Source organism: Pongo abelii, chromosome 1, assembly GCF_028885655.2.
Source record: "Pongo abelii isolate AG06213 chromosome 1, NHGRI_mPonAbe1-v2.0_pri, whole genome shotgun sequence".
In the NCBI taxonomy this organism is placed as follows: Eukaryota; Metazoa; Chordata; class Mammalia; order Primates; family Hominidae; genus Pongo; species Pongo abelii.
In genome coordinates, this window is record NC_071985.2 from 232,099,953 (window position 1) to 232,219,222 (window position 119,270).

Below are 119,270 nucleotides of genomic sequence, written 5' to 3' on the forward strand. Positions count from 1 at the left end.
AGGCGACTTTGGGAGCAAGTCCTGATCCCTGGGGACCCTCGACGGGGGCGGGGAGAGGAAAAGCAGGTGGGGGCTGCGCCGCAGGCCGCAGTTGTCACTCTGCACACCTCTCATGGCCCCAGGCCCGCCCTCCACAACCCTAGGATCTGGGAAAGGGAAGGCCTCACACTCTCCTGCCTTGGATCTTTTGAACATAAAGTTGCGCTGCCATTTCCTGAAGCTGCTCACAAACTTTAATCGTTGTGTCAGTTATTCACTTCTGGGCTCGCGATGTCGCTGACAGCGCAGTGTCAACCCCTCGTGAAAACACTTAAAAATGGCGAAGCTGTCCCCGAGGCTTCTTGCTTCTCGATGAAGGGCCCTGGCCGCACAAGGACAGGTGGAGGAAAGTACAGAGAGGGATTTGCTGCGGAATTTCCAGCCCAATCCCTACTGTGGGAAGTGGAAGAATGAGGCTGGTTCCAGCTTGCTTTTTTATTTTATTTTATTTTATTTTTTGAGATGGAATCTGGCTCTGTTATCCAGGCTGGAGCACGATCTCGGCTCACTGCAACCTCTGCCTCCTGGGTTCAGGCAAATCTCCTGCCTCAGCTTCCTGAGTAGCTGGGATTACAGGCACCTACCACCACCCCCGGTTACTTTTTTGTATTTTTAGTAAAGACGGGATTTCACCATGTTGGCCAGGCTGGTCTCGAACTCCTGACCCCGTGATCCGCCTGCCTCAGCCTCCCAAAGTGCTGGGATTACAGGCGTGAGCCACTGCACCCAGCCCTAGCCTGCTTTCTTAAATCCAGGAACAGGGCTCTAACAAGCCCAACAGGTCTCAGCTCCAAGGCCCCCTTCCCGGCTGCTCACTGGCCCCTGCCGAGAGGGGTCCTTTGGGTACAGAAGCACTGACCTCCCTGTGTTCCCGGAGTTCCTGTCCGAGCCTGTGCTCTGCACACGTGCCCCTTCCCACGTGTCCCTTCCATGGATTAATTTAGGAGTTAATTCATGAAGAGGTGCCCAGAGCTTGGCCCGGCCCCCGGTGAGAGGCATTATTTTTATTCTTCCCCCTCCAGAACAGGGGTCTTGTCCGTCTTCTCCTTGGTGGTATATTGGATGAAGTAGGTGCTCAGCAAATGTAGGAGGAGGTGCAGGCTCCACATCTGCAAAGTCCATGCACCCACTGTGGCCAGCACTCCATCACTGCCTCGGGACAGTGCCCGGCCCTCCCTGTCTTTCCTTCCTGAGCTTTGGAACTAAGCAGTGAGAGTGGTTCATGGTCGCAGTCCCTTGAATATCTGCGAAAATCTTATCTGAGGATATCTTGGTGCTGATCACCTCTGAGAAGCAGCGTTGATCTTGACTCACTGGATCCGATTCATTCAGGATAAGCCACACCCTATTGCCATTTTCTTCACGCTCCTCTATTATCTGGGGCATAAAATTAACATTTAATTTTCTTCTTTTTCTTTTAAGAGACAGGTCTTGCTCTGTGACCCAGGCTGGAGTGCAGTGGCACGATCTCAGCTCACTGTAGCCTCCACCTCCCAGGTTCAAGGGATCCTTCCACCTCAGCTTCTGGAGGAGCTGGGAAAACAGAGGCACATCACTGCACCCAGATAATTTTCTATTTTTTGTAGAGATGAGGTCTCACTATGTTTCCCAGGCTGGTCTCTAACTCCTGGCCTCAAGGGATCCTCCCCCTTGGCCTCCCAAAGTGCTGAGATTGCAGGTGTGGGCCTCCGCGCCCAGCCAATGTTGAACTTTTGCTGGAAAGTCGTGCTGTTGTGTGTATGTCAGTTGAAGCTGGGCACGCATCTTAGCCAAATATCTGGTGGTTTGGTGGCATCAAATTGTCTCCTCTTCCTTCAGTCCTAGAGGCAAATGCATGTCCCATCCATCATTCACAGATTTCTGCAAGGTTTGAAGTCTGCACACTTCATTTCCATTCTTTATTGTTCCTAACTGGTCTTTCTTTCTTTGTCTTTCTTTCTTTCTTTTTTGTTTTTGAGATGGAGTTTCACTCTTGTTGCCTAGGCTGGAGGGCAGTGGCACTATATCAGCTCATTGCAACCTCCACCTCCTGGGTTCAAGCAATTCTCCTGCCTCAGCCTCCCAAGTGGCTGGGATTACAGGCACCTGCCACCATGCCCAGCTAATTTTTGTATTTTTAGTAGAGACAGGGTTTCACCATGTTGGCCAGGCTGGTCTCGAACTCCTGACCTCAAGTGATCAGCCCACATCGGCCTCCCAAAGTGCTGGGATTACAGGCGTGAGCCACTGCACCTGGCCTCCTAACCGATGTTTCAGTTTGGATCTGAAGAACGGGAATTTTCATAATTACTTTTTCAAGGTTTTCGAGAATTAGTTTGTTGCCATTTCCGAACTTCCATCCCATTGTGATGTGCATAACCAGTCGGCTTCCTTAGCCTCATCCTCCACCCAGAGAAGCTCCGACCATGCCAGAACCAGGAAGGCCAGCCGGGGAGCAGCCTGGCCCAGGGGTCAGGAGCCGATGCCTGTGTGACTGGGGCCTGTGTGGCCGGCACCTGATGGATGTGAGCCCCAGGACAGGGAGTTTCTGTGCCCATGAGATGGAAGCAGCTCACTTCTCGGCCCCTTTCAAGAATTTGGGAAGAGCTCCAGGAGTCAGAGGTCTGGGTGCCAGTCCCAGCTCTGCTCCAAACTGGCCACGTGACCTCAGCGAAGTTATTTCCCAGTTTTGTTTTCTTCTTTTACAAAATGACAGGGTGAGAGTCGTGATTGGTTTCCTCAGTGTCAGAAGTGCAGGACGCTGAACTCTGTTAGAAAGAGTCTCAAGTTGTTTTCTTTGACAGTGACTACCCACTTTGCAGAGACATGGGCTGCCCGCTCTCTGGGGAATACTGGAGGTTATGCCCCATCTCCTGTCCTGTGGGAGAACCCACCCTCCGAACGAGGCTCTGGTGAGGTTTTCACAATCAGTAACAAGGACGATCTCCATCGATGGAAGTCTCCCCTTTTGAGATGGGGTGCGTGCTCCTCACCCGGGCTCCTGAACAAAACCCACCTCCTTGTCTTGGCACCACTGAGAGTGCACACCGAGGGGGCTCCGGCACCAGACTGTGGGAACAGTCATGAGAAAGCAGCTCAGATTTCACACCCAGAGCCCTTGATCCCTACACACCCAGTATTCCTTCACAGCGCTCTTCCTGCTTCCTGGACACATGGAACTGCTTCTCCATCAGGGAGGATCCATCCAGAGCCCTTTGGGTGGGTGCTCAGGGCAATAGCTGCTGCCTCTTCCTTCTGCTCAGCGCTGGGAGGTGTTACACTCTCCCCATATGGCACGGAGCAGAACGTGCACCTTTGGCGCTGGAAGGAATGAACATCCTGCCCATTAGTTAGCCCTGGGAGTCACTGACTCGGTTCTTCCCTGGACACCAATGTCCTACAGAGCACACAGAAAGCCACGGAAGTGTGGTCTGCGGGTTGAGGTGGGTATTCAGATGCCAGCCTGCAGCCCACTTACATTGTTTCTTTTGGACTGACACCTTGCCGGATGCTCGGATGCCCACAGCGTAGGGGAAGGGACGGCCTAGAGTCCGAGGCGTGGGCGGGGAGCTGGCCCCCGTCCATTGCTGCAGCTCCGCAGCAGCAGGACAGCCCTGGGAGGTGGAGGTGAGTCACCGGGACCTGGGAGAGGAAATGGTGCTCGCTAAATTTAAACCCCTTTCCTGATGTATTTGTGAGGTTGTCCTGTTACTTTCCTGGGAAAATGCACCAAACAGAGAAAATGGCAGGGACACAGAAAAGAATGTTATCGAGTTTAGATGGTAATTGTTAATCCTGTGATTTTCAGATGGACTGTGTTCATTTGGATAAGCAGAGGAAATTTGGCAGAAACGACCAAATGCAAAATACGCGTAGCAGCCTGAGATCGGCCGTCTACTGAAACAAAGGATGCAGTTCAGTCGGAAACCACGCTTAGCTGTGTAGCTGTCTTTAGCCATCAAGGCCCTGAGAACCAATGAACAATCCAGCTTGGCCGCTTAGAACATTTTTTCTATACTTGAGTTAAATAGATATCCAAGAACCATTACTCATTTTTAATGTGGAGAAGTCGGTATTCTATTCTCGTATTCTATGTTTTTTAAAGTGGCAATTTGAATTATTTCGTGCGATAGAAAACCTTAAACACAAAGTAACGTTTCTAACAAAAGGGCTGTCGATCAAGTGACAAACATGTCCTACTTTAGATACGAGCACGACTGAGGCAACAGCATGAAAACGCCTAAAATGGGCTGCTGGGAAGACAAGATCTGGCCTCGAATGGAACTCGCAGCAGCTCATTAACGGGACCGTCCGGCAGGAAGGTGGGTTCGGCAGACTTCTCCCAGGGTTCCCCCACGATCCCTACACCTGGTGTGGTGTGGCCTTCCTCCTCACATGTCGTCTGGACCAAGCAGTGTGTTGTTCTCATCCATAAAGAGTGATGGGCCGGGCACGATGGCCACACCTGTGATGCCAGCACCGTGGGAGGCTGAGGCAGGAGGCTCTCCTGAGCCCAGGAGTTTGAGACCAGCCTGGGTAGCATAGGGAGACCCTGTCTCTACAGAAAAAAAGTTAGCCAGGTGTGGTGGCCCACGCCTGTGATCTCAGGTATTCCGGAGGCTGAGGTGGGAGGATCGCTCGAACCCAGGAGACTGCAGTGAGCCATGATCACACCACTGCACTCCAACCTGGGCAACAGACTGAGACCCAGTTTCTAAAACAAATAATAAAAAGGCAGGGTGCCGTGGCTCACACCTGTAATCCCAGCACGTTGGGAGGCCAAGGTGGGCGGATCACTTGAGGTCAGGAGTTCGAGACCAGCCTGGCCCACATGGTAAAACCCGATCTCTACTAAAATACAAAAATCAACCAGGCACGGTGGCACACACCTGCCTGGTGGCACACACAATCCCAGCTCTTCAGGAGGCCGAGGCAGGAGAACTGGGAGGCAGAGATTGCAGTGAGCTGAGATCATGCCACTGCACTCCAGCCTGGGTGACAGAGCTAGACACCATCTCAAAAAAAAAAAAATAAAATAAAATAAGTGATGAGACATCCTGAGATTCATTTATAAAATGCCGTGATTCAGGTCTCAGGGCACTCTCGCCCCTACTCACTTTGATGAAGCCAGTGCTGGGTCCCCTGCCGAGGTGGGGAGGTTCATGGGCCAGGAACTGAAGGCAGCCATGACAGCCAGACCCCTCCACCACCCCCGAGACAACAGGGAACTCACTCCAACAGCCACCCTGGGATTCTGCCACAGCTGAGCCTGGAGGTGACCGTGACCCTGGCTGACATCGGACTGCAGCTTTGTAAGGGAGACCGAGCCGGGACCCAGACCTACAAAAGCTGAGATGATAAACACTGTTTTAAGCTGCTGTGTGTCGCAGTGACTTGTGTGGCAGTGGATTTCTAGCAGAGCCGTTGTTCGTGTCTGGCTTCTCTCAGCTCAACACTCTGTAGAGCCACCCACGCTGTTGTGCATGTCAGCGGTGGATTTTTTATTGCTGAGTAATATTTCATTCCATTGCATGCTCACACCTCGGTTTGTTTAACTGTCTACCTGTTGATGAGCTCTGGGACATATGCAGTTCTAGGCTATTATGAGTAAAGCTGCTTTTAACATTTAAATACAAGTCTGTGTATGGACACATGTTTTCGTTTCTTTTGAATAAATATGTGTGGGATTACTGGGTTTCAAGGGGACTGTGTGTTTAAGTTGGTAAGAAGCTGCCAATCTGCTTTCTTTTCTTTCTTTTTTTTTTTGAGATGGAGTCTCACCCTGTCACCCAGGCTGGAGTGCAGTGGTGCGATCTCGGCTCACTGCAACCTCCGCCTCCCGGGTTCAAGAGATTCTCCTGCCTCAACCTCCCCAGTAGCTGGGATTACAGGCGCACACCACCACACCCACCTAATTTCTGTATTTTTAGTAGAGATGGGGTTTCACCATGTTGGACCAGGCTGGTCTCGAACTCCTGACCTCAGGTGATCCGCCTGCCTCGGCCTCCCAAAGTGCTGGGAATACAGGCGTGAGCCACTGCACCTGACCTCCAATCTGCTTTCCAAAGTGGCTGTACTTTGTACTCCCTGCAGTAGTATGTGAGGGTTTAAGTTACTCCAATGCTGATCAACACTTGACATTGGAAGTCTTTAAGTTTGACCATTTTATGACTGTGTGGAGGTATGTCATTGTGGGTTTAACATGCACTTTCTTTTTAATTTTTTTTTTTTTTTTTTTTGAGACAGAGTCTCACTGTGTCATCCAGGATAGAGCACAGTGGCGAGACCTCGGCTCACTGCAAACTCTGCCTCCCAGGTTCAAATGATTCTCCTGCCTCAGCCTCCTGAGTAGCTGGGATTACAGGCTTGCACCACCACGCCCGGCTAATTTTATATTTTTAGTAGAGACGGGGTTTTGCCATGTTGGCCAGGCTGGTCTTGAACTCCTGACCTCAAGTGATCCACCCACCTCAGCCTCCCAAAGTGCCGGGATTACAGGAGTGAGCCACCATGCCCAGCTTTTTAAAAATTTTTATTTTATTTTATTTTGTTAAATAGAGATAGCGTCTCAGTACGTTGCCCAGGCTGGCCTCAAACTCCTGGTTTCAAGCAACCCTCCTGCCTCAGCCTCCCAAAGTGCTGGGATTAGCAGAGTGAGCCACCTCATCTGGCCAGCACGCATTTTCTGAATGACTAATAGGCATCTTTTTATGTGCTTATTTATTTGAGTAGCTTTTGGTGACGTACGTGTCTGTTCAAATCTTTTAAAAGCCTAATGTTTTTAAAAATGAAGTTGTCAATCTCTCTTACTATTAAGAGTTTTTTCTGTATTTTAGGTGCACGTCTGTTGGATATATGTTTTGCAAATACCTTCTCCCAGTCTAGGGCCTGCTGATGCATTTTCACAACAGTATCTTTTGAAGAAACAAAGTTTGCAATCCTGGCGATATGGCCCTGTTTCTGTATGGGCCGTGCCCATCCTGGCTCCCCTTTCCTGTGTGGTGGCCGGGACGCCTTCCTAGGCAAGTAGCTGGTGTCCTCGGAGGGCTCACCTCACCCATTTCCCCGCTGTCAGGATCTTGCCCGTGGCTCCCTGATGTCCCATCACTTGGGGGTTGTTGTCTCAAATATTTTGCTGAGTCTTTCAGTTGTTTCAGGCGTGAGGCAAACCTATCCCTGTTACTCCATCTCGGCCGGAAGTAGAAACTTACCTTCATTTAAAAAATTAAATTAAATTAAGCCAGGCGAAGTGGCTCACGCCTGTAATCCCAGCACTTTGGGAGGCAGAGGTGGGCAGATCACTTGAGGCCAGGCATTCGAGATCAGCCTGGCCAACACGGTGAAACCCCGTCTCTACTAAAAATACAAGAAGAAATTAGCCGGGCTTGGGGGAGCACGCCTGTAATCCCAGCTACTCAGGAGGCTGAGGCAGGAGAATCACTTGAACCTGGGAGGCGGAGGTTGCAGTGAGCCGAGATCGCGTCACTGCACTCCAGCCTGGACGACAAGAGCGAGACTCGGTCTCAAAAAAAAAAAAAAAAAAAAAACAAAAAAACACACACAAAACAAACCAGCTGTACTGAGATAGGATTCACACAGCTTCAACTTGCCTTCACTTTGGAAAGTCATTTTCTCCCTGGGCGCGGTCCTTGGGGTCCTGGCGCTGCGTTGGGGGTCTGGCCGTTTCTTCTCTCAGCACTTCTAAGTCGCTTCTTGTCTTCTGGCTTCATGGTTTCTCGCAGGAAGTTTGCTGCCGTTTCTTTGCTGCACTTTATGAAATATGTGTCTTTACACTCGTGGTTGTAAAGAGTTTTTCCTTCTCGTTTTCATCAGTTTGGCTGCTGGACATCTTGGTGTGATTTTCTTTTTCTTTTTCTTTTTTTTTTTTTTTTTGAATAAATTGTATTCAACCTAGGTTATGTTGCAGCTCACCCCTCATTTCCAGCCTGGCAGCCAAGGAGGGTGGGAACAGGCCCTGAAGGGAGCCCTGTTGTCTTCCTGGGAAGACCCTGCCGTCTTCCTATACTTAGGGGGTGGGGGGCACAGGGTGCCAGCTCTTCCTCGGGAGGCGTGAGCCTCCTCTGCAGGCTCTGAGGTTTCAGAAGAATCTGGGCAGCCAAAGCATTCAGGAGCATCCAGCCAGATATCCCCGCCCCACGTGTCAAGGCACCAGCTCATGTCAACCCAGACCTGGGCCTTGATGCAGCCACCTGGCTTTGACTGAGAGTTGGTCGTCTTTGAAATTCAACTACTGGAACTCTCCAGGCCTCGTCGTGCTTTCCAGCATTTCCTTTTCTGCCACGGAGGGGACAAGGACCTCTCTGGCTTTCGTGCTTAGTTTCGATGGCTGTTTGACTGTCTGAAACTTTTCATGATGCCTCTCTAGAGTGGGTTTTTGTTTGTTTGTTGTTGTTGTTGTTGTTTTGAGATGGAGTCTCACTCTGTCACCCAGGCTGGAGTGCAGTGGCACAATCTTTGCTCACTGCAAGCTCCGCCTCCCGGGTTCACGCCATTCTCCTGCCTCAGCCTCCCGAGAAGCTGGGACTGCAGGCACCCGCCACCACGCCCGGCTAATTTCTTTCTGTATTTTTAGTAGAGACGGGGTTTCACCGTGGTAGCCAGGATGGTCTCGATCTCCTGACCTCATGATCCGCCCACCTCGGCCTCCCAAAGTGCTGGGATTACAGACGTGAGACACCACGCCCGGCCTAGAGTGTTAATGCAACTTAATGTCAGCCGGACCCCTGTACTGTTCTTAATATTGGCCAGAACGCCGTACCGTTCTTGTACGCACCCCGGGCACCCTCCCAAGCACACATCTTTCTCAAATGCCTGAACCACTGCACCAGCCACCATCCTCCCAGGGCACTACAGGGAGAGCTTTACCTCGTGCAGGGCATCCATGTGCCACCCAGGATGGGATCCCATTGCCAGCTGGGCAGTGAGTGATCCAGCTCCAAACCCCATGGTGCCATCTGCCTTCTCAGATCTTCCTGGCGCCACCTGTGCCTCTTGGTGCCTTCCAGTAAGCAGACCATGCAATGAAATCAGGACTGCAAAAGACTTGTTGAGAGCTCACACCTATGAAAGATCAAGGCAGAGTTGGGGAACGGGGCTGAGAAAGGCTTCAGGCCACAATACTCGTCCAACGTCTGTGAAAGAAAATTGGGAGGAAACAGAATCGGGCTGGGAGAGCCTGACTGCGATGCAAATCTCTCAACATTTTGGCCAACCCAGTGGAGGGGCATGGCAGGGCTCTGCAGCAGAGAATGCCCAGTGTCCACCAGGAGTCCCGTGTCAGGGGCCAGGGGCCGCCCAGAGAGTGTGCTGTGCTCAAACGCTGTCGAAGGTCCCTGCAGCACGGCTGAAGGCTAGAGGCTCCCTGCACGCCTCACAGCTAAACGCAAATCCATGCTCCAGTGAAGATGGAAGTGGCACCCCTACATGGCTGCCACAACATTTCGGAATGGTAACTTAGTATCCTAGCACCCTCCAAAGGTGGCCAATGAGGGTTTTATTTTATTTTTAGAAGCAGGGTCTTGCTCTCTTGCTCAGGCTGCAATGCAGTGGCATGATCACAGCTCACTGCAGCCTCGACCTCCTGTGCTCAAGCGACCCTCCTGCCTCAGCCTCTGGAGTAGCTGGGACTACAGGCACATGCCACCACACCCAGTTGTTTTTTTTTTTTTTTTTTGAGACGGAGTCTTGCTCTGTCACCAGGCTGGAGTGCAGCAGTGCGATCTCAGCTCACTGCAACCTCCCTCCCGAGTTCAAGCGATTCTCCTGCCTCAACTTCCTATGTAGCTGGGAATATAGGTGCGCACCACCACACCCAGCTAATTTTTGTGTTTTTAGTAGAGACAGGGTTTCACCATGTTGTCCAGGATGGTCTCGATTTCTTGACCTCATGATCTGCCTGCCTCGGCCTCCCAAAGTGCTGGGATTATAGGCGTGAGCCACAGTGCCCAGCATTTTTTTTTTTTTTTTTTTTTTTTTTTTTTTTGAGACAGAGTCTCACTCTGTCACCCAGGCTGGAGTGTAATGGCACAATCTCAGCTCACTGCAACCTCCATCTCCCGGGTTCAAGTGATTCTCCTGCCTTAGCCTCCTGGGTTCCTGGGACTACAGGCACCTGCCACCATGCCCGGCTAATTTTTGTATTTTTAGTAGAGATGGGGTTTCACCATGTCAGCCAGGCTGGTCTGGAACTCCTGACCTTGTCATCTGCCCGCCTCAACCTCCCAAAGTGCTGGGATTACAGGCGTGAGCCATTTCGCCCAGTTCCAGATAATTTTTTTAAATTATTTTTTATAGAGCCAGGGTCTCACTATGTTGCCCAAACTGGTTTATTTTAAATGAACTCGTGGACATAAACATATTTGAAGTGCTTCAATCCACTGCAATTTACTTTTCCTTTTGATACTCAGTTTATGCTTACTTTCGCCAGTGAGAGCCCCTTCAAATTGGCGAATGGATCCTCCGAGACAAACTAGAATCTGTGTTAATTTTCCTGCTTGCTGTTATGATGAGATGTTCTGGGGTCGTCTTGTATGTTTTCTGCCTCATGTCTGAAATCCGTCATTTTTCCAAGAAGCCATGGTTTCTTTTCAAGGGAAATGGCAGGAAGAAACAATGGTCTGGGTGCTCCTCACACCGGGACTGGTGACCGTTTCTAGTCCAGCACAATCCCAGGAATGAGGGCCCTTGTTTCACGTCTGTGCTGTCCACTGGGGTAGCCACCGGCCACGGAGGACTACTCAGCACCTGCAATGTGGCTACTGCCACTGAGGAATGCAATTTTACATTTGATTTGATTTATTTTTTTTTTTTGAGACATTGTTTTTGCACTGTTGCCCAGGCTAGAGTACAATGGTGCCATCTCGGCTCACTGCAACCTCCGCCTCCCGGGTTCGAGTGATTCTCCTGCCTCAGCCTCCCGAGTAGCTGGGATTACAGGTGCTCACCACCACACCCAGCTAATATTTGTATTTTTAGTAGAGATGGGGTTTTACCATGTTGGTCAGGCTGGTCTTGATCTCCCGACCTCAAGTGATCCACCCACCTTGGCCCTGCAAAGTGCTGGGATTACAGGTGTGAGCCACTGCGCACGGCCTGATTAAAACTTTTTAATGTGGTAAAATATACACAAAACTTAACCACCTTCCCTGTGTTACTTATTTCTTTTTTCTTTTTTTTTTTTTTTTTGAGATGGAGTCTTGTTCTGTCGCCCAGGCTGAAGTGCAGTTGCACAATCTCAGCTCACTGCAACTCAAGGATTGCTTGAGGCCAGGAGTTCTACACCAGCCTGGAAAAGATAGTGAGACCTCATCTCTGCAAAAATAAAAATAAAAATGACCAGCTACAAGGGAGGCTGAGGCAGGAGAATGGCATGAACCTGGGAGGCGGAGCTTGCAGTGAGCTGAGATTGCACCACTGCACTCCAGCCTGGGCGACAGAGCAAAACTCTGTCTCAAAAAATAATAATAATAAAATAAAATAAAATAAAAATGAATTAGCTGGGCATGGTGGTACACACGTGTAGTCCCAGCTGCTTGGGAGGCTGAGGTGGGAGGCTTGCTTGAGCCCAGGAGGTTGAGGCTGCGGTGAGCCATGATGGAGCTGCTGCACTGCAGCCTGGGGAACAGAGCAAGACATTGTCTCTTTGAAAAAGTCACTTTGTGAGGCCGAGGCGGGCAGATCACTTGAGCTCAGGAGTTCGAGACCAGCCTGGCCAACATGGTGAAACCCTGTCTCTACTAAAAATACAAAAAACTAGCCAGGCATTGAGGCTCATGCCTGTAATCTCAGCTACTTGGGAGGCTGAGGCAGGAGAATTGCTTGGATCCAGGAGGGGAAGTTGCAGTGAGCCAAGATCACTCCATTGCACTCCAGCCTGGGTGACACAGCGAGACTCTGTCTAAAAATAAAAATAAAAAGTCACTCAAAATTATCCTTTTTTGTATGGCTAACCCCCCACCCCCCCACATGCCATACAATTAGGTTCATTTGTTTCATTCTGTCTCCAAGTTTTAGATGCTTTTCTATTTTGATTTATTTTTGGTTTTCTAATTACACAGCTCTATAGCTGAATGTAAGCACATTTAAAGAGATCTACTTTCTATTCCTGTGCCCTTCTGCCCCAGATAGTAACCTTTTTAATGTAAATATATATATATATATATTCTTATTGCCGCTGCTCCTTCTTACATAAATACTATACACACTTTCCTGCATCTTGATTATTATTATTTTTTTTTTTTTGAGACAGGATCTCACTTGTCACCCAAGCTGGAGTGCAGTGGCACGATCACAGCTCAGGGCAGCATCAATCTCCTGGGCTCAAGAGGTCCTCCCACCTCAGCCTCTCGAGTAGCTGGGACTACAGGTGTGCGCCACCATGGCCGGCTGATTTTTTTTGTATTTTTTTAGAGTCAGGGTTTCACCATGTTGCCCAGGGCTGGTCTCAAACTCCTGGACTCAAGCGATCCTCCCACCTTGTCCCCCAAAGTGCTGGGATTAGAAGCGTGAGCAGCTGCGCCTGGCCTGATTTTTTTTTTTTTTTTTTGAGATGGGGTTTCACTATGTTGCCGGGGCTGCAGTGTAGTGGTACAATCATAGCTCACTGCAGCCTCAAACTCCTGGGCTCAAGCAATCCATCCTGCCTCAGCTTCCCAAGTAGCTGAAACTACAGGCTCAAGCCACCATGCCTGGCTCAATTTTTTTTACTTAACAATATGTTCTGGAGTCACTCCACAGCAGAACGTAGAAATAAATGGTCTTTATACCTTCTTTACAGCTGACCTCCATCATGTAGCTGTTCCACAGCTTCCTTAACCAACCAGTTCCAGGGACACGGGGCTGTTCTCAGGCTGTCACTGTCCTTTCCTTCTTTCCTAGACAGTATATATATATAGTATATATATACTATATATATATAGTATATATATATAGTATATATATACTATATATATATATATAGTATATATATACTATATATATATAGTATATACATATACTATATATATACTATATATAGTATATATATACATATACTATATATACACTATATATATACTATATATATACATATACTATATATATACACTATATATATACTATATATATACATATACTATATATATACACTATATATATACTATATATATATACATATACTATATATATACTATATATATACTATATATATACATATACTATATATACTATATATATACTATATATATACATATACTATATATATATACTATATATATACTATATATATACATATACTATATATATACTATATATATACATACACTATATATATATACTATATATACACTATATATATACATATACTATATATATATACTATATATATACTATATATATACATATACTATATATATATACTATATATATAGAGAGAGAGAGAGAGAGAGAGAGAGAGAGTTGGAGTCTTGCTCTGTTGCCCAGGCTGGAGTGCAGTAGTGTGATCTTGGCTCACTGAAACCTCTGCTTCCTAGGTTCAAGCGATTCTCCTGTGTCAGCCTCCTGAGTAGCTGGGATTACAGGCATGCGCCACTACACCCAGCTAATTTTTGTATTTTAGTAGACAGGGGTTTCACCATGTTGGCCAGGCTGGTCTTGAACTCCTGACCTCAGGTGATCCACCTGCCTTGGCCTCCCAAAGTGCTGGGATTATAGGCGTGAGCCACTGCACCCAGCCCTTTCCTAGAAAGTATATTAACAGTTCATCGGGAAAGGTCCAGGGAGGCAAAGCTGATAAGGAAGAAGCCCTATCATTTCCGTAGAGTCGGGAAGAAGTATAATCTCTCTTATCAAAGCGAACCTGGGCTGGTAATGGTGGCTTGGTTCTATTCCTCAGATTCTGAGGAGGAAAGCGATCCGGCCCTGCGGAAGGCAGGTGAGTGCAGAGGTGCTGTGGCGTCACCCAGCTACTTTCCACAGCCATTCTCACAGGTGCTGGGCATTCTGCAAGGTGTCTTGCCTCTGATGGATCAGGTTATGGGCCAGGATAAAACCAAAGGACCTCCCAGGCCTCACTGTGGCAGCAGGAGCCGGCCACCCTGCAAGCCGTACACGGGGTGGGCTGGAAGACTGCCGGGGTAGGGGGCGCGTCCAATTCACTCCTGAGCCCAGTTCTTGGCACAGAGTGGCCCAGTGAGAGACCACTCCCTTTCCTCACACTCCCACGTCTCCGTTGCAAATGGCCCCCACAGGCCAGCGGTGCGAGAAGAGGCTCCGGCGTAACAGGATGCACGGCGAGATGGGCTGGGAAGCAGGGGGTGGGGACTGTGGGGAAGGCAATGGGGAACATCGGAACCGGCTTGGCATGTTGGGCCGATCTTCCGTTTTGGTTTTTTTTGTTTGTCTTGAGACGGAGTCTCGCTCTGTCGCTCAGGCTGGAGTGCAGTGGCGCAGTCTTGGCTCACTGCAACCTCCGCCTCCCGGGTTCAAACGATTCTCCTGCCTCTGGGGTAGCTGGGACTGCAGGTGTGCACCACCACAGCCGGCTAATTTTTGTATTTTTAGTAGAGACAGGGTTTCACCATGTTGGCCAGGATGGTCTCGAACTCCTGACCTCAAGTGATCTGCCCAACTCAGCCTCCCAAAGTGTTGGGATTACAGGCATGAGCCACTGTGCCCAGCCGGGTTTTTGCTGTTTTTAATTTTGAAACGGGGTCTTGATTTTGCTCAGGCCAGAGTGTGATGGCACCGTCATAGCTCACTGACTTTGCTATTTACTTTTACAATTTTTCAATCAGACAGTCGGAGTCTTTGCTGGAACATAACATTCAGAAGTCTTTTTTTTTGAGCCGGAGTCTCACTCTGTCATCCAGCCTGGAGTGCAGTGGTGCGATCTTGGCTCACTGCAACCTCCTCCTCCTGGATTCAAGCGATTCTCCTGCCTCAGCCTCCTGAGTAGCTGGGATTACAGGCACCTGCCACCATGCCCCGCTAATTTTTGTATATTTAGAAGAGACGGGGTTTCACCATGTTGGCCAGGCTGGTCTCGAACTCCTGACCTCAAGTGATCCGTCCACCTCGGCCTCCTAAAGTGCTGGGATTACAGGCGTGAGCCACGCGCCCAGCCCGATCTTCCATTTTCAAGAGAAGAGGAAAATCCCCATTTTCAGGGGAAACCTAGTTTTTTAGGTTGACAATGAGTTCAAACCATCATGCACCTGCCCCGGTTCTCTGGGCCACTGCGCCGGTGCTGAGCTCCTCCAGGCCCCCCAAGTCTGTCTGTCACCTCCAAGGCTTGGCCCTGGGCCAGGCCTAGCCGTCTGGGACCCCGGAGACGTCCCCGCCCCGCGGCCTGTGGCCTGGCCCTTCAGCCGCGCCTCCGGGCCCGCGACCTCCTTGCTCCGGCCCCGCGCCGCCCCGCCCCGCGCGGCGTGTGGTGGGTCGGACCAAACCACCCGCTCCAGCCAGGGAGCAGCACGGGAGAGGCTCCCCCTCCGGCCACGATGGAGTCTTCCGTTGCCATGGAGCTGCCGGCTCCAAACCACGCCGCCGGCGCCGCCGAGGGCAATCGCCAAGGACCGCCGCCTCCCGGAGCGGCCCGGGGTTTCTGTGCCTCCGGAGCCCGAGAACCTGGGACCCAGGCCAGCCAGAGGTGGGTATGGGGGCGGATGCGTTTGACCCTGGGGCTGAGCTGGAAGGGTTTGACCCCCGCCCCCCAGGCAGAACTCCGTCCCATATTAAACGCCTTTCCCAGAAAGCTGTGCCAGAGAAATGACTTTGTTAGTAGTTCTAGTCCCTGGTTCGTTTCAGGGAACCCCGGCGCTGGCACAGCCTCTGTTGAGGGACCCGCCCCTGACTTTGCAGCAGATGTTATAATAAAGTATTATTATAACACATTTACAAAAACATTAAACAAAAATCAAGGGCCAGCCTGTCTGGTGAAAAGTTAAGACTCATGAGTGTCTGCCTAGCTAAAAAGGAGAACATGGTCCATAGCCCCAAAGTCATTTGGTTTTAGTAAGTATAACCTGGTTTTTGAAGCTGATTTGCCTCTAGTATTTTGTTTTTCCTAAAGGAATACTCCTTTTATCTGCATAAGCCAGGTACTGAGGTAGTAAGCAGGCCTGCTCTAGGGCCCACAGTTCAAAAGAAATGGACTGATATTCTCTGCATAAAGATGGTGCATAAATGCGCATGTGCAACTTAGAGATTGGTTATAAAGCGAACGTCAGTAGCCACTACCCAAGTTAAGAAATAGAACCTCATCAGCACCCCAAAGTCTCTCCCGCAAGACCATGGCTGACATTTTCTTTAGTTTTACTACCTATGCATGCGTCCCTAAACAATATAACTTTCCCTTATTTTAAACTTTATAGAAACTTTATATAAAATTTTAAAGATGATATATAAATTTCTTTAGTTTTACTACCTATGCATGCGTCCCTAAACAATATAACTTTCCCTTATTTTAAACTTTATAGAAACTTTATATAAAATTTTAAAGATGATATATAAATTTCTTTAGTTTTACTACCTATGCATGCGTCCCTAAACAATATAACTTTCCCTTATTTTAAACTTTATAGAAACTTTATATAAAATTTTAAAGATGATATATAAATTTCTTTAGTTTTACTACCTATGCATGCGTCCCTAAACAATATAGTTAACTTTCCCTTATTTTAAACTTTATATAAACTTTATATAAAATTTTAAGGAATATATGTGGTGTTATATAAACAATATATAATATAAATATATAGACTATATATAATACCACATATAGTTTTATGTAAGTTTAATAATATATATTAAACTTTATATAATAATACATATATTCTTTAAATTTTTTTTTTTTGAGACAGAGTCTCACTGTGTTGCCTAGGTTGGAGTGCAGCGGGGCGATCTTGGCTCACTGCAACCTCCGCCTCCTGGGTTCAAGCGATTCTCCTGCCTCAGCCTCCCAAGTAGCTGGGATTATAGGCGCCCACCACCATGCCTGGCTAATTTTTGTATTTTTAGTATAGACGGGGTTTCCCCATGTTGGCCAGGATGGTCTTGAACTCCTGATCTCAAATGATCCACCCACCTCCACCTCCCAAAGTGCTGGGATTACAGGTGGCGAGCCACCACACCCAGCCAACTTTCATTTATTTTAAACTTTATATAAATTTATTTATATTAAATTTTAAAGAATATATGTGGTATTATATAAGATTTATATAAGTTTAATAATATATATAAACTTTATGTAATACCACATATGTTCTTTAAAATTTTTTGAAACAATCCCAAACTTGTATAAAAGTTGCAAGTTCAGCACAAAAAACTTCTTGTGAAGTATTTGAGAGTAAGTTGCCTTCATGACGCTCTGTCGCCGCCCACCCTTGTAGAGTGTATTTTCCACAAACGAGGACATTCTCCAACACAGCCACACATGGCCCGAGTCAGGAGAGGACACAGGCCTGTCGCTGTGTTTACCCCTCAGCCTATCAAACATGCTTTGCCAGTTGATTGCATCAGGGCCCCAACGTGGAAGGATCCAGCCTAGAGTTACTTTGCACTGAATTCTCACATACCTCTTTGTTTCCCTTCAGTCCAGAACATTCCTTGGGCTTGCTTTGGCTGTCATGACCCTGACACCTCTGAAGGTCATGGGCCAATTACTTTGGAGAAGGTCCCTCCATTTGGTTTCGTCTGCTGTGTCCTCGTGATTAGATTCCCACTGTGCGTCTCGGACAGGAAAGTCACAGAGGTGACACCGTGGCCTGTTCATTCCATCCAGTCAGTGGCTCACAGTGGTCACGTTGTCACGTTACTGATGATGTTCACTTTGAGCTCTTGATTAAGGTGGTATCTGCCAGCATCTCCACTGGGAAGTTCTTTTTTCCTTCGTAATTAACAAGCATTTTGGCTGGGTGCGGTGGCTCACGCCTGTAATCCCAGCACTTTGGGAGGCTGAGGAGGGCGGATCACGAGGTCAGTAGATCGAGACCATCCTAGCTAACACAGTGAAACCCTGTCTCTCCTAAAAATACAAAAATTAGCCGGGCGTGGTGGCGGTCGCCTGTAGTCCCAGCTACTCGGGAGGCTGAGGCAGGAGAATGGTGTGAACCCGGGAGGCGGAGCTTGCAGTGAGCCAACACTGTGCCACTGCACTCCAGCCTGGGCGACAGAGCGAGACTCCGTCTCCAAAAAAAAAAAAAAAAAACCACAACCACAAGCATTTTGTAGGAGGTATTAGGAAGCTATGCAAATATGTCATCACTCTCAGGCTTGGCCTGGGAGGCTCTCACAGTGGACACCTTCTTCTCCTGCCTGGGCTCTGATACCCTCTGCTGGACCACACCTGGGGCTGCCCTCTTTCTTCTCAGGCTCTGATATCCAGCTCTGAGCCTCAGCCACACACACCGGCACCCTCCTCACCCAGCCAGGCACCCGCATACAGCTCTGAGCCTCAGCCACATACCCTCACCCTCCTCACCCAGCCAGGCTCCGACAGCCCAGCCTGGGCCACCGTGGATCCTGCTCCACCTGCCCTACCCAGGGAACCTGTTGTGACAGTGAAGGGAAGGGGGAGAGGAAGAGCATCAGGCGTGCCTCCGTCTTTTTCTCCTCGGGGTTGTGTGAGAGATTCATCCACACAGTGGCACCACGGCCATCGGAGCTGTGTCTAAGCCTCAGGACCTGAGAATATGACTTTATTTGGACTTACGGTGATGCCTGTAAGCAGCTAAGAGGAGGACATACTAGAGAGAATGTCCTACGAAGATTGGAATTTTGCTGCCACAAGCCACAGAACTAGCAGAAGCTAGAAGAGAGGCCTGAGACAGGCCCTTCCCTCGTGCCTTCAGAGGGAGCATGGCCCTGCCATCAACTCGGTTTTAGACGATGGCTTTCAGAACCGTGAGACAACTCTGTTGTTGAAGCCACCTAGGTTGTGGTACTTTGTTTTGGCGACCCCGGGAAGCTAAGACAACTGGTGGGATTTTCTGTAGGGTGTGCTCCTGGGAGAGGAATCGCAGAGCCAGAGGCTGCCGCAGGCAGGATGATCTCCCCCTTCCCCAAAAAACCCATGTCCTGGTCCTCCAAACCCATGTGCGTGTTAGGGGACATGGCACGCCCTTGACTGTGAAGTGCCTGTTGAAGTCTTTTGCCCATTTTGCTGTGGGGCTGTCTGTCTTCTTTATCCACTCATGGATATTCCTTACATGGTCTTGACAGTAAAACTCTGGGTTATGTGTTGTGATTGTCTTCTTCTACTTTGTAGGTTTTCTTTTTCTTTTTCTTTTTTTTTTTTTTTTTTTTTGAGATGGAGTCTCGCTCTGTCACCCAGGCTGGAGTGCGGTGGCGCAATCTTGGCTGACCGCAATCTCTACCTCCCCGGTTCAAGCAACTCTCCTGCCTCAGCCTCCCAAGTAGCTGGGACTACAGGCGCCCGCCACCATGCCTGGCTAATTTTTTGTATTTTTAGTAGAGATGGGGTTTCACTGTGTTAGCCAGGATGGTCTTGATCTCCTGACCTCATGATCCGCCCGCCTCAGCCTCCCAAAGTGCTGGGATTACAGGCGCGAGCCACTGCACCCGGCCTGTAGGTTTTCTTTAACTTTCCCTAGGATGTCATCTGAACAAAAGATTTGGTTTTGTTTATTTGTTTGAGACAGAGTCTTGCTCTGTCGCCTAAGCTGTAGTGCAGTGGCACGATCTTGGCTCACTGCAACCTCCTCCTCCCAGGTTCAAGGGAGTCTCTTGCCTCAGCCTCCCGAGTAGCTGGGGTTACAGCTGCATGCCACCGCGCCTGGCTAATTTTTGTATTTTTTGTAGAGACGGGGTTTCGCCATGTTGGCCAGGCTGGTCTCGAACTCCTGACCTCAAGTGACCCACCTGCCTCAGCCTCCCAAAGTGCTGGTGTGAGCCACTGCACCTGGCCTGAATGAAAATTTTTAATTGAAATGTGGGTGACTCTACCAAATTTTCCCTTTGTGCCTAATGTTTTTGTGTCTTATTTAAGAAATTCTGAGGTAACAAGGCTCCATTCCTACCCCCCATTGACTGCCCGCTAACACACGCTGTAGCAGAATTTTGAGTTTTCCCATACGAGTCTTTAATCCACGTGAGACTGATCTTTGGGTGGGTGCCGACAAAGATGTCCATCCCGTGGCTGCTACCCAGCAACCCTGCTTCTATCCTGCATAGCGCTAGTACGCGGGGGCCTGTTTCTGGCCTCTCTGATCTGTCCCACTGGTCTGTTTGTCTTGGCCAAAGCACTCTACTGTCTTAATTTTACAGCTTTAGAATCAATCTTGATATCTGGTGGGGCACCCCTTCCCCCTTCAAAACTGTTGTTCCATTGTTCTTCCATATACATTTTAAAATTCACCAGATGAGTTTCTCATTCTCTTGCTCTTGCATGTAGACACACACACACACACACACACACACACACACACACACACACATTTCTGTTAGGATTTGGATAGGAGTTTTAGGGAATCTATAGAGCAATTTGGAAAGAACTGACTTCCTGACAACATTGAGTTTCTAGTGCTTGAACATTCAGCTATTTATTTATTTATTTTTTATTTTTTATCTTATTTTATTATTACTTTTTTTTGAGACGGAGTCTCACTCTGTCACCTAGGCTAGAGTGCAGTGGCGAGATCTCAGCTCACTGCAAGCTCCGCCTCCTGGCTTCATGCCATTCTCCTACCTCAGCCTCCCGAGTAGCTGGGACTACAGGTGCCTGCCACCACGCCCGGCTAATTTTATTTTTGTATTTTTAGTAGAGATGAAGTTTCACCGTGTTAGCCATCTCCTGACCTCGTGATCTGCCTGCCTCAGCCTCTCAAAGTGCTGGGATTACAGGCGTGAGCCACTGCGCCCAGCCTATTTATTTAGACTTTCTTTTAGAAAAAACTTTTATTATGGAAAATTGCAAAGTCAAAAAAGTAGAGAGAATGATAATACGAAGCCTTAGGTTCCCATCCCTGCCTCAGCAACTATCAGCCTCATAGCATTCCTCTCCCATTACCCCTCCCTGCTTGTAGTTCTGGACTAGCGTGTTTCAAAGAAAATCCCAGGCGAGATATCATTTCACCTGTAAAAACCTTTGTAGATGCCTCTGACATATAGAAACTCATTTTTAGCATAAACACAAAATCCTCATCAACCCCAATATAATTAATAACTTCTTGTTTTTTTTGAGATGAAGTCTCACTCTGTTACCCAGGCTGGAGTGCAATGGCGCGATCTTGGCTCACTGCAACCTCCACCTCCCGGGTTCAAACGTTTCTCCTGCCTCAGCCTCCCAAGTAGCTGGGATTACAGACATGTGCCACCACGCTCGGCTAATTTTTGTATTTTTAGTAGAGATGAGGTTTTACCATGTTGGCCAGGCAGGTCTCGAACTCCTGACCTCAGGTGATCCGCCCGCCTCAGCCTCCCAAAGTGCTGAGATTATAGGCGTGAGCCACCACGCCCGGCCCACATTAATAATTTCTTAATGGAAACTAATGCCAGTCTGTGCTCACTTTCAGGAATTGTCTCAAAAAATGTCTTTTACAGCTGGTTTACTTGAATCGAGATTTGAACAAGATCCCCAGGTTGCGTGTGGCCGACTTGTCCCTCGAGGCTCTTTTCACTTAAAGACCCCCCTTCCTTATTTCCCCCAGGCCATTTATTTGTTGAAGAAACAGGGTCATTTGTTCCATTTATTTTTATGTCCGTCTCCTTTACTGTTGCCCGAGAGGGTTCCTCATATTCTCTGTAGAGGTCTGTGTGTCTTTTGTTGTATTTATTCTTGAGTACTTCAAGGTTTTTGATGTAATTGTAAATGGTAGCTTTTCCAAATCTTATTTTCTCATTATTTCTTCTGAAAAATAGAAATATACTTGATTTTTATTATTGAAGTTGTACCTAGCAACATTACTAAGTTGTTTTAATTAAATAACTTATCTGTATATTTGTTTGGATTTTCTATGTATACAGTCATTTTATCTGAAATAATGACCATTTTTCCCTTCCATTCCTTATGCCTTTTGTTTCTTTTTTTTTTTTTTTTTTTGAGATGGAGTTTCGCTCTTGTTGCCCAGGCGGGAGTGCAGTGGCGCAATCTCGGCTCACTGCAACCTCCACCTCCCAGGTTCAAACGTTTCTCCTGCCTCAGCCTCCCAAGTAGCTGGGATTACAGGCATGCACCACCACGCCTCGCTAATTTTGTATTTTTGGTAGAGGCGGGGTTTCCCCACGTTGGTCAGGCCGGTCTCGAACTCCTGACCTCAGGTGATCTGCCCACCTTAGCCTCCCAAAGTGCTGGGATTACAGGCATGCGCCACCATGCCTGGCCGCCTTTTATTTTTTTTACATCTGATTGTTCTGGCTGGGGACATGATGAATACTGAGAAGTGGTTTTAGAGAGCATCCCTGTTTTGTTCTCAGTCTTAAGGGAATGTTTTTAATGTTTAAGTGTGACGTTTGCTGTGGTGATTTTTGGTATATATATACTATATATACTCTAGCACATTACAGATGTTCATTTATTCGTCTTCTTCTTCTTTTTTTTTTTTTTTTTTTTTTGAGACAGAGTCTTGCTCTGTCACCCAGGCTGGAGTGCAGTGGCATGATCTTGGCTCACTGCAACCTCCACCTCCTGAGTTTAAGCGATTCTCCTGCCTCAGCCTCCTGAGTAGCTGGGATTACAGGTGCCTGCCACCACACCCGGCTAATTTTTGTATTTTTAGTAGAGACAGGGTTTCACCGTGTTGGTCAGGCTGGTCTCCAACTCTGGACCTCAAGTGATCCACCTGCCTCAGCCTCCAAAAGTGCTGAGATCACAGACATGAGCCACCACACCCGGCCAATATTTCAGGAGACCTTCTTTCTGTTACTGCCAGTCCACTTAGAAGCCCACATGAGATCACACACTTAATCTGATTTTTTTCTCTATTTTTCATATGTTTAAAGTAGCACCCATAATGAATAATTTGATCAATGAATAATCTGATCAATCAACGTTAAGTGCAGATTTGAAGCTGCTGAGTCTTCCTGATGGATTGAACATGGGTTAGAATGTGTCCCCACTGCTATTCCTGCTTTTTTCCTAAGTTTTTTGTCTGTTTCTAGACAACTCCACTAACTTTCTATTTATGGTTCCTGCATTTCTTTCTGACTTTTAAAATGCACTGCTTCTTAAGCTTGTGTTTTAGATGTCTCTTTTAAATTGTAGAGAGTTTGGCCAGGCACAGTGGTTCATACCTGTAATCCCAGCACTTCGGAAGGCTGAGGCGGGCGGATTACCTGAGGTCTTGAGTTTCAAATCAGCCTGGCCAACATGATGAAACTCCGTCTCTACTAAAAATACAAAAATTAGCCAGGCGTGGTGGCCTGTGCCTGTAATCCCAGCTGCCCAGGAGGCTGGGGTATGAGAATTGCTTGACCCCGGGGGGCGGAGGTTGCAGTGAGCTGAGATCGCACCTCTGCACTCCAGCCTGGGAGACAGAGTGAGACTCTGCCTCAAAAAAACAAAAACAAAACCAAAAAAAGTTAGTTTGATTTTTTTTTATTGTTCTTGGGTTTTTGTTGTTGTTGTTTTCGTTTTGTTTGTTTGTTTGAGATGGAGTCTTGCTCTGTCGCCCAGGCTGGAGTGCAGTGGTGCGATCTCGGCTCACTGCAAGTTCCGCCTCCCGGGTTCACGCCATTCTCCTGCCTCAGCCTCCTGAGTAGCTGGGACCACAGGTGCCCGCCACCATGCCCGGCTAATTTTTTGTATTTTTAGTAGAGATGGGGTTTTACCATGTTAGCCAGGATGGTCTCGATCTCCTGACCTCGTGATCCACCCACCTTGGCCTCCCAAAGTGCTGGGATTACAGGCATGAGCCACCGAGCCCGGCCTGTTCTTAGTTTTTAATGCAATTCGATAATATACTTCCATTTAGCTTGGTTATTTAATCTATATTTTTACTTAGGTTTTAACCTGAAAGTTTCTTATTTTTTCCGTTCTTCAACTGTTTTTTTTTTTTCTTTTTTTTGAGACTGAGTCTCATTCTGTCGCCCAGGCTGGAGTGCAGTGGCATGATCTCAGCTCACTGCAACCTCCGCCTCCCGGGTTCAAACGATTCTCCTGCCTCAGCCTCCTAAGTAGCTGGGATTACAGGGATGCGCCATCACGCCCGGCTAATTTTTGTATTTTTAGTAGAGACGGGGTTTCACTATGTTGGCCAGGCTGGTCTCAAATCTTAAGTGATCCGCCCGCCTCGGCTTCCCAAAGTGCTGGGATTACAGGTGTGAGCCATCTCACCTGGTTCGTTCTTCAACATTTTTACGAGAATTAAAGTACAGTCCTATCCGGCATTTCTGATTATTTTCAGTGTGATGCCGGCACACTGGCTAGCCATGTTACCACAGTGGAACTTCCACTGCTTCTTCAGCACACTTTCCTGGGTCTCTCAGTTCCCAATCCCACTGCTCCCACTGGAGGACCACCTGAAGCTGCCCAGTCCTGAACCTTTCACAGCTGTGTGGCGATGTCAGGTTTGTTCTCAGCTTCCCCTGCAGAGGGTCAGCCAGTGCCTCTGTCTGCAGGGACAGCTACCCTCATCCCTCCACCTCCCGCTTCTCTTTGCTTCTGTTTCTCCCACTGGCCGTTGCCCTGGTAAATTCCTGTATTGAAAACAATAAATCTACCCCCTGTTGTTAGTGAGGACTCAGGAGAGATCGGAGGTGACTGCCTGTTGGAAGTGCCGTCTTTAACCGGATGCTCAGTGTATATGGTTTAGTGTGATCATCTTCAAAGGAACTGTGTGTGTGCAGTGACACCTTTTATAAGACTGTCACCCAGTGGGTTTCCAGCAAAATGAGGTCGCGGAGGCCACGTGGAATTCACAAGCACAGAGCTGAATAGGTTTGGCCATTTTCTAAATATTTTCTGAAAATCCCGCCGTTCAAAGACTAGCAGGTTAATCAGTTCTTTCAAGTGGAAAAAATATTGTTGGAATTTTACAAGATGCCTTAAAATTCTGCCTCTCAGGACTTTAAAATGCAATTGTTTCTTTGTAAGTTTAAAAAATTACTAGCATTGATACATTAATAATTTATCCAAGAAACATTGCTAGGCACTGAAAATATTTTTAGTGAATTATTCTGAAGCAATTGCTAAGTTAAGCAATGAAAAACAGTCCTCTACAATTTTACAATTTTAGCATCTCATACATAATGTCAACATTTATATACATTTCACCTGGAATTACTCATTATTTCAATGCGAAATGGTAATGCTAATTCCCAGTGTTAAATGTCTGTCTCTATAATAGGTACATTGACTTAAAGCTTTTTTTTTTTTTTTTTTTTTAACACTTTTAGAGTGAGGGTCTTGCTCTGTCACCCAGGCTGGGCTGCAGTGGCACAATCACAGCTCATGGCAGCCTCGACCTCCTGGGCTCAAGTGATCCTCCCACCGCAGCCTCCTGAATAGGTGGAACTACAGGTACGCACCACCACGCCTGGCTACATTTTTTTGCTTTTTTTTTTTTTTTGAGACGGAGTCTTGCTCTGTCACCCAGGCTGGAGTGCAGTGATGTGATCTCGGCTCACTGCAACCTCTGCCTCCCGGGTTCCCGCCATTCTCCTGCCTCAGCCTCCTGAGCAGCTGGGACTACAGGCACCTGCCACCATGCCCGGCTAATTTTTTGTATTTTTAGTAGAGACGGGGTTTCCTCGTGTTAGCCAGGATGGTCTTGATCTCCTGACCTCGTGATCCACCCACCTGGGCCTCCCAAAGTGCTGGGATTACAGGCGTGAGCCACTGCGCCTGGCCACTTTTTTTTTTTCTAGAAATGGGGGTCTCACTATGTTGCCCAGGCTGGTCTCAAACTCCTGGCCTCAAGAGAGCCTCCCACCTCAGGCTCCCATGTTGCTGGGATTACAGGCATGAGCCACTGTGTCCTGCTGATTTATAAGCATTTGACATCAGCTGTTTTGTGTATTAATCATGGTACAAGTACAATGTGATTAATAGGCGTTAAAACCAATCACATATTTAAGGTATAATAGAAAACAGCCACCGGCCGGGCACAGTGGCTCACGCCTCCAGTTCCAACACTGGGAAGGCCAAGGCAGGTGGATCACCTGATCCCAAAAGTTTGAGACCAGCCTGGGCAACATGGCAAAACCCTGTCTCTACAGAAAATACAAAAATCAGCTGGGTGTGTTGGTGCGTGCCTGTAGTCCCAGCTCCTTGGGAGGCTGAAGCAGGAGGATCAGTTGAGCCCAGGAGTTCGAGGCTGCAGTGAGCTGTGATCGCACCACTGCACTCCAGCCTGGGTGACAGAGTCAAACCCCGTCTCGAAAAAGTAAAAGAAAGTTAGACATTAAATTTAATTCTCACCAGAAAAAATAAGTAAAGAGTTTGTGATTTTAACATTGTTTCTTTTTTTTGAGATAGTCTTCCTCTGTCGCCCAGGCTAGAATGCAGTGGCATGATCTCGACTCACTGCAACCCCCGCCTCCTGGGCTCAAGCAATTCTCCTGCCTCAGCCTCCCAAGTAGCTGGGACTACAGGTGCCTGCCACCATACCCGGCTAGTTTTTGTATTTTTAGTAGAGATGGGGTTTCACCATGCTGGCCAGGCTGGTCTCAAATTCCTGACCTCAAGTGATCTGCCCACCTCAGCCTCCCAAAGTGCTGGGATTATAAGCGCGAGCCACTGCGCCCAGCCTGTTTCTTAAGTGAAATTATTTAGTTCCAACATCTGGACACAGAAGATTTGGTACCAAGAGTTTCACACTAGCAAGCTCCTAACATTCCCAAAAGGATAAGCAAAGTGTAATGATAATTTTGAAATTATTTAAGAATTGTTTTTGGACTGGGCGCGGTGGCTCACGCCTGTAATCCCAGCAGTTTGGGAGGCCGAGACAGGTGGATCACGAGGTCAGGAGATCGAGACCATCCTGGCTAACACAGTGAAACCCCATCTCTAATAAAAATACAAAAAAATTAGCTGGGCGTAGTGGCGGGCGCCTGTAGTCCCAGCTACTCAGGAGGCTGAGGCAGGAGAATGGCGTGAACCCGGGAGGCGGAGCTTGCAGTGAGCCAAGATCGCGCCACTGCACTCCAGCCTGGGAGACTGAGTGAGACTCCATCTCCAAAAAAAAAAAAAAAAATGTGTTTGGTGCCAGATGTAGTGGCTCCAGCTTGTAATCCCAGCACTTTGGGAGGTTGAGGTGGGTGAATCCTGGCTGAGACCAGGAGTTCAAGACTAGCCTGGGCAACAAAGACAGACCCACCGTGTCAACCAATAATTTGAAAATTACCTGGGCATGGCAGCATGTGCGTGTAGTCTTAGCTACTTGTGAAGCTGAGGCGGGAAGATTGCTTGAGCCCGGAAGTTTGAGGCTGCAGTGAACTGTGATTGCATCACTGCACTCCAGCCTGGGCAACAGAGTGAGACCCTGTCACAAAAGAAAAAAGAAATTGCCCAACAGTATTCCAGAGTATCCCTTTACACTCCCACCAGCAACACGTGACGATGCCAGCCCTTCCATAGCCTTGCCAGTGCTCACTGTTGGCAGCGTTTTGATCTCAGGCTTTTTTTTTTTTTGAGATGGAGTCTCGCTCTGTCACCCAGGCTGGAGGGCAGTGGCGCGATCTCGGCTCACTGCAAGCTCCGCCTCCTGGGTTCACGCCATTCTCCTGCCTCAGCCTCCTGAGTAGCTGGGACCACAGGTGCCCGCCACCACGCCCGGCTAATTTTGTCTGTTTTTTAGTAGAGACGGGGTTTCACCGTGTCAGCCGGGATGGTCTCAATCACCTGACCTTGTGATCCGCCCACCTCGGCCTCCCAAAGTGCTGGGATTACAGGCGTGAGCCATCGCGCCCGGCCGATCTCAGGCATTCTAATCAGTATATAGTAGTATCTCATTATGGCTTGATTCATATTTCCCTAAAGATACTGATGTTACACAGAGTTTCACATGCATATTGGCCATTTGTGTATCTCTTTTCTTATGGAATTCCAAATCTTTTGACATTTTTTTCTTGAGACGGAGTCTCGCTCTTGTCCCCAGGCTGGAGTGCAGTGGCACGATCTCGGCTCACTGCAACCTCTGCCTCCCGAGTTCAAGCAATTCTCCTGCCTCAGCCTCCAGAGTAGCTGGGATTATAGGCACTTGCCACCACACCCAGCTAATTTTGTATTTCATTATTTTAATTTTGTATTTGCTGGTGGGAGTGTAAAGTGATACTCGGGGATACTGTTGGGCAGTTTCTTTTTTCTTTTGTGACAGGGTCTCACTCTGTTGCCCAGGCTGGAGTGCAGTGGTGCAATCACAGCTCACTGTAGCCTCACCATGTTGGCCGGGCTGGTCTGGAACTCCTGACCTCAGGTGATCCACCTGCCTCGGCCTCCCGAAGTGCTGGGATTATAGGCGTGAGCCACCGCGCCCAGCCTCTTTTGACCTTTTAAACTGGAGTTTGGCCTTTATGTGGTTGATAGGAGCTCTTCATGTGTTCCAGATGTTAAGACCTGTGTCAGATATGTGTGCTGCAAATATTTTTTCCTAATCTGTCATTTGTTTTCTTAATGTCTTCTTTAAGAGAAATGGTTAATTCACCGTTTTTTAAATCTATGATTTTATTGATCTATATTTTGTGATCATCTTTTGCAGCTAATTTCTATCTCCCAGCATGGAGGACGACGGCAGCCTGCTCCCCAAGGATGAGCTTTTGGCCGATGCCCCCCTTTTGGAAGATGGTAATGAAGCTTCTTTAACAGTAACACAAGTTTCAGCAACAAGACAGACAAATGACAAGCTTCATAGTCGCCCTTTAATTCCCTTTATTTCTGGGAGAGGGGATCTTTTACACTCATATTTTTCTCTCACAGAGGGAGCTTATATTATTGTCTTTATTTGAAAGAAAGATAAATTGTGGCTGAGATGTTGATGGCGGCAGACCATAGTTTTCTAGTTTCCAACATCAGTATTGAGAAATCTGATGCCATTTTTATCCCAATCCTTTGAATGTGACCTATTTTTGTTTTCTTTTCCTGGAAGCTGTTTTTAAAAAATCTCTGATGATCTGAAATGTTTCTGAGACGTGCCTTGATTTGGTTCTAGTTCTGGGCACAGGCAGGCCATCGCAATCTGGGAACGCATTTCCTTCCTACCCCCACCCCACTCCCCACCCCGTTTTGGGTTCTGTTGTGTGCTGAGTCAGCTCCTGGCGCTGTGTGGCCTTCTCCCCCCCACCGCCCCCCGCCACCGTCTCCCTCTCCCGCCCCTCCTTGTGCCTCTGGCTTTCTGCCTTTTCCGTCATTTTTACTGAGATTTAACGAAGGGAAGAAAAACTGTGTTCCCTTTGCTGTGTTTTGCCGGAAGTCCACTGTAATCTTCTGAGATGGTGACCTTCAGCCTCTTTTGTCTGAGAACCCCTTTACATTCTTAAAAATTATTGAAGACCCAGAGAACATTTGTTTTTGTTGCCTGTATCTTTCCATACTTACTGTATCAAAAATTAAAGCTGGAAACATTTTAATACTTAGCCACTTAAAATAGCAATAACGAACCTATTAGCGGTAACTTTAAGAGTCGGGTTTAACGGAAGACAGCTGGAGTCTCAGAGCTGTCTGTTGTGACGTCACCTGTCATGCGGCCTCTGGAAAATGCCACTGTCCTCTCATGGGAAGAAAGTGAGGAGACAAATGGCGTGCGAATGTGATCATGAAGACAGTTTTCACCTCGCAGGCCCTGGAAGACACTAAGGGACTCTCAGGGTTCCTTGGATTTTGCTTTGAGAATCATCAAGTTAGAGCTTGCCAAGATTTATCCTAAAACTGGCCAGGTGTGGTGGCCCACGCCTGTCATCCCAGCACTTGGGGAGGCCGAGATGGGTGGCTCACTTGAGGTCAGGAGTTCAAGACCAGCCTGGTCATCATGGGGAAACCCTCTCTCTACTAAAAATATAAAAATTAGCCAGGCATGGTAGGACACACCTGTAGCCTCAGCTACTCAGGAGGCTGAGGTAGGAGGATCCCTTGAACCTGGGAGGCGAAGGTGGCAGAGAGCCGAGATCGCGCCACCGTACTCCAGCCTGGGCAACAGAGACTCCATGTCAGGTTCATGACTACACCGAACGTCATGCTGAGGTCCAAAGGGAGGGGGTGGATGAGCAGAAGGAACACTCGGGGGGCTGTAGGCAGGTGAAAAAGGATTTTATTCAGCAGCAGCTCTCCCCAGCAGCTTTCTGTCACACTGTCTGCCCTGTCCTGGCTGGTTAGTCCGGCGGCTCCCACACACACAGCTGCGTGGCTGGCTCTCCCTTGACTTCAAGGTCAGCAGCTTAACTCTTTCTCTGGGCACGAGCCAGGCGGTGCTGTGCCCTGGCTCCCCGCTGTCCGTCTGCAAAGACGGACGTCCCTGACTCTCTCTCTCGGGGCGCCAGCGCCCCAATCCCACTGAGTCACCCAGGCTGTTTACCCCTGCCTGTGCCTGAGTGGGTGCAGTGCAGCCAGGTTCCTTACACCCTGTCCCAAAAAAAGAAAAAGATTTATCCTAAAACTTCAGACGCAAATGTTTGATCTGCTTTTTTTTTTTTTTTTTTTTTTTTTTTTTTAAACTCTTGCCTTGATTTCTAGAAAGAGATGAATTAGAGGATCCGGAGTTTGACATCAAATGTCTTCTGCAGGAAGCTGAGGATGACGTGGACCCAGGACACAGCAGGTAACTAGGAGGATCAGGGGTGGGGGTGGGGGTGGGGGTGGGGTGTAGGGGGTGGGTAAAGGGAGTGGGGCGGCTGCTTCCTCCCTCCCACAGGCTGTAGCTCCCACAGCTCCCGCCCTGAAGCAGAACTGTCAGGCACCTACCCTGGCAGGCCACACCGAGGAATGAGTTCTGAGCCTGCAGCTGGGGTGGTGGCAGCTGACATCTTTTTCATCCTAAGCTCAGTGAAAGAACTAGATACTGATGCTGATAAATTGAAGAAGAAAACAGCTGAGGACAGAATGCAGGCATTTCACCTGCGACAGAACCTGAGCGCCCTGGATAAGATGCATGAGGAGCAAGAGCTTTTCATTGAGAAGATGAGGTGAGCTGGGGCTGAGGCCGCTGCACCTGCACCTCTTGCTGCCCCCCAGGCCGTGACACGGGTGCAACACGGGTGGTCCTGTGCCTGTCGTCACCCTGAGGGCCTGCAAGGGAGGGTCCCACAGGGTCTCCATGGAGGAGAAGTTCTGCAAGCCCCACCCAGGAGCTGGTGCCCAGCGCTCCCAGCCCCCTTCCCACAGAAAAGGCGGAAACAAGTGGCCCCGCTGCCCCCAGTGCCACCTGGAGTTGCCAACTGTCAAGCTTTCGCTGTAGCTTCTTTCTCTGTGTTTGTATTTTATATCTATGGGGTTTTGTGCTAAATTATTTTAAAGCAAATCACAGACATGATACTTCAGTCCTAAATATTTCAGTGTCTCCTAAAAAAATAAAAACATTCAGCTGAGAGTGGTGGCACACACCTGTGGTCCCAGCGACTTAGGAGGCTGAGGCCAGAGGATCACTTGAGCCCAGGAGGTCAAGGCTGCAGCAAGCCTGGGTGACAGAGCAAGACCCTGTCTCTAAAAATAAAAAACTGAAAGACAAATGTTCTGCATAACTTCTTGCCCATAACTTGGGCACCTAACTTGGGTACTTCACCCGGGGAAACTATGATTTCCCTCCTCAGCTCCTGCAGCGCCCGTGTGTCTTCCAAGTGACCTTCATGGCTGGGCGCGGTGGCTCACGCCTGTAATCCCAGCACTTTGGGAAGCCGAGGCGGGTGGATCATCTGAGGTCAGGAGTTTGAGACCAGCCTGGCCAATATGGTGAAACCCCGTCTCTACTAAAAATACAAAAATTAGCTGTGCGTGGTGGCAGGCGCCTGTAGTCCCAGCTACTTGGGATACTGAGACAGCAGAATCGCTTGAACCCGGGAGGCGGAGGTTGCAGTGAGCCGAGATCGCGCCGCTGCACTCCAGCCTGGGTGACAAGCGAGGCTCTGTCTCAGGAAAAAAAAAGTGACCTCCAGGGTTCGTGCTCTGGCCTTTGCTCCGTTGTTTGTTCCTGAGGCCGGAGTCGTCCCCAGGAGCTACCGTGTGAACTGGATTTTGTCCCGGCCCGCACTCTGGAAGATGGTGGAGGAGCTCCAGCTCCTCCCCTCCCGTGGGCCCCAGACCTCCCACCATGTGCACTTCACACGCAGGAGCGCGCTTGTTTACGCAGACCCAGGTTCCCTCCCGCTCCTGCACTGTCCTCGGCCCTGGGGAGCATGTCACCTTCGGGCGGGGGCCACACAACTGCCCCTGGGCAGAGTTTTCTGAAAATGGACGACAAGACCCTGCTTGTGTGGCTTGAAGGTGTTAGAGACACCCCTGGCCTGGGCGAGGGGGGCTCTGGGGGTCTGGCTCTGCCTCACCTGGCCCCATTGCCACGCCCACTGTCACTTCGGGGGCTGGAGTTTCAGGGAACCATCATCTGACCCTTGCTTCCCTGTTCCAGAGGGGAGCTGCGCGCCTGTCGGCAGAGGCGGGACCTGATCAACAAGCAGCAGGAGGCTGTGGCAGCCGAGATCGCCACAGAGGAAGAGGCGGGCAACATGTAGGTGGCCCTCGCCAGGGGGCAGGGAACCGGGCATGAGGTCAGGGCCGGAGGTTCATTGGTTCACTCAAAGTGAGGCGTGAAGCGCCTGCTGTGTTCAGGCCGATGAGGAGCCCCAGTGTGAGGCCACAACACAAACACACAGAAGCACGTGAGATCGGCAAAGCTGGGGTCTGGAGGGTGCTGGGGCTGGATCTCTGGGAGGCAGGGCCGAGTGGGTCAGCAGTCAGGGGAAGGCCCCTCTGGCCACTCTTGCCTGGAGCAGCAGGGTGAGGCAGCTGAGGGTGGGGTGAGAGGTGAGAGGCCTACATGGGTCCCACACTCCCAGGCGGGAGGGCCTGGGGGACGCTGGAAACACCAATACTCACCGACAGGCATTGCTCCCGGAGCCTGGCTCCACAGCTGCAGCTCTGGCCTCATCTCACCCTCCGGGGGCACCGGGTGCCTGCAGGGCCTGCCGAGGTCAGCCCAGCCCTGGAAGGCCCCAGCGGGGTGCCCGTCCTGGAGGTGCTAGTGCAGCCATGGGGAGCAGAGGTCCAGCAGCCAGGGACAAGGGAACCAGCAGGTCCTCCCGGCCCTGGAGGGTGAGGGGCTTCGGGCCACTGCGGCGTTTTTTGTTTGTTTGTTTGTTTGTTTTTTGAGAGGGAGTCTCGCTCTGTTGCTCAGGCTGGAGTGCAGTGGCGCAGTCTCGGCTCACTGCAACCTCTGCCCCTCCAGCTTTAAGCAATTCTCTGCCTCAGCCTCTGGGAGTAGCTGGGATTACAGGCACGTACCACCACACCTGGCTAATTTTTTTTTGTATTTTTAGTAGAGATGGGGTTTCACCATCTTGGCCAGGCTGGTCTTGAACTTCTGACCTCGTGATCCACCCGCCTCGGCCTCCCAAAGTGCTGGGATTACAGGCATAAGCCACTGCGCCCGGCCCTCTGCAGGATTTTGACCTGCCTCATTCCTGGACTGTGGCACCCAGGATGTAGGAGTGACCGCCGTACCCGGCCAGCTGCTCAAAGCCCACCCCCCCATGTCCACATGGCTGGGACCTCTGGCCAGCATCACGCTGTGCCGCTCTCGTGGGCAACCGCCCACCGCCCAGGAAGTGGTCTCTAGGAACGTGGCTGGGCTGGTGCTGGATGTGCGCTGGGGTGGATGATGCCCAGGAGGGGAGCAGGAGGGAGGGAGGGGACCCAGGGCACCCTGACGCGAGGGCCTGGGGCTTGTCACACGTGCTGAGTCCTTCCCGGGTCAGAGGCCTGGATGGCTGCTGCCCCCAGGGGCTTCGTGCAGGGGCAACTGAGGGTCCAGGGCAGGCTCCCCAAGCCCTCACTCCCCCTGGGGCTGTGCCAGCGGAAAGTGAGCATGTGGAGAGCCTCCCGCCAGCCCCACACTCCACCGGCTAGGTGGCCCAGCGCCAAGATTTCCCTCCTGAGGGAGAGGAGGCCAGGGAGCGCCAGGTGAACCTGGATGGCCCCTGGGTGACTGAGGCCTGACACACATCCAGCCTGTCCCTTCGCCACTGCAGGGCCGCCGTGGGCCGTCTCCAGGCCGTGTCCAGACGCCTGTTTGCGGAGCTGGAGAACGAGAGAGACCTGCAGTCGAGGACTGAGGCCGTGCTGAAGGAGAGCGAGTGAGTTGGTGTGGAGCCGGGACTGGCAGCAGGCGGGTGTGCAGCCAGGACTGGCATCAGGCGGGTGTGCAGCTGGGACTGGCATCAGGCGGGTGTGGAGCCGGGATTGGCATCAGGCGGGTGTGGAGCCGGGACTGGCATCAGGCGGGTGTGGAGCTGGGACTGGCAGCAGGCGGGTCCCAGAACGGTGCGGGTCCTTGCTCTCTGGGGGCAGAGAGCAAGATCTGGGGGGTTTTGCACCTGACTGGCAAACTGCTGGGAAGTGGAAAGGGGACTCGGCGAATGCAGTGGTTGGAAGGATTAATCTTCACGTCGCCTTTTTCAGTTTCTCTGGGTTTGTTTATGTTCCTAGGAACTCCAAAATCAGGTTCTTTTTCCTCTTTCCTCGTTTCTCATGCTTTGTGCTTCCACAGAACAGCGAGCTGGGTTTTCAAAACCCAGGAGAGAGACAGCTGCCTCGTCCTAAATGCTTTCCTGTGGAGCTGGGTTGGATGCGTCGAGTTGCCTTTGGCGAGTTTGGCAAGAAGGGGTTTGGGAAGGTGCACAAATTGCTCAGAGTGACTGAGGGGACCCTGAGCTGACCTCAAGTAGGACTCCCGAACCACACAGCCCCCAGCCCGGGAGCTGCAGCCGGGTCCAAGACGTCCACAGCACTGACCCTGCACATGCCCGGGATGACCTAAGCTTTCCAGCCTGGGCAGGGCAGGGGGCACAGAGAGGGCTGAGTGTGGGCCTCAGGCCACCCCACCCCCAAGAGTGCCCATGCCACCAGCCCTCGTGCGACCTAACATCTCAGCCTCACCCCACTGAAGACACCACTGGGCTTTGACCCAGTCTCTGACCTGCGCTCACTGTGATGTAGTCACGACCCAAGCTGGTGTCCAGTGCTCTGCACCGTGGCCCCACCTGTGTGGGCAGCGGGAAGGGTGCAGGGGAGGACAGGACGCTGAACCCAGCTGCGGCTGAGCGCGGAGGAGAGCACTGTCCCCTGTGGCCCTCCTTTGACAACTGTCTCTGTCGTGCCCCTCTCGCTGCTCAGCAACACCTGCACCAGCGCGGGGGGCTCAGCGCGGGGGGCTTCACAGGGCAATGAACCCCCGACGGCCTCACTTTACCAGGTTGCTGTGATTGTCCACTTCTTTAAAAAAAAAAAAAAAAAGTTTTTGGGCTGGGCCCAGTGGCTCATGCCTATAATCCCAACACTTTGGGAGGCCAAGGCGGGTGGATCACCTGAGGTCAGGAGTTCAAGACCAGCCTGGGCAACATGGCAAAACCCTGTCTCTATTAAAAATACAAAAATTAACTGGGCTTGGTGGTGCGTGCCTGTAATCCCAGCTACTTGGGAGGCTGAGGCAGGAGAATCGCTGGAGCCCAGAGGTAGAGGTTGCAGTGAGCCAAGATTGCGCCGCCACACTCCAGCCTGGGTGACAGAGAGAGCAAGACTCTGTCTTTAAAAAAAAAAAAAAAAAGCCCGGGCGCGGTGGCTCATGCCTATCATCCCAGCACTTTGGGAGGCCGAGGTGGGCAGATCACGAGGTCAGGAGATCGAGACCATCCTGGCTAACACGGTGAAACCCCGTCTCTACTAAAAATACAAAAAATTAGCTGAGCATGGTGGCGGGCGCCTGTAGTCCCAGCTACTCGGGAGGCTGAGGCAGGAGAATGGTGTGGACCTGGGAGGCAGAGCCTGCAGTGAGTCAAGATCGCTCCACTGCACTCCAGCCTGGGCGACAGAGTGAGACTCCATCTCAAAAAATAAATAAATAAAGTTTTATTTTGACACAATTCCAAACTTACAGAAGAGCTGCAAAATGGCACCAAGACCCCCTGTGCCCCTCGGCCCCGCGTCCCAGAGCCGTCCCTGGAGCCCACGTGGGTGTTGTGTCGAGGGTGGCCCCTCACCTCCCCCAGTCAGAAGGAGCCTCGGTTCTTCTGTGACAGGTGGACCTTGCGGTTCTGAGGATCGCAGGCCAGGGGCTGTTCCGCACAGCGCCCGTGCTCAATGCCTCTGGGGGTGATAGCCAGTCCCCCGGGTGTCCTCTCGTGGGACACATGATGGCTGCCAGCCCTGCTGTGGGGCCGCTGGCTTCTTCAGTGCAGCGACACCGTTCCCTTGGAAACTGATGCGTAGCTTGTGGGCAGAAGCTTTGAGGCTGGGAAATCCCGCTCCATGTCCCCTTTCACACGAGCGCTGGCATCCCTCCGTATTTCTTGCCAGAATTCATTCCTGCTGTGACGGCTTCAAGGGATCAGTTTCCAGTTGCACCATCCCTTCCCACCATCCCTTCCCAGCATCCCTTCCCACCATCCCTTCCCAGCATCCCTTCCCACCATCCCTTCCCACCATCCCTTCCCACCATCCCTTCCCACCATCCCTTCCCACCATCCCTTCCCAGCATCCCTTCCCACCATCCCTTCCCACCATCCCTTCCCAGCATCCCTTCCCAGCATCCCTTCCCACCATCCCTTCCCACCATCCCTTCCCAGCATCCCTTCCCAGCATCCCTTCCCACCATCCCTTCCCACCATCCCTTCCCACCATCCCTTCCCAGCATCCCTTCCCAGCATCCCTTCCCACCATCCCTTCCCACCATCCCTTCCCAGCATCCCTTCCCAGCATCCCTTCCCAGCATCCCTTCCCACCATCCCTTCCCACCATCCCTTCCCAGCATCCCTTCCCAGCATCCCTTCCCAGCATCCCTTCCCAGCATCCCTTCCCACCATCCCTTCCCAGCATCCCTTCCCAGCATCCCTTCCCACCACCCCTTCCCACCACCCCTTCCCACCACCCCTTCCCACCACCCCTTCCCAGCACCCCTTCCCAGCACCCCTTCCCACCATCCCTTCCCACCATCCCTTCCCACCATCCCTTCCTATTAGTTGGCTTTCCACCGTTAGGGGAGCGCTCTCCCCTCCATGTTTGCTCACCGTGTAGGCTGGGGTGCTGTGTCCCTGCGGATATGATCCGGCCCATCAGGATTTGTCTGGGTGCTCCAGCCGCCTCGAGTTTGGCGGTGGCATCCTTCCACATCCTGCGTTCATGTCTGTCGCTCTGTGGGCATTTTTGGGCACAGTGAGAGGCTCAGGTTCCCCTTCTTCTTCCCTGCCCTTGCCTGGACCCAGCCCCTTAACCGTCAGTAGACAGGTGGGAAACGCGCGCAGCTCTGCCTGCCTGTACTGAAAAACACCCGTTCACATCTGGGATTGTAATCACAACCAAAGCCGCAGGTCTATCTCACCCCCCTTCTCTGATGGTGCGAACCCTGCCTCCCACCATCCTCATTTCAGGCAGGTAGTTGCCCCATCCCTACCCGCAGGTGGCCCCGAGCCCCCGGAGCCCACCTGCCGCCCTCCTCCTGTGGGCCCAGCTGCTGCCGGACTGCCCGTGGACTCTCCTTTAAGCCAGCTTTGTCTGGGTCTAATTTGCATGCAATACAAAGCATCCGGAACGTTCCCTGCACGTCTTCAGTGGGCACCCCCACTCCATCAGGCAACCTCTGGTCTGCTCTCTACCCAGTGTTAAATTTTCTAGGACTTCGCTCCAGTGGATGTTTGCAGGGCGCTCCCCGGTGCCCGGATCCCGGGCGCAGCCTGAGGCATGCGGCTCATGCATATGCGCGCCCCCGTGTCTGTCCACGGCTGTGTGTCCTGCGTGTCCCTGCGTGTGACCACGGCTGGGTGTCCTGCGCACCCCCGTGTCTGTCCGCGGCTGGGTGTCCTGCGCGCCCCCGTGTCTGTCCACGGCTGGGTGTCCTGCGCGTCCCCACGTGTGTCCACGGCTGGGTGTCCTGCGCGCCCCCGTGTCTGTCCACGGCTGGGTGTCCTGCGCGTCCCCACGTGTGTCCACGGCTGGGTGTCCTGCGCGCCCCCGTGTCTGTCCACGGCTGGGTGTCCTGCGCGTCCCCGCGTGTGTCCACGGCTGGGTGTCCTGCGCGCCCCCGCGTGTGTCCACGGCTGGGTGTCCTGCGTGCCCCCGTGTCTGTCCACGGCTGGGTGTCCTGCGTGTCCCCGCGTGTGTCCACGGCTGGGTGTCCTGCGTGCCCCCGTGTCTGTCCACGGCTGGGTGTCCTGCGTGTCCCCGCGTGTGTCCACGGCTGGGTGTCCTGCGTGCCCCCGTGTCTGTCCACGGCTGGGTGTCCTGCGTGTCCCCGCGTGTGTCCACGGCTGGGTGTCCTGCGTGCCCCCGTGTCTGTCCACGGCTGGGTGTCCTGCGTGTCCCCGCGTGTGTCCACGGCTGGGTGTCCTGCGTGCCCCCGTGTCTGTCCACGGCTGGGTGTCCTGCGTGTCCCCGCGTGTGTCCACGGCTGGGTGTCCTGCATGCCTCCGTGTCTGTCCACGGCTGGGTGTCTTGCGTGGCCCTGTCTGTCCATAGCTGACTGTCCTGCTTGGGGGGTGCCCACTGTCCGTTCACTTCCCTGCTGAGAATGGCTGTGCCAGCCCCCGAGGGTCCCCGGGTTCCAGGCGTTTTTCCTCTGGGTCCCATTGGAGGCAGCCCCCCCCGCTTGCAGTCAAGGTCTCCGTGGCCAATGTGGTGACTCCTTTTGTCGTCTCTAGGCACAGGGGGCACAGGGGGCACAAGGGGCCCAGGGGCACAAGGGGCACCAGATGGCTCGGTGCAGCTTCAACTTCCAGTCAATGGAATTGTTGTAGGGTCTCTCTTCAAGGCCTCCTCCCTCTGGAATGGGGGATTCCAGCAGTAGAGCCCAACGGAGAGGGCACAGAAATGAAATAGCACGGGTGTGCACGAGGGGCAGCTTGGAGAGCGTGGTCCCCGCTTCCAGCGTCAACCCTAGGAGTCCTCTGTTGTGGCTCTGGGACAGGTGGCGGGCGCGAGGCTGGCCGCTGCTTCGGGACCCAAACCGCGTTCTGGGAACAGCACCTGAACCTTCCCCAGCACGTGTCACTGCTGCCACACCATGTGCGTCATCCGCAGCCACAGAACAGGCCACCCCAGCCCTTAGCTGCCTAAGGCAGCAGGCGTGATGGTCTCGGTTTCTGAGGGTCTCGGTTTCTGAGGGTCGTGGTCTGGGCAGGGGGTTGGGCTCGGGGTGTTCAGGCCAGCCCGAGACCCCGTGGAGGGGCCTCAGGCATGAACAGCCGGGGGTCCTTGGAATCATCTTGGAGACGGGATGCCGCATGTGTCTCACATGCAGCTCTACCAGGACCAGCATCTCTGCAGGGGGCCGTGGGCTGGCAGAAGCGTCTGTGGACTCACGGGCATTTCCCGGCCAGCAGGTCCCAGGAACCCCCAAAGAAGGCCCTAGAGACGACCCTGCCTGCTCACACCACCTCCCGGTCCTTAGCACCGTGTGGGCCTGCGCGGGACCCATCCCTGTGCCTGGGGGGCTGCTGCGAGGTGCCTGAATCTGTGCTGGTGGCTTAGATACAGTCTCTCATTCACCCATCTTCCCCACGTGGTAAGAGGGCGCCCACTGCGTGCCAGACCCCATCCGAAGCCTTTGGGCCTCTCCCGTGAATGAAGCAGCAGAGCCCTGCCCGGTGGAGGCTGCTTCCGTGGTGGGAGGCAGGCCATGAGCAATCACACGCGTGTTCTGCGCAGCCACGTCACGTGACACCTTCCCACGCCCAGCTCAGCACGACACGCGTGTTCTGCGCAGCCACATCACGTGACGCCTTCCCACGCCCAGCTCAGCACGACACACGTGTTCTGCGCAGCCACGTCACGTGACGCCTTCCCGCGCCCAGCTCAGCACGACACGCGTGTTCTGCGCAGCCTCGTCACGTGACGCCTTCCCGCGCCCAGCTCAGCACGACATGCGTGTGCTGCGCAGCCTCGTCACGTGACGCCTTCCCGCGCCCAGCTCAGCACGACATGCGTGTTCTGTGCAGCCTCGTCACGTGACGCCTTCCCACGCCCAGCTCAGCACGAAGAGGAGCTTTGTGTGCACCCCGCTTGGCCACGTGGGACCCACGGCAGGGCGCTGGTGCTGTGGCCTGACCTGCTCTGAGGCTTCCCTGACTGCACACATGTCCCATTGCTGCAGTGACAAATCCGCAAACCTAACAGCTCAGCAGGACGTGGATTTATGAGCTTGCAGTTCTAGAGGTCATTGGCCCAACACGGGTCCCACTGGGCTAAAGTCAAGGTGTGGGCAGGGCTGGTTCCCCACGGAAGCCTCCGAGGAGAATCCATGTCCTCGCCTTTTCCAGCTCCAAAGCTGCCTGCGTTCCTCCTCCATCTTCAAAACCAGCCAGGTCCCATCTCTCCACCCTCCAACCTTCATCATCACCTCTGCGACTGACCACACTGGCTCTTCAGATAAACTGGACTTGAGTGGGGTCCCCATCTACTTCAGCCCTAGGGACCCCAAAATCAATTAACCACTGCCCCAAACCCCTTCCACCCGTCCATGCTGAGACACACTGCCCTGCTGCCCACCGAGGAACCAGCCCGGCTCTCTCCCAGGCCTAGCAGCACCCCAGGGCTCCACCACCCCTCCCAGGTCCAGCATCGCCCCAAGGCAACAGGGATCCCCAAGGCAACAGGCAACAGAGCATCCCTGCCCGGGCCCCCGCGCAGTCCAGACTGCCCCTCAGTGCTTTCAAAGGGCACAGGACTCTCCTCGCTGGAGCCGCAACGAAGAACATGTCTTCTATATGTGGTCACACTCGCTGTCACACTCGCCAACAGCTGGATGCAGCGGCTCACGCCTGTAATCCCAACACTTTGGGAGACCAAGGTGGGCAGATCATTTGAGCCCAGGAGTTTGAGATCAGCCTGGGAACATGGTGAAACCCCATCTCTACAAAAAATACCAAACTTAGCTGGGTGTGGCGGCGTGCACCTGTAATCCCAGCTACTCAAGAGGCTGAGGTGGGAGGATTGATTAAGAAAGCCCAGGAGGTCAAGGCTGCAGTGAGCTGAGACTGCGCCATTGCACTCCAGCCTGGGCGACAGAGCGAGACGCCATCTCAACAACAGCAACAACAAACTTTCCAACATGTTATCTCTCCAAACATTTGGATTCCTTCTTCTGCATGACTTTCTGGCATCTAGCTTTCTGCGGCGCAGGTCTCTCTTGGGTCCAGGTTTCCTCAATCAGCTGAGCTTGTGATGGGAGCCGCCTGTGGTGGGTGGGTGAGCTGGCGGCACGTCCACATCAGATGCCCAGGCCAGCCTCGGACAGGCTCTTCCCTCTGTGGTCTGGCAGGGTTGGAATTCATTCCCACACACCTTCCCCCAAGTCCTGCTGTGTAGATTGGCTACATTCTTCCCCTCTAGGATCCTTCTCCTCTCAGTTCAGACTTTGTTCCTGCCCCTGGGAGCATCTGGGCCAGAGAGGATGGCAAGGGGGTCATGAGGAGCTCTGGCAGCCCCTCAGGGAGGTGTTACGGGGCCCCCAGGCAGCAGAGCCTGCCTTCGAGGGAGGGGAAGGCTGCTTCCTTGTGGACGGATATGCAGAGGGGCTTGGCGGTTTGGGGCACTCGCTCAGATGTGTGCAGATACCCTCAAATGTCCTTGCTCCCATTCTCAAAATCCCAATCTTTCCCAATCAGCCTCTGCTCTGCTCTGAAGGCCAGCGCCCCTGAAATTGGTGTGCTGGAACTCAACGCTATTGTTCATCAGTCTTTGTGAAATGCCTGACACTGGGTCATATAAAGAAAAGAGGTGGCCGGGCGCGGTGGCTCACGCCTGTAATCCCAGCACTTTGGGAGGCCGAGGCGGGTGGATCACGAGGTCAGGAGATTGAGACCATCCTGGCTAACACGGTGAAAACTCGTCTCTACTAAAAAAATACAAAAAATTAGCCGGGCATGGTGGCGGGCGCCTGTAGTCCCAGCTACTCGGGAGGCTGAGGCAGGAGAATGGTGTGAACTCGGGAGGCGGAGCTTGCAGTGAGCTGAGACCGCACCACTGTACTCCAGCCTGGGCGACAGAGCGAGACTTTGTCTCAAAAAAAAAGAAAAGAGGTTTGGGCCGGACGCAGTGACTTACACCTGTAATCCCAGCAGTTTGGGAGGCCAAGGTGGGCGGATCACCTGAGGTCAGGAGTTTGAGACCAGCCCGGCCAACATGGTGAAACCCCGTCTCTAATAAAAATACAAAAACTAGCTGGGCGTGGTGGTGCTTGCCTGTAATCCCAGCTATTCAAGAGGCTGAGGCAGGAGAATCTCTTGAACCTGGGAGGTGGAGGTTGCAGTGAGCTGAGATCATGCCACTGCACTCCAGCCTGGTGGACAGAGCGAGATGCATTTTAAAAGAAATAAAAATAAGAAGAAAAGAGGTTTGATTGGTCAGGGTTCTGCAGGCTGTACAGGGAACGTGATGGCATCTGCTTCTCAGGAAGCCTCAGGAAGCCTCCAATCACGGTGGAAGGGGAAGGAGCTGTGTCTCCCATGGCAGGAGGGGAGGCAAGAGGGTGGAGGTGCCACACATTTTCAAAGAACCAGATCTTCCGTGAACTCACTTGTCACCAAGGAGACGGCCCATCCCTTCATGAGGGAGCCGCCCCACAACCCCAACACCTCCCACCAGGCCACCTCCAATACTGGGGGCTCCTGTTCAACACGAGACCTGCGGGGGACACACGTCCAAACCAAATCCGCCCTGGAGGTGACGGCAGGAAGAGGTGGGGTCTCTGGGAGATTTGGCCATCTCTGCCCCCGTGGAGGCAATTGGTGCCTCGTAAAACGGCTTGAGGGAGCCCTTCTGTCCCTCTGCCACATGAGGACACAGACAGGCACCGCCTTTGAGGAACAGGCTTTCATGGGCCATCGAAGCTGTGGGCACCTGGACCATGGCCTCCAGAACTGTGAGGAACGAAATTCTGTTGTTTGCAAAGACCCGGTCGTGGGTGTTTTCCTACAGCAGCAGGAACGGGCGACGACAGCATCTGGGATAGCGTCTTGCCTCTTTCCTAAGAGACCCTGCAAGCTGTTAGCTCCCACGGCCACTGGAGCACTGATCACCAGGCAGGGGAAGTGACAGCCAGCAGAACAATGACTGAGCGTTTTGCAGAACTGATGGGAGCATGAATCCTCTGATTAAAGAATTTCATGAGTCACGCGAGGGAGGAATAGAAATAACCCGCACATGGAAGCTCCGCGGAGTCCCCCAGACTCGGGGAGCAGTGAACGCGCTGCGTGGCAGGACGCCAGCCAGAGATCCGAAGTGACCCGTGCTCCCTGAAAAGAAGCCAACTGTTTAAAATTACCCCAACAAAGAACATGGCATGCCCAGTTTCTAAAATGCAGTGATACAACATCAGTGCCGAAACCAAGTGGGCGTACGAGAGAGGGAAAGTAGAACCCGATCTCAGGAGGCAAATCAGAAAACCCCAAATCAAACATTCAACATTGAAATCCAGCCACGTGTGAGACACGCAGACACACCTCCCTCGCCAAGTTGGAGTTTATATCCTAGGAGCCCCGAAAAAGGCTCAACATTAGAAATCCTTGACATTAACACGTTAGAAGAGAAAGCCATTGAGTATCTCAATTCAACATATGTTCATGATTTTTTCAAAAAGATGTAAAGCAGACTTTATTCACGAAGGGCCAAGGCGGTGGGACCCCTGCCCCGGGCGTTGCAGTGGGGAGAGAGACTGGACTCCGCTCCACAGGAAAAGCTTTTAACGAAAGAGGAAGTGGAAATTAACATGATCACGGGTGTCCAGGACAGAGCTGTGGCACATGTCGCGTGGAATGTCAGCAATGCAGCGAGGATGCCGGCTAAATGCCTGCGTCTGACCTTGTCCAGGGTTCTGATCCTCGCATGGCCAGCCCCGGCCTGAGGTGCATCTCTGGGTGGAACCGTTCGCAGTCTCCAGGAGCGGCTCCTTGCATCCCTCCACCAGGTGTCTCTGTCCAGGCCACCTCTCCAGCGGCTCCCACCTGGCCGCTGTTAGAAGGACACTGTCCACATCCTCAGAAGGAACTTTCCCAGCCTGAGCCCCCACGGCACACGCACTCTTCCAACTAAAGATTCACCGGAAATTTCCCTGAGTTGTGCCAAGAACCAAGGGGCACTGTGTTGTCTGGGGCCACCACAGATGCCACACTCACAGTCAAGGACAAATTCGCCCAAGACCAGGGGTCAGGCAGGTCCCCTGTCATCCAGGACATGTGGCCCCGGGCAGGGCTGGCTGACTCCACGCTCCATAGCCCCCACCCCAGACACATTTGAAGACTGAGGGGTGGTCTTGGGTGCTGGTCAATTCACACCAGGGATCCTCCAGCCCAGCCAACGAGTCACAGCTGTCCCTTCCTTAAGGCCTTCCTCAGGCTGGGCAGGGCCCGCCCCAGGCCCACCACAGCCAACGGACATGGCCTCAGGCCGGCGGGTGGCACACAGGAGTGCAGGCCAGGCTCTAGCCGGGCTGGATTGAACCCATAGTGACTTTCCTGAGGTTGGAGGCAGGCATGGCGGGCCTCAGTGTCTGGGCGACTCAGAGCGGAGATGGCCCCTAGAGGAGGGAGCTAACCCATCTGGGGTGTTCAACATCTGCCTGGAGGATTTGTCAGAACTCAGTGCCGAAACCCCCACCCCAGGATGACTGTGGGGCCTGTCTCCAGCTGCTTTGCCTCTTGTTTGAAGGAACGCCATGTGGCACATCCAGATCCAGGAGGGGCGACTTGAGGCCTTCCGGACAGCTGACCTTGAGGAGGTGGAGGCCACGGGGCGGCGGCTCCAGGTGCGCGCAGCTGAGCGGCTCTGCAGAGAGCAGGAGGCCCTGGGGAAAGTGGAGCGGAACCGGCTGCTGAGGATCAGGTAAGCAGCACCCAGGCCCACCTGCATCCCTTCCTAGCAGCTTCTGCCAGCCCCTCCGCCCTCTCCCCAACGGGTCTCCAGATTCAGCCTCACCCTCCACATCTGTACGGCTCCACCTCCACCCCTCCCTGCCTCCTCCCAGCTTGCTCCTCCACCGGGCCCTTGAGTCCTTCCCAAGTGTCAGGCACTCCCCTGCACCTTCCCAGAGCCCCAGCCCTCCCGAGATGCCGCAGCCACCATACAGCCACTAAAGCTGGCTACTAAAGCCACGCTCCAGGGAGACTGCCCCTCCCCTTTCCCTCCGGCAGCCCCATCCTCTTCCCAGCCAGGCCATTCTCTGGGCTCTGTCCCCACCTCTGGCTGCTCCTTTGCACCCCTCCCACAGCCCCCACCTGCCGCAGCCGTGGAGCACTCAGGCCCATTCCCCACACGTCCTCTGTCATGAGTCTCCTGCTCAGCCAGGGCCCAGCCACCTACTAGGCCAGTCCCCAAGTGCTCCACAGGCCATCAGGCCAGCTGTCCCAACCTGCCGTGAGCCTCTCTCCTCAGGACCCCCTTCTGGCCTCCATCCCCTCCCCCATCTCATTCCCTCCCTTCAGCTGCCCAGGCCACAAACCCCTGTGGAATCCAGGTCCTGGCTGCAGACACAAGGTCCCCAGCCCCTGCCTCCTCCCTCCCCACAGCACTGCTGTGCCTGCGCCATCCTCTTCCCAGACTCCTGCCCAGCTGGGATCAAACCTTGCCTTTGGTGGCTCCCTGGCACTGGAGCCCCAGTGGCGTGGAGAGTTTGACATCTGTGTGGCCCTCGGCATCAGCTCTCCAGGGACCCTCGCTCCTCCCCAAGGGAGGCTGTGCAGGACAGAGCTGAGCGAAAGGGCCCACGGCGTCTCTGGGACACGATCTCCAGCCGTACAGGGCTTGGGGGCAGATGGGACGTGTGATGCCGAGTTTCCCTCTGACGGCCGCACATCCCCACAGGAAGTCCCTGCATACCCAGAAGGAGCTCGGGCTCAGGCACCAGAAGCTGCTGGAGGACGCCCGGAAGAACCACAAAGTTGCCGTGCGGTTCCTGAAGGCCTCCCTGGGAAGGTAGGGCCTCCCTTCGACGTCCTTAGGGAGAAACCCACGAATACAGGTCACTTGCTTTTGTCTTGAAATTCCCTGATTTTATTATTTATTTATTTAAGATGGAGCCTTGCTCTGTCGCCCAGGCTGGAGTGCAGTGGTGCGATCTCGGCTCATTGCTCTGCCTCCCGGGTTCAAGTGATTCTCCTGCCTCAGCCTCCTGAGTAGCTGGGACTACAGGTGCCTACCACCACGCCTGGCTAATTTTTGTATTTTTAGTAGAGACGGGGTTTCACCATGTTGGCCAGGCTGGTCTCGAACTCCTGACCTCAGGTGATCTGCCCGCCTCAGCCTCCCAAAGTGCTGGGATTACAGGCGTAAGCCACCATGCCCGGCCTCCTGATTTTATTATCGAATCACCACCTTATCATCAAAAACCAATAAATGTGTATTTTTAGTGCTGAGGTGCTGTTTCTTTCCAGAAGAGGCCCGTGAGACACGCTGGACATGTTCCTGCCATGTCCTCGTGGCCTGGCCCTCCAGGGCGTGTTCCCACCGTGTCGTCATGGCCCGGCCTCTGCACCAGCACCTTTTGCCCATCCCACCTCTTGTGTTCTCACCATTAATCACATTGCTGGTGGAAATGATAGCACCGGGGCTCCTGTAATTACACCCCACACGGCATCGCTGTGTCACTTCGTCGGTTAAAAATGTGGCCGTTTGTCGTGGCGTATGCCTGTGATCCCAGCGCTTTGGGAGGCTGAGGCAGGAGGATAGCTTGAGCCTGGGAGGTCAAGGCTGCAGAGAGCTGTGATCGCACCACTGCACACCAGCCTGGGCGACAGAGCCTCAAAAATGTTTAAATGTCCTTCCTCAGAATCCGAGAGCAAGAGAAGAAGGAGGAGATGGAGTGCCACGAGCATATGAGGCGACGCATGGACGCGGTGGTGGCACTGAAGGGCAGCATCTCCGCGAACCGGGTAGGCCCCCGCAGCCCCACCCAGCCTCTCCCTCGGCACCCTGCCGGGGTCCGTCCCTGGGCCCCTGCTCCTTGGGAGCCAGGCCCGTGTCCTCTGGTCAAGGGCTGACCCGCGCACTTGGTGACCCCTGGAGGCTTCCCAAGCCTGTGCCACAGATTTGCCCATGGGTTCTGTGTGGGTCAGGGCCAGGCACTGGAGTCAGGCAGGAGCAGGCAGCCCAGCCCTGCTCCCATGGGGCCTGGTCTTGTTGGGGAAGCAGTGTCTTCCCCAGGAGACACATGGAGGGCCCAGGCGCCTCGAGGCCATGCCCTGGGGCCAAGGCTGGGGATTCAGGCTGGGAAAATGGAGGGAAGAGTGGGAACAGCATCTGCAAAAGCTCAGAGGTGAGGGGCAGAGGCGGGCAGGTGACGTGCAGGGACACCCAGCCCAACGCTTGGGACATGCGGACAATTTGTCAGTGGTCTCCCACAGGATCTGCAGGCGTCAACATTGGTTTAAGGACACCTGTTCAAAGGCCCAGTGTGTGAGCGTGTGTGTGTGCAGGTTTGCATATGTGTGTGCATGTGTGTGCATGTGTGACCATGTGTGTTTGCATGTGTGTACAGGTGTGCATGTGTGAGCGTGTGTGCACGTGTGCGTGTGTGTGCAGGTGTGCATGTGTGAGTGTGTCTGTGCACGTGTGTGCAGGTTTGCATGTATGAACGTGTGTGTGCACGTGTGCAGGTGTGAGCATGTGCGTGTGCCCGTGGGTGCTGCTGCTGTCACCTCAGTGCTCTGTGTTTCCAAGGACACCCTGCGGAAGTTCCAAGCATGGGACCGTGCCAAGGCAGAGCTGGCAGAGCAGAGGGTCCAGGCTGAGAAGAAGGCGATTCTGGCCCAGGGCGGGGATGCATTCAGGCACCTTGTCCACCAGCGCCGGCGCCAGGAGCTGGAGGCCCAGAAGAGGTGAGAGTGGTAGCAGAGGTGACACCGGGAGGCACCTGCCCAGTCAGTGGGTGCAGGGAGAGCCAAGGGGGTTCGGCTTCACATTGAGCAAAGCTGCTCTCTCTCCCAGGGCCCCCACTCAGGCGGCTGTGGGGCATGGGAACAGGGGCTCCAGGCTGCTACCTTTGCCCTGCCTGGGCCTGACTCAGCCTGTCCAGCCCTGCCCCTACTCCAGTCCACGCCCAACCCTCGGCCGCTTCTCCCCTCCCAGACTCTGAAACCCTGGCCCCTGTCGAGAGCCTCCGGCTCCTGTCCTGACTTCTCACGAGGAGGGACTGGCGGGCTCTTTCCTGGCCCACCCAGAAGTCTCCAGGGAGCACCAGGCCCCTCAGCCTGGCGACATTTTCAGGCCCCTCCAGGGAACCTGGTGCTGCTGGGCCTGCCCTTGCTCACTCCCTGTCCGGGGCTGTCCACCTGGCTTCCTGCTGCCACGGCCTTGGGGCCCTCCTGGCCCCTCGGACCACCCTCCCGCCAGCTTGGGTCCGTGGTGAACACATTGTTTCTGGCTTCACTCTCTGTTCTCCCCCAAACGGGGGCCCATGCTGCCCTCTTGGACCGCCCACCCACGGGCACCACGGGGCTTCCTGAGATCCAGACCCTCGGGGCCAGGTTCCCACAAGGCCCCTCCCTCCCACTCAGTCTCACCTTTCCCAGCCCTGCCCATAACGCTCCCCAGTGACCTCCACGCAAACCACCCTGTCCTGAGTTTTGCCCGAAGCTGCCGTCATCCCAGGAGCCTGGCCCTTTCTCCCCATCCCAGTCCCCCTGTCCACGGCCCTGGCCAATCACTGCTTAGGATCTGCCTGGGCGGGGGCTCCTGGCCCTCTCACTGGGCAAGGCATCTTCCTCTGGGTGCCACAGAGCCCTGAGTGCATCCTCCCCACCCCCCTGAGTCACGATCAGAGTTCTCCACCACCCATCAGCCTGCCCACCTGGGCGGGGGGGTCCTGGCAGCGGTCCAGGCACCGCCTGGCGCAGGCTGGCATGTAGGAGGCACCCGGGAAGTGCAGCTGCAGTGAGTGGATGAACATCTTCAGCCCTGGTGCTACCCTTAGTGGCAGCCCCACGCCAGCCTAGAAACAAGGGCTGAGAAGAAGCCCTCCGGGCAGCCAAGGCTGCTGGGGGACTGGGCTGCTAAGTGGGTAGGGCTGGGCTGGGCAGGGCTGGGCAGGACTGGGGTTTAAGCCGGGAACCTCTGGCTTGGCCTCTGCCCATCTGCTCCCCACTGAAGCTTGCATTTAGCCCCAGGACCAGGAAGTTCCCACCCCAAGAGCCCTGCTGGGCAGGATGGAGCCCCCAGGAGGGCGCTAGGGAGGGGCTGCTGGGCGCCATCTCACCTGGAGCAAGGTGGAGGCAGGGGGCCTCTCGCACTCATCTGAGAATTGACTCCACGCAGGGCCTTTGAGGAGGAACAGAAGCTCAGAAAGCAGGAGATTGTCAGTCGGATTCTGAAAGAGGAGGCTGAGGAGGAAAAGAGGAAGAAACAGCGTCCCCCCACCAGTGCCAGGCACCGGCCGACCCTGAGGGACAAGACCTGGAACTACATTTCTGACTTTTGCAAGGAGGAGACCACAGTCCCAACCAACACGTACACACTGGTGAGCAAAACGCCTTCCTGTACACAGAAGCCGCACACCTGTGGAGGGCAGGTGGGGCCTCAGGGCTCAGGTGTGGTGAGACATCCTCTGAAGACCTCAGCACCACGACCACCTGCAGGGGGTTGCTGAGCCCGCTGAGTGGCCGCCACTCAGCTCAAGGACAAGGGGACAAGACCCACCACGGACCCACCACATGAGAGAGGCATGGCTGCAGCATCCCCAGCAAGGGTCCAGTGTCCTCCTGGTCTCGGTGTCCCCACCAGACCCTGCATCACCCCCAGCAGTGTTGTTGCCCACGAGGCTGGGACCACCTTGCCTGGCCCTGTAGAGAGCTGGGTCAGCCGCCTGCCAGGGAGATGTGCACAGCCGTTCAGACCACATGCCTGGGATCACCCTGCTACAAAGCACTCCTGATAGCACCTAGAGGACAGCTTTCCTATCACTCATTCATTCACTCACTCATTCTTTATTCATTCACTCACTCATTCTTTATTCATTCATTCATTCACTCACTCATTCTTTATTCATTCATTCATTCACTCACTCATTCTTTATTCATTCATTCATTCACTCACTCATTCTTTATTCATTCATTCATTCACTCACTCATTCTTTATTCATTCATTCATTCACTCACTCATTCTTTATTCATTCATTCATTCACTCACTCATTCTTTATTCATTCATTCATTCACTCACTCATTCTTTATTCATTCATTCATTCACTCACTCATTCTTTATTCATTCATTCATTCACTCACTCATTCTTTATTCATTCATTCATTCACTCACTCATTCTTTATTCATTCATTCATTCACTCACTCATTCTTTATTCATTCATTCATTCACTCACTCATTCTTTATTCATTCACTCATTCATTCACTCACTCATTCTTTACTCATTCACTCATTCATTCATTCACTCAGATTCACTCACTCATTCGTTCACTCATTTACTCACTCATTCATTCATTTACTCATTCATTCGCTCACTCATTCACTCATTCATTCACTCACTCATTCACTCATTCATTCGCTCACTCACTCATTCATTCGCTCACTCATTCACTCATTCATTCGCTCACTCATTCACTCATTTGCTCATTCATTCACTCACTCACTGATACACTAACTCATTCATTCGTTCACTCACACATTCACTCATTCCTCACTCACTCACGTCCAGGGCCTGCTTGGTGTCCACTGCTGCTGGAGGCAACTGGCTTCAGTTGGGGGAATGTATTTCTAGTTTACCTTTCCCTAAAGGTGTGGGGTAGGGACGATGGTCCTCTCCTGAGTCTGGCACAGTGCTGCAGTCTCTGCCCTTGTGTACCCCAAAACCTGAGGTCAAGGTCACTGCTCCAAACGATGCCCGGCTGGGAAAGAGCAAGCCTTGGGCTCCCTTAGCTTTGGCCTCTGCGGGGTGTCTGCGGTGCCCCTCAGGGCACCAGAGTAGGTCCTTTCCTGCTCCCCAGGCTCCCAATGCCCAGGCCGAGCCTCTGCCCCATCCACCCCTCACTGCCCGTCTCACGCCGGGGCCTTTGCAGCTGCCGATCCCTCTGCCGGGAGCACCCTGCTGCGCCTCCTTGCTCCAGAGAAGCCTCCCCTGCCCCCACCCCCACCCCCACCCGTGAGCTGCTCCCCGTGATTTTCTGCAGCACCACCTGTGTCACTACGCAGGTCACAGTAGACAGCAATGCGCTGGCCCTGTCCAGACTTCCTGTCTGTCGCTCCATAAGACGGTCCCCAGGAAGAAGAACCCTGTCCACCCAGCTCAGTTCCCCCTTCTCCGGCAGGCCTGGGACAGAGCCAGAGCAGATGGGCAAGGCTCAGTCCCCAAACTCATTCTGAGGAAACCACCACAGCCATCCTCCCGGGGTCAGCCTGGAGCTTTTCCCGGGCATGGCTTATATCCACAGAAATGCGAACTGGGCCAGGTGTGGTGGCTCACACCTGTAATCTCAGTACTTTGGGAGGCTAGGGTGAGTGGATCATGAGATCAAGAGTTCGAGACCAGCCTGGCCAACATAGCGAAACCCCGTCTCTACTAAAAATACAAAAAATTAGCTGGGTGTGGTGGCAGGTGCCTGTGAACCCGGGAGATAGAAGTTGCAGTGAGCTGAGATCTCGCCGCTACACTCTAGCCCAGGTGACAGTGCAAGACTGCATCTCAAAAAAAAAAAAAAAAAAAAAAAAATGGGAACAGGTGAGTGCCTGAGGATCGGCGCCAAGGATTCCAGTCCATGAATTAGAACATTTTCCTATCAAAGGAAATATTTTGCAGACTCTTCTGAGCATTGTAGAAAAATATTTAATAATGTATTAAAATACTTATATTTCAAGTAGAAAAAGTTACAAAACCGTGTGCACCGCTATCTCCATGCAGAGTACGTGAGGCAGAAGAACGGCCAGGCAGCGGGCCATACCGGTGGGGGCTGGGCCAAGTTTCTCTTCCCTGTTCTCTGTCATGAGCGTGTCTTCGCGATGTTCTTCTCCCCGACTGCAGGACTACGAGGCTGCTGCAGGCCCCGGGCCTTCTCGGTTGCTGGAAGTCGTCTCCAGTGAGCTTATCCAGGGGGACCCCGGGGCCAGCTCAGAGGAGGAAACGTTAGCTGAGCCCGAGATCTCTGGGCTTTGGAATGAAGACTACAAGCCATACCAGGTACCAGCTCCTGCTCCTTTATAGGCGCTTGGAGACGGACCCCGGCCCTCTGTCGCCGGCTGGACACCTCCCACACCTGCCCCGGCCACACCAGCTGCTCTGAGGCTTCTCCTGGCTGTGCCAGCCACCTCCCGCCACCCCCTCCTGCGTGTCGACGCCCCCCGCCTCCCTCTCCACACTCATGCCTTTCCCTCTTTGCGGAGCCTGGAGGGCACCACGTGGGCTCGACGACCCCAAGCTCCCCCTGACAGACAGCTCAGTCACCGTGGTGTAACGGGGAGGGACAGTGGGGCTCCAAGGCTGAAAGGCTAAGGGAATGACTCTGAGCTACTCCGTGTACTATTGGAGAAGCATCTTTCTAGAAGAAGTGTGCAAACTTTCTTTGACGGCCTTTTGTAAGAAACATGCCCCATCTGGCGCTGGGGTCCTTCCACCTCTGAAAGAACAGGTACAGCAAGACAGTCTCTGCAGCACTATGGCTCAGGCTGTGGCCCTGTCCCACGTGGGAGGGTAACGCCCGCTGCCCGGTTTCTGTAAGCATTGGCCACTTCTACTGTCAGGGCAAAAGCCATCTGGTTCTGCTGGTTCTGGGGATGCTGGGCTGACCAGGGTGGTGAACCAGACAGGCCAGGCAGAGCCACCACCCACACACTGGGGACCCCCAAGGGAGAAGGCTGCCTCTGGACAAGAGGAGGGTCCCAGGTGGCCCCCCCGGGAAGCCAGGGAGGAGGCTGTCCGGCTGCCGGGCATGGGCACCAGCAGGGGCAGCCCACAGCCCAGAGCCAGGACCTAGGCAGAGTCCATGCAGCTTCTGAAGGGACAGTTCAGGCCTCCGGTTCTGATCTGCCTGGTTGCTGGTGTTGGCCAGGGAAGCGGCTTTTCATCTTGAGAAAGCCCAGTGTGTGCTGACACTGCCCGCTCGAGAAAACTGCTTCCTGCAGAACCTTTCAAAACCTTCCTCTTGTCCTGATTTAACAATCTGGAAAGTTCCCCCTCCACATCATTTCCCAGAAATCCACCTGAATCTGGAGCTGTCTGCTCTTGTTTCCTGGTTTCCCCTTTTTCGGAAGTGAGGGCTCCCTGCCTTGTCAATGGAGCAGAAAGTCAGCCGGTCCATCAGGGCCTTTCTGAGCAACTCAGAGCAACTCCCTGGGCCGTGGGGCTCCTCCCAGCCCCGGCACTGGTGGCAGCTGGTGGGGCTGGGCTGTCCGTGCTCTGATAACCGCTCCCCTCGCCTCTGAGCTGCCACCAGCACTGCCCAGGTGGAGCCGCTAACAGCCCCAGCCTCTGTCTCTGTGACCCCCAGGTGCCCAAGGAGGATGTGGACCGAAAGCCCGTGGGTGGGACAAAGATGGACAAGGACATCCTGGCGCGCACAGTGGAGCGACTGCGGAGCAGGGTGGTCCACAAGCAGGTGGTGTTGGGGCGTGAGTTCCAAGGTCGCCCCTTCAACAGCAAACCGGAGCTCCTCCACTTCAAAGTGAGCCCACAGCTGGGCCAGGAACAGCAGGGGACAGGCAGCAGCAGCACAGGACAGCAGGGGAGCCCCGCCGCAGCCCGACTCTGATGCCTTTTGCTTTTTTTTTTTTTTTTTTTTTGAGATGGAGTCTCACTCTGTCGCCCAGGCTGGAGTGCAACAGCATAATCTCGGGTCACTGCAACCTCCACCTCCTGGGTTCAAGCGATTCTTCTGCCTCAGCCTCCCGAGTAGCTGGGATTACAGGCGCCCGCCACCATTCCCGGCTAATTTTTGTATTTTTAGTAGAGACGGGGTTTTCACCATGTTGGCCAGGCTGGTCTCGAACTCCTGACCTCAGGCGATCCGCCCGCCTCGGCCTCCCAAAGTGCTGGGGTTACAGGCATGAGCCACTGCGCCTGGCCTGCCTTTTGCTTTTTAACGCTGGAAAACCCAGGGGCTTCCTCAGGAGGCACAGGCCCGGGTGTGGACCTTCTCTCCCAGGAGGTGGAGGGAGAGGGCCCCATCCCCATGGAGGGCTGGACGCCAGTCTGAGGGGCAAATCCTGAGCAATGGGGGTGCCGTGGCCCCGAAAGCCCTGTGCCACTTGGGGCAGAGGGGGGGCCCCTGAGCCTCGGGACAAGGATGTAGCAGGGACCAGATGGGAACATGCGAGGCTGAGGTTGGTGCCTGGACGCCTCCGCCAAACTGCAAGACAGAGCAGCCTGTGGGCTCCTGTATTTTACCCCAGCTCAAGTCCATCCATGGAGTCAGGGACCCACCTTGGAACCCACAGTGTCTGAGCCTTCTCTCTCACTCCCACCTGCAGGCCCCAGCAAGGCCCTGTCCTGCCTCAGGTGGCGAAGGCTTTTGTGAGACAGGTTCCACCCCCGGACCTGTCCTTCATGCACCCCAGGGGCCTTCTCGATTCTGGGAGAAACCTTGGAAATTGTTCCCTGGGAACCTCTCCCTAGTTGGCAAATGCTCACCAGCGGTTACCTTGAGGCAAAGCTACCTCGGTGCTCACAGCACAGCCCCCTCTGACCCGCTCTGAAGCTGCTACCTCGGCCTTTCCCAGGACTTTGACATTGGCAAAGTGTACAAGAAAAAGATCACGTTGGTCAACACCACCTACACGATCAACTACTGCAAGCTGGTGGGCGTGGAGGAGCACCTCCGGGACTTCATCCACGTTGAGTAAGAGGATGACTCAGACAGGGAGGGACGCGGTGCAGGGACAGCAGGAGGTTCATAGGTCCCTTCATGTTCAGAACGGCTGGAACAGGCTCTGTCTGGGCATAAGCCCTCAGGTCCGATTTTCACAAAGATTTTGTAGAGGGGGCTCCTCTGTCTTCTTGTGTCAAAGTCATCCGAGACCAAGCCCATTTCCCTTCACAAATGGCTAGAGCTTTTGCCTGGCTGCCCAAGTTTCCTTTTGTTTTTCTTTGTTTTGTTTTGTTGCTTTTTTTTTTTTTTTTTTTTTGAGATGGAGTCTTGCTCTGTCGCCCAGGCTGGAGTGCAATGGCACAGTCTCAGCTCACTGCAACCTCTACCTCCTGGATTCAAGAGATCCTCCTGCCTCAGCCTCCCCAGTAGCTGGGATTACAGGCACCTGCCACTACGCCCAGCTAATTTTTATATTTTTAGTAGAGACCGGGTTTTACCATGTTGCCCAGGCTGGTCTTGAACTCCTGACCTCAGGCGATCCACCTGTCTTGGCCTCCCAAAGTACTGGCATTACAGACATGAGCCACCACGCCTGGCCAGAGTTTCCTTTTGTATTGTTATGTTTTGATGTTGACCATTTTGATAAGTTTTCCCTGGCAATTAGCCAGTGTTTTCGGTGTCAAGGTGAAAGCTGTCTTCATTTCAGCACTGCTTCCTTGAATTACGGCTGTGCTTTCACTCTGTAACAATGTTTCCATTTGCTTCCTTGCAGACTCCACTTACCTATATTTTGGATCCTCCTTGCTGGTCTTTGGTGTCTACTGTTTTCCTTCTGGTTGCTTTTAATGCTTTCTGCTTTCCTTTTGTTTTGTTTTGTTTTGTTTTGTTTTTGACAGGGTCTTGCTCTGTCACCCAGACTGGAGTGCAGTGGCGTGATCTCAGTTCACTGCAGCCTCAATTTCCCAGGCTCCAGCAATCCTTCTGCCTCAATCAGCCTCCTGAGTAACTGGGACCACAGTTGTATGCCACCATGCCCGGCTAATTTTTCTATTTTTTGTAGAGACAGGGTTTCACTGTGTTTCCCAGGCTGGTCTCAAACTCCTGTGCTCAAGTGATCCACCTGCCTCAGCCTCCCCAAGTGCTGGGATTACAGGTGTGAGCCCCTGTGCCTGGCCCACTTTCTTCTTTTCTATTTTATTTTATTTTTCTTCGTTTTTCCTTCTGACGGCCTTTTGCATGTTTTCTGCAATGTTTCTCTTTTCTTCTGCTCCTTAGTAACTTACTTTTTTTTTTTTTTTTTTTTGAGTTGGAGTTTCACTCTTGTTGCCCAGGCTGGAGTGCAATGGCACAGTCTCGGCTCACTGCAACCTCCGCCTCCTGGGTTCAAGCGATTCTTCTGCCTCAGCCTCCTGAGTAGCTCGGATAACAGGCTCCCGCCACCACGTCCGGCTAATTTTTCGTATTTTAGTAGAGACGGGGTTTCCCCATGTTGGCCAGGCTGGTCATGAACTCCTGACCTCACGTGATCCACCCGCCTCAGCCTCCCAAAGCGCTGGGATTACAGGCGTGAGCCACAGCACCCAGCCTAACTTACTTTATTTTTAAGAAAGTTCTTTCTCTTCTACTTCCTGCTTCCTGCCAGTTTCCTCTTTGTGGACAGGTTTGTAGGTCCAGGATGGCTTTCAGATTCCCAGTTCAGGAGTTTCCACTCCCGTGAGCACTGTGAAGCGCAGCTTCTCAAAAGAGGGTCAGCAGGGGCAGGATCCTAATTCCCCCCTTGCTGCCCAGGCTCCCGAGGGGGCCTCCTCTTCTCCCACCAGGTGTCTTCCTGAGGCTGCCCCCAGGGGCGCATGGGCTCTGATGGCCCTTCCCTGAGATCAGCACTGACTCACTGGGACTTGGTATTTTCTTGTAGAGGCTGTGATGTTCTCTTTGGGGAGCTGACTTTAGGTCAGCCTTAGGGTCTTTGTTCCCGTCTCCTTCCTCTCTTCCCTACAGTTTTTCAGACCCTCGTAGCTCTCTGTGAAGGCGGGCATGGAGAATGCACGCTGGAGGTTGGTGTTTACTTTTCACTTTATGATTAATTTTAAGTCTGGGGGATTCTGTGTCCTCTAGTCATGCTGAAGGCATGGGATTTCTGCAGCCCGCCTGTTTCTCTCATTGATTCATGTGGCTTCTGGAGGTCGCGTGCAGAGGTGGGTTTAGGTGGTCGCTGTGCTCTCAGCCACCGAGGCACTCCTCCCCACGCTGGGATGAAAACTTCTTATGGACGGTTATTTTCTCTCAACAGGTTGAGGCCACCACTTTCCTGCCCTCTGCCTCTTGTTGCTGGAGTGGGAGGTGGCCTTGGTCCAGGTGCTGGTTTTTTTGGAGGATACCTGGCTTTCCACCTGCTTGCTCTGAGATTCTCTCATCCTTAACGTCCCGCAGCTCTGCCGTGCGTCTGGTGTGGGCTGATTCTTCTTAGACTTCATTATGCTGTTGAATCTGAAGATTCAGATCTTCGAACAATTTTGGGAACTTCTCAGCCCCAGCTCCCCAGGCATCGCCCCTCCCCCATTCATTCTCCAGCTCTGCCCTCCTGCTCCTCCTTTTGAAACCTCCCCGTTGGGTTGGAAATTTCTTGTCTCTTTTTCGCATTGGGTGGTGCTCTAGGTGCTGCTCGGTTCACCACTTGTCCCCTTAGTGCTGCTAATCAACGGCTGAAATTGCTTAGGAAGTTTCTTACTCAGCCGCCCTGTCTCTCATTTCTAAAAATGCCAAGTTCTGTTTTGGATGAGTCTGCATTTCTTGACAGTGTCTTGTTCTTTTCTCACGTCTGGAATTCTCTATTTCTGTCTCTAACCATTTTATCTATACGTCCTCTAACATCTCCACTCCACACTTCTGTCGTCTGAAGGGTTTGGAGCTCGGCCCTGTACTCTGCTGCTGGTTTATGTGAGGCACGCACATCCACCCTCTCGGATTCTGCTCCTGTCCCCGGCGGCTCCGTCCCGGGCTCTGTGCAGTTGGCACCAAAACATTTCCCTCCCAATCGGAGGAGCTTTGGGTTTGCTTGTGCTGGTGCCGTGGGAGCGTTGCCAGCCAGGGACACATTTTACATTAAAATTTTAGCTTGTGCATTTCTAAACCAAGCACGTTAGGTAAAATCCAACCTTGTGAAATCAGCCTGGCGTCAGGAATTCCTTGGGGAGATGCTCCCTCACCCTGATCTGGGCCAAGACAGACCAGCTCCCTCAAGTGGCCCGTGCAGTAGGGGCTATTTTTCTGGTTCTTTCCCTGAAAGGGGCTGAGAGGGTCCCGAGGGTCCCAGCTGTCTCAGTGCTACCAGTTCCAGCTCTCTTCCTGGCTCCTGCCCACAGCCCGCTGGTCCCATATTGTTATCAAAGCCCTAGAGTCCTGGTCCCAGGCCTGGCACCTGTGCCCAGGGGAACTGTGGCCCTCTCCAACCCATGGGGTCCCATTTTCTGGCAGTTGGCCTGGGGACTTGCCTTGCGCCTTCATTAACTCCCTCACTCCACAAACGTTCGCACACACTGGAGCTCCCCCTGCCTGCCAGGTACTGGCGGCAGCAGGGAATGCAGCAGATCCAGCACTCCCCCGGGTGAAGGCGGCTGGGCAGGGGGCCAGGCCCAGGATGGGGAGGAGGCCAGGAGGCCCAGCCTGACTGTGCTCTGGGTGGCGAGGTGAGCGTCTGCCCTCCGCAGCACTAACCCCCGTGTGCTATGGGTCACGTCCTGCAGCTTTGACCCCCCTGGCCCCCTGTCAGCCGGAATGTCCTGCGAAGTGCTTGTCACCTTCAAGCCCATGGTGAGTCAAAGGGGCCCGTTCTCTCTCAAAGGAGAGATGGTGGTGGGTGGAGCCTGTGATCGGGCATGGTGGCGCAGAACATGATGGGGGAAGGATGCACTTGGCCTCTCAGTGAGGATCACGCAGGCCCCTGTTTTGCTGTTTTATTTCCAAAAATACACTCAACGTATTCCTGAATGCTGGGCAGAACCGCAGCGCAGCTCCTCTGGGTCAGTGGCCGAGGGCCTGCATTCTTGGATCTAAGTCGGGAGGGCTGGGATGTTCCAGGAAGTCGGTGTCCAGCCCTCCTGAGACGCCCTCTGCTGACTCTTTCCCCTGGGGTCACTCGAGCTGGGCAGGGGGCAGGCGGCCCCGGCCCAGGCAGCCATGGCACGTGTAACGGGCTAAAGTTACAGAAGGGCCAGGTGTGGTGGCTTATGCCTGTAATCCCAGCAGTTTGGGAGGCCAAGGCGGGAGGGTCGCTTGAGCCCAGAAGTTCAAGACCAGCCTGGGCAACATGGCGAGACCCCGTCTCTACAAAAAGTACAATTAGCCAGGTATGGTGGCGCATGTCTGTAATCCCAGCTAGTCGAGAGGCTGAGATGGGAGGATCGCTTGGACCCCAGGTGGGGGTGGGTGGAGGGGGGTTGCAGTGAATCGAGAAGGTGCCACTGCACCCCAGCCTAGCCAACAGAGCCAGACACTGTCCAAAAAAAACAAAGAAAACACACAAAAGTTACAGAAGTTTATTGTGGTAGGGGTTGTTTTATTTTTTAGATAAACAAGGATCTAGAAGGAAATATCTCATTTTTGGCTCAGACGGGCGAGTTTTCAGTTCCACTGAAATGTTCAACAAAGAAATGTTCGGTGAGTTCAAAGGTGTCTGAGCCAACATTTCTCGGGGCATCCTGGCTGGGAACCCCAGTGGGGGATGGCATCTCCTGGGAGGGGGTGCTGGTAGGGCGGGGACCAGGTGGAAGCTCCAATCTCCACCAGGGGCTGAGCCCCTTCTTCCAACAGCAGCTCAGGTGGGCCTGAGCCGGACCTTGGGTGGGGGTCTCAAACGTGGGGCACTCAGACCAGCGCTGGAAAAAATGAGACAAACCCAGCTCTGTGTGGAGCCCAGACTGCAGGGCGCGTGGCTCAGAGGAAATCTTAACATTCATCTGAGAAGGCTCCAGTCCTTCCTGCAGCTCTTGGGGGGTCCCCCTTGATTCTTTCTAATTAAGAAAAATTTCAAGTATAGTGGAAAACAGAACAGCAGAACGAGGCTCCACATGCCTGCAACCCAGACCGCGTGTCGTCCCGGACCCCGCATCCTCCCAGATTCCACATTGTCAGCCTCAGACACCTTTGCTTGGTCCATCAACTGCTATATCTGTTGTTGCTGATCCATTTCAAAGTACATTAGTAAAATGTCAACACTGCACCCTTAGAAACTTCAGCATGCATCTCCAATAATCCAGGAACCCACACATCATTGTCCCCAGACCCCCGCCGAGTAATTAGTCAGCTCGCACCGCACCTGCCACACAGCAAACGGCTCCTGGCTCAGCCGTGAGTGTGAGGCCCTCTGCGGCTGGCCCCGTCCAGGCTGGACTCCAGAGTGGCAGCTACGGCAGCACAAGCATCTCCCAGAGAACGGTGGGGACGTCATTATCTCCTAAGAATTCACAGGCCAAGCCAAGTCCCACAGCCCGAGCCTGCGTCAGCGGGGCAGGAAGAGGCCCATTCTTACACTAGAGGAGGAACAAGCCGGGGCAGGTGAAGGGCAGAGGTGCGCTATGTCCTCCACCCCAGGAAGATCAGCAGACGCCCTCATGGCCACCCATGATCCAGGCCACGCTGGCCCCAAGCCACCTTTGATGAGCACCCATGTAACTTTCTCTATCACGCGCTTCCTCCTTCACCGCGTGTCGCCATGGGGAGGGGTTGGGATGAGAGTCACTGATGGTGTCACACGCTTCCTCCTTCACTGCATGTCGCCGTGGGGAGGGATTGGGATGAGAGTCACTGATGGTGGCAGAGAGAGAAGTGTTTTCCTCTCAGTTTCTTCATAGATTCACCAATGTTTGAGTATTTGGTGTGTTCCAGTCACTTGAGTCTCCCTTCCTCTTGGCACTCAAGTGGCCCCGTCGTGGCCCTGGCAGCCGTGGCCCTGGCAGCCATGGCCCCGCTTGGGTTCATGCGGGGACCACCGCCGTCCTAGGGTGCCCGAGCAGCCCCTTGCCCTGTGGCCGCCGCCTTCTCCTCAGAGCGGTCGCGGTTGGGCTGGCACTCCACTGTGCGGGCTCTTGGTGAGCCAAGACTCAGGCCCAGGCACTGAGCACCAGGGCCAGGGGCAGCAGGAAGTCCCGCCCCAGCAGACGGCCAGGCTCCGGCTCCCTCCTGCTCAGCCTGGGAGCCCGGCAGGAGTCTGGTACTGGCCTGCTCCACTCCGGATCAGCATCATGGAGCACGTGCCCAGTGAGGCCCCAGGTGTCCTGGCCAGAGCTGCCCCGGCCTCTCCTGCGTTTGGTCTTTGCAGTGTCAAGTGCTCCTCCGTGACAGGAGCACCGAGACCCTCGGCTCCCCTGAGCAGGGGCTTGCTTCTCCCAGGGGAGCATCCAGGCTGGGGACTGTAAAAACAGTAAAACCCTGTCTGAACAAGGAGAGAACAGGACCCAGGCGGTACACACGGGAAGGAGGAGGCCTCCCTTGGCTGGACCCCGGCCACCCTCTGCGAACCACGTCCACTTGCGTCGGTGGCCCCTGGTCCCGCCCCTGGAGCAGGAGCACAGAGTGGGAAGCCCCTGGGCCTCCAAACTCAGAGCCCAGAAAAGCCTCCCGAGGAGGGGCCATTGGGCACAGCCAAGGTGTGGCCCGGGCCTGCATCCTTAGCCAGTGCCAGAGCTTCTGTGGCCTGTGGCCCACGACAGGCATGTCGTGAGGCACCCCTACGGAGGGCATGCTCCTGTTCTGGAAGGATGCGCCCTGGGTCCCTGTATCCAGAGTCCAGCTGACCTCGCCCAGGAATGACACCATCCACCCTCAGGACCTCCAAAGCCCCGTGTCCAGGCTCCTTGTCTAGGCCCTGCACCCGGGCCCTGCGTCTTCTCACTGAACCCTTGTTACTCCATGGCGAGGGGGCTCCTGCCTTGATGTTTTTAAAACCAGACTCGGGTGCCACACCTTGTCATGAGAAATACACGCCTGATTTCCGGGTTGAATCATGTACCTGCTTGTGCAGTGCACAACGCACACAAATGCTCAGGGCAGCTCTGCCTGGAGCCACATGCAGGCCTTGCGCTAGGCACCCTGTGGGCCTGGCACGGTGGCCCTGAGTTCACTCCGTGTCCTCTGGCAGCTGTCCCTCGACAAGGAGCTCATTGACTTCGGCAGCTACGTGGTAGGAGAGACCACGTCTCGGACCATCACATTGACCAACGTTGGGGGCTTGGGCACGACTTTCAAGTTCCTGCCAGCTTCAGAGCCCTGTGAGATGGACGACTCCCAGTCTGCCCTGAAATTAGTGAGTGTGCCACTCAGCCATGGGGGAGTGTGGGGACCTGCCCCCCAAACCCAGTCCCTGTGGGTGAACAGGGGTAACGATATGAGGGTGTCAACAGTGGGCCTGGGAGAAGGAGGGCAGTGTGGGGGCCTCCTCAAATCAGCCTAAGCAGAAGAGACCAGCTTCTGTAGGACACCTGCAGTCACCTGGCCTCAGGGGCAGCAGCAGCAGGACACTCCCTTTCTCAGGCACGTAGCAGCAGGGGTGCTGGCCAGCAGCTACAGGCCTGAGGGCCCCAGGAGACCCAGCCTCCCCCGACGCATCTCTGAAGCCCCAGGTGTGGGGGTGGGAGGGCTGGACAGGTGCACTCCATGGCCGCAGCTGCACCTGTTCCAAGTGTGAGCATGTCTTGTCCTGTCACGGGTATGGGTGTCCCAGGGCTCAGGTGGAGAGAAGGCTCAGCCTCTAGCCAGCCAAGGAGCAAGGAGGGTCGGACCAAGAGGAAGATGCGGCTCACACTCCCAGGCTGGGGCAGCGCAGCCATGCCCACCCGGCCTGGAGTGAGGGAGGCTGAGGGGTGACTCTGAGCCTCTGGGTGAGCTGCTGCTGTGATCCCACAACCAGGATGGGTGAGACGAGAGCAGGCAGCCGAGGAGGCAGCTGAGGGGCCACGCTGGAGCCAGGGCCCAGCCCCCAACACGGCCTGTCCTCATGGGAGTCCCGGCAGCTGACTGGGAAAAGGAGGTGGGAAACCTCCCAAGCCAGGATGTTGATTCTCCTCTCTAGAGCAGTCTGCTGACCTACGAAGATAAAAGTTTGTATGACAAAGCTGCCACCAGCTTCTCTGAGCAGCAGCTGGAGGGCACGGAGTCCTCCCAGGCGGACATGCAGAGCCGGAAGGAGCTGGAGAAGCTGGACAAGGAGCAGGAGGAGGAGCGGCCCGCAGGTGAGCCGGGCTGCCAGGCCAAGCCAGGGTGCGCGGGCGGTGAGGGCCTCAGGGCAGCATTGCAGGGGGCTGAGGGGCCCAGGGGAGGTCTGGAAAGTAGAGAATTTTCCCAGGCCTTCGATGTTAAGTGACGGTTAAGCAAGAAAATATTCGTATGTGCCACTAAGTGTTGTTTTTGGAGTGGACTGAAATGTACATTCACGTTGACGCTAACCGAAGACTTGAAGGCACCTCCAGCATTGGCCCAGCAGGCCGGGCGGGGCCGCACGGGGCGGGGAAGAGGCTCTGCGGTGCCCCCTGGAGAGGCCGGGCTGTGGGGGGCTTCTGTCTAGCTCTGCAGCTGTGGCTGTTGTTAGATGCGCACCAGCGGGAAGAGGTTCGGAGAAACGGGCCGGCCCTGCCCTCCGCACGCCCTGCAGGGCCGCCATCGGGAATCGCTTGCGTCTCCTCCTTGCTTCTCTTGATCGTTTTCCCACATACGCATCGAGATCCAGAAACCTCCGTCCTCCTCCTGTCTGTCTTCTCGTGGTGCGTGTTCCACGCGCCCTGCAGCTCAGCGCGGAGCTGGGCCGGTTCTCCACAGCCTGTGTGAGCCGCACTTCCGGTGTGAGCCACATTTCCGGTGTGAGCCGCACTTCCGGTGTGAGCCACATTTCCGGTGTGAGCTGCACTTCCTGTCCTCACCACTGCGTGGCGTTTCCTTTCGTGAGAGAGCCTCGGGTTCTAGATCCGTCTTCCTGCCAGTGCACACTTGGGAGCGTTTGTGGTACACACTGTTGCGAAGGCAGCCATTCTGCGCTCCCCTTTGGCCTGTGTGTGAGTTCCCACAGGGCACATGGCTGGGGCTCATGCCTGCATCACAGGGCATAGCCAGCCTCACTGGCATCAGCTAATATCAAAGTGAGTTCTTTTTCTATTGAGACAGGGTCTCACTCTGTCACCTAGGCTGGAGTGCAGTGGTGCAGTCACAGCAGCCTCGACCTCCCGGGCTTAAGCAGTCCTCCTGCCTCAGCTCCTGAGTAGCTGGAACTACAGGCACGCACCACTGCACCTGGCTAGTTTTTGTATTTTTTTGTAGACACTGGGTTTCACCATGTTTCCCAGGCTGGTCTGGAACTCCTGAACTCATGCTATCTGCCCACCTCAGCCTCCCAAAGTGCTGGATTACAGGCATGAACCACCTCGCCCAGCCCACCAAGTTCTTTTTCAAAGTGGTTGTGCAAGTTTACACTCCCACCAACAGTGTACAAGACTGTGCTGTCCAGCGTGGCTGTCACTGCCACATCTGGCTATTTAAACTTAAATTGATCCAAATTAAATAATAGTGAAAATTCAGGTCTTCCTCCACAAGGGCCATATTTCACGTGCTCCATAGCGACCTGTGGGCAGCAGCTGCCCTACTGGACAGCCCGGAAGCCCAGCTCTGCCTGCTCACAGAGGGTCTTCCCGGGCCACACTGGGCTTGAGGGCCTTGCTTCACGTCCGCAGGAGCGTGAGGTCAGACGGCCCACAGCTGCCTGTCTGGGGGGCCTGCACCACGGTCTGCTGTTGAGATGTTGCTTTGTGATTTCCCAGATCACCAGTGAGATTGCCTGTCTTTCCCTGGGCCCATTTACAAGTTGTATTTTCTTTGGTGTGACAGCTCTGTTTAAGGCTTTTCCTCGTTCTTCTGTGGGGTTGTCTTCTTCTCATTCATTCATAGGAGCTCTTCATGCACCCAGATTCCAGCCTTCGTCCCTGAGGAATGTTGCAGGTGCTGCCTCCCAGTCTGTGGCTGGGCCTTCCTCTCCCTTTGTGACATCTTTTCTCAAATCAAAGTTCTTCAGTCCAGTCTTTGCATATTCACCAGTCATTTCTATTAGAATTTGTTTTTTATGCTTTTTAGGCAATTTTTTTCTCCTCCAGTGTCATAAAGACATAGGACATCACTTTTGTGTTGAGGTGTGCGATCCACCTCAGATTCACTCCTGCTTGTGGTGGAAGTCAGGGCCGAGGCTCATTTCCCCGGTGCGTGTTTGTGTATTCCACGGCACAAGTGGACTCTGCTATCCCATTCGATCCATTCGTTGTCCGTGTCAAAAATCAGTTGACCAGCCAGGCGCGGTGGCTCACGCCTGTGATCCCAGCACTGTGGGAGGCCGAGGCAGATGGATCACTTGAGGTCAAGAGTTTGAGACCAGCCTGGCCAACATGGTGAAACCCCGTTTCTACTAAAAATACAAAAAATTAGCCAGGCGTGGTGGCGGGCGCCTGTAATCCCAGCTACTTGGGTGGCTGAGGCAGGAGAATAGCTTGAACCCGGGAGGCGGAGGTTGCAGTGAGCTGAGATCGTGCCATTGCACTCCAGCCTGGTCTATAAGAGTAAAATGCTGTCTCAAAAAAAAAAAAAAAGAAAGTCAATTGACCATATAAGCATGAGCTTATATAGTTCTCGCCTCTTTTTTCTGATTAATTGATCCATTTAATTAGTCTTATGCCAGAGCCATTGTCTTGGTTATCATGGACTCAGACAAAGCCTTGAAGCCAGGTGGTGTAAGTCACCCAACTTTGTTCTTTTTTTCACAATATTTGCGTTAGGGCCTCAGGATAGTTTAGGTCCTTTACATTTCCACATAAATTGTAGAATTGGCTTTTTTATTTCTACCAAAAAAGCATAGCATGAATCTGATTGGCATAGCATTGAATCTATAGATCAATTTGGGGAGAACTGACATCTTAACAGTATTGAGGCCGGGCATGGCAGCCCACACCTGTAATCCCAGCACTTCGGGAGGCCAAGGCAGGAGGATCGCTTCAGCTCAGGAGTTTGAGACCAGCCTGGGAAACATAGGGAGACCCCATCTCTACTAAAAATTTTTTTTTAATTAGCCAGGTGTGGTGATGTGCCTCTGTAGTCCCAGCTACTTGGGGGACAAAGGCAGGAAGATGGCTTGAGCCCAGGAGGTCGAGGCTGCAGTAAGCTGTGATTGCACCACTGTACTCAGCCTGGGCGACAGAGATCCTGTCTCTTAAAAAAAAAAATTGAGTCTTGTAATTCATAACCATTATCTCCCCATTTAACTAGGTCTGTCTTTCTTTCTTTCTTTCTTCCTTTCTTTTTTCTTTCTTTCTTTCTTTTTTTTCTTTCTTTTTCTTTCCTTCTTTCCCTCCGTTCCCTCCTTCCTTTCTTCTTTCTTTCTTTCTCATCAATGTGTTATACAGTTTTGGTCTGTTTATCCAGTCTGACAGTCTTTGACTTTCTTGGAACATTTAATCTACTTAAATGTGTTGTGATGATTGATATATTTGGATTCGTTTTTACCATCTTATTTTGTGCTTTACATTGGTCTTGCTTTTTTGTTTCTTTTCTTTTTTTTTTATTTATTTTATACTCTAGGCTTTTATCCTCTCTCTTTATTTTCTTCTCTACTCATTACAACGACCCCTGGTCTTTAAATTGGCCTCAGAACTGGAAACACTTTGGTTGGGCCCAGTGGCTCACGCCTGTAATCCCAGCACTTTGGAAGGCCGAGGCGGGTGGATCGCCTCAGCTGAGGAGTTTGAGACCACCCAGGGCAACATGGTGAAACCCTATCTCTACTAAAAATACAAAAAATGAGCCAGGAATGGTGGCAGGCGCCTGTAGTCTCAGCTACTCTGGAGGCTGAGGCAGGAGAATCTCTTGAAGCCAGGAGGTGGAGGTTGCAGTGAGCCATGTTTCTCATGGAATTCCCTGCGTGCTGAGCCAAAGCTGTGCTCTTCTGAGGGAGGCTGCCTGTGCATTGGCCGCTCACTGACGCTCTTTCAGCCTGGACGGTATTCTCTGCGGTCTGCGTGAGGCGGTTTGCATCACACAGGCTGGCCTCAAACTCCTGACCTCAAGTGATCCACTCATCTCAGCCTCCCAAAGTGCTAAGATTACAGGTGTGAGCCACCGCACCTGGCCATCAAGCAGATTTTCTATACTGTAGGAACTAACCATTGGAACACTTCACTAAATTGTGAATTATCCCAGAACTAACTATGGATCAATGCAATTCCAACCAAAATTCCAGGAAGATTTTTTAATGGAAATTGACAAGCTGATTATAACGTTTATATGGAAATCCAAAGGATCTAAAGTGACCAAAACAATTCTGAAAAAACAAATTTCAAGGACTTATACTACCTGATTTTAAGATTACTATGAAGTATAGTAACGAGACAGTGTGGTGTTGAACAGAGACAGAGACCCAACGGAACAAGAGAATCCAAAAATAGACACACAATTACAGTCAACTGGTTTTGAACAGGGGTGCAAAGGTAATTGCTTGGAGAAAGAACAGTCTTTTCAACAAGTGAGGCCATAACAATCGGATAAACATAAGCCCCCTGACATAGTCTAGCTCTGTGTCCCCACCGAGGTTTCGTCTCAAATTGTAATTCTCACGTGTGGAGAGAGGAAAGTGATTGAATTATGGGAGCAGTTTTCCCCATGCTGTTCTCATAATAGTGAGTGAATTCTCATGAGATCTGATGATGTTATAAACACGCTGTCACCTCTCTCTCTCCTGCCGCTGTGTGAGACATGCCTGCTTCCCCTTCCAACCATGACTGTAAGTTTCCTGAGGCCTTGTCAGCCAGGTGGAACTGTGAGTCAATTAAACCTCTTTCCTTTATAAATTACCCAGTCTCGGGCAGTTCTTTATAGCAGTGTGAAACAGACTAATACATCTCCCTCCAATTTAACTTTAATTCATTCCTCACACTGTAAACAAAAATTACTCAAAATAGATCATGTACCTAAAATTAAGCCTAAAAATATAAAATTCCCCCCCCGAAAAAAACACAGGAGAGAATGTGTGGCCCTAGGTGAGGCAAAGGTTTTTCTTAGACATAACATTGAAACTATGGCCCATGGTTTAAAAATTGTAAATTGGACTTCCCCAAAACCAAGAACGTCTGCTTTTTGAAAGACGCTGTTAAGAGACTGCAGAGATAAGCCACAGACTGGCAGAAAGCATTAGCAAATCACAAATCTGATAAAGAATTTGTGTCCAAAATATGTAATGTTCAAATCTCAATTGTAAAATAACCCAGTCAAAAAATGGGCAAAAGCCTAGGTGCGGTGGCTCACACCTGTAATCCCAGCACTTTGGGAGGCCGAGGTGAGCAGATCACCTGAGGTCAGGAGTTTGAGACCAGCCTGGCCAACATGGCGAAACCCTGTCTCTACTAAAAATACAAAACTTAGCTGGGCATGGCGGCAGGCGCCTGTAATCCCAGCTACTCGGGAGGCTGAGGCAGGAGAATCGCTTGAACCCGGGAGTTTGCAGTGAGCCGAGACCGCACCATTGCACTCTAGCCTGGGCAATGAGAGTGAATGAAACTCCATCTAAAAAAAAAAATGGGCAAAAGACCTGAACAGATGCTTCACCAGAGAAGATATGTGGATGAGAAATTAGCACATGAAAAGATGCTCAACATCATTAACATGAGATGAAGAAAATGTAAATTAAAACCACAATGGGACACCACTACACACCTATAAGAACAGCTAAATTATAAACACAGAACAAAAAGTTTAACAATAGCAAGTGCCGGTGAGGAACAGCTGGAACTCTAATGCTGCCCCTGGGGAATGCAGAATGGCATGGCCACCAGCGAAACGCTCAGCAGCAAAGCCAGACACCCACCAAGGCCACTCCTAGGTATCCACCAAGAGAAGCGAAAACTTAAATTCCCGCAAAAACCTGTATGTGAATGTTTGTAGAGAGCTTATTTGCGTTGGCAAAAACCAACAACTCTAATGTCCCACGCATGGGGAGTGGATAGAGAAACCATGGGGTCCCTGCCATGCAGGGCCGCTGAGCAGCAAACAGACATGAACCTTTGATAGACGCAGTGCCGTGGACCAGTCTCAAATGCGTCATGCTAAGGGAAAGAACTCAGACGCAAAAGACTGTAAGCTCTGTGACTCCATTTTTGTGACATTCTAGAAAAAGAATATTTTGGCTAAAAAAAGGCAAAACTATAGAGACAAATAGATCACTGGTTGCTGGGGCAGGGGAAGGGGTTGACTAGAAAGGGGCACGGGTGACGTGGGCATGATGGGGCTGTTCAGTGTCTTGGTTGCTGCGATGAGTGTACAACCACGTGCATCTGTCGAAACTTGCAGAAAGTTCCACTAAGAAGAGTCCATTTTACTATATGCAACTTATTCCTTAAAAAAAAAAAAAAATAGAAAAAAATCATTCACACAGAAACAACAGAAAGTACTGCGGTTGGCCGGGCACGGTGGCTTACACCTGTAATCCCAGCACTTTGGGAGGCCAAGCGGATCACTTGAGGTCAGGAGTTCAAGACCAGCCTGGGCAACATGGCAAAACCCCATCTCTACTAAAAATACAAAAAATTTGACAGACGTCGTGGCACGCACCTGTAATCCCAGCTACTTGAGAGGCTGAGGCACTTGAATCACTTGAACCCGGGAGGCAGAAGTTGTGGTGAGCCGAGATCACGCCATTGCACTCCAGCCTGGGTGAAGGAGCAAGACTCTGTCAAAAGAAAGAAAGAAAGAAGGGAGGGAGGGAGGGAGGGAAGGGAAGGAAAGAAGGAAGGGAGGGAAGGAGGGAGAGAAGGAAGGGAAGAAAGGAAAGAAGGAAGGAAAGGAGGGAGGGAAGAAGGAGGGAAAGGAAAGGAAGGAAGGAAAGGAGGGAGGGAAGGAAGGAGGGAGGGAGAGAAGGAAGGAAGGGGAAGGGGAAGGAAGGGAATGAAGGAAAGAAGGAAGGAAAGGAGGGAGGGAAGGAGGAAGGAAGGAAGGAGAAGGGAAGGAAGGAAGGGAGTAAGGGAGGGAAAGGAAGGGAGGGAGGGAGGGAGAGAAGGAAGGAAGGGGAAGGGAAGGAAGGAAGGGAGTAAGGGAGGGGAAGGAAGGAAAGAAGGAAGGGAGGGAGGGAAAGAAGGAAAGGGAGGGAGGGAAAGGGAAGGAAAGAAGGGAGGGAAAGAGGAAGGAAGGGAAGGAAGGAAGGGAAGGAGGGAGGGAGGGAAGGAAGGAATGAATTGCAGCTATCTTGCATGGTTCAGACATGGGTATTATCAGACATCAAAGATCAAATAAGGATGCTTAATACATTGAAAAGTACTACATGGTGAGACCCCATCTCTACAAAGAAGAAAAATTAGCCAGACGTGGTGACATGCATCTGTAGTCCCAGCTACTCAGGATGCTGAGCTGGGAGGATCGCTTGAGCCTGGGAAGTTGAGGCTGCAGTGAGCTGTGATCACACCACTGCACTGCAGCCTGGGTGACAGAGTGAGACCCTGCCAAAAAAAAAAAAAAAAAAGAAGAAAGAAAAGACAAGACTAGAATAAGGAGGCCAGGCCATGGTAGCTCATGCCTATAATCCCAATACTTTGGAGGGCCAATGCAGGAGGATCGCTTAAGCCCAGATGTTTGAGATTAGCCTGAGCAATATAACAAGACCCTGTCTCTACCAGTATATATATGTGTGTATATATATATATATATATGCCAAGCATGGCGGCATGCACCCGTGGTCACTTGAAACCAGGAGGCCGAGGCTGCAGGGAGCAGTGATTGCACCACTGCACTCCAGCCTGGGCAACAGAGTGAGACCTCATCTCTAAAAACCAAAAAGCTGCTGGCCCCAGAATCTGACCACCTGGGCTCAGGTCCAGGTTCTTGTTGCCGTGGTGACTCCTGAGGCAGGCAGAGTGGAGAGCAGCTGACCCAGCCGCACCTCTTCCGCTTTCAGAACCGGGGACCCTTGGCCGGGCGCGGTGGCTCACGCCTGTAATCCCAGCACTTTGGGAGGCCAAGGCGGGCGGATCACAAAGTCAGGAGTTCAAGACCAGTCTAGCCAATATGGTGAAACCCCATCTCTACTAAAAATACAAAAATTAGCCAGGCGTGATGGCAGGTGCGTGTAATCCCAGCTACTCAGAAGGCTGAGGCGGGAGAATTACTTGAACCCGGGAGGCAGAAGTTGCAGTGAGTCGAGATCACACCATTGTACTCCAGCCTGGATGACAGACCGAGACTCCATCTAAAAGAAAAAAAAAAAAAGATCAGGGGTCGCTGCGGCCTTTACAACTCCAGACCCCAGAAATGATGTGCATGGTGCTTCGAAGTCGTCACCTGACTCCTGAAGAGCTCTGCCGTCCAGTCGCTGAGCCCGGGGCAGGCTCTGGCAAGCCCACTGGGGCTCCCCACGGTGACCTGGCCTGGCTGGTGGCCCAGCTGCTCTGACCCGACCCGGCAGCGCAACAGAGGCCAAAGGAGAACACCAACCTGCGTGTGCCTCTCGAATTGTGTCTGTTCAGGTGCAAAGTCAACAAAAAGTCCTGCTCAGACTTGCAAGGAAACAGCTCTGCTACCCGGGGCCTTGCTGCTGACCAACTGCCGGCTAGTGCCCCCAGAACCCAGTGGCAGATGGAAACCAGGAGGCTGCCACAGGGAAGTGATGACTCAAACACGCCAGTAGCAGGTACCCATAGGGAACACGTACGCTACAGCTATGGGAAGTTAGGTTACCAGATATGATGGTAAGAGAAGAAACATCCCCAAAAGATGATACTGTTTTAGAATTTTCTGGACTTAGCTGTCCTTCCCACTCCAGCCTCTAATACCCTCACCCTGGGGCCGGCAGGTCATGAGAAAATGGAGGTCTTTGGGAAAGGGCTTCCAAAGCCCTCCGGGCACGGTGGGGACTGGCTGCACCCTCTCTGGGCCTGGGTCCCCCAAGGGGCCACATGGATGGCTCCACTATGTTCAGAAAGGACAGAGCCCAGGATATGGGTTTGGAGGTGGTGACCACGTCCCAAGGGGGCCTGGGCCACACAGCCTCCACCCTGCCAACCCTCACCTCTGGATCCCCCTTCTCTTCCAGAACCAGAGACATTAACCACAGTGATACCTCCCAGTGAAGAGCAGACGGAGATCACGCTGGGGAAGGTCAGCCAGCTTAGGCCCTAAAATAGCTGCCACGATCCGAGACACCGCCCACCTTCCCCCAGCCTCAGCTGCACCCCAACCCACTGGCCCTCGCCGCCAGGTGGCCCTTGCATTTGACCAGAGACGGGCCGGACTGTGTCCACCAGGGACTTGCAGCCTCCAGGCCTCTTGTAATCTCAGCTGGCATGGGGCCACCGCCTCCGGCTGTGCAGGACCTGAGCCACAGATTGTTTCCCGGGTGTGGGGCACTGGTGAAACTTGGGGTGGATGCTGGCCGTGGCCTCCCTGGCTGGGACACAGCCGTGAGCTCATGAGCAGGGGGAGGATGTGGAGGAGTTCAGGCTGCCTCCAACTCCGCTGGCTGGGATCCCACGACAGTAAGTCCTCCAAGGGCTGGGCCAGGCCCAGGACATCTGTGGCCAAGTGGCCACCCAGGGACACGGGTCCCGCCACCTTCCATCCTTGCAGCAACATGCCATTGTGAGGGTTGGGAAGGGATCCGAAAAGCCATAAAGCCTGGCAGACCCCATGGCATCTCTTCCTGTGCAGATAACAGAAGGGGAAATTGGCCCCTTCAGCTCCATCAAGGTGCCCATCATCTTCACCCCGGTCGTCCCAGGCGACGTCCAAGCCAGGTTCAAGGTCACGTTTAAGAACCCCCAGTGCCCCACGGTGAGTATTCCTGCTGCCACGCCACACACACATCCTGGCCCCTGCCTCCACAGCCTCATGCGGCAGCTGCCCTTGGCCACAAGGTCGCCATTTGCCCATGCAGGGATGGCCAGTTGGTGGCACGGATGGTTAGCACCACAGTTTACAACACACACACGCACACGAGTGTGCACACATGCACACTGGCATACACAGGCAGGCATGCTGCGAGCACACATACACAAGCCCATGCAAACACATGCATGTATACACATGCACGCACGCACACATGCAGAGCCCCCACACACGTACACACGCACACACGTAGAGTCCCGCACACACATGCACACACGCAGAGCCCCCACAGGCACATGCACACGCACACACGCAGAGCCCCCACACACATGTACACACGCACACACGCAGAGTCCCGCACACACATGCACACACGCAGAGCCCCCACAGACACGTGCACACGCACACATGCAGAGCCCCCGCACACACGTGCACACATGCAGAGCCCCCTCACACACATGCACACACGCAGAGCCCCCTCACATACATGCACACAGGCAGAGCCCCCACACACATGCACACACGTGCACACACAGAGCCCTCCGCAGATACACGTACACACGTGCACACACAGGGCCCCCATGCACAGGCGCACACACACAGAGCCTTTGTTCTTTTTTCTGGTGTTTTTTTTTTTTTTGATTTAGGGTCTCGTTCTGTCACCCAGGCTGGAATGCAGTGGCAGGACCACAGTTCACTTCAGCCTCTAACCACTGGGCTCAAGTGATCCTCCTGCCTCAACCTCTCGAGTAGCTGGGATTACAGGTGCGTGCCACCACACCCGGCTAACTTTTGTATTTTTCGTAGAGATGGGGTTTCGCCGTCTTGGCCAGGCTGGTCTCGAACTCCTGACCTCAAGTGATCCGCCCCCCTCGGCCTCCCAAAGTGCTGGGATTACAGGAGTGAGCCACTGTGCCCAGCCCCAAGTGACAACTTTCTATGTTTAAACATTTCTCTGCACCCCCTATGCACCCGCATGGGCTGGGGCAGTCACCTGTCCCAGGTTGAGGCTCCTGGCATCCTCGACAGTGTTCAGAGTCCTTGGCTCACCTCACAGCACCAGGACAGTACCACTGCCTAGGCGGCTTCATGCTGGGCTGCTGCACTTCACCAGCCCGGGGCTTGCTGGCCCTCCCAAAACCTTACTCATCCTCTCTAACCTCCTGAGGCCCCAGGAGTCAGTGCTTGGGGAGAAGCAGATCTCACTGTCTTGGCTCACTGCAACCTCTGCCTCCCGGGTTCAAGCGATTCTCCCACCTCAGCCTCCCACGTAGCTGGGACAACAGGCACACACCACCATGCCTGGCTAAGTTTTGTATTTTTTGTAGAGACGGGGGTCTCGCCACGCTGCCCAGGCTGGTCTCAAACTCCTGGGCTCAAGCAGTCCTCCCACCTGGGCCTCCAAAGTGCTGGAATTACAAGTGTGAGCCACTGTGCTCGGCCATAGAAAGTTTTTTTTAAACACCTAAATGTTAATGAGTATGAAGCTGAGTGGTAGGTACTTGGTGATCCAGTATTCTGTTCTAGTAATAGTTGAACATTTTGAAAATAAAAAGAATATTTGGCCAGGCGCAGTGGCTCACGCCTGTAATCCCTGCACTTTGGGAGGCCGAGGTGGGTGGATCCCTGAGGTCAGGAGTTCAAGACCATCCTGGCCAACGTGGCAAAACCCCATCTCTACTAAAAATACAAAAATTAGCCTGGCATGGTGGCGGGCGCCTGTAATCCCAGCTACTTGGGAGGCTGAGGCAGGAGAATTGCTTGAACGCGGGAGGCAGAGGTTGCAGTGAACTGAGATCGCACCATTGCACTCCAGCCTGGGTGACAGAGCGAGACTCCGTCTCAAGAAAAAAGAACATTTTAAATGATATGATATGAAAAGTGCCACAGCCATCCCAAAGAGTTAGAAAACTCAAGCCCATGAAACGTTCCTCCTGGGAGCTGTGTCAGTGCTCACCAACATTGCCTGCTTTGCCCAAGGAACTCCTGTTGCTGAGCTCATGTGTCCATATTCAGCTGCATTTCAGGGTCACGGGCGTGGCCATCGACGTGCCAGTCTGGGTGCCGAAGCCCAGCGTGGACCTGAAGATCTGCATGTACGACCGGCTCTACCAGGACTCCGTGCTCGTGCACACGCGGTGAGCCCCCTCCTGTCCATGCACACGGGGTGACTCATGCACACGGGGTGAGCCGCTGCCTGCCTGTGCACAGGCGGTGAGCCCCCCAGTGGCCAGCGGGGACACGGCACCTGGGGCTGCCACGGCTGCTGTCCAGGCCCGGAACGTCATCCTGTGTGGCAAGGGGGTGCTTAGCAGATGTGGTTGGGGAGAGGGACCTCGGTGGGGGGTGATCCAGGATCATCTGGGAGGCACCAGTGTCATCACGGGAGGCGTCACGGGGAGGCAGGAGGCTCAGAGTCAGGCCGATTTGAAGACACCACACTGTTGGCTTCTAAGATGGAGGAAGGGCCCCGAGCCCGGGGACACTGCAGCTTCTAGAGGCTGTGAAAGGAGAGAAGAAGCCTGTCCCCTAGAGCCACACAGGGCACAGCCCTGCTCGCACCTCACCCTTAGCTCCGTCTTGGCTTCTGACCTCCAGGACGTGGAGGGAATGAATGTACCTCTGTGGTGCGGGGCCCCTAAGCTTGGGGCAGAGTCTTTCAGCAGCCACAGGAAACACACTGCCCGCCTGGGCCCAGCCAGAGTCCTCAGCCCCTCGTGGACACAGGCAGGGTGAGCCTGGAGGAGGAAGCCTCCACTTGCAGGGTTTGGCAAGGGCTCCAGACATCAGAGCAAGCAGCCTGCCCTAAACAGCCACGCCGGTGGGAAAGCGCAGAGGGATGGCGAGGCTGGGCCTGCGGGGTTTCCATGACGGAGCCCCTGTGCCACCAGCACAAAGGAGCAGGGTGTGTGGACACAGAGGCCCCGGGCACCGGCCCCAGGCACAGCCACCTCTCCCCGGTGACCTGGGTAGGAACAGCTCCCGCGGCGCCTGCCCTCCTGCCGTCCGACTCCTGTGGGCCAGGCATGGGCCGGGAATGTGCAGCCTGCGGTGACCCGGGAGCCAGCTGCGTGTGTTAGCGTGGCTGCGGTGGAGTCTGCTCACCTCCGGCATCCATCCTACTACAGCCTCTCAATGGCCTTGGAAACTTGACAGAAAGGGCCCGGGCATGTCTGTCGGGCACTGAGGGCTGAGTGGGGCTCAGCGCTGTGGATGGTCTCCGGCTGTGGTTGTGTGAACCTCAGTGTAGCCATGTGCTCGTTTGTGTAGACTCTGGCCCCACAAGGGAACCGGAAGGCAGAGCAGCATCTGCCAGATGGGGAGGGTGCGGTCTCCGAGCACCCGGGCGCCCACCTCCCATGGGGCCCAGCAGTAGGGGTACAGAGGCCGGGGTGCCCAGACGCACTGTGGGTGGCCTCTGGGTAGTGGTCAGAGGTCAGAGGCAGGTCTGTGATGGACGGAGATGGGGCTGCCACAGCATGGGTGACTGTCGCGTGGAAGCACAGGAGGGAGGAGAGATTTCTCACTGCCACACCCTCTGGGTCCCCCCTCGTGGATTGCCCGGGGCAGCTGTGGCGGGGCGGCCACACCACTGTGTTTAGCAGAGGCTCAAAGACAGGGAGGGGAGGGAGGCTTCACTGTGGGAACAGGGAGGCTCCAGGTGGTCCTGAGGAGGCTGTTGGCTTAAGGGAGCCGGAGGTAGGGACCGGACAGACGCAGGGCCTCCCAGGTGACTGGTGGGTACCTTGGCTCTCTCAGGCTCATCTTGGGTTGGAGACTGCTGTCATCACCAAGGCCTGTGGCCGTCCCAGGCCCCCCACGTGCCCTGTGCTTAAGCTGCAGGATGTGGGGACGCCCTGGGCAGGAGGCGAGCAGAGCCTTGGAGGGAGGGTTTCCACCCCTCATGTCCCCTCCAGGGCCCCGCACCCAGGGGCTGCCTGGCAGGTGCTCTTCCCGGAAAGCATCTGGTTCCCGAGAGCCCATTAGGACCATGCTTCCGTTTCGATGTGGTTATTTTTAAGAATCCTTCATCAGATTTCATTTCAGAAAAAACAACCCTTACAAAGCAGGGCTTTGAGGACTCCGATTGTCAAGGTGCACGTGCATGGCTTGGAGTGGGTGGGCTCTGAGCACCTGTCGGGGGCTTGGGTGCTAGAAATGTTTTAATAACTCCAGGCATTGAGCACGCACAGAATCACGGCTGTGGCACCTGACCGAGTGCCCTGCAACACGCCCACAGGTCGAAAGCTGCCCTGCGCCTGAAGTTCGAGGTGTGCAAGGAGCTGAGGGCCCACCTGGAGCTCCTGCCTGAGACAGGCTACATCCAGGCACAGTCATCCTACTCCGTGCAGCTCAAGTTCCTGCCGCGGTAGGTGCCAGGACACCAAGGCCGGGACAGGAGGATGTGGGAGGATGTGGGCTCCGAGGCGCTCCTTGCCACTGGCCACTCCTCTGTTCTCATTGCTGCCGGGATCATCAGCCTCCAGGGATGTGTTCTGAGGCAGAGGCCATGACACTGGGGGGCAGTCACAGCTGGGTCTGTGGTCCGTTTTGGTTGCTTTTGTTTAAGATGTGAGCCGAGTTGAAGTTCATTTTTTTGTACAGAGGTTTCCAATTATTCCAGCCTTGTTGTTGAAAAGATTGGGAGGCTGCCTATCTCCCATGCATGGCCCGCGGCTCTCATGGCCACTGAGGGTCTGCTACCTGCCGGGATAAGGTGGCCCAGGATAAGGCTCTGGCTTGCTACGGGTACCCTGCGGTCCGTGCACTCCCCCTCTGTCTTCCCTGTCTTCATCCCTTTCCCAGTAACTCCCTGGGGTTCTGTTTCGAGCTCAGTGCACACCTGACATTTGCTCCTTTACCTGTGTCTTGAGGGTGTCCCTGTCACCCAGCCATCCCTCGTCCAATCCAAGGTTCTTCGCAGGCCTGCTGGCTGCATCCCCTGGTCTCTGCTTTTGCCAGGTGGACTTTGATTTCTGCGCTTGAACATTTGTTGTGCTTTGGAGACTGGACGTCCTGTGTCCAATCCCAGCTCCCCAGAGCTGCCCTCAGCATCCGGGCCAGGACCGAGGTCCAGACAAATGATGCTCAGTGGAGCTAGGTGGGGGAGGTGGGCGCAGCAGGCACGGACCTGGTGGGACTAGGAGGGGAACAGGGCGGAGCTGAGCTTAAAATCGGCTGCTTCCTGGACTTGCCCCCACTGGCCGCCTGTGACAGGGAGGCTGATGTTTTTCTTTCTTATTTTACTTTTCTTGATATTTCTTTCTTTCTTTCTTTCTTTTTTTTTTTTTTTGAGACAGAGTCTCGCTGTGTCACCCAGGCTGGAGTGCAGTGGCGCTATCTCGGCTCACTGCAAGCTCCGCCTCTCAGGTTCACGCCATTCTCCTGCCTCAGCCTCCCGAGTAGCCGGGACTACAGGCGCCCGTCACCACGCCCGGCTAATTTTCTGTATTTTTTAGTAGAGACGGGGTTTCACCGTGTTAGGCAGGATGGTCTCCATCTCCTGACCTCGTGATCCGCCCGCCTCAGCCTCCCAAAGTGCTGGGATTACAGGCGTGAGCCACTGTGCCCGGCCCTTTTCCTGATATTTCTTTAACAACATTAACTTATGTAATCAGAGATCAAACTCTGATTAAAGTGAAAATGCATTTTTAAAGGGCTTTTTAGGATTCCTTTACGATGCAAACTCCATATCAATTTGAAACATGACTATTGAATTTATTCCTGTTTATTTAAACACAGCTTTTGAGTCACAGTCACCTGTGTTGCTCGCGGGAGTGACTGGCTCCTTAGACACGCCAGAGCCCTCACGGGGCCACAGGGCCACATGCTCGCGGGTTCTGTGAGACAGCAGGAGGGCGGCGTGATGCGTCTCCCAGCGCTGATGTTTCAGAGATGCCGTAGTTCTCACAGGATGTAGAAGCACCAGTGACAGTGGGTCTTATTGTCATTTCACACAATGGAAAGAGGAAAGCACATTCGCCTCGTCCGCCTCTTTCAGACACTCCCTCCCGGAGGACGCGGGGAGGTATTTTGACAAGGAGACCCGAGTCCTGGAGGCCCCGATGACCATATGGGTGGCCGACCAGGTCTGTGTTGGGGCACTTCCCAGGGATGCTGGGCGCTCCTGGGGAGCAGGGGCTTTCCTGGGAGGCCAGGCCCGGCACCCGGGCGAGGGCCCCCAAAAGGGCTCATCCTCACTTGCCTTCCAGGAGGCGTCTAGCAGCCAGAGGGGCTTGCCTGCTGGGAGGGTGCTCATGGGCCAGAGAGAGGCCTCCGAGGCCCATCCAGGCCAGCAGGGCTGTGTCCCAGGCACCCGCACCTGCATGTGCACACATGAGGGGTGCCCCACACACTCAGCTGCACACGTCTATGTGCCCACGTGTGCCACACACAGAGACACATGCACCCCACTCCACCTGCAGCTGGCTCCCAGCTGCCACCCACCCGCAGCTCCTCCCCCCATGTCAGGGAGCGGTCACAGGGAAGTGGGTTTTATTAAAAGATGGCCTCGTCGTGTCCTGGAAACGGTGGGCCATGGCCACAGGCAGCAGCAGTGGTTGCGCCTCAGAGTTTGGGGAGCACTTGGTAAGTCTCCGAGTGGCTGCGAGGGCGCCTGTGCCCTTTGTGCCTCAGAACAAGCCAGTGGAATTCACCGTACATGCCATTGTCACCACCTCGGACCTGGAGCTCAATCCCTCGGAGGTGGATTTTGGCTACTGCACCATCTATGAGGCCATCAGGACGGAAATCAGCCTCTACAACCACTCGCTGCTGCCCCAGGAGTTTGGGTTCGTCAGGCTTCCTAAGGTACCTCCTGCAGCCAGGCCTGCGGCAAGAGGGACAAGGCGGGGAAGTCCTGGGGGCAGGATGCAGCGGCCACTGCTCCAGGATCCCCCACGCATGGGCGTGTGGCCCAACTTCCGCCTCTCAGCTGCACCCCCCAGGCCTGGGCCTCCCCACCCTGCACACTAGCCCTGAGCGTGCAGCCCAACTTCTGCCTCGGTCCTGTGCACCTCCCACGCTCCAGATCCCTCTCCCCGCTCTTCCTTCTGAAACTTTCCCCTGCTGGGGCTACACAAGGTAGCTGGGACGAGGCCCAAGCCTGGGCACCCCTCACCTTTCCCTGGGCTGCCCCGCCGCCAACACCACCATCCTCTCTCTCTCTCCCCCCCGCACACACACACACATACGCGTGCACACACATGCACATGCTCACAATTGCTCATGCACTCATACACATGCGCTCACACTCACACACTTGCTGACACACTCGTTCACAGCCACACTCTCACCCTCACATTCGCTCACACATGATCACACTAATCTCTTACTCTCACACTCACAGCCCTGCCGCACGTGTGTCCACGTGGTCTCCCCGTGACACGCCCTCAGAGCACTCTTCCATTTCCAGTTTGTGGACGTCCAGCCCAACGATGGGTTTGGGACAATCCTGCCCCTGGAAACGCTGCAGTTCTACGTGATCTTCCAGCCCACCAAGGCCGAGGAACACAGCTTCGAGCTGACCTGCAAGTCTGAGATCAACCGGTGAGCCTGCCAGGGAGAGGGGACGCAGTGGGCCTGGAGCGACCGCTCGGGAGGGGCCACCCTTCCCAGCACCACCACATCCCCGCCTCTGACCCCATCTGCCTGGCTGACCACAGGGCTGGGCTGGGCAGCACTGCCGGCCGGCAGGAACCTCAAACCTGGGTGCAGACAGGCCTGGGACCCAGGGACCCAGGCAGCCTTGAGTTCTGGGCCCGCTCAGCCGTGTGTGTGTGTGTGTGTGTCGTGGGCGTGTGTATGAGCATGTGTGTGAGGACAGGCGAGTGTGCCTGTGTGTGTATGAACGTGTGTGCGCATACAGGCGTATCACTGTAGGAGTAGGTGTGAGTACATATGGGGGTGTGCGTGAGTGCGTGTTTGTCAGTGTGAGACTGTATGTGAGCCTGTGGGAGTGTGTGTGTGTGAGCATAGTGATTGTGTGAATGTGTGAATGTGTGAGTGCAGGTGTGTGAGTGTATGGGGGTGAGTGCCTATGTGTGTGAGTATGCGTATGTGGGTGTGTGAGCTTGCATGAGTGTGAGCACATGTGAGTGAACGTGTGTGTGTGCGCACCTTGTGTGTGAGTGCATGTATGTGGGTGTGTAAGGTTGCGTGTGAGTGCATGTATGTGTGAGCATAAATGTGAATGAATGTGAGTGCTTGTATGTGTGAGTGCCTGAGTGTGCGACCATGCGTGAGTGCATGTGTGTGCATGTGTATGAGTGCATTTATGTGAGACTGTGTGCGTGCATGTGTATATACACACGTGCTGTGCAGGGCACTCCTCTGGACACAGGTGGGTGGACCTGTGTCCAGAGGTGGACCTGGTGTAAATCCCTGCGTGCTCTGAGGTCTTGTGCAACCAGCCAGTCTCTGCACCTCCCTGAGCCTGAGGGCGGGATAAGGAAGTGGTGGAGAGGGAGAGGTGAAACTGGACCCCAAGTGGTGGCCGGTGGTCCTGCGTGGGTTCTTGTTGCTGCTGGGATCATCAGTCTCCAGGGATGTGCTCTGGGGCAGAGGCCAAGACACTGGGGGGCAGTCACAGCTGGGTCTGTGGTCCGTTTTGATCGCTTTTGTTTCAGATGTGAGCCGAGTTGAGGTTCATTTTTTTGCACAGAGGCTTGCAATTATTCCAGCCTCATTGTTGAAAAGATTCCATTCTGCCCTGAATTCCTCTGTGCTTTCATCAAACAATCGCCCACATTTGGGTCCTACTGACCTGGGCCACTGGGGCCTCCCTCCATCTCTGTGGTCCTTGAAAGGTATTTATTGAAGACGCCAGATGCGTTTGTTCTGTGGAGTTGCCACAGGTGTGATGCTGTCCTGTGGTGTCAGTTCACATGTTCCTCTGTTCTGTGTTGTGGGTTCATCGGCAGCAGCACCTCTGGGCTAGTCAGGCAGCCAGACCACTTCAAAAGCCACGCTGGCTCCTTCCCCAGGGTGCGTTAATGCCCCGGCGCCTCTCCCTCAGCCGCCTTTGGTGCCCAGTGCTTTGCACCTTCCATCCGTAATCACGCCCATGTTGCAGTTTCCGACCCTGTATCACTTTCTGAACTCTTTGAGGCTCACGTGGAGTCCTTAGGCTGCAGCCTTTGATTCCTTCATAACACGCTTCCCAGTTTGCTTCACCATTTACATAAATTCCACTCCTCATTCTCTCTCATCTCATAACAATGTCACCTGTGATTCAACCATTTTCTACTGCTCATTTTCAAGTGCAATTATTTTTTTCTGAACTTTTACATTTTAATTTTTTTTTTTTTTTTGAGACAGGGTCTTGCTCTGTCACCCAGGCTTGAATGCAAGGGGTGCAATCATGGCTCACTTCAGCCTCCACCTCCCGGGTTCAAGCGATCCTCCCACCTCAGCCTCCTGAGTGTGGCTAGGACTACAGGAACACGCCACCATGCCTGGCTAATTTTTATATTTTTTGTAGAGACGGGGTCTCACTATGTTGCCCAAGCTGGTCTTAAATTCATAGCCTCAAACGATCCTCCTGCTTCAGTCTCCCAACGTGCTGGGATGACAGGCGTGAGCCACTGTGCCCGGCTCTCCTCCTCACTCTCAGAAAGGAGCCCAGTTCGGAGAGCTTTTATTTTTTCTTTTCTTTTTTTCTTTTTTTCTTTTTTTTTTTTCTTATTTGTCTTGAGACGGAGTCTCGCTCTGTCGCCAGACTGGAGTGCAGTGGCATGATCTTGGCTCACTGCAACCTTTGCTTCCCGGGTTCAAGCAATTCTCCTGCCTCAGCCTCCTGAGTAGCTGGACTATAGGTGTGCACCACCATGCCCAGCTAATTTTTGTATTTTTAGTAGAGACAGGGTTTCACCGTGTTAGCCAGGATGGTCTTGATCTCTTGACCTCGTGATCCACCCGCCTCAGCCTCCCAAAGTGCTGGGATTACAGGTGTGAACCACCGCGCCCAGCCTCAGATCAGAGAGCTTTTCTTTTCTTTTTCTTCTTTTTTTTTTTGAGATGGAGTGTCGCTCTTGTTGCCCAGGCTGGAGTGCAATGGCGCGATCTCGGCTCACCACAACCTCTGCCTCCCAGGTTCAAGCGATTCTCCTGCCTTAGCCTCCTGAGTAGCTGGGATTACAGGCATGCACCACCATGCCCAGATAACTGGATTTTTTGTATTTTTAGTAGTGACGGGGTTTCTCCATGTTGGTCAGGCTGGTTTCGAACTCCCAACCTCAGGTGATCCGCCCGCCTCGGCCTCCCAAAGTGCTGGGATTACAGGCGTGAGCCACCGCGCCCGGCCTCTCAGAGAGCTTTTCTAAGTCCATGGCTCCAGAGCCCCCTGCAGTTCATGCGTGTGTGCGTGTGTGTGTGTGTGCGTGTGTGCGTGCGTGTGTGCGTGTGTGCGTGTGTGCGTGTGTGCGTGTGTGCGTGCGTGTGTGCGTGTGTGTGCGTGCGTGCGTGTCTGCGTGTGCGTGTGTGCGTGTGCGCGTGTGTGTGCGTGTGTGTGCGTGTGTGCGTGTGTGTGCGTGTGTGTGCGTGCGCGTGTGTGCGCGTGCGTGTGTGTGCGTGTGTGTGCGTGTGCGTGTGCGTGTGTGTGTGCGTGCGTGTGTGTGCGTGTGTGTGCGTGTGCGTGTGTGCGTGTGTGCGTGTGTGTGTGTGTGCGTGTGTGAAGTGCTAAAAACAAAAGGTCCCAACTTTCTTAGCTCTGAGTCCTCTGCTCTCTTCCTCCCTTCCATTTTCAGATAATCCACAAACTCAGAAAGCCAACATCGTGTACCCTCCACCCAAAATACAGATCTTAGACTTTTATCCTACTTGCCTCTGATTTCTCTTTGTTGTTACAGAAACAAACATTCTCCCTCAAGTCGGAGCTGTCTTTGTTCTCCCTCCCTCCCCAGAGCCCATCACTGCCAGGAATGCCAGGGGTCACATTTTCATTATATACCTGTGTACCTATAACCTAACACACACACGTCCACACGTGTGTACCTACAACCTAACACATGTACACACGTGTGTACCTACAACCTAACACACACGTCCACACGTGTGTACCTATAACCTAACACACACACGTCCACACGTGTGTACCTACAACCTAACACATGTCCACACGTGTGTACCTACAACCTAACACACACGTCCACACGTGTGTACCTACAACCTAACACACGTACACACGTGTGTACTTGCAACCTAACACACACGTACACACCTGTGTACCTACAGCCTAACACACGTACACGTGTGTACCTACAGCCTAACACACACGTACACACGTGTGTACCTACAGCCTAACACACACGTACGTGTGTACCTACAGCCTAACACATGTACACATGTGTGTACCTATAACCTAACACACACACGTACACACACTTCTACACTTGCACAGATGTAGAGTGACCACCATGCTGCTGTGCCCAGCACTGAGGGGTTTCTCAGGCCGCAGGACTTTGAGTGCTGAAACTAGGAGAGCCCCACGCAGACCGGGACCTCATGTCGGTGGCCTCAGACCCCCGCCGCTGGTCTGGATTTTGCTTGTCTCCCCTCAGCCTGGGTATTTTTGTGACTGATCCTCATGGGCACCACCAAAGGCTCCATGTTGGACCCATCAGGTTTGAGGCCTGCGGGCTGTCAGAGCAGCACCTCGTGGGAAGCTTCTAGCTCTAAACGCAGATATTAGAAAAGAGGGTTTGAAAATCAACCATCTAAGCTTCCTTTTCAAGAATTAGGAAAAGAACACAGGAAATTAAACCCAAAGAGAGTAGAAGAAAGGCATAATAAAAGTAAAAGTGGAAGTCAACGAAATAGAAATGCAATATTCAACAGAGAAAAACAACAAACTAAAAGTCTTTCTTGTACAATTTAATAAAATTCATTACCCCTAGCAAGACCAATCAGGATAAAAAGAGAAAACACAAACCATCAATATCAGGAGCGAAAGGGAACATCACTACAGACCCTAACAAATATCAAAACGATAAGAAGAGAACATGATGAACAGCTTTACACCAGGGAACCTGACAATTTCGAGGAAATGGACAAATTCCTCAAAATACACAACTGACACAAGAAAAATATAGAAATACCTGAATAGTTGGGCCGGGCGCGGTGGCTCACGCCTGTAATCCCAGCACTTTGGGAGGCCGAGGTGGGCGGATCACCTGAGGTCAGGAGTTTGAGACCAGCCTGGCCAACATGGTGAAACCCTGTCTCTACTAAAAATGCAAAAATTAGCCAGGTAAGGTGGTGCACACCTGTAATCCCAGCTACTCTCCTGAAGCAGGAGAGTCACTTGAACCCGGGAGGTAGAGCTTGCAGTGAGCCAAGATTGCACCACTGCACTAAGCCTGGGCGACAGAGCGAGACTCCATCTCAAAAAAAAAAAGTCGGGCACGGTGGCTCCCACCTGTAATCCCAGCACTTTGGGAGGCCGAGGCGGTTGGATCACGAGGTCAGGAGATCGAGACCATCCTGCTTAACACGTTGAAACCCCGTCTCTACTAAAAATACAAAAAAATTAGCCGGGCGTAGTGGCGGGCGCCTGTAGTCCCAGCTACTTGGGAGGCTGAGGCAGGAGAATGGCGTGAACCCTGGAGACGGAGGTTGCAGTGAGCCGAGATCACGCCACTGCACTCCAGCCTGGGTGACAGAGCGAGACTCCATCTCAAAAAAAAAAAAAGGTCGGGCACAGTGGCTCACGCCTGTAATCCCAACACTTTAGGAGGCCGAGGCAGGCGGATCACGAGGTCAGGAGATCGAGACCATCTTAGCTAACACAGTGAAACACCATCGCTACTAAAAATAAAAAAAATTAGCCGGGTGTGGTGGTGGGTGCCTGTAATCCTAGCTACTTGGGAGGCTGAGGCAGGAGAATCATTGAACCCGGGAGGCGGAGGTTGCAGTGAGCTGAGATCACGCCACTGCTCTCCAGCCTGGGCAACAGAGCGAGATTCTGTCTCAAAAAAGAAAAGAAAAGAAAAGAAAAAAATTGACTACTAATAATAATCAATAACATCTCCACTCAAAAATAATTTTAGTGAGTGCTGGGCACCACGGCCGTAATCCCAGCACTTTGGGAGGCTGAAACAGGAGGATCACTTGAGTCCAGGAATTTGAGACCAGGCTGGGCAACACCCCATCACTACATTTTTTTTTTTTGAGACGAAGTCTCGCTCTGTCGCCCAGGCTGGAGTGCAGTGGCATGATCTCGGCTCACTGCAAGCTCCGCCTCCTGGGTTCACGCCATTCTCCTGCCTCAGCCTCCCAAATAGCTGGGACTACAGGTGCCCGCCACCACGCCTGGCTAATTTTTTTGTATTTTTAGTAGAGACGGGGTTTCACCGTGTTAGCCAGGATGGTCTCGATCTCCTGACCTCGTGATCCGCCCGCCTCGGCCTTCCAAAGTGCTGGGATTACAGGCGTGAGCCACCTCGCTCGGCCTACATTTTTCTGAATTTTTTTAAGTTTTTTTTTTTTTTTTTTGAGACGGGAGTGTCACTCTGTCACCCAGACTGGAGTGCAGTGGGGCAACTTCGGCTCACCACAACCTCCACCTCCTAGGTTCATGCCATTCTCCTGCCTCAGCCTCCAAAGTAGCTGGGACTACAGACGCCCGCCACCACACCTGGCTAATTTTTTGTATTTTTTAGTAGAGACAGAGTTTCACCGTATTAGCCAGGATGGTCTCGATCTCCTGACCTCGTGATCCACCCGCCTTGGCCTCCCAAAGTGCTGGGATTACAGGCATGAGCCACCAACCCCGGCCTTTTTAAAGAATTTTTTAAAGCATTTAGAGCCTGTGGTCACAGGACATAAAAATATGTATTTGAATATTACAGCATATGAATGAACACTTTCTGTTACTGACAAATGTGATAGGAGTATTGTCCTTTACAGCATAAAATATATACAATTAGGACAAAAATCAATGGGGAAAGTACAGTGGAAATAGGCATTCGAGGAAAATATGAAATGTGAAGTTTCCAATGGTTAAAATAACCAGGTCCTGGCGTCTTTTCAATGGATGGTGGCAGGAATCAACTTGCCCATAATGGGCCTCATAGACACCTCTGCTTACATTTAGAGAAAGAGATCCGTTTTTAAAACGTTTTTAAAATGTCAATAAATATTGAACAAAATAAGCTAGAAATTTCCTTTGCAACTTCCTTTGCAACTATTAAACTTGTTGCCAGGACACAGTGGCACGCATCTGCAGTCCCAGCTACTTGGGAGGCTGAGGCAGGAGGACCCCTTGAACCAGGAGTTCGAGGCTACAGTGAGCTGTCGTGGTGCCACTGCACTCCAGCCTAGGGCAACAGAGCGAGACTCCATCTCTATTTATAAATGAATAAATATGTTTTAAAATTTTTAGCTACCCACCTAAAACGTGCACAAGGATACGCTGTATTTTCGAAATTTGTTAACGGCGCAGTGACCCCCTGGGCTGCAGGAACATGCATGTCCCTGTGAGCCTCACCCAGGGCTTGTCCTCCACCCAGCAGCCCCTGCGCCTGCTGCAGAGGGACACAGACGCCCTGCACGGCTGAGGGCCTCCCATGCTGCTGCTTGCAGGTGCTTCAAGCTGTCTTGCCGGGCTGTAGGCGTCCACCCACCCCTGGAGCTGTCCCACTACCAGATCAAGTTTGCGGCCACGGCCCTATACGACACCTCCGTGGCTACGGTGTACGTCATCAACTCTCACCTGAGCATGAGCTCGCGGACCCACTCCAAGCCCCGCATTGGCTCAGAAGACGCCTCTCCCGTGGGGCCCACGTCTTTCGAGTTCCTGCTGCCCCCAGACTCGCCTATCACCATCTCACCCTCGGTGGGGACCGTGTGGCCAGGAAAGGTGGGTGGGGGCCCCACACGCAGGCTGGGAAGCAGGGGCTCCACGCCACCTGCATTTACCCCCGGGGTGTCTGGCTCTGCCCACCCTTAATCACAGGGTTTCAACCCGGAGAACACGGGCGGGAGTGAACCCGACCCTCATCAGACCCAAGCAGGGCCGAGGAAGGCTCCATGGTCAATGTGCATGGGGGCCCAGGGCCACCCCCGTCAGGGGGGGTCACAGTGCTCTTGGTCCAGCCTGACCCCGAGAGGCAGGAGCTCCCCAGGCTGCTGGCCTGGCCGGAACCCAGCCGGGGCTCCCAGGTTGAGACTGGGGAAGGCTGTGTAGTCCTTTGCACCTGCGGACCTCGCAGGCCGACTGGGAGCAGAGGGCGTCGGCCACTCCCACCCAGCACTCTACCTTTCCTGCAGAGCAGAAAGCTTGGGGCCTGGCAGGGCCTTCGGGTGACCCTGAGGGCTGCCGAAGGCCTAAGTGAGGAGGAGAATGTGAGGGACAGTTGGCTCACATGGGATTTCAATGAATGCAGTGATTCGAAATGCATTTCATTCAACTTAGCAAAAGCCACTTGGTGATGGTTCTCACCCCCACACACGTTACTGCAGATGCAGCTCTCCCCTCCCTCCCCTACCCTCTCCCCTCACTCCCTCCCTACCCTCTCCCCTCCCTCCCTCCTGTACCATTTCCCCTCCTTCACTCCCCTACCCCCTCCCCTTCCTCCCCTCTCCCCTCCCTCCCCTTTCCACTCCCTCCCCTCTCTCCCTCCCCTCTCCCCTCCTCTACCTCCCTCCCCTACCTTTTCCCCTCCCTCCCTCCCCCATCCTCTCCCCTCCCTCTCCCATCCTCTCCCCTCCCTCCCCCACCCTCTCCCCTGCCTCCCTCTCCTCACCCCTCCCTCCTCTACCTCTCCCCTCCCTCCCTCCCCCCCCTCACCCTCTCCCCTCCCTGCCTCCCTCCCTACCCTACCCTCTCCCCTCCCTCTGGCCCCTCACCATCTCCCCCCTCCCTCCCCCCCCATGCTTTCCTCTCCCCCCCCACCCTCTCCCCTCCTTCTCTCCCTCCCTACTATTCTACCCTCTCCCTCCCTCTCTCCCCTCACCATTTCCCCTCCTTCCCTCCCCCACCCTCTCCCCTCCCCCACCCTCTCCCCTCCCCCCACCCTCTCCCCTCCCCCCACCCTCTCCCCTCCCCCCCACCCTCTCCCCTCCCCCCCACCCTCTCCCCTCCCTCCATCCCTCCCCTCCCCCCACCCTCTCCCCTCCCCCCACCCTCTCCCCTCCCCCCCACCCTCTCCCCTCCCCCCACCCTCTCCCCTCACCATTTCCCCTCCTTCCCTCCCCCACCCTCTCCCCTCCCCCCACCCTCTCCCCTCCCCCCCACCCTCTCCCCTCCCTCCATCCCTCCCCTGCCCTCTTCCCTCCCTTCCTCCCTCCCCTCACCCTATCCTCTCCCTCCCTCCCATACCCTCTTCCCACCATCCCCTACCCTCTCCCCTCCCTCCCTTCCCCCACCCTCTCCTGTCCCTCCATCTCTCCCCCACCCTCTTTCCTCCCTCCCTCCTCCACCCTCTCCCCTCCCTTCCCTCACCCTCTCTCCTCCCTCCCCTCACCCTCTCCCCCCTCCCCCCACCATCTCCCCTCCCTCCCTCCCCCCACCCTCTCCCCTCCCTCCTTCCCCTCACCCTCTCCTGTCCCTCCCTCCCCTACCCTCTCCCCTCTCTCCCTCCCCTATCCTCTTCCCTCCCTCCCCTCACCATCTCCCCTCCCTCCTTCCCCCCACCCTCTCTCCCTTCCCTCCCTTCCCCCACCCTCTCTCCTCCCACCCCAGCCCTGTCCCCTCTCCCCACCCTCTCCCCCACCCGCACCATGTCGCCCCCAACCCCACACTGCACACTGCCTGTGGGCTCTGTCATGGAAGGACCCTTCTGTGGGAAGCCATTTCCAAAATGGAGGCTCCTTGGAAAAGCTGGTAGGGACAGGTTAGGGTGTGGGACTCGCCCGTAAAACTCAAGGAAAGGGCAGGCTCAGCTGTCGCTGCTGCCCCATGGACAGGGGACCTGGTCCCGGCCTGTCCAGGACTCTACTGTCAGCACCTCCAATCACGGGACCCCCACCCTGCATGGCCAGAGGGCTTGGTGCTCACGCCTGCAGCCCGCCCCCGCTTCCTGGAGGACAGAGGTCAGGGAGGGCCTTCCTGAAGGGGCACGCAGGCTGAAATCTCAAGGGGGAGGTGACCTTGAGGGGAGTCCACGGGCGGAGGACGGTAGAGTGCCAGCAGGGGCTCCTGGGGGGTGGAGGGAGGTGGCAGCCCCTGTGCTCACCCTGGTCTCTCCTCAGAGGTGCCTGGTCCAGGTGGCCTTCCGGCCCGTGCTGCCCGAGAAGCTGATCCGCCAGGAAGCCCTCCCGCTCCTGAACAGAGAAATGGAGACCAAATCTGTGCGTGGGGCCTGGGAAGGAGGGGCGTGGGTCGGGGAAGGTCCTGTTGCGGGAACAAACTCCACCGCCCCGGCCAGGTGCCGGGAGCACAGGGTAGACGTTTCCCAAGCAATGCACATGTCAAGCTGTATCTGAGAGCTTAAAAAGCTTGCTCACCAAGACCCTCTCGCCTCTCTGGAAGGCACTACCAGGCGGGAGCAGGGAAGGGTGGGCTCTGGAGGTGGGGGCAGTAGGGGCTGTGACCCAGGGGTGCGGCGGTTGCAATGAAGGGCCCCTCCAACAACCTGGAGGCCCCGGGAGGCGCACCTGAAACACGGAGTGTCCTGCAGAATCTGCCCCACAAGTGCCGGCCCTGGAGGTGGCCTCGAGGCTCCTGCCACACTCCAGATGCGCCCTTCCCGGCCTGGCTTCCTCCCAAGTGTTTGCCTTTCCCAGCCTGGGTTTCTCCTGGGCGTGCACACGAGGGGAAGCACTTGCCTTCGGCCTTCCGCGGTGAAGATGGGGGAAGGCACCAGGGTGGGGACTCCGGTTCTGGCCGCCTCCTCACTCCTTCGTGCCTCGGTTTATCCTCTGGTGAAGCAGATGCTGCAGTCTGTGAGCAGCTCTGTGGGGGTCTGTGTGCCCCTCCGCACTGGCTACTGTCTTCCTCTGGAGCCGGTCGGCTTTTGCATCCCCATACAATCCAAACTGGGGCTCCCGCGGTTCCTGCACTGGCCGTAGAGGAGCCACAGGGTGCAGCTGGCTCTTTAGGGCCCTGCATAGCCCCGCAGCCAGTCGCTTCCCCCACAGTTCCGAAAGGATATGGCCCCCCAGAGGAAAGACCTGCATAGACTGTCATTCTCCGTTCTTCGAGCGCAGAACCGCGACAAGCTGTTCAAAGTCTCTGTCCCCCACGTCCTGGAGATGCAGAAGCGGGAGCTGAAGCCCAGGTGGGTCCGGGAGGGGCTGCCCCACCTGCTTCCTTCCAGGCCCCTCTGGTGGGACCCACTGTGGCCCCTGTGGAGAGTCCCCTCCCTACAGACTGCCCGGAATGACCCGCGTGGCTGGAAGGACGGACGGCTTCAGACACAGCTGGATCCAGGTGCTGCCTTCCTGGGACCTGCCCACCCCATTCCCCCAGGCCTGACACCCCTGCACACAGCCTCAATCCACGGGTGGGGAGCAAAGCCACCACCCCCCACCCAGCCCCCCTGGGTGCAGAATGAGCCCTGGGAAAGCTCTGATGGGTGCCTGTGGCCCCAGGAAGGAACATGGCTCTCTAGCCAGGGGCCAAAGGCACCTGCCCCAACCCCTAGCCTCCAGCGACCAGCTGACGAGGACCTGAAGTGAGCGACGAGGCCCCCACAGGAGCCAGAGAAGGGTGGAAAAGCCAGCTTGTCAGGCACAACTGGGACAGCCACTGCCTGGGACCCTGGGACCCTGAGGCAGAGCTGCAGGTCCAGCCTGGGCCGATGGTGGGTGGGGGCAAGGCAGGAGTGCACGCCTCTGACTTCCTTCTAGTTCCGACGAGTACCAGGCTGCCCGAGCCACCCTGGTCAGAGCGTTCCAGGCGAAGTTTGACACATTTGTAGTTCCCTGTGTTGTTGCCAGTGGCGACATCAAAGACAGGAAGGGGTCAGAACCCCTGAGCTTCAGGTACGGGGTGCTCTGGCCAGAATGGGGTGTGGTCAGCCGCAAACGTGCTGTCCCTCTGCTACTGCCCGACTCTGGGGCCTGGGTGGGCAGGGGGCTGCCCACCCTGCCCTCAGCATACCCTTCCTATCCCAGCCCCCACAACACCCTGTACCTGGAGCTGTGGTGCCCGACGGTGGCACCATCTGTTGTGGTGACATCCCATAAAGGCAAGACCATCTTTAACTTCGGCGACGTCGCTGTGGGTGAGACGCTAAGCCCCACACACACCTCCACCCCGGTGCCCAGGCACACCCACGCCTCCCCCAGCCCCATGGCCCACCCCTGGCAGAGGTGCTCCCTGGGGCCTGGGGCTGTGGCCTGACGCTCCCTGCCCCATTTCAGGGCACCGCAGTATCAAGAAGGTCTCCATCCAGAACGTCTCTCTCGAGGATCTGACCGTGTCCTTGTCCACCCAGCTCAGGCGGCTGCGGGGTGGGAGCAGGGACGGGGGAGGGCGTGGTAGAGCCTGCAGACACCCGTATCCCCTCCTTGACGTGGACCCTCAGCTGGACTTCTCCCTGCTGAACCCCAACGGCCCCTTTGTCCTGCTGAACCACTCCAGCCTGCTGCGTGCGGGTGAGACCCAGGTCCTGGTGCTGTCCTTCTCTCCCCACGAGAGCATCCTGGTGAGTACCAGGCCCACCCCCACCGCACTGCGGCCCAAGGCTCCCCACACTGCAGGACAAAGGCGCTGGCCGGGCCGGGCATCACCTGTGCTCAGGCCCGGAACTGACCAAGCCTGGGTCTGCGAGCAGCCTGGCCCCCAGGCCCTCACACCAGCCACCAAGTGAGCGGAGCTGACGGAGCCCTCCCAGCGCTGTCTCAACTCCGGCATTGAGAACCCACTGCCCCTGAGGCAGAGCTCCCCTCGTGGCTCCAGCAGACATCTGTTCCTAGCTGAGGGATGTGGTCTCTTCAGGCTCAAGAAACACTGGACATCATCACCAAGAGAGGCACACTCACCCTCACCCTCGTGGGCACTGGCGTGGCGTCCATGATCACGTGCTCCATTGAAGGCAGCGTCCTCAACATGGGCTATGTGATTGCCGGAGAGTCTGTGTCCTCAGGCTTCAAGGTGAAGCACACGTGGGCCCTGGTGCTGGCTCCAGCCTCCCAGGAGGGGTTTCCACCAGGCAGGACTCAGGCCAGCTGTCAAAGTGACCCGTGGGTCGGAGAGCCCGTGGGGACACTGGTGGCCCCCTCTACCCCTCGTCTACACAGCTGCCGCCTCTGCTGCCCTCTCCTGCAGGGAACACGGGGCCTTTCTCTGGGGAGGCTGCAGATGTCCCCTAGTCCTCCCCACCTCCCTGTCCTCCTTGGCACTCCCTGTCCCTCCTCCTCAGCCCCTGCACAGAGCTCCCCCCACCCACCACCCCCTGCCCTGCTACTTGAACTCACTCCTTTGGAGCTCAGCTCAGCCACCCAGGGGCAAGGGTTTGCAGCCCTCTGCGGTGAGCCGCACTGCCCTGCATGCCCTCATGCCTTCGCACTGCCCCGTGTGCCCTCATGCCTTCGCACTGCCCCGCGTGCCCTCATGCCTTCGCACTGCCCCGCGTGCCCTCATGCCTTCGCACTGCCCCGCGTGCCCTCATGCCTTCGCACTGCCCCGTGTGCCCTAATGCCTTTGCACCAGCGTGTGCCCTCCTGCCTTCGCACTGCCCTGTGTGCCCTCATGCCTTCGCACCAGCATGTGCCCTCATGCTTTCGCACCAGTGTGTGCCCTCATGCCTTTGCACCAGCATGTGCCCTCATGCCTTCGCACCAGTGTGTGACCTCATGCCTTCGCACTGCCCTGTGTGCCCTCATGCCTTCGCACTGCTCTGTGTGCCCTCATGCCTTCGCATGAGCGTGGGTCCGGGAGGGACACCTGCTTCTCCACCTAGCTCATGGCAGGTCCTGGAGGCAGGGCCTGAGACGGGCGTTGCATGGAGAAAGGGTGCTCTAAGGAGAGGGGATGAAGGCAGGGAGGACACAGGCGGGGACGTGGGTTCAACTAAGCTGGGCCTGAGCAAGACTCAGGTGCCCTGAAGGACAGGTGGCACCTCAGAGCTGTCCACGCGCCCTAGGCAGGGAAGCTGAGCCCCAGCCTAGCAAAGGCTGATGAGAGGCTGGAAGAAGGGATGTTGGCACACAGCTCAATAAACTGCCACGTGTGCTGGCGTCATCAGGCCACCTGGGTCCCCACCTGGGTGTGGCATCATAGCAGCAGCCAAGTCCTGGGCACTGACGACAGGAAGGGGGCAGCCGGGCAGGGGCTGGCGGGCGGTGACCGCGGCCCGCTCTCTGCAGCTGCAGAACAACTCTCTGCTCCCCATCAAGTTCTCCATGCACCTGGAGAGCCTCTCCAGCACCCGGGGCCGGGGCCAGCAGCAGCTGCCGCAGTTCCTCAGCTCGCCCTCCCAGAGGACGGAGGTGGTCGGTGAGCTGAGGGGGTGGGCGATGAGCTGGGGGAGTGGGCGGTGGGCTGGAGGGGGACGGTTGGTGAGATCGGGGGCTGGGCAATGAGGTGGGGTGCGGGCGGTGAGCTGGTGGGGGCGGGTGGTGAGCTGGAGGGGGGTGGTTGGTGAGATGGAGGGGTGGGCGGTGTGCCGGGGAGGGGACGGCTGGTGAGATGGGGGGCTGGGCGGTGAGCTGGGGGGTGGGCAGTGAGCTGGAGGGGGCGGTGAGCTGGGGGGGCGGTTGGTAAGCTGGGGAAGGCAGTTGGTGAGCTGGGGGGGCGGTGAGCTGGGGGGCAGTTGGTGAGCTGGGGGATGGGCGGTGAGCTGGGGGGGGCGGTTGGTGAGCTGGGGGGGCGGTTGGTGACCTGGGGGGTGGTTGGTGAGATGGGGGGCCGTTGGTGAGCTGGGGGGGCAGTGAGCTGGGGGGGCAGTGAGATGAGGGGGGGCAGTGAGATGGGGGGCGGTTGGTGAGCTGGGGGGCGGTGAGCTGGGGGGGCGGTGAGCTGGGGGGCAGTGAGATGGGGGGCAGTGAGATGGGGGGCAGTGAGATGGGCGGTTGGTGAGCTGGGGGGCAGTGAGCTGGAGGGGCAGTGAGCTGGGGGGCAGTGAGCTGGGGGGGACAGTGAGCTGGGGGGGCAGTGAGCTGGGGGGCAGTGAGCTGGGGGGGACAGTGAGCTGGGGGGGCAGTGAGCTGGGGGGGCAGTGAGCTGGGGGGGCAGTGAGCTGGGGGCGCAGTGAGCTGGGGGGCGCAGTGAGCTGGGGGGGACAGTGAGCTGGGGGGACAGTGAGCTGGGGGGGGCAGTGAGCTGGGGGGGACAGTGAGCTGGGGGGGACAGTGAGCGGGGGGGGCAGTGAGCGGGGGGGGCAGTGAGCTGGGGGGGGACAGTGAGCTGGGGGGGACAGTGAGCTGGGGGGGGACAGTGAGCTGGGGGGGACAGTGAGCTGGGGGGGGACAGTGAGCTGGGGGGGCAGTGAGCTGGGGGGGCAGTGAGCGGGGGGGGACAGTGAGCGGGGGGGGCAGTGAGCGGGGGGGGACAGTGAGCTGGGCGGGACAGTGAGCTGGGCGGGACAGTGAGCTGGGGGGGACAGTGAGATGGGGGGACAGTGAGATGGGGGGCGCTTGGATCCATGGGAGGAGTGGGGGGCGCAAGGCCATTGGGGGGACCGGGCAGGACAGGGGCTCTGCGGGGGGCGGGCAGGGTGCAGAACTCTATGCAGCAAGGCTTGGAGGGCAGACAGTGATTGCAGGTGGAGAAGGCCAAACTGCACCCCACCCTACCCACAGGGACGCAGAATCTCAATGGTCAGAGCGTGTTCAGCGTGGCCCCGGTCAAGGGCGTTATGGACCCCGGGAAGACGCAGGACTTCACTGTCACCTTCAGCCCCGACCACGAGAGCCTCTACTTCTCCGACAGGCTCCAGGTGGTGCTCTTTGAAAAGGTGCGGCTCTGGCTCTGCAAGCTCAGCCCGGCCCGGCCCTGGCCCCACCCAGAGCCTTGCCTTTCTCTGCACTGCCCCACTTTGGAGGCCCTGAGGGTACCATGGCTGGGGGACTCAGCACCACACTGAAGGCGGTCAGTGGAGAGACCAGAGTCCAGGGCCCCATGGGGCCCCCAGGCTGTCCCTGCCTCCTTCCCTGAGCCAGCCCAGCTCTCACCAGCAGGGCCCCTGCCGCGGAGCTTCGGGGACAAGGCCACTCCACTTCTTGTCCCCAGAAAATCTCCCACCAGATCCTGCTGAAGGGTGCCGCCTGTGAGCACATGATGTTTGTGGAGGGAGGCGACCCCCTGGACGTGCCCGTGGAGTCTCTGACAGCGATCCCTGTATTTGACCCCAGGCACAGAGAGGGTGAGCCCCTCCCCAGGGAGGGAACAGACACGGGGCCTCCCGGTGCCCCATCCCGTGGATGGGGGCCCCGAGACTCAGGGGAGCAGGGCAGGGATTCCCAGTCTTCTACCCCAGAGCCAAGCAGGACAGCCACTGCTAACCAGAGTTCAGGAGTTCAGCTGCAGCCTCACCCCATGCCTCAGCCTGACCCTGAACAGCTCCCCTGGCCACACCCCTCCAGCCAGCTCCCGGCCAGGCCCTCCCTCTCCAGAAGCTGAGGAGCTGAGGCCCATCCTGGTGACCCTAGACTACATCCAGTTTGACACAGACACGCCAGCCCCACCTGCCACCCGAGAGCTGCAGGTGGGCTGTATCCGGACCACCCAGCCATCTCCAAAGAAGGTGCCCACAGCACTGCCCCTGGGGACACCAGGCAGCCCCCTTGGCCTCCCCTGCCCTGGGCAGGCCTGACCCTCCTGGCCTTGCCCCTCACCGGGCTTGTCCCGACAGCCGGGCTTTTCTCGGACTTCCTGTGGCAGGTGTGGGGTGGGCAGCCTGCTGGTCAGAGCTGGGAGGGTGAGTGGAGCTGGGCACCCTCACCCCTAGTCCCACTGCTGCTGGGAGCGGTGCCTGGTTACCAGCCTACAGGAGCCCCATACCCCACAGACTGTTGAGTTCAGCATGGATAGCGTCGCATCCCTGCAGCACAAGGGTTTCTCCATTGAGCCCTCCAGGGGCTCTGTGGAGCGCGGCCAGACGAAGACCATCAGCATCTCCTGGGTGCCACCTGCGGACTTTGATGTGGGTGCCTTTGGGCTCCAGGCCAGGGAGCCCTGGGAACGCCAAAGGCTGGGTGGGCTGACACCCCTGCCCAGTCCCAGGGGAGGAGGTGGCCGTGGAGGACCCAGGGGAGTCAGGTGGGCAGGGCAGGGGGAAGACAGCAGATCTCCTCTGGGTGCCCACTGGCTGAAAGCCTCTTCTCCCCTCCCCTCCTGTTCCAGCCAGACCACCCACTCATGGTGTCGGCCCTGCTGCAGCTAAGGGGGGATGTGAAGGAGACCTACAAGGTCATCTTTGTAGCCCAGGTGGTGACCGGCCCCTAAGCCTCTGCACAGAGCACCCTCGGGCCCTCCTGTCCACCCTCAAAGCCCTCCCCAGGCTGAGGGCCAGGTCATACTACCCTAGAGCCTGGGACCCGGCCATCCTCTGCCAGACAGATTCCAGTAGGCCGCCCTCCACATGGTGCCACGGCCACTTCCTGCTGCCCTGGACCCCGCAAGCCCAGGGACATCCAAGAGCACCCCTCCTGAGACCCCAGACTCAGAAGCAGCGAGAAGGCCAGGCCAGCCCACAGCCATCCTAGCCAGAGCCCCTCAGAGCCCCCAGCCCCCAGGAGAGCCCTCCACAGCCTGTCAATAAATTTTCTGTAGGCCAACACGTGCAGCCTGCAGTGTGGGTGACAGCAGGTTATTCCCTGGGGTGAGCACAGAATGGGAAGTGGGGACAGAGCCCTGGGGAAGCAGCCCCTCCCCTCACAGCCATGAAACGCACTTTGCCTGGCAAGGGCCTCCTAGAGCGGGGCCATCCTGCAGGACACCTGTGGGGAGGCCACCCTGACCCAAATTCAAGGAGAGCCCCCAAGCCTGGCTTCCTGAGCAGCAGCAGGCAGCCCAGAGGGCCGGGGTTCAGCCAGAGCTGAGGCTGACCCAGAACCGAGGGGCCCTGGGTGGTGGGGAGGGCAGGGCTCCAAAGCCCAGGGCAGGCCCCGGGAACCTCCAGACTTTTCCCAAGTTCCAGGACCCCGGATGACCCCAAGCAAAGGTGAGCAGACGGTGGGGACCCAGCCTACTCATGCCCTCCCGTCTGCCCAGCAGGGGCCAGGTGAGGCCCGGCTCCTGCACTGAAGTCTCTACTTGCCTGAGATAAGTCTGGGCTCGGCTTTCTGGGCTCTGACCCACCCTTCAACAGAGAAGACCCCTCGCAGCCTGTGAGATGCTCCTGGAGCTCAGAGTGGTGCCTGCACCCCAACCCTGCTCTCTGGAGTCTGGCTTGTTGGACACTGTCCCCACAGAGCCCACCCAGCCTGGCCCTCCTGTCACAGTGCAGCACACCCACTGTGCCACCCCAACCAGCAGCCACCAGGAGAGCATACGCAGCCTTCCCTGGCCGGGTCGGGGGAGCAGATGGTGCTTCTGGGAGCTTTCCTGGGCACAGGCCTCAGGGACGCCAGTCTTGAGCTGCCTGCCCTCACCCCCAGCCCCCCAGGGCCCACGGTGCCTAGGAACTTGCCATTGCCCCAAACTTCAAGCCAGTGACATTGACCCTGCAGTGGCATTTTGCAGGATTTCTGTCCAATGGGTCCCTTGCTGCCCTTCCTGGGGCCAACCCGCCATGGCTGAAGCTTGCGCCACACCAGATGGGAGGGGAAGGCAGGTTCCTCCAGGTCCAGGCCAGGCCCCAGCCGCAGGAGGAGGTGCTACTGGATGGCACTGTTTCCTGAATAGGCCCTTCTCTTCTAAACCCTGACCCAACTCTCCTGCTGGCAGGCCTCTGGTACTGAGTGGCGAGGCCCGCCCAGGTCCTGCGTGGGGGCCGTGCCCTCACCTTCCGGAACTCGGGGCTGTGGCCTCAGGCTGTGCTGTGCACATGCACTCCCATTCCCACTCCCGTGCTGGGCCTCCACGACCAATGTAGTCAACATGGCAGGAAGAAGGGCCAGGGGCTGGGGGAGCTGGGCAGGCAGGAAGGACCCTTGAGGACCGTGACACAGGCCCTGGGAGGTGAAAGGCAACTTCAGGCAGAGCCCAACAGCGGAAGGAGTGATGGAGTGAAGGGGCAGATATGGGCAGAAGAGCCACGCAGAGGAGGCCCTGCCCTCCAGGGTCACTGTCCTTGTAGGGGTGGAGGACACTGAGCAGTGCCCACAGCAGAGGAGGCCCTGCCCTCCAGGGTCACTGCCCTTGTTGTAGGGGTGGGGGACACTGAGCAGCGCCCACATGTGGAACAGTTCTGAGCAAGGGGTGCGTGCCCCTCCTGCAGTAAGATGGACCCTGCTCCTTGCTGTGCTGACCACCTCCCTTAGCCTGACCACCAGACAGACGGTGTGCTGCTGGTCCCACGGGGAGCAGAGGGCAGCAACAGCCTAACAGGGCCCCTGGCCTGGTGGCAGAGGGATAAGGGTCAGGGGTCCCCCTGGAAGAAATGGCCCCCGGCCTGCCCCTGCACAGGGAGCAGCAGACATTGCAAGCTGAGGGAAGGGCGCTGGGCTCCCTGTGGCCCTTGGGAATGGATACCACATTCTCCAGGTGGGGCATGGCCCCCAAGGCCAAGTGCTTTGGGAAAGTGGTCTGCACCCAGCGCCTCAACGGCCCAGAGCCAGGGCCAGGCTCCAGCCCCCTGGGCCAGCCCCCAGGCAGCGCCTGCAGCGCAGGTCCACAATCAAGTGTCCAAACACCACGTTCGGGATGCCCAGCATCTTGGTGGTGTTACCCTACAGTTCACCTGGAGCCCGCCTGCGAGACTGGACCGGAGGGACCACACCCAAGGCAGCCACGACTTTCCGGGCCAGCTCCCGAGGGTCCCCGGGCCACGCCCAGACCAGCGGCAGAGCAGGCCACGCTCGGTCGAGGTTAAGGCGCCGTGCCCGGGCTGAGGGCGAGACCCACCCTCGCCTCACGAATCTGGGCCAGGTGGAGCTGCGGGGTAGGGCTTGCGGCGAACAAGCCCTCTGAACACGTTGGGCGTGGCCCAGTGGGAGGGGATTGCGTTGAGCGGGGAATGGTGGGCGAGGCTTACGTTGGGCATGGGGCCAGTGGGCGGGGCTTGCATTGAGTGGCGGCCCAGAGAATGGGGGCGTCTCGTGGGCGAGAGCTCCTGTGGGCGGGGCCTGCCGCGAACGAGGCTTGCACTGGGCGGGGCCCGGTGGGCGGGGTTTACGCTGCGTGAGGCGTCCTGTGGGCCTGTGCTCCTGTGGGCGAGGCCTGCGACGAACGGGGCTTGCTCTGGGCGGTGCCCGGAGGGCGGGGTTTACCCTGCGTGGGGCGTCCAGTACGCGTGTGCTCTTGTGGGCGGGGCCTGCGGCCAGCGGGGCCCGGTGGGCGGGGTTTACTCTGAGCGGGCGTTCTGTGGGCGTGTCATGTGGTGGGTGTGTCTTGTGGTGGGCGGGGCCCCATAAAGCCGCGCCGCCGGGCTTTGCTCCAACTTCCGCAGAGCATGGCCCGGGGGCGGCTGGCCGCCCGCGGACTCCGGCTGCTGCTGCCGCTCCTGCCGCTCCTGCCGCTGCCTCAGGTGGGTCGGGCGGCGTTCTCTCGCGGTTCAGCCAGCGCGGGGCGGGTCCGTGCTCGGACCACGCCCCTCCCGGGCTCACCCTTGTCCCCACAGGTGGCGCTGGGCTTCGCGGACGGCAGCTGCGACCCCTCGGACCAGTAAGTCGGGGGGGAGGGAGCCGGGTCCTGGCCCCGCCCTATGGGGAGGCATGGGCGGCGAGGTCGGCCGGCCCATGCCCCGCCTGCTCCAGGTGCCGCCGTCCCCACAGGTGCCCGCCCCAGGCCCGCTGGAGCAGCCTGTGGCACGTGGGGTAAGTGGAGGCCGCGGCGGAGCCGTGCGTCCGACGGTTCTGGGGCGGGGGTCACCGGGGCCAGGCCCGCCAGGCCCTTACCTCACCAGGCCGCCTCCGCTGTCGCCCAGTTCCGGCCGCTGGCGGGAACCGACCTCGATCAAGCAGGACCTTCCCTCCCACCTCTCTCGCCTGGCCTCCGCGGGAATCCCCTACGATCCCGCTCAGCAGTGGGGCAGTCGCTGAGAACAGCGAGTCCTGGGAGTGAGCCCAAGGCCACCCCTGGACAGCCCAGGAGAGATAGACAGGGCAGGCCCAGCAGCCCGAGGCCAGGCTCTGGCCACGGCGGTCTCCAACGTGGAGAGACGTTGTCTGTTTTTTATCCTGTTAATCTGTCTTCAGTGGTTGTGCCACGACATTCCCCAGGGTGCAGGTGCCCGGTGGCCGAGGGTCAGTCCAGTGGTAGAGCCTTGCTCTCCTAGGCTCATCTTGCTGGCAGTCCTCCTGCTGCTGCTGTGCGGGGTCACAGCCGGCTGTGTCCGGTTCTGCTGCCTCCGGAAGCAGGCACAGGCCCAGCCACATCTGCCACCAGCACGGCAGCCCTGCGACCTGGCAGTCATCCCTATGGACAGCGACAGCCCTGTACACAGCACTGTGACCTGTGAGTGCCTAGGGGCCCACCAGTTGGGGGTGGAGATGGCGGGGGTAAATGCCAAGCCCGCCCCCACGAACCCACTCTGGTTCCCTGCAGCCTACAGCTCTGTGCAGTACCCACTGGGCATGCGGTTGCCCCTGCCCTTTGGGGAGCTGGACCCGGACTCCATGGCTCCTCCTGCCTACAGCCTGTATGCCCCGGAGCCTCCACCCTCCTACGATGAAGCTGTCAAAATGGCCAAGCCCAGAGGGGAAGGGCCAGCATTCTCCCAGAAACCCAGTCCTCTCCTTGGGGCCTCAGGCCTAGAGACCACTCCAGTGCCCCAGGAGTCGGGCCCCAATACTCAACTACCACCTTGTAGCCCTGGTTCCCCTTGAAGGAGGTAGGAGAACGGACCAGAGCTTGGAGAACTAGCGCTTGGAGCCAAGGGCCCCCAGCCCACCCCACCATCCCGCACATTGCTGTGGCCCCAGCTTCGGTGCCATGTTACACCGGCCCCATGGCGTCACCCCCTAGGCAGGCTGCTGCTTTCAGCCTCAGCCCCTGGCCCAGCCCCAGCAGGCCCTCAGCCTGGAAGAGGCCCCTTGGGCCTGAGCCTCGGGTGGGAGCTCAGGGCCAGCTGTGACGTCTGCATCTTCTTGGAGAGAGAATAAAGTTTGTATTTAAGTGGTCTCTGCCTATGTGGGAAGGACTCTGGGACTCCAGAGCTCTGGGAGGAACCCTCGGGCAGCCAACCCCCAGTGCAAGCAGGCAGGGCGAGCGTGTGGTCCCCGGCCTGTACTCAGTCCAGGTTTCAGGCTGGCATTCCTAGCCCTGAGCTGGGTAATGGGTGGTGTCAGGTGTCGTGGCAGAAATGACTGGGGCTGTGTTTCTGTGGCTGGGCCAGGAAAACTCTTTTCCTTCTCCAGCCCCATGCCTTTGCCTGTTGGCCTCCAACCCAGGCTGGGACAGTGAGGCACACACAGGTTGCGCTGGAACATTTATTTTACACGGAGCCAGGGGAGTTGGGGGCAGGGTGCAGGGGCAGCAGCCTTCCGGGGCAGGCCTCCCCCGGCTACGGCAGCTGCACCTACTGGATCAGCTTGAAGGACTCCCCGGTCATCATGGCCACAAACTCTGGGAACAGAGGGGCAGGTCAGCAGCTTGTCCCGGCCCAGCCAACGGCTCCCAGGGCTCCAGGCCACTCACCCTCATAGTCGATGGTCCTGTCCCCATCCTTGTCGGCCTCCTTCATCATCTGCTCCGCCTCCACCTCGTTGAGGGGCTCCCCTGCGTTCATTAGCACGTACCTACGGGGCCTGGCGCTGAGCCACTCCATCGGCCCTGCCCGTGCCCGCCCACCACCCGCCCCTCACCCGGGCCCTACTTGAGTGTGTTCCAGTCAATGTAGCCCTTGCCCTCTTTGTCGAAGACACGGAATGCCGCCCTCAGCTCGCTCTCCTGGTTCTGGGCCTTCTCATGGTAAACTCCCATTAGTGCCAGGAAACCATCGCAGTTGAAGAACCCTTTGTCTGCAAGGGGCACAGCTGAGGCTCAAGGGACGGGGCACAGCACTCCCCATGGGCTTTGCCTCTTCCCCCCATAGGCACTGAGACCTGACCCAGGGCCCTCCCCGAGGCTGCCCACCCCACTCCAGCCATGAGCTCACTGTCTCTGTCCACGTCCTTGGCCATCGAGGCCAGCTCACTCTTGGTGGGGTTGATGCCCAGCAGGCTCATGAGCCGCTCCAGCTCCCCCGTCTTCACCTCCCCGTTGCCCTCTTCGTCGAACATCTCAAAGACTCCCTTGTACTCCTTGATCTGCTCAGCCGACAGGCACTGTGTCTGCAGGGGACACCCGCACCGGCCTGACCAGGAGCCCCTTCTGCCCCTGTGTCCAGGGAAGGGTCAGAGGTACCCCCTGCACCCATTCCTCCATTGGCAGCCTTTCAAGGTGAGTGGTAAGAGAGGAGGCCCCCAGCGGACAGCAGGCTTCCAGGACAAGGGGTCACACGCCAGGGGTTTGCAGGGCCAGCAGGGCTCTGCCAGGCAGCTAACAGGGGCGAGGGCCAGACAAGCAGGAGCCAGCGTGCGAGGGAACAGCGGGAGCTGCAGGGCCAGGCGGGCCAGGCGGGCCAGGCCGCGGCCCTGGAGCCTGGCAATGGACACCAGGTGAGACAGGTGAAGGAAGCCGAGAGCAGGGTCGGGAGGAGCCCAGCCCTGGCCTGGGAAAGGCTTCCAGCCCAGGATTGGGATACAGCCCAGGAAACAGAACCCTGGGCTCCAGCCTGTGTGGCATTCTGGAGGGAGAGTCCAGCACCGGGCCACACCTGCCTGCCACCACTGCTGCTGCCCATCTGGGAGCCAGCTTCCAGAAAGGGCTGCTCCACCCTGGTCCCGGAACAAGGGCCGTGTTCGTGGCAGCAGGACTTGGCCCCCTCTTCCACCTCAGCCCCTTCCTGCCCAGGCTCCCTGGCAGGTCCTCGCACCTCCAGGTTCCAGCTCAACCTACCCAGCCAGCCCACCAGAGACTCCATCGGGCACAGAGAGCAGCCTTACCATGTCGGTGGTTGTCTGACAGGATTCTGCAGGGTGGTGGCACCAGGGCTGCTGTGGGCAGAGTGCCGGGGCAGTGGTGGCAGCTGAGTTTTAGCTGGGCCTGGTTGCCTGGGGTCCCTGGGGTCCAGATTCCAAGAGCCTTTTATGGGTGGGAAATCCTGCCGGCCCTATTTTGGGACAGGCTCTCGGCCTTATCCACAGGGCCCCTTCCCGGCCCGCTTTGGCCTGGGCTTCCCCTGACCCTGAAGATAGGCACCGAAGGCTAAGTGCAGGGGCCAGGAAAGGGCTGAGACATGGCGGAACCCTCACACACGCTGTTCCCCTTGCTGTTCCCTCTTCACTGGACCAAGCTCTGAGTCTACCTTCCCAGAGGTGAGGCCCTCCAGCAGGTCTTCATGAGACCCTGGTCCCATGCTGTCATCACTTACCAGTGAGATTTCTTGTTGAAGACCCATCCTGGCCAGCTGGTGCCCAGTGGCTCAGAGCCTGGCCACCCTCCCATCCTGGTGGACTCAACATTGGCCCCGTACCAGCATGTCACAAATTCTCAGGACAGGTCGAATGAACAAATGCATTAGGCACCCCTTGACCACCTTGTACAGGAGGGGCTGAGCCCACCATTCAGGGAGGAGACAGCAGGACATGGGCTGGGGGTGAAGGGGGAAAGGGAGTAAGACAGGGCCTGGGGGCTGGGCTGCCCGCTGGAAGCTGGGCACAGTTGGGGGCTATTTTGGGGTTTCTCAGGGAAACCTGACCTCCCTTCCACTCAGAACAGCAAAGCTGGCTCCCGAGGGGGCCTGATGCCCAGGCTGGTCAGTATCAACATGCCACAGTGGAGCACACGCCCGCACACGTGTGTTCCCTCCTCAGACCCGCACTGAGTCCTCCCTGTCTGGGTCTAATTACCTACCAGACTCCCAAAGCCAGGGTCCAGCTCCTCCATGCCCCACCCAGGCAAGAGTGTGAGGTTTGCAGTGGCAGGTCAGGGCCCTCAGGGTCACACTCACACCCGCCCCCCGACTGGCCCCTGGATGGCATGAAGAGTCTGAGCAGGTGGGGCGCTCAGTGTCCCCCGCCAGCCCAACCCTCTGCCTGCCAGAAAACCTGCAGCTACAGGATGCCTCCAGCTGAGACCCCGGCCAGCTGCTGAGACTGCAAGATTGACGCTGACGAGGGCAGGCCAACTCCAGCCAAACGGGAGCCGGGACTGGAGGGAAGCGGCCCTGGGTCTGGTGGGGCCAAGGGAGGCCCTGACCTTCATCCTGGCTGCTCCCTGGCCTCAGCTTTCCCCTGGGCTGGGGCAGGGAACAATTCACACACTGAGCACCTTCCCCCCGGGGCATAGAATGGAGGGAGCCGCAGCACCCAGGCCAGGGCCCATCCTGGGTTCTGGCTCAGGGTCTCCAGGTACAGGCCAGCTGGGTACAGAGACACAGAGAACTGCACTGGCCTCGTGGCCCTGGACAAGTCCCCACCCCGACAACTCTCACAGCCAGTGGACAGCAGGCTCTGCCTCCTCCGTTCCCAGGCCTCTAGCGTCTGACATTCCTGGGCCGCAGTCCTGAAGGTTCCAGACATCCTGATGGGCTTATGCGTGAAACTCAAAGCTGTGACCCCTGGAGCCCAACTTAAAGCAGAGGGCACGCCCCCCGCCCCTCCCTGGCCCTGACAAAGGTAGGGAGGGGCAACATGGCCACAACCAGCATCAACCCCTCTCCTCTCCATCTAGGCTTCTACCCATACCCGGGACCCAGTACAAGCAGCAGAACAGGTCCTCGCCCTCTATACCTCTCTCCTTGTGCTGACCGGCCCCTGTGTGGCCTTTGGACATACCCCATATCCCTAGGACCTGAGAGTCATCCAATCTTTATTTTCCTTCTTGTGTCTCTTCTGATCCCTGAAGGGCTATTCTCCATAAGAAAACAGAAAAAGAAGCTGGACACGGTGGCTCACGCCTGTAATCCCAGCACTTTGGGAGGCTGAGGAGGGCAGATCACGAGGTCAAGGAGATCCAGACCATCCTGGCTAACACAGTGAAACCCTGACTGTACTAAAAAAAATACAAAAAAATTAGCCAGGTGTGGTGGGGGGCGCCTGTAGTCCCAGCTTCTCGGGAGGCTGAGGCAGAAGAATGGCGTGAACCCAGGAGGCAGAGCTTGCAGTGAGCCAATATCGCGCCACTGCACTCCAGCCTGGAGACAGAGCGAGACTCCATCTCAAAAAAAAAAAGAAAAAGAGAAAAACCCTGTAACAAGTAGAATGCTGCCTCAGCCACGTTCAGGTGCAAGTGCAGTTGTGTTCATGGCCGTACCCAGTTATGCAGCAGATCTCTAGAACATTTCACCTTGCAAAACGGACCCCCGCACCCATTAAACAGCATCTCCCCTCTTCCGCACGCCCCCCCCAGCCTATAGCAATCACTATTCTAGTTTCTGTTTTTAAGAATTTGACTCCGGGGGCCGGGCATGGTGGCTCACGCCTGTAATCCCAGCACTTTGGGAGGCCGAGGTGGGTGGATCACGAGGTCAGGAGTTCAAGACCAGCCTGGCCAAGACGGTTAAACCCTGTCTCTACTAAAAAAAAAAAAATACAAAAATTAGCCGGGCGTGGTGGCGGGTGCCTGTAATCCCAGCTACTCAGGAGGCTGAGGCAGAGAATTGCTTGAACCCGGGAGGTGGAGGATGCAGTGAGCCGAGATTGCGCCACTGCACCCCAGCCTGGGTGACAGAGTGAGACTCCATCTCAAAAAAAAAAAAAAAAAAAAAGAATTCGACTTTTTTTTTTTTTTTTTTTTTTTGAGGCGGAGTCTCGCTCTATCTCCAGGCTGGAGTGCAGTGGCGAGATCGCAGCTCACTGCAACCTCCGCCTCCCCGGTCAAGCAATTCTCCTGCCTCAGCCTCCCGAGTAGCTGGGACTATAGGCACCCACCACTAAGTCTGGCTAATTTTTTATACTTTTAGTAGAGACAGGGTTTCACCGTGTTAGCCAGGATGGTCTCAATCTCCTTACCTTGTGATCCGCCCACCTGGGCCTCACAAAGTGCTGAGATTACAGGCGTGAGCCACCGTGCTCGGCCTGGAATAGGCGTCTTTTTTAAGGCTGAGTAAAATGTTATTCTAGGGATGGACCACACTCGGTTTATCCACCATCTGCTGATGAACACTTAGGTGCTCCCACCTCTTGGCTGTTGGAACTGCTGCTGCAATGAATACGGGCGGGCATGAAGGTGTTTCATAGATGTGATTAGTATTTAAATCAGTAGGCCAGGGACGGTGGCTCATGCCTGTAATCCTGGCACTTTGGGGGGCTGAGGCGGGGGGATCACAAGGTCAGGAGATCGAGACCATCCTGGCTAACACGGTGAAATGCCGTCTCTACTAAAAATAAAAATAAAAAAATTAGCTGGGCATGGTGGCGCCCGCCTGTAGTCCCAGCTACTTGGGAGGCTGAGGCAGGAGAATGGCATGAACTCCAGGAAGCAGAGCTTGCAGTGAAGCGGAGATCATGCCACTGCACTCCAGCCTGGGAGACAGAGCGAGACTCTGCCTCAAAAAAAAAAAGAAAAAGTATTTAAATCAGTAGACTTTGGATAAAGCACATGACCCTCCATAATGCAGGGGGGCCTCATCCAGTTAGTTGAGGACCTTAAGAAAAAAGACTGAGGTCCCCCAAGGAAGAAGGAATTTTGCCTCCAGACGGCGGTGACATCAGCTCTTCCCTGGAGGTTGCCTACAGCGCAATGACACGGGCCGATTCCTCAAAATCTCTCTCGTCTGTGTATATGACAGACGTATATATACAGACATACGCACATATACACATCCTCCTGCTTCTACCACAGGGGGTCACCACAGACATCACCACTGCCACTGAGGGTCCCCAGTGAGAAGACACTGAGAGACCCCACCCCACTCCAGGGCAGCAGCCTCAGCTGCAAAGCCCACCTCACCTGAGCCACACGACACAAGGTGGTCATTGTGTCCACAGGCAGGACTCTGATGGTCCCTGCAGGTGGTCCAGGACCCCTTCTGTCTGGTTTTGCTTCCCCCTTCCTGTCATAGGGGCTGACCCCTAACAGGGAGCTCCTATCCCAAACTCCATCTCAGGGTCAGCTTCTGGGGAGCCCAAGCTGTGACATGATGGGATGTTGGCGGTGGACCCCCCACTGCCAAGCTGCAACCAGGCACCAGTGCGGGACGAAGACACACGCCCCTGCATAGTCACCTGTTACTGGTGGTGTGTTGGAAGGGCAGAGGGATGGACCAGGTAACTGCCACCAGTCGAGGCTACAAATGGTAGAAGGAGAGAAAGGGGCACTTGAAAGCCAGGGGTGAGCCCAAGTGTGAGCGTCGGGGGCCCTCTGTGGTTCAGGCAACATCTCTGCTCTCCACTCCGCAGTGGGAGGGCAGCGAATCGGAGGCCCAAGCCCAGGACTTAAATCAGAGCTGGCAGGGCCCTGGTGGGGACATCCAGGCAGGTGTCCCCTGAAGTTTGATCCCCAGGTTGCTCTGAAGCTTCCGCGTCTGCAGGTTTGCTCACCACTCCATAGGAAGAGCTTACACTCCCACCCCCAATGCTGGAAGGACCCAAACCAGAGGCAACACTGGTTCCCCCGAGCCCCACCTGCCCTGGTAGCATGAGGTTGGCTCTGAGGGTGGAGCTGCAGCCGGAACCCAGTTGCGGTCGAGTGGACCTGGTGCTGCCGCGGCATCTAGGGTGTTGGGACCCACAGGGCTCCCTTGGGCCTGGGGCGCGGGCTCAATAGGAAAAGGACTTCACGGCTCCCGGCTTCTCCTGCCGTTCCCTTCCGTCTGCAGCTTCTGCCTGAGGCCTCCTCAGCAGAGCACAGGGCAGGCGACAGTGATGGGGCGAACACCTAAGCCATGGCCCCTTGCACACAGTGTCACCTGCTTAGACCTGGGCTGGCCCCTTCCCACCCTCATCACCTCCAGCTGCCCCACGGTGGCTTCCTGGAATTCCCCCGAAAAGCTGTCCCTTTGAGTCCTCGTCTCAGTATCTGCTTACGGGAGCCCGGCCTGGACAAGGGTGAAAAAACAAAGTGAAGCCCGAACTCCAGACCCGCAGACCACACAAGGAGGAGGGGATGTGAGCCGCAGGGCCCTGCACTCCCAGCACGGCACAGGAGATAGCTAGAGACAATGCCCTGGGCTTAAAATGCAACGTGAAACCTCTAAGGTGGCCATTAAAATGACCGAAACTGCTTGTATAACCTCCACACCTGCGGAGGAAAAAATAATGACGAAAATGTAATAAATCTAACAGAACACAGGAGGGGAGAAAGAAGCATAAATAGAAAGCAGAAAGTCACATTATAAAAGTACATTCAGGGCCAGGCGTGGTGGCTCACACATATAATCCCAGCACTGTGGGAGGCTGACGTGGGAAGATGGCTTGAGCCCAGGAGTCTGAGACCAGCCTGGGCAACATAGTGAAACCCTGTCTCTACAAAAATACAAAAAAAATCAGCCGGGCGTGGTCAGTGATCCCAGCTACTCAAGAGGCTGAGGTGAGAGGATCGCTTGAGCCAGGGAGGTTGAGGCTGCAGTGAACTAGGATTGTGCCACTGGACTCCGACCTCGGTGACAGAGCCAGACCCTGTCTCAAAAACAAACAACAATCAAACAAACAAACAAACAAACAGACGAAAGAGCTCAAAGAGTTGAAAGTGGTTGTTTCTGGGAAAGGGCAGGCCGGCGGAGGGGCTGCGGGTTACCAGCCCTAAAAACCATGGATTATTTTGGGAAATGCAGGCTTGTCTTGGAACAAATAAAGGAGCACCTCGCGGCCGCCCGGGGACCAGCGCGCAGAGCTGCCAGCAGCCCCGGACTAGCAGCGAGGGCAGCGCCAGGGCTTCTCCCGCCATCCGCGGTCCTCAGCCGGGTTCCATAAAGCCGGGCTGTGCCTCAGCTTCCCTCTGCGAAGTGGAAGAGGAGGAGCGAAGCCCAGCGCGCCCTGAGGTGGGGCCTAGCGCTGCACTAGAGGCTTCTCGCTTTTTTTTTTTTTTTTTTTTTTTGAGACAGAGTCTTGCCCCGTCGCCCAGGCTGAAGTGCAATGGCGCGATCTCAGCTCACGGCAACCTCCCCCTCCCGAGTTCAAGCGATTCTTCTGCCTCAGCCTCCCGAGTAGCTGGGATTACAGGCGCCCGCCACCACGCCCGGCTAATTTTTGTACTTTCGGTAGAGACGGGGTTTCACCATGTTGGCCAGGCTGGTCTCGAACTCCTGACCTCAGGTGATCCGCCCGCCTCGGCCTCCCAAAGTGCTGGGATTACAGGCGTGAGCCACCGCGCGCGGCCGTTTCTCGCTTCTTGCTTGACGTTTTCGTGGCACAGCCTGTGGGAGCCGTGCTGGCCACCGCCTCCCCGATCACCCGGCCCCGCCCCGTCATCCGGCCACGCCCCGTCACTTGCCCCACCCCTCTCCACGGCCCGCCTTGACGCCCGCCCCACCCTGTCTCCGCCCCGCCCCACCTGGAAGCTCCGCCCCGCGTCGTTAGCTCCGCGCTTTCCCACCAGAGGGCGCTCGCAGGCCGCGCGGAGTCGGGGCGGTCACGGGGCCTGGGCGTCTGGCGTCGCCCCGCTTGGAGTGGGAGCTGGGCCGGCCGGGGTCGCCGTTCGAGGCCGGTCGTGGGGATTTCGAGCGCTGCAAACACGGCGCCGTCCGCGCCGCCCTCCGTCCTCGTTCACACCCGGCCCTGTGAGTTTCCCTTCCGGACTCCCACCGTCACCGGGAACGAACGGAGGCGCCGGCTGCGGCCCTCGGGGTGCCCCGACCGCGGCTCCCGAGAGGCCCCTCGCCAGCAGCCGCCCTCCCCGCGGAGGGCTCGGTCCGGCTCCCTGCTCCACCTCGGGGCGCAGTGGCAGCCAGGTTCCGGGGCTCCTCCGTCTGCGTCCTCTTCAGCCTCGTTCGAATGTGACAGCAGCTGGGTCATGTTGTCCAAACGTACCAGGAGCCCCAGATCCTCCCTGCAGCCCGGGCCCCAGCGCGCCCGGTGGCCCAGGAGCCCCTGCACCCCCGCAGCCGCCCTGTCCCGCCTCCTTCCAGCTCCCAGAGGGGAGCGCAGATGGGGACTCCCGGAGTCCGGGCCTGAGGGCAACACCCAGCCTGAGGCAGGCAGGCCTTGGGCGCGGCCGGGCATGGATCTGGCCTCAGCAGGGCCCCAGGAGTCAGGTTGACTCAGCCCCTCACTCCTGCCACCCTCTGCAGGGATAGGGGCTTCCTCCCCATGGTCACTCCCAGAGGTCCCAGCTCGGTGCCCAATCAAGGCCTGACCCCCTGGTCCCCAAGGGCTGCTGGAGAGGCCGCAGGGCAGGAGAAACAGACCCTTAGAAGTATGACGGGGGCGGGGCCCTAGGTAGCTCACACCTGTAATCCCAACATTTTGGGAGGCGGAGGCAGGCGGATCACTTGAGGTCAGGAGTTTAAGACCAGCCTGGCCAACATGGCGATCTCCCCACCCCCAACTCTACAAAAAAATACAAAAATTAACCGGGCGTGGTGGCACATGCCTGTAATCCCAGTAACTTGGGAGGCTGAGGAAGGAGAATTGCTTGAGGTGATTGAGAGGCGAGGTTGCAGTGAGCCCATGTCGCGTTCGCCACTGCACTCTAGCCTGAGCAACACAGGGAGACTCCATCTCAAAAAAAAGGCCGGGCGCGGTGGTTCACGCCTGTAATCCCAGCACTTTGGGAGGCCGAGGTGGGTGGATCACGAGGTCAGGAGATCGAGACCATCCTGTGAATGGTGAAACCCTGTCTCTACTAAAAATACAAAAAATTAGCCGGGCATAGTGGTGGGCGCCTGCAGTCCCAGCTACTCGGGAGGCTGAGGCAGGAGAATGGCGTGAACCCAGGAGGCAGAGCTTGGAGTGAGCGGAGATCGCGCCACTGCACTCTGGCCTGGGCGACAGGGCGAGACTCCGTCTCAAAAAAAAAGGAAAAAAAGAAAGTCTGGTGGACAGGCTGGGCCTACCCCCAGGGGACCCCAGGCCAGGCCTGGGCAGAGCTCCAGGAGGCGTGCAGCAGCGCCCAGCCAGTCTCAGACCTGCGTCAGCCACAGGCTCCAGGGGCCGCGTGCCTGGCCACACCTGCTGGTTTCCAAAACACCAAGCACCTGCAGGCCCCGCCTCCCCAGGAGGGACAGCACCCCTGCTCGAGGACTCCTGGTTCCACCCAAATCCCTGCTGCTTGGGGTCCTCTTCCACCCCTGGGCAGCCCCCATGCCCTCAGGCCTCCCAGACCACCACCTTGGTCTGTGCCCCCTCCAGGACCTCACTGGTCCCCACACTGCACCCCACCCCTTATTGCCTCCTCCAAGCAAACCTTGCATCAGCTCCCAGGAGACACGCGCTGGAGCACGCTGGAGCCTCAGGACAGCATTCTAGACAAACAGCCTCAGGCCCCAGGGGCAGTCCCAGGAGAAGGCCGTGCCTTTGGGGTGAGTCCTACCTAGGAGTCAAGGGGCTGAGACCCTGGGGGTTCTGCATGGGGCCCTGGGCCTGGATGGCCCTGCTGAAGGGCCACAGCTGCCCCCTCCTGCCCCAGGGCACGTACTGTGGTGCCCGCCTCCACTTCAGAAGATGTTGGGGCTGCACTTGGGTCCCAGTCATGAGTCCCAGGGACTCCACTGCCCTGATGGGCTGGGCTTGGAGATGGGGACTAGTGGAGCCCAGGCCTGGGGGCAACACCCATTCTGAGATGGGCAGGCCTGCCTCTCATGCCCACCCCCAGAGAGCTTCAGCCACTCCCAAGGGCTGGCCAAGGTGGCCTGGGTGGACGCTGCCCATCTTCCCCACGCCCAGGCCAGCACTCCCAGGAGTCCCTCCTGCAGGGATATGGGCAGCCCCAGGACAGTCCTCAGCTACACATGTCCCCACCGTGTGCCCTGCCAGCCTGTGGCTCTGCAGGCCCCTGAGACACCCTCCCCATGCCGGCTTCTCCACCCAAACGTTTGGAAGCATCTCATGCCAAAAAGGTCCAAAAACCAGCACATGCTCTCCCACCTCTGACCGTAACAGCCAACCCCAGCTCTGCTGCCCAGTTGCTTAAAACACCCGGGTGTCAGCCTCAACTCCCCGACTGTCCTCGACCCTGTACCACCAGCAAATCTGTCACTCAGCAATACCCAGCCCTGCCCAATCTTCACAGCCCATCTGCACCCCTCCCTGGTCACCCCGGCCCTGTGGGACGTTCTCCTCTCAGCCGCCAGAGGGGGTCATGTCCCTACTCAGAGCCCCACTGCCTCCCATCACGCTGTCGCCTGCCCTCGGTGAGCTGACCCCACCGGTCGGCATGTTAGGCTGGAAGGACTATGATACCGCACTGTGGCCTCTGCTCGGGATTTATCTTTTTTCAAAAAACAGGTGATGGATGCTAATGGCCTTTTTGGCAAGAATGGGAAAGCTGATCCTCAAACGCATGTGGACTTGCAAGGGCCCTGAATGATCAGAACAATCTTGAAAACAAAGCCCAAGGCCAGGCACGGTGGCTCACTCTTGTCATCCCACCACAGTGAGAGGTGGAAGTGGGAGGATCTCTTGAGCCCAGGAGTTTGAGACCAGCCTGGGCACCGTAGGGTTACCCTCTGTCTACAAACAAAACATTAAAAAAAAATTAGCCGGGCATGGCCGGGCGCGGCGGCTCACGCCTGTAATCCCAGCACTTTGGGAGGCAGAGTCGGGCAGATCACGAGGTCAGGAGATCGAGACCATCCTGACTAACACGGTGAAACCCTGTCTCTACTAAAAAATACAAAAAAATTAGCCAGGCGTGGTGGCAGACGCCTGCAGTCCCAGCTACTCGGGAGGCTGAAGCAGGAGAATAGCAGTGAGCTGAGGCGGAGGCAGAGCTTGCAGTGAGCCGAGATCATGCCACTACACTCCAGCCTGGGCAACAGAGCGAGACTCTGTCTCAAAAAAAATAAAATAAAATAAAAAATTAGCCGGGCGTGGTGGCAGGCACCTGCAGTCCCAGCTACTGGGGAGGCTGTGAGGCAGGAGAATGGCGTGAACCCGGGAGTTGGAGCATGCAGTGAGCCAAGATCACGCCACTGCACTCCAGCCTGGGTGACAGAGTGAGACTCCGTCTCAAAAAAAAAAAAAATATATTAGCCGGCATGGTGGCACATGCCTGTGATCCCAGCTACTTGGGAGTTTACTTGGGCCTGGGAGGTAGAAGCTGCACTGAGCTGTGATGGTGCCATTGCACTCCAGCCTAAGTGAGAGAGTGAGACCCTGTCTCAAAAAATAAAAATAAAGGCCGGATGCAGTGGCTTATGCCTATAATCCCAGCACTTTGGGAGGCTGAGACGGGTAGATCACCCAAGGTCAGGAGGTTGAGACCAGCCTGGCCAACATGGTGAAGCCCTGTCTCTAGTGAAAATACAAAAATTAGCAGGGCATGGTGGCAGGTGCCTGTAATCCCAGCTACTGAGGAGGCTGAGGCAGGAGAATAGCTGGAACCTGGGAGGTGGAGGTTGCAGTGAGCCAAGATCGCGCCACTGCACTCCAGCCTGGGCGACAGAGCAAGACTGCATCTCAAAAAAATAAAACATATATAAATAAAAATTTTAAAAGGACACTATCAAGAGAGTGAAAAGACAGCTTATGGGAATCTTTGCAAATCATGTATCTGGTAAGAGCCTAATATCCTGAATATACAAACAATTTCTTTTTTTTTTTTTTTTTTTTTTGAGACGGAGTTTCACTCTTGTGCCCCAGCTGGAGTGCAGCAGCGTGATCTCGGCTCACTGCAACCTCTGCTTCCTGGGTACAAGCGATTCTCCTGCATACAAGCGATTCTCCTGCCTCAGCCTCCCAAGTAGCTGGGATTACAGGCGCCTGCCACCACACCCGGCTAATTTTTGTATTTTTAGTAAAGACAGGGTTTCACCATCTTTACCAGGTGGGTCTTAAACTCCTGACCTCGTGATCCACCCGCCTCGGCCTCCCAAAGTGCTGGGATTACAGGTATGAGCTACTGCGCCTGGCCTACAGACAGCTTCTTTTTTTTTTTTTTCTTGAGATGGAGTCTTGCTCTGCCACCCAGGCTGGAGTGCAGTGGCACGGTCTTGGCTCACTGCAAGCTCCGCCTCTGGGGTTCACACCATTCTCCTGCCTCAGCCTCCCGAGTAGCTGGGACTACGGACGCCAGCCACTATGCCCAGCTAATTTTTTGTATTTTTAGTAGAGATGGGGTTTCACCGTGTTAGCCAGGATGGTCTGGATCTCCTCACCTCGTGATCCACCCGTCTCGGCCTCCCAAAGTGCTGGGATTACAGGCGTGAGCCACCACACCCGGCCCAGACAGCTTCTTAAAACAACAATCAACCCTATTCAAAAAATGGGCAAGCCCTCAAATAGGCATTTCTGGGAAGGTGACGCACAGATGGCCAATAAGCACAGAAAAAGATCCTCAGTGTCATTAAGCATTAGGGAAGTGTGATTAAAGCCACAAGGAGATAGCACTTCACACTCACTTAGAATAGATTTTTTTTTTTTTTTTTTTTTTTTTTTGAGACGGAGTCTCGCTCTGTCGCCCAGGCTGGAGTGCAGTGGCGCGATCTCGACTCACTGCAAGCTCTGTCTCCTGGGTTCATGCCATTCTCCTGCCTCAGCCTCCTGAGTAGCTGGGACCACCCCGCCACCACGCCCGGCTAATTTTTTATATTTTTAGTAGAGACGGGGTTTCATCGTGTTAGCCAGGATGGTCTCGATCTCCTGACCTCGTGATCCACCCTCCTGGGCCTCCCAAAGTCCTGGGATTACAGGCATGAGCCACCGCGCCCAGCCAGAATAGATTTTATTTATTTATTTATTTTTGGAGACAGAGTCTTTCTCTGTCACCCAGGCTGGAGTGCAGGGGCGCGATCTTGGCTCACTGCAACTTCCGCCTCCCGGGTTCAAGCGATTCTCCTGCCTCAGCCTCCCGAGTAGCTGGGATTACAGGCACACGCCGCCACGCCCGGCTAATTTTTTGTATTTTAGTAGAAATGGGGTTTTACCATGTTGCCTAGGCTGGTCTCAAACACCTGAGCTCAGGCAATCCGCCCACCTCAGCCTCCCAAAGTGCTAGGATTACAGGCATGAGCTACTGTGCCCGGCCAAGAATAAATTTTTTTTTTAAAAGGAAAATAAATATTGATCAGCATGTGGGGAAATTGGAAACCTCATGCACTGGAGGTGGGAATGTAAAATGGCAAAGCTGGCCAGACGTGGTGGCTCACACCTGTAATCCCGGCACTTTGGGAGGCCGAGGAGGCGGATCACGAGGTCAGGAGATCGAGACCATCCTGGCTAACATGGTGAAACCCCGTCTCTACTAAAAATACAAAAAAAATTAGCTGGGCGTGATGGCGGGCGCCTGTAGTCCCAGCTACTCGGGAGGCTGAGGAAGGAGAATGGCGTGAACCCGGGAGGCGTAGCTTGCAGTGAGCCGAGATTGCACCACTGCACTCCAGCCTGGGTGACAGAGTGAGACTCCGTCTCAAAAATAAATAAATAAATAAATAAAATAAAATGGCAAAGCTGCCATGGGACAGAGTCTTCAGTAACTTAACCATAAAACTACCAGGCCAGACGTGGTGGCTCACACCTGTAATCCCAGTGCTTTGGAAGGCCGAGGGTGGCAGATCACCTGAGGTTAGGAGTTCGAGACCAGCTTGGCCAACATGGTGAAACCCCATCTCTACTAAACGTAAAAATTATCCGCATGTGGTGGTGCACACCTGTAATCCCAACTATTCGGGAGGCTGGGACAGGAGAATTGCTTGAACCTGGGAGGCGGAGGTTGCAGTGAGCTAGGATGATGTCACTGCACTCCAACCTGGGCAACAAAGCAAGACTCCGTCTCAAAAAAATCAAAAAAAGTTACCATATTACCCAGCAACTCTGCTCCTAGGTATATACCCCAAATAATTTAAAACAGATGTTCAAACAAAAGAATGTGTATGGTCAAGCACAGTGGCTCACGCCTGCAATCCCAGCACTTTGGGAGGCTGAGGGGGGCAGATCACCTGAGGTCAGGAGTTCAATACCAGCCTGGCCAACATGGTGAAACCCCATCTCTACTAAAAGTGCAAAAATTAGCCGGGCGTGGTGGTGGGTGCGCCTGTAATCCCAACTACTCAGGAGGCTGAGGCAGGAGAATCGCTTGAACCCGGGAGGCGGAGGTTGCAGTGAGCCGAGATCACACCACTGCACTCCAGCCTGGGCGAAAGAGTGAGACTCTGTTTTGGGAAAAAAAAGAATGTGTATAACAGCGTTGTTTATAGTAGCTAAAGGACCAGCCTGGGCAATAAGATGGGATCCCATCTCTACAAAAAAATTTTTTTTAATTAGCCAGGCATGGTGGCAGGCACCTCTATTCCCAGCTACTTGGGAGGCTGAGGCAGGAGGATCACTTGAGCCAAGGAGGTTGAGGCTGCAACAAGCCATGATTGCATCACCGCACTCCAACCCGACCACAGAGCGAGACCCTGTCTCTAATTATTTATTTATTTTATATTATTTATTTATTTATTTAGAGACAGGGTTTCATTCTTGTTGCCCAAGCTGGAGTGTAATGGCGCAGTCTCAGCTCACTGCAACTTCTGCCTCCTGGGTTCAAGTGATTCTGTTGTGTCAGCCTCCTAAGTAGCTGGGATTATAGGCGTGTGCCACCATGCTTGGCTAATTTTTTGTTTGTTTGTAGCTCTGTCGCCAGGCTGCAGTGCAGTGGCACAATCTCAGCTCACTGTAACCTATGCCTCCCGGGTTCAAGTGATTATCCTGCCTCAGCCTCCCGAGTAGCTGGGATTACAGGCGCGTGCCACCATGCCTGGCTAATATTTGTATTTTCAGTAGAGGCGGGGTTTTGCCATGTTGGCCAGGCTGGTCTCGAGTTCCTGACTTCAAGTGATCTGTCCACCTCGGCCTCCCAAAGTGCTGGGATTACAGGCGTGAGCCACCGCCTCCAGGCTTTACCACTTTTTTTTTTTTTTATAGTAGCTCATGAGGCAGAACCCAACATAGGGGAGCCAGCAAGTTGCCAAGGGTGTGGGGCTTGTGGAGGAAGTCCCTTGTGGAGACCTCTGGGCCCTGAGCTGGGTTGGGGGTGGGAACAGCAGGTGGGACCCTGGCACCCAGAGAGAAAGACCGAGTCCCTGACCTCTTCACAGGGCGGGTCAGTGTGGTGGGGTCTTCTGTTGGAGAGGACGGCCCCCCGAGGCACTGTGGTGACCCAGTGCAGCCTGGTGTGGCGTGGCGAAGAGCTCTGCCCAGTGAGCAGCTGCACCGTAGGAGGGCAGCTCCAGCCTGGGAGGACCCCTGGCCCTTCCCCTCTGGGTGCGTCTGTATCCTGAGAGAGCCTTGACCAGGTCCCCTGCTTCCAGGGATGGCTACTCATGGCCACCCACTGCTGGAAAGGGCCCTGCTGGCGTCTGCCTGTCAGTGACCTCCAGCTGCTTCTTTGGGACAGAAAGGCAGCTCCAGGGCATGCAGGTTGGACTCTGGGTCCATCTCTGGGCTGCCCCTTACCTGGCAGGGCCCAAGAGGGCAGTGGGCAGGGGGCTCGGGAAGGCTCTGCCCTCCGCAGCCCCTTAGCCGGGCACCTCTAGGGGCCTCGCTCTCAGGAAAACCTTGGTGGCTGGACCAGCCACCCACCGGCTGAGGCCACAGGTGCGAACTGTTTCCCCGGCAGGGGTAGAAGGAGCCCCGTCCGGGGTGCCGCCCCTGGGAAGATGAATCTCCTGAGCTGCCTGAGCTTCTTCCTCAAGCAGGGCCCTGGCAGGGGAGGCGAAGGGAGCTGGAGGCCAGGGCTGGTCCAGCAACCCCAGAATTCCCTGGACCCCTGGGTTCCCACCCACTCACCTCTGCTCTTACTCTGGGCACTGGAATGGAGTGGGAGCCTCCATCATCCTGCACCCGCCAGTGTGGCCCAGCTGTGCTGTCTCCCCACTCTCCAGCCCCAGGGACCCCACCCCAAGCACATCTAGGCAGGTGGGTGACACCTCGGGCCAGGAAGCTTGGCCAGGCCTGGGAGGAGGATGTTGAGGGACCAAGAAAGAGTCTTTCTTTTTTTTTTTTGAGACAGGATCTGGCTCTGTCATCCAGGCTGGAGTGCAGTGGCTCAACCACAGCTCACTGCAGCCTCCTCAACTTCCCAGGCTCAAGCGATCCTCCCACCTCAGCCTCCTGAGTAGCTAGGACTACAGGCACATGCCACCATGCCCAGGTAATTTTTATTGTTTTTGTGGGGCATGCTAGCTCACACCTGTAATCCCAGCACTTTGGGAGGCCGAGGTGGGTGGATTAGTTGAGGTCAGGAGTTCGAGACCAGCCTGGCCAATGTGGTGAAACCCCGTCTCTACTAAAAATACAAAAATTTGGCCAGGGGCGGTGGCTCATGCCTGTAATCCCAGCACTTTGAGAGGCCGAGCCGGGTGGATCACGAGGTCAGGAGATCGAGACCATCCTGGCTAACACGGTGAAACCTTGTCTCTACTAAAAATACAAAAAATCAGCGGG

At 55.4% G+C, this 119,270-nt stretch overlaps 3 protein-coding genes across 13 annotated transcripts; 2 read left to right on the forward strand and 1 right to left on the reverse strand.

The window, feature by feature from the left end:
• The first annotated feature begins 15,519 nt into the window (after positions 1 to 15,519).
• CFAP74 (cilia and flagella associated protein 74) lies at positions 15,520 to 97,438 on the forward strand. Of its 9 annotated transcripts, none has more exons than XM_054557478.1 (40): positions 15,528 to 15,664; positions 28,671 to 28,756; positions 30,638 to 30,722; positions 30,943 to 31,086; positions 32,523 to 32,621; positions 34,141 to 34,245; positions 44,804 to 44,977; positions 45,956 to 46,066; positions 46,920 to 47,022; positions 47,810 to 47,967; positions 49,403 to 49,604; positions 52,112 to 52,267; positions 53,574 to 53,747; positions 54,802 to 54,920; positions 58,634 to 58,700; positions 59,457 to 59,546; positions 62,026 to 62,190; positions 62,956 to 63,115; positions 71,983 to 72,047; positions 72,597 to 72,719; positions 74,790 to 74,911; positions 77,014 to 77,142; positions 78,775 to 78,862; positions 79,410 to 79,583; positions 80,188 to 80,321; positions 87,354 to 87,630; positions 89,964 to 90,062; positions 90,852 to 90,991; positions 91,563 to 91,697; positions 91,830 to 91,939; positions 92,079 to 92,134; positions 92,243 to 92,362; positions 92,656 to 92,811; positions 94,026 to 94,155; positions 95,460 to 95,614; positions 95,890 to 96,022; positions 96,243 to 96,403; positions 96,668 to 96,854; positions 97,003 to 97,086; positions 97,187 to 97,438. In XM_054557478.1, the coding sequence occupies exons 2-40, from the start codon at positions 28,690 to 28,692 to the stop codon at positions 97,309 to 97,311; spliced, it is 5,082 nt and encodes a 1,693-aa protein (XP_054413453.1). In that variant the 5' UTR covers positions 15,528 to 15,664; positions 28,671 to 28,689; the 3' UTR covers positions 97,312 to 97,438. The 9 variants fall into 9 exon arrangements, 8 of the variants coding, with proteins under 8 accessions (XP_054413449.1, XP_054413453.1, XP_024086836.2 ...); XM_024231068.2 differs by having other exon boundaries at positions 96,668 to 96,802; XM_054557507.1 differs by having other exon boundaries at positions 96,668 to 96,802; positions 97,007 to 97,086.
• Positions 97,439 to 99,860: 2,422 nt separating this feature from the next.
• TMEM52 (transmembrane protein 52) lies at positions 99,861 to 101,881 on the forward strand. Of its 2 annotated transcripts, XM_024230832.3 has the most exons (5): positions 99,861 to 100,288; positions 100,382 to 100,425; positions 100,536 to 100,577; positions 101,039 to 101,217; positions 101,308 to 101,881. In XM_024230832.3, exons 1-5 carry the CDS (start codon positions 100,214 to 100,216, stop codon positions 101,586 to 101,588), a joined length of 621 nt encoding a protein of 206 aa, XP_024086600.2. In that variant the 5' UTR covers positions 99,861 to 100,213; the 3' UTR covers positions 101,589 to 101,881. The 2 variants fall into 2 exon arrangements, with proteins under 2 accessions (XP_024086600.2, XP_063571912.1); XM_063715842.1 differs by having other exon boundaries at positions 100,194 to 100,425.
• Positions 101,882 to 102,113: 232 nt separating this feature from the next.
• Positions 102,114 to 106,330, reverse strand: CALML6 (calmodulin like 6). 2 transcript variants are annotated; one of them, XM_063715849.1, is made up of 5 exons: positions 103,749 to 106,329; positions 102,860 to 103,034; positions 102,578 to 102,722; positions 102,400 to 102,500; positions 102,162 to 102,327 (listed from the first exon to the last, which is right to left on the reverse strand). In XM_063715849.1, the coding sequence occupies exons 1-5, from the start codon at positions 103,749 to 103,751 to the stop codon at positions 102,281 to 102,283; spliced, it is 471 nt and encodes a 156-aa protein (XP_063571919.1). In that variant the 5' UTR covers positions 103,752 to 106,329; the 3' UTR covers positions 102,162 to 102,280. The 2 variants fall into 2 exon arrangements, with proteins under 2 accessions (XP_063571916.1, XP_063571919.1); XM_063715846.1 differs by having other exon boundaries at positions 102,114 to 102,500; positions 103,749 to 106,330.
• Between the last annotated feature and the right edge of the window lie 12,940 nt (positions 106,331 to 119,270).

Bases quoted from the DNA above. Each gene is read 5' to 3' on its own strand.
- CFAP74 (XM_054557474.1), top strand. From the start codon at position 28,690: ATGGAGGACGACGGCAGCCTGCTCCCCAAGGATGAGCTTTTGGCCGAT. The intron at 59,547-62,025 runs GTGAGTTCAAAG...GTCCTCTGGCAG, and splicing joins GTTCAACAAAGAAATGTTCG to CTGTCCCTCGACAAGGAGCT. The intron at 72,720-74,789 runs GTGAGTATTCCT...GTCCATATTCAG, and splicing joins AGAACCCCCAGTGCCCCACG to CTGCATTTCAGGGTCACGGG.
- TMEM52 (XM_063715842.1), top strand. From the start codon at position 100,214: ATGGCCCGGGGGCGGCTGGCCGCCCGCGGACTCCGGCTGCTGCTGCCG. The intron at 100,426-100,535 runs GTAAGTCGGGGG...CCGTCCCCACAG, and splicing joins AGCTGCGACCCCTCGGACCA to GTGCCCGCCCCAGGCCCGCT. The intron at 101,218-101,307 runs GTGAGTGCCTAG...GGTTCCCTGCAG, and splicing joins TGTACACAGCACTGTGACCT to CCTACAGCTCTGTGCAGTAC.
- CALML6 (XM_063715846.1), bottom strand. The intron at 102,723-102,859 runs GTGAGCTCATGG...TGCCCCTTGCAG, and splicing joins CAAGGACGTGGACAGAGACA to ACAAAGGGTTCTTCAACTGC. The intron at 102,501-102,577 runs GTAGGGCCCGGG...CAGGCCCCGTAG, and splicing joins ATTGACTGGAACACACTCAA to GTACGTGCTAATGAACGCAG.